This window comes from Phascolarctos cinereus, unplaced genomic scaffold (assembly GCF_003287225.1).
Source record: "Phascolarctos cinereus isolate Bilbo 61053 unplaced genomic scaffold, phaCin_HiC Scaffold_7;HRSCAF=346, whole genome shotgun sequence".
NCBI classification, from domain to species: Eukaryota; Metazoa; Chordata; class Mammalia; order Diprotodontia; family Phascolarctidae; genus Phascolarctos; species Phascolarctos cinereus.
In genome coordinates, this window is record NW_027556180.1 from 6,021,957 (window position 1) to 6,152,500 (window position 130,544).

At 45.1% G+C, this 130,544-nt stretch overlaps 1 protein-coding gene across 2 annotated transcripts; it reads right to left on the minus strand.

Annotated features, from left to right (window-relative positions):
• Nucleotides 1-33,631: 33,631 nt before the first annotated feature.
• Nucleotides 33,632-121,654, minus strand: CCDC50 (coiled-coil domain containing 50). Of its 2 annotated transcripts, XM_020964768.2 has the most exons (12): nucleotides 121,098-121,654; nucleotides 79,383-79,445; nucleotides 78,489-78,618; nucleotides 73,281-73,371; nucleotides 61,735-61,852; nucleotides 56,716-57,249; nucleotides 54,961-55,076; nucleotides 54,498-54,542; nucleotides 54,299-54,403; nucleotides 50,904-50,983; nucleotides 44,531-44,637; nucleotides 33,632-40,426 (listed from the first exon to the last, which is right to left on the minus strand). In XM_020964768.2, exons 1-12 carry the CDS (start codon nucleotides 121,144-121,146, stop codon nucleotides 40,407-40,409), a joined length of 1,458 nt encoding a protein of 485 aa, XP_020820427.1. In that variant the 5' UTR covers nucleotides 121,147-121,654; the 3' UTR covers nucleotides 33,632-40,406. The 2 variants fall into 2 exon arrangements, with proteins under 2 accessions (XP_020820427.1, XP_020820429.1); XM_020964770.2 differs by lacking the exon at nucleotides 56,716-57,249 and having other exon boundaries at nucleotides 121,098-121,642.
• Between the last annotated feature and the right edge of the window lie 8,890 nt (nucleotides 121,655-130,544).

A 130,544-nucleotide genomic window follows, 5' to 3' on the forward strand; every position in this document is an offset into this window, starting at 1 on the left:
AGAAGCTCCATGACTATCATCAGGGTGACAGGAGAGGAGTGTCCTCTGCAATCTCACAGAATGACTGGGATGTTCTTATGATCTCTGCTAAGATGCTGTAAAGGCAAAGCCAGGGAGAGAAAAGGAGCCCCTTCTTCTGGGTCAAACTTTACCATCTGCCACCCCACTTCCTTTCCCTCTCCAGGAGCAGCAGTGACTTTGAAGCAGCTGGGCATTCCTAGGTCACCTTCTGCCAGCTGCTGCTCATGTCTCCTGTTCTCTTTGATCACTTTATTTGGTAGATATGACTTGATTTCTGGTTCCAGATCTTTGCTCTGGGACTGCTAACTGGGGCCAGGCAGCTCTGATTTCACTCGCAGGGGTGGCCTCCCGCACAAGACACTTATTCCTGCCAAATGAAATCTCCCTCAGGATGGAAAACCCATTGTCTTTGCCTGGCACTTCCAGGGACCCAGAGCAGTCACACTTTCCCCCTCATCCTAGTGCCAGGATTCCTCTTGTCCATCCTGACTAGTGTTCACTTAGACCTGAAATACAGATGAAGAGGGGTTAGGTAGATGGCACATCTGGGGCAGAAAAGTTGGAAGGAGCAGAGAGAATATGGGGGCATGCCCCAGAACAAGCTTTTCCTCCCCCAGCCCCCTGCTCATCCCACAGTACCAGGAACTGCCCAGCTCTCTTCACGACAATGATCTCATTAAGCTTTCTTTCCACTTGTCTTTGGAGATGCCATGTCCTCTAATCCACTTGTTCAAGGAAAGCAGGCTGGGGTACAAGCACCCATCTAAGATAGCCTATCACTATCTAGCTATTAGACCAAGAAGTGCCTCATCCTCCCTCTTTACTCCCTCAGTGTCACCCTTTAGGTAAGGCCACAGATGGTTGGACCTGGAAGAAGCCATGAAAACCATCCTGTACCATTCCATCATTTCACAAATGAAGTGACTTAGACCAAGAGAGGTGAAGCAACATCTCCAAAATCATGCGGCTCGCAAATGGCTGATCCAGAACTAGAATTCCCTAATCCCCCTAACTCCGAGCCACTGTGCCCACTGCCAGGCTGCTGTCTGCCCATCCTAATGGCCCTTGCTCACCTCGGGGTCAGAACAGAGTATCCTCAGGCCAGTCCCTGGCACATCCATGGGGACCCAGGCCATTGACCTGCAGAGCACAGGGACAGCAGCAATGGTGACAACAATCATTTATGGGGTGTGAGTATACATAACCATGTACACACTCATATATACACACATTTATATAGCACAGAGAGGTTCACTAAGATCTTTGCATGTATTACGATGTTAACACTTTGATTCTCACACCAACTTTGTGAAGTAGGTGCTGTAATATCTCCTTTTTACAGATGAAGAAACTGAAGCAAACAGAGGTTAAAATGACTTGCCCAAGGTCACACAGCTAGTGATGCCAAGGCCAGATACAGGCTAAGACCTTCCCAACTGTAAGTCCTCTGTTCTATCTACTATGCCACCTAGCTGCTATCAATATTTCAGAAAATACAATTAAGAAAATAATTTTGAAATAATTAAGGAAAATAACAATTAAAAATAAAGAACGATGCAGACCCACAACATCCACCCGTGTGGAAGGAGAGCACACGGAGAAGCCCGATGAGTTCAGAGGACTCCTGAGTAATTTTAGCCCCAAGAAGCCCCATCTGCAAAGTGTTAAATTATCTAGAGTCTCTTGGAAGAGATTGTGGACAAACATCAAGAAGAGATAAACAGAAATTAAAGCAGCTAAAATCAGCGGGCTCCATTCCCAAATATCCATCTCCCTAACCAGCTAATTTTACACTCTGGCTCCTTCTCCAAAGACTGACTGAATTTGTCAGAACAGTCACCCCTCCAAAAACTGAAAACCTGACAGCGGAGGACAAAAAAGCTGACTTTGCAGTCATAGGACTTAGATCTCCCTCCTCCCTGTGTGACCTTGGGTGAGCTGCTTCAGCTCGGTGGGCCTTCATTTCCTCTCCTATAAAATGAGGGAATTAGATGAGAAGGCCCCGAGGTCCCTGCCAGCTCAAAGTATTCTTCAAACTAATGCTATTTCCAGGTAGTTCCTGAAATTAAAATTAGTAACTTGCCAAAAATCCATTTATTTTAATCATAGTAAAAGATTCATCAAAGAGAAAAATTCTAAAGTAAATGAATCTCTAAGTATATAATTTCTGCTAAACATGTGCCGTTTCCATTGGCCCCTCACCAAGGTGACCAAGAAATAAGAAATAGCAGTCCCTACCCCACCCCAGAGGCTGCTGGGGCTCCCTCTGGTTGCCTGGGCTGAAGACACCAAGGGTCAGAGGAGTTCCAGTTTGTCCTTCCCCACTCTCAGCCCAGCATGCTGTTCTTCCCTCAGGGTTTGGGACATGCCCGTGTCTCAGATGGGCTTCACTGGTCCAATCGTGGGGTCAGCATGATGCCTGTAGCTCGGACAGAGCGCCTCCTCCCAAAAATGGAATTCCCAATCCCCACGGCCTGTTGTTTATCATTAGATTTTCTTTCTTTTTGATATTCAATAGTCCCCAATTAAAATAAAGTTTGTGAAAGAAGCTGAGTCTTCTTCTGTGTCAGCAAACACCATGTGTTGGTAGTCAGCTGAGAGAAAGACTCAAGAGAAAAAGATATGAGATGGTGCTCAGGGAGGAGAAAGCAGCTGAGCCACAGGAGATAAGCTCCTGAGAGAAGCCAAAAGCCAGTCTCCAATCTGATCGAACAAGCCACATGCCCCTTCTTTCTGGAGCTCTGCTTGGCCAACTCTGACTCGTGGTCCAGGCCCTTGGTCATTCATGCTCAGCAGAGGAAACACAGCTTCCCACTATCCCTCCAGAATGATCTGTTTTTGTTTTTGTTTCTTTTTTCTATTTCTGTATATATCATTTACATGCTATCTCCCCCAATGGAGGAGAAGCCTCTTGAGGGCAGGGACTGTTTCATTTTTGTATTTGTAGGGGTTTATGAAGTCAATGTTAATTGATTCTCTTTTCTCTCTGCTCTCCTTCCTCATAATCAGGCAGGCCCTTTTCAGTCTTCAAAGGTGGTATGATAAGGAGTGAAGTGTTTACTCATTTCCTGGCCTGTGCTCTGGTCTAGGAGTGACCACAAACACTCTGTTCTGCCTTGGAACTGTGAGGAGGATTTTCTCTTCACCACCACAAGCTTCACCACTCCAGTGCTCCTCCTCGCCCCAGGAACACCACCCAGAACTGTGACCCAGGTCCAAGCATGGGCAAAGCAAGAGAATCCTGCACCAGCTTGGAGATCCCTGCCATCCCCCTCTGATCAGCCACTCAATTCCCCCTCAATCTGTGGGCTGGGAGCTCTAGAAGTAGACCCCGTCTTGGGGCCGTGGTCAGGGACTGGAGCTGGCATCCAGCTTCTCTCTCACTGTGGTCACAGACCTTTCCTACTAACCTTCTAAGTTGTCTTTGGCCTTGATGGATTGAGGAATCTGGAAACCGCCACAGCTGCCCATGATTCAGTCCTCTGAGGGCTGCTCCAGGTTTGCTGAGGCCTGTTTTGCCTGTGCATCCATGCTGAACTGCTTTCCTCTCCCAGCCAGGGGCAGTGTACCATCCAGGTTGTCTTGGGCTGGAAATGTGTTTCACTCTGTCTTTTTGTTGGTTGTGCTGCTCTAGAATTTGTTTAGAGCCATTGTGAATATGTAGTTGGAGGGGTTTTGGGGAGAGCTCAAGCAAGTCCCTACTTTTACTCTGCCATCTTGGCTCCCAGGCATGCCCTTTTCCACTCTTCTCTCTCACATTTTTCCCCTGGTGGGACATGTGGAAATCTTTTTCGGTTTGTGGGTATTTGGTGTTTGTGTGTATGTGTGTGTGTGTGTGTGTGTGTGTGTGTGTGTGTGTGTGTGTGTGTGTTCATGTTACAGTAAGAGGAAAGGGGTCAGGGAATGAAGAAAGTTGGGAAGCACCTGGATTTCCCTTAAAACAAGAGTTGGAAGCTTTTTGGTGTATCCTGGACAGACCCCTTGAACAGCCTAGTGTGGCCTACAGATACCTTCTCAGAATCCTGCTTTTGAAATGCATAAAATAAAAAGTGTAGGTTTACAAAGGAACCAATTATATTGAAATACAGGTATCAATCATCCAGGCCACAGGCTACAGGTGTAGGTCCCCCAAGGACCAAAAGGGAGTGGCTGCCTTCCTCCATGTCCCAGAATGAAGTATGCAGAAAGCTCACAGTTAGCAACGATGACCAATACAAGAGATCAGAGTCAAAACTGAGACAAATTGATGACCTTAAGTCACTTGCCCAGGGTCACACAACTAGCTCTGAGGCTAGATTTGAATTCAGGTCTTCCTGATTCCAAGTCCAACACCACACCCGTGTAAAAGACCCTGGCGTCTTAGTGCGCTGAAAACTCATTATGAAGTTGCCATATTACACACCTTTCCCCAAATCTAAGGCCATTCTCTGCCCTGGTCAAGCCATACTAAGACTCTTGTATTCAGTCTCAAAGGGCAATAGATGCCAGACTTGATACTGATCTTCTCTAGGATGGTTGAAGGTCTAGATGCCGTGCCATAAGAGGATGAGTAAAGGAACTGAAGAGTTTTTCCTGGCAAATAAAAATCCTGAGGAGAGGAATAAGAGGTACAACATGATAGATGCCTTCAACATTTGAAGGATCATATTTTATAAAAAGTTTAGACGTAATCAATGCAGATATGGGACGCAGCACTAAGGTAGAAGTTACAGGGGGATAGATTTTAGGCAAGTAAAATTAATTTTTTTTAACAACAAGAAGTACTCATAAATAAAATGGGCTGCCATGTTAGGTAGTAAGTTACTTGTTATTTGAAGTATTCAAGCAGACAGCTGTTGCTTCTCCCCCCCCCCATCTTATCTTCTCTTTGCAGAAAGAATAGCATCCAAAAAACCAAAAAAATGCTAGTTGTCAGACAGGAGTGTGGAAATTACCCAATTCCATTCCAGGCCACTGACCTGTTTGTTGGTGGCCCAACCAGCTATGATCCATGTTACCACCTCCTTCTAGACCCCAATAGCACATGCAAATGCTTGAGCAATCTTTGAATTCATAAGCCTCACTCAGTACTATGGGAGCAGAATTCCTTGAGGAAGGAAATCTGCCCATCCGGCTTAAATCAGAGGACCTGGGGTTTCCTGGGCCTCAGGAGCTCTTGAGTGCTGAGAGCCATGTTTCCTCTGGGTGGGGCTCCTGAGCTGGTTCCTACCACCCTCAGCTGTATTTTCTGTTATTCCTTCAGGGAGAGGCTGTCTACTTTGGCATCCCTCTGGGCTAACAGCTCCTGGTAGAAAAAGAGAGAGGTCAGGACAGATTTTTGATCTTCCATGAGCTAAAGTGCCAACACTTGTCTTTACTTCCCACCTCCCACACCCAATTAGCTGAAGTGTCCACACCTGTCCACAATTCCCAGTCCTCCAATTGTTTTATGCTGTCCCTTTCTGCTGTGAGTCACAGGTAGATAAACACAATAGAAGAAGAGGGTAGCTTACAGGACCCAAAAGTCCTGTGTGTAAATTGTTTCATTAATAATGATTGGTCACTGTACAGGGCTTCCTGTGACTCTGTTTCCCCAAGGCCCCTCCTGATCTTCATTGCATCCTGAATTGGTTAGAGGGTTGGATCAGACAAAGGGTTTTAAACTTGAGCTCTGTGAACTTGGTATTTTTTTTAATAGTACCTATATTTCAATATAATTCTTCTCCCATATAACCATTAATAAATTTTTATGCATTTAAAAATACTCTTCTGAGAAAGGGTCCTTGAGTTTTAACATATTGCCTGCCCAAGGTGCCTAGGACACTGGAAAAAGGTTCAGAAACCCTGGCCTGGATGTTCTTTTAGAGCTTAGCCAAGACCATGATCCTAGAAGATGAATTAGAAGACTGCTGAGAAGCAGTAGAGTGGAGCAGATGGCCCCTGCTTCACAATGTGTGAGGAGTAAATGGCATGAGATGCGTTAAGAGTCGTGCAAACCTCAAAGCTCCATAGAAATGTCAGCTCAGCTTTTCAAACTTCTGGAGGGGAGGGACTGTGGTCAGTTTTGTTTTTGTGTCCTTGGTGGTAGAGGAGGAGGAGGAGGAGGAGGAGGAACACCTTACATGTACAGAGTGCTTCCTCTGCTTCAGGCTCTGTGCTTTACAATTCCTGTCTAGTTCTGTCCTCACAACAGCCCTGGAGGTAAATGCTATCACTATCTCTATTTCACATTTGAAGAAACTGAGGCAGACAGAAGTTTAGTGACTTGCCCAGCATTACCCAGCTATTAAGCATCTGAGGCTGGATTTGAACTCAGATCTTCCTAACTTAGGCCCTGTGCTCAAGTGCCACCTAGCTACTACATTATAAATTAGCAGATCTTCTCTGGTCTATGGGGAAGATCTATGAAGACTGCAACCACTTGAGATCCTTTCTTCCCTACTCTCTCAGACCCCAAATCCTTTCTCTCTACCCATCCCAGGCCTTTCCCCAGCAACTGGCCAAGAAGTCTAAAGGCCATCACCTTGCTTTGGACTCCTGCCCCCCTTGCCTGCCTGCCTCTAAGTGGGCCCATGGGGTGTTCAGGAGGACTATCACCTGTGGTATGAGGGTTGCTCAGCCACCTTTGGTCTTTTCCTGATTCACCCAGTCTTGCCTGTGGCTCTAAGAAGTTGTAGCTAGCACAGGGGTCACCCTATGGCCACTTGGCATCTCGCTAAACCAGGTTGGGGGTAACCAAAGGGCTCAAACATTAGTGATTTGGCAGAATGTCTAACCCAGGCACTCGTAGACTTCCCCTGGCAGAATGGGCAGATGAGAACACTTTATTGTAACAGCCATAAAGGTGGCCGAAGTAGATACTGCGGAGCTCTCCAAGCGTGATCAGACATCGAAAACACCAGTGTCATCCACTGCATCCCAGGCCATCGCCCATCATCTTGCTTTCTGTCCAGCCACTGGACTTCGATGACTCAGGGAGAGTGAGGCTGATGACTTTGCGCCTCACTTAAATCCAATTCATGCATGGGTCAAGACAAAACGAAGGACAAACAGTACCTCTAAATATAAGTTCTTCCTTTGAACTGATGGGAGGAAAGAGAGGATGCCTGGGCTATGGAGATGAAAGACCAGTAAGTCTCAGCTGAATGGAAATGAGGCAGCACCATACCTGGCAGCCTGCACCCAGGGCGGCAGCCTGCCTGGGAAAGAGCAGCTGTCAATCAGTTCTGTGATTCACTCTGTGGAAATGACCCTGCAATTCATTGACAGAAACAAAATGGAGAGGGGCAGTCACTTCCTACAGTGGCTTACGGGGTAGAATCCCCAAAATTCTCAGAGGTCAGGCAGTACAGCCCAGGAGTTTGGGCTTCCATGCTTCGGTGAGGCTTCTCTGGTCTTGATTGGCCTGGTCTCGACTGGATTTGTTTTGCTTTGGCTGGTCTTATGATCTCATCAGAGTGGAGAATTTCTCAAGGTTCAAATCTCTCGTGGAACACATATGAGCTATTGGACAATAGGCAAGGCAGATCTCCTTGGTGTCCCAGGGCACCCTCTGGAAGAAGAGGTAAGAGAGAAGTTGTCCATCTGTAATTCCAGCATCATCACTCAATCAATATTCATATTTGTTGTTCAGTGTGGTCTGACTCTTTGTGACCCCATTTGGGGTTTTCTTGGCAAAGATTATGGAGTGGTTTGCCATTTCCTTCTTCAGCTCTTTTTACACATGAGGAAACTAAGGCAAATAGGGTTAAGTCACTTGCCTAGGGTCACATAACTAGTACGTGTCTGAGGTCAGATTTTAACTCTGGTCTTCCTGACTCCAGGACCTGTGCTCTGTACACTGTACTACCCAGCACCCACTATGTGTCAGGCATTGTGCCTTGGGGATACAAGAAGAGGCAAAAGATAGTCCCTGCCCTCAAGGAGTGTCTTACAATCTATTGAGGGAGACCACAGACAAATAGCTATATTCAGGATAAAGAGAAACTAACAAAAGAAGGAAAGTGCTAGAGTGACAATGGTAGGGAAAGGCTTTCCGCAGAAGGTGAGGTGTCAGCTGGGACTTGAAGGAAACAAGGATGCCAGAATTAGTAGGAAAAGCATTGCAACCATGGAGGGCGGTGAGAGAAATGCCCAGAGCCAAGAGGTGGAAAGACTTGTTTGTGGAACAGCCTGGAAGCCAGGATCACTGGACCAAAGAGTACATGGGGTAATAATGTGTAAGAAGACTGGAGAGGTGGGAGGGGGCCATGTTTTGAATGGCTTTGAATTCCAAAAAGAGCATTTTGTGTTGCATCCTGGAGGCCACAGAGAGCCACTGGAAGGAGGGGGCAGGTAACAGAGTCGGGCCTGGGTTTTAGGAAGATGCCTTCAGTGGTAAAAAGGAGGATGGACTGGACTAGAGAGAGATTTGAAGCAGGAAGACCCAGCAGCTATTGCTAAAGTCCAGGCAGGAGGTGATGAGAGCCTCCACCAGAATGATGATATTGTCAGATATTGTCAGAGAAGAGGGTTCATTTGAAAGATGTGGCAGAGGTAAAATTGACAGGTCATGGCAACAGCTTAGATATGGGGGATGGGGGAAAATAGGGATGACACCTAGGCTGTGAGCCTGAGAGATTGGGAGGATAGTGATTCCCTCTACAATATCAGGGGATGGAGTACAAAACAGGGGGTTTGGGGAGAAGGAGGAGTCTGTTTCGGACATACTGAGTTTAACTGGACATCCATTTTGAGATGTCTGAAGGGCCATTGGAGATGCAAGACTGGAGGTCAGCGGAGAGGCTGGTACAGAAAAGAAAGATTTGAGAATTATTCACGTAGACTCAGTAAATAAATCCATGGGAGCTAATGAGATCACCCAGTGAAGCTGTCTAGAGGGAGAGGAGAAGAGGGCCTAGGACAGAACCTTGGGCCACTTAAGGTTAGAAAGCATGGTCTGGAGGAGGAGCCGGCACAGGAGATTGAGAAAAAGCGGTCAGATAGGAGGAGGAGGAGAACCAGAAAGGAGAGGTGTCTCCAGACCCTACAGAGAAGACGGTATCAAGGAGGGAAGAGCGACCCGCAGCGTTCGAGGAGGCAGAGAGACCAAGCATAATGAGGACTGAGAAAAGGCCAGGCGTGGACTCTGGCAGCTAAGGGACCATCTGAAACTCCATTTCCGACGTGGAGATAGATGGAGGAACTGAATCGCGAAGAGCTGAGAACTTCCCCTCCTGTAATTCGCCAGCCTGGGATCTGGAATCGTTACTTGCTCCCCGGGCAGGAGGGCGTCCCTGCGGGTGGAGTAGGCTGGGAGAGACCGGCCCTCCTGGAAGGAGGGAGGGGAAGGGAAGCCCAGGCCGGGCACATTGGAGAACTGATTCACCGGAGAGATCAAAGAGGCTGCGAGCTGGAGCCCCGCAAGCCCCGTTAATGGCCAAAGCTCTCCTCCCCTCCTCCTCGGTCAGCATCTGAGATCCTCTCGCATCCCTTCCCCTCTGCCCCCTAAAAGCCTTCGGGCGTTGCTCTCAAGCAAAGCCCCACAGCCCTGTCCTAGGAACTGCTGGCACAAGCCTCATCGGACGCAAAGGCGTTGCTGTGACATGCCATGCGACATGTGAAGAGGAGGCCTCCTTGACACGGTCGCATTGTGCCTCGGGGGCTTCTTCACCCTCGTTTCAGGGGTGTTTGGTCGCTGTTCGAAGTCAGGCAGAAGCCTTTCTTGGGCTGGGAGACTTGCTGATGGAAGCAGCCGAGCGCCCCCGACACGCTTCTCACCAGCCCTGGGCGACCTCTGCTGGTGCATTCGTGACATAGCACCTGAGAAAAAAAAAGGATTCAGCCCTTCGTTAAGTGGAGCTGACTCAGCCCGCTCAGAGCAGTCAGTCGTAGCAAGCCAGCACACTGAACCCGCATTTCAGGAGGGAGCTGACAGTGCGTGCCGTGTCATCCTTGCGGATACCATAGAGAAAGGGGGCAGAGGGGTTCTGGGGAGCCAAGCCACCATGGAGTTGGATAAATAATCACGACTTAAAACCGGGGATTAAGGCAGTCGCCTCCAAAGTGGTGTGTGCTCATCCCAGGGCCAATGAGGGGTGATCCGCTGGAGACCACAAAGAAAACATTAGGACAGAAGTGAGCAGAACAGTGCGCTCGTCTCAAGCATAGCCTATAATGCACTTCTATTTGGATCAAACATTCATCGTTTGGGGATCCTTTTGAGCGATGGTAGTCATCAAATCCAAGCGTGGAAATGAACTGCTCTTAGATTTTGGAGAGTCAGGGGCACAAAATCCTCAAAAATGATGACGCATGTCCAATCACATTGTTCTGATGTATACACAGACATACATGAAGACACTTATATACCTGTATACTTTTAAAAAATAGAGCAAAAATATCATTTTTATTCTTTATAAGCATTAGGAAATTAAAAAATAATTTTTAAAATAGCAAATTATGCCATTTAAAAAAATTCTGTGGTAAGGGTTACAATCCACCGATGCCTTCCCATCCTGTCCACACCTCTCTATAAACCCTTTACATTCATCTATCTGATAGGCCAGGGGCCTCCCTCTAGGCCTCTGATATTGTGTGGATGACAATGAAGCACCGGACCAGGCCTCCATCTTTGTTGGTCTTATAAGGTGTTTTTCACATCTTCTTTGCCCAGTTCTTCACTGGCAATATCCTACAGTGTCTTCATGCCATGTTGTACCCTTGTACTGCCCTGAAGAAGGCTCATGATTTTCACTCTTGAAAGACTATGGTATTTTAAAAGTCACAGGCACAGAACCTCACTGAGAATTATTGGTGTTAAAGGAATGAGCTCCTTAGTTCCAGTGGAAATCAATTAATTAGTCAGTCAATAAATTTTCATTAAGTGCCTATGAGGTACTGGGTACAAAGAATGAAACAATTCCTATTTACAAGGAGCTTATATTCTAATGGAGGAGAAAACAAGTGTGTATGTATATGTATATGTGTACACACATATGTGAGTATATATATATACATGTAGCAAGAATTTTTTTGTTCACTTTCCCCAAACCAGGCAGCTACAAATGCTCTTTGGGGTTCCCAAGTACTCTGAGGAGTTCTAGCCTGGGATGGGGGTGGGGGATCCTTTCCCTACTGCCATCTGCTCAAGCCCCTACCACCTGTGTCCACCCCATTGTTATTTGCCAGTGAGTGACTAGCACCCTAAGTCCATCTAACAACATACCAACATCAATATACTTTTCATTTTTTTAATATAAATTTATTTCTTTTTAGTTTTCAACATTTACTTCCACAAGATTTTGAATTCCAAATTTTCACCCTATCTTGGCCCTCCCCCCACCCCAAGATGGCATGCATTCTGAATAGCCCTTCCCCTAGTCTGCCCTCCTTTCTATCTCTCCTCGCCCTTCTCTTATCCCCTTCCCCTTCTATTTTCCTGCAGGGCAGGATATATTTCTGTACCTCATTTCCTGTACTTCTTATTTCCCAGCTGCATGTGGAAACATTTTTGTTAAACATGTGTTTTTAAAACTTTGGGCTCCTAATTTTCTCCCTTCCTCCCACCCCACCCACTCTCATTGAAAAGCCAAGCCAGTCATACAGGCCATACATGTGCAGTTATGCAAAACACTTCCATAGTAGACATATTGTGAAAAACTAACTCTATTTCCCCTAATCCTGTCCTGCACTCCCATTTATTCTATTCTTTCTTTTGACCCTGTCCAGCCTCAGAAGTACTTCCTTCTGATTACCCCTTTCCCAGTCTGCCCTTCTCTCTATCATCCTCCTGCTCTCCTGTCCCCTTCCTCCCCTATTTTCCTGTAGGGTAATACAGATTTCCATACCCAATTGAGTGTGTATGTTATTCCCTCCTTAAGCCAAATCCTATGAGAATAAGATTCCCTCATTACCTTTCACCTTCCCCTGTTTCCCCTCTATTGTAAGAACCTTTTCTTGTCTGTTTTATGTGAGATAATGTACCCCATTCTACCTCTCCCTTTCTCCTTCTCCTAGTGTAATCCTCTCTCACCCCTTAATTTTATTCTCCAGATATCACCCCTTCATCTTCAACTCACCCTGTGCCATCTATCTATCTATCTATCTATCTATCTATCTATCTATCTATCTATCTATCTATCTATCTATCTGTCTGTCTGTCTGTCTGTCTGTCTGTCTGTCTGTCTGTCTGTCTGTCTATCTATCTATCTATCTATCTATCTATCTATCTATTTATCTATCTTTCTATCCATATATCTAATTATTTCCCCTACCACTACCCTAATACTGACAAAGGTCTCATGAGTTATAAATATCATCTTTCCATGCAGGAATGTAAACAGTTCAGCCTTAATAAATCTCTTACAATTTCTCTTTCCTGTTTACCTCTTCATGTTCCACTTGAGTCTTGTATTGGGAAACCAAATTTTCTATTCAGCTCTGGTTTTTCATCAAGAATGCTTGAAAGTCCTCTATTTCACTGAATGACCATTTTTCCCCTCAAGCATTATACTCAGTTTTGCTGGGTAGGTGATTCTTAGTTGTAATCCTATCTCCTTTGCCCTCTGAAATATTATATTCCATTTCCTGCAGTCCCTTAATGTGGAAGCTGCTAAATATTGTGTTATCCTGATTGTGTTTCCACCATACTTGAATTGTTTCTTTCTGGCTGCTTGCAATATTTTCTCCTTGATCTGGGAACTCTGGAATTTGGCTACAATATTCCTAGGAGTTTTCCTTTGGAAATCTCTTTCAGGGGGAGATCGGTGGATTCTTTCTATTTCCATTTTGCCCTCTGTTACTAAAATATCAGTGCAGTTTTCCTTCATAATTTCTTGAAAGATGATGTCTAGGCTCTTTTTTTGATCATGGCTTTCAGATAGTCCAATAATTCTTAAATTCTGTCTCCTGGATCTATTTTCCAGGTCAGTTGTTTTTCCAATGAGATATTTCACATTGTTTTCTTATTTTTCATTCTTTTGGATTTGTTCTACTGTGTCTTGATTTCTCATAAAGTCACTAGCTTCCAATTGCTCTATACTAATTTTTAAGGGAGTATCTTATTCAGTAAGCTTTTGGACTTCCTTTTCCATTTGGCCAATTTTGCTTTTTAGGGCATTCTTCTCCTCATTGGCTTTTTGGACCACTTTTGCCATTTGGCTTAGGCTATTTTTTAAAGTGTTATTTTCTTCAGTATTTTTTTGGGGTCTCCTTTAGCAAGCTGTTGACTTGTTTTTCACATTTTTCTTGCACCACTTTCATTTCTCTTTCCAGTTTTTCCTCTACTTCTCTTACTTGCTTCTCAAATCCCTTTTGAGCTCTTCCAAGACCTGGGACAGATTCATATTTTTCTTGGAGGCTTTGGATATGGGAGCTTTGACTTTGTTGTCTTCTTCTGGTTGTATGTTTTGATCTTTTTTGTCACCAAAGTAAGATAATATAGTCTGACTCTTTTTGAGAGGTTTGCTTAGCGTCCCGGCCAACTACTTGAGTTTTAAACTATGCTTCCAATGTGGAGAATGTACTGTCTCAAGCTTCGGGGGTTTGTATAGCTGTTTTCAGAGACACTTCTAGGGACCTGTAAATTTTCAGTTCTTCCAAGGTGGTATGATGAGGGTTGAGGTGTTTACTCTTTTCCTGGCCTGAGCTCTGGTCTCTGAGTGACTGAACACAAGCAGTATTTTCTCTCTTGGAACTGTGAGGAGGGTTTCCTCTCCACTGCCAGTACAAGTTCCACTGAGCCAGCCCTCCTCCTCAACCCAGGACCACCACGCAGAACTGTGACCCAGATCCAAGCACAGGCAAAGAGATCCCTGCAATTCCCCCTGATCAGTCACTTGATTCCCCCTCAGTCTGTGGGCCAGAAGCTCAGAACGTAGCCACTGCCCTGGCACCCGTGTTACGTGCTCTGAGCTCCGGAGCTGGCTCTGACTTAGCTCCTGTCTCAGCACCGCAGAAACAGACTTTTCCCACTGACCTTCCAAGATGTCTTTGGCGTTCGAGGATTACGGAGTCTGGAAACTGCCACAGCTGCCAGTGATTCATTCCTCTGAGGCCAGCTACAGGTTTGCTGCAGCCTGCGCACCCATGCCGAACTGTGCTCCTCTAACCGCACAGCGTGATATATCTTTCCAATCAACCATCCAGAATGTCTTGGGCTGGAAATTTGTTTTAGTCTGCCTTTTTGTGGGTTCTGCTGCTTTAGAATTTGTTTAGAGCCATGTTTTTACAGTTATTTGGAGGAGTTTGGGGGAGAACTCAAGCAAATCACTGCTTTCAAGCCGCCATCTTGGCTCCGCCCCTCATCGATATACTTTTCTAAAGGGTTATTGAATTTAAAGATATAGCAAGAAGGAAAGTGTAAACATTTATCCCAAACACTACAGGGGCAGACTTTTCCATGCCCCACCTTTGGTGTCTTGGGAGAATGGTCTCAAAATTTATCTCAGCCTTCATATAACAAGGATCACGACAAATTCAAGTCCAAAGGTGGTGTTACTGCTACCTCAGGGAGGTCAGTCTGGCAGCAATGCCATGCTGGCTGAAAAACCTTAACTCTGAAACACCAGAATGCCAAGGAGACCTTTTGAACCTTTCAAACCTAACAAGATTGGAGGCTCTAATCTCTTCACTTAGGATGGGAATAAAGAAACACTGAGGCAGGAAAAAAAAAATAGCAGGTCTGTTTGCATAGACATTATTGGGAGCCTAGCATTAGAGCCTTAATGAGAGGGCCCTCTTCTTTGTTTCTGACTTCCTTGTCTATCACTGGATTCTATCATTAGAGCCCAGGGATGCACTGAGAGCAAAATGGAAGAGATGAACCAGACACTTGGCTGAGGCCTCCTGGGGCCATCTTGAAAATGCTTCCAGAGGGAGAGAGAGGCAATGAGAGAGAGAAAGGATGGGAAAGAGAGGGAGGGTGGGAATAAGGGAAGGAGAGGGGGATAGAGGGAGTGAGAGGAGGAGAGAGAGGATGAAGGAAGAGAGAGAGAGGAGAGAGACAGAGAGAGAGAGAGAGAGAGAGAGAGAGAGAGAGAGAGAGAGAGAGAGGAGCAGAGGGAGGGAGGGAGAGGGAAAAATCTTCTAAGCACGCAGTTGGAAGACCCAGGACCAAGTACAGAATGACCAGGAAGGTTCCACTGTCTCTCTTGTAAAGTCCCATTCAGATTCTTCAAAGAAGACTCCGTATACTCCCCACATGGGGAGATAACATCCAGTTGCCACACTCAATCAGTATGGGTGCATATATGGATGCATGTATGTATACAAAGATATGAGCATGCCTGTATGTATGCATGCATATTTGTACATATATACATATATTAACACTTAATTCTATTCTTCATGTTGCTGTCATAGTATGCATAGAATCTATATGTATGTGTATCTATGCAGTACATATATGTGTAGATATATACATAACACATATAGAGATATGTATGTGTTTACATTTGTACTAAACCATTACATAAAAGGTGGGGGCCAGGGCACTAGCAGTTTGATGATGCCTGGGCTGCATTTTAACAAAGACAGGGACTCTCCAAGATGCAGAGATGAAGAGGGAGGGGGTATCTAGCAGAAAGGATGGCCACCACTAGTGCATAGAGCTAGGAGGTAGAGGAAAGTACTTGAGGATAAAAAGAGAGATTGGAGCCAGGTCCTGAAAGGTTGTGCAAGGTAAACAGAGGCATTTACATTTTCTTCTAGAGGCCATAGGGAGCCACTGGATTTAGTGGAGCAGAATAGATTGGAGTGTTGAGAACTAGAGAGCAGGAGGCCAACGAGGAGGCTGTTATAATAAAGCAGGAGAGAGAGATGAGGCCTGAACAGAGGTGGTAAATGTGTGCATGGAGACAAGAGGTTGGATGCTGGAGATGCTGTACAGGTACAAAGGACAAGAGTTTACAATGGATTCGATATGTGGGAAGGAAAGAAGCATTTATTAAGTACCTACTTTGTACCTGACATCATGCTAAGTGTTTTGCACCTCTTATTTCATCTGATTCTCACAACAAACTTGTGATCCTCATTTTATGGTTGAGTAAACATTAAATGACTTGCCTATTGTTACAAAGCTAATAAGTGTTTAAGGTGGGATTTGAACTCACATCTTCCTGACTCTAAGCCCAGCACTAAGTAGCATACAGCTGCCTCTGTGTGGGGGGAGAATGAGAAGTCAAGATGAGGCTGAGATGATGAAGATGGAGAGACTGAAAAGGCAGAGGAGCCTCAAACAGATACAGAGAAGTTCGGTAGAGAAGCACCTTGAAAAGGAACAGAACAAGAGATGAGCAATCTTGGATGACTGAATGGAAAGAGGCTTGGATGCCCGAGGGAGCGTTGTCCAGGAAGAATGGTGGTATATGACAGGCAGAGGAGTCAGGTGCAATGGTGGGGGCTCCTGACTTATAGCCGGAGGATACGGGATCAGTGTGTGGCTCAGGTACTCGTACTCGTGTGACCTTTGCCGAGGCCTTTAACCGCTGTGATCCTCAACTGCCTCAGGTATCAAAGGTGAGAGGGGCCTGGGTGGCCTCCACGATCGCTCCTGTCTCTCAGTCTATGATACTGCGGTATATTTTGAATTAATGTAAAGGACTTTCTCACAATTGTAATCTTTTGAAACTGAAATGGGCTTTCTCATGTGACAATAATAATTATATGTATCTATGTAGCACTTTAAGGGTAACGAAGCTTTTCAAATATGTTATCACAATTGATCCCTACGAAAAGCCTGTAAGACAGCAATTCAAGGTATTGTTATTCCCTTTTAATAGGAGAAACTGAGGCTGAGGGGTTAAATGACTTGTCTACCAGAAACCAGATTTCTCCTGAATCCTAAACTAGCACTCTTTCTGCTATACAAAACTGACTGTTGGGATAGAAAAGGAGCTCCCCATCTCTGGAGGTGCTCAAGAAGAGGCTAGGTACTTTGTACCTTCCTATCAGGGCAACCAGGTGATACAGTAGATAGAGTGCTGAAAGAACTGGGTTCCAGTGTGGATTTAAACACTTACTAGTTTTGTGACCCTGGGCAAGTCATTTTTACTCAGTCTGCCTCAGTTCCCCAAACTGTGAAATTGAGTTAATAATAGCACCTACCTCCCAGGGTTGTTATGAGGATCAAATGAGACAGTATTCATAAAGCACTTAGCACAACATCGGGCACATAGTAGGTACCATATAAATGCTAGCTATTATTATTATCCTAAGGCTGCAAGCTCCTTGAGAGAGAGATCTGTTGTTTGTTGACATTTGTGTCCTTTCTCTGTGTCCCCAGTGAATAGCACAATGCCTGGCACATAGTAGGTGTTTAATAAACACTTGTGAAGACACTGATTGACTGTGGCAGAGAGGATTCTGCCATTGAGTCGGACATTGGACTAGATGACCTTTCAAGACGTCATGATGTTATGGGACAATCAAGATGATTCTTCATTGGATCTGGCATCTTCTTGGCCAGGGGTCATAGGTAATACAGTGGTAAAAACAGATACAGTAAGCAGGCACCTGCCTAATGCAGTGGGTAGAGTGCCAGGTCTGGAGTCAGGAAGATCTATCTTCTTCAGTTCAAGACTGGCCTCAGACACTCACTAGCTGTATGGCCCTGGGCAACTCACTTCACTCTGTTTGCCTCAGTTTCCTCAGTTGCAAAATGAGCTGGAGAAAGAAATTGCCAACCATTCCAGTACCTGTGCCAAGAAAACCCCACAGGGGTCTCGAAGAAACAGCATATCACTTATCTTAATGCTCACAATAGCCTGAGATTCCTAGAATCTTATTTGTCTGCTTTGAGAGAAAGGGGGGAGAAGGCGGACCAAGAAATGGTTTGCTCTAAGCAAAACACAACTTAAAAATATATTTGAACTCTGTTATCAGTAACTGTAAAGAATTTGCCCTTGTAAATAACCCCAAGACAAAGATTGGACTAATATGTGAGGTAACAGTAGTTTTGTATTTAATTTCCAGTATCTGGGGAAGCCTCTCTTGTCCTAAAGCAGAAGTTCTTAACTTATTCCCTGCACCATTGACCCCTCTAGTAGTATAATGAACTCTATGGACTCCTCAGAATAATGTTCTTAAATAATTGAAAGAAGAACTAAATTTCAGTTAAAGGTTAGTGAAAAAAAAGATGCATTATTTTCCTTTCTAATTTTATGGGCCCATTGAATCTCCCCACAAAAGTCTTCAGGGTCTGTGGACCCCAAATTAAGAGCTGTTTCCCAAAAGTATCACCTTCACGGACCCAAGACTGAAGCCTACATTTTCACCATTGCAGATTCATTCCTTCCAATTAAGTCATTGCCACATATTTGAAAAAAAAAAGTATTCCTAGAAGAGGTGATGAATTAAACCTACTCATCCATGAGTATATTAGTATGAATTACTTGCTCAGATTCTTTCCATATGAGTGCACATATGAGAGCCTGTAGTGATGGGGTGATCAGGACACCTGAAGAAGGAACTGAGTTTGTCCTGGGGTACTGTTCATTATCATTCCCCACTGATCATTTTTATGATGATTTTCTTGACAATATCCCATTCTTACCTTAACTTGAGAAGCATCTTCTGTAATCATCTGATTTTGTAAACCCACAGGCAAGGAGATGCTCTCTGACTCCACCCAGGACACCTTGTGATAGATGTATTTGATTCCACAAAGGATATAAAGACAGAGTCCTTGTCTTCCTTCCTTTCTTCCTTGCTTTTTTCTTCTCTCCCTCCCTCCCTTCCTTCCCTCTTTCCTTCTTTTTTTTTCACAGCACGTGGATATGTGGCATGAGAGTGAGTAAAAGATTGAGGGTGAGACCACGGTTGTGAGCCTGGGTGCCTGAGTGGGTGTGGTCACGCCCATGACAGTAATAGTGGAGTTTGGAAGAGAGTGTGGAGGGAAAAGTAACATTTGGTTTGGGACATGACTAGTTAGACCTGAGAATCATCTGTACGGAGCTGATCATTGAAACTGTGAGAGCTGTTGAGATCACCAAGTGAAAGGGTAGAGAAGGCAAAGAGATGATGTCTCAGGACAGAGGCTGAGGGGGCTCCCATTAGTGCACATGACCTGTATGAGCATCCGGCAAAGGCGACTGATCGGGCAGGAGAGGAAACAGGAGGAAGCCATGTCACCCAACCTAGAGAGCAGAGAGTGTCCCGGAGCAGAGAATCATTCACAGGGTCAAAGGTCACAGAGGATATACAGAAACATCAGCATGCTGCTAGTCTCCAATACCATAATGAGGAATTCAAAGGTGTCTTCTTGTTTTGAGAAACCCAGTTCAACCCATGTGAAACCATACTTCATACATTTGTGTCTATGTAGTAATAATGGTATGATGCTAATAATAATAATAAAAGATGATGATTCGCATTTACATAGCACTTTAATGTTTGCAAAGCACTTTCATATGGAATCTGATTTGAGCCTCACAACAAACCTGTAAAGTAGATGCAAATAGTATCCCCATTTTATAGCTAAGGAAGCTGAGGCAAAGGTTAAGTGACAAGTCTAAGGAAGTAGTTAAACTCATTTTTGCTGACTCCAAAGTCCAATGATCTACCCAATGTGCCACTACCAGCTCTCTTCTTAATTATTATCCCTGTCAACTTCTGCTTCTCTCTTCTTCACTTCTTATTCCTCTGGTGTCTGTTAAGTTCTTTGTTCTAGGTTTGTCAAATATCTACAGGTAGATTTTTCCTCCTCCTTTCATTTTCAGTTTAAATTCCCATTGATTACCTACATTAGACTCCAGGCAACAACATTTTATGGGTCTTTACTAGATGTTTCCCTTCCCTGTCCAATAACTCATCATTCCATTTAGCAGGGATTCAGAAATCCACATCCTCAGACTATCTTCACAGGCAGCGAGTGGGTTAACTCCCCTAACATACATTTCTCTTTTGTATTCCTTAACTTCATGTAGGAATAGAGATGAAAATGCCACCTCTGCAACAGACTCCTTTTTTTCTTTTTTTTTCTTTTCTTTTCTTTTCTTTTCTTTTCTTTTCTTTTTTCTTTTCTTTCTTCTTTCTTTCTTTCTTTCTTTTTCTTTCTTTTCTTTTCTTTCTGGTGTTTCTTTCCTCACATTTTTCCCAGGACTTTGAAACATTCAGAAATATTTCTACATTCTTTTTCTTGATATTATTTGTCCCCCAACTAATCACCAGAAGTGAGCAGTGGTTGTGAATGATCTTGGAAGACTTTTAGCCATTCCCACATGCATGCCATAGGAATATTGTTGACTTGTCTTTCTTTCCATTGGATTGCTAAGAGGCTCCCTTGGTCCACCCATATCACTTGTCTCCTCTTCTGACCATCCTTCCACATAATGGCAGCTTTGGGCTCACATTTTCAGTTCTTGAAGCCAAGAAGTTGCTGAGCCAGAGTTTATTCAGCTCTCTTTTCTACAGAAAGGGCCTCAGACCCATAGACATGTGTAAGGCATGGCAACATACATGTCCCATCTCTGCATGCCCATGTGTACACCTATCATACATGTCTTTTCCTTCTTGAGGTTCCATTCTTCTACTGCAGTCTCCTGACACTAGTGATAATTCCCCTCCTCCACATTCCTTTTTTTCTTTTCTTCCTCCCTGAAATTTCCCTGCTATTTAGCCAAATAACACCTTTTTTCTCCCCCAAAATCAGGAGAGTGGAAATGTGTTCTTTATACTTGCATATTCTTGGTTATTTTTTGTTACCTGCAGGAACACAGATATAGCACACTCTTTTCAGGTCATTGCTGAAAATACTCCTGGTCTTTCTTAGGCTTCCCCCGTATTGCCCCCACTTCCCAGCAAATGCCACGATCCATTTTTTTTTTCATTTGTAGTAGCTCTCTTGGTTAAACTTTGTGGCTAACTGCTTTGACAAACTATCTTTTTTGAGAAATGTGAAACACAAATGTAATAAGGCCCATCCACTTATTTTTCACTTTAGTACTGTTTTCGATATGCTACCTTTTATTTCCTTGGAAGCTGGACTTTCTCATAAGTAGACAAGACAGAAATATACAAAACACAAGGATTATATGAAATGCAGTTGAGCAAGGAGATCTTCCCTACTCATTTCACCTTATCACTACCCTCTAGCTGTTTCCCTTCACTTCCTTAAATCCTCAACTTCCTCAAGCCAGAAGTGAAAAAACTGAGTAGGCAGGCCTACAGTGACCAATGTCTGAGGAGAGTAAGCAATGTGTAGGAACCAGAGTATATAAGCTCGGAACTGAAAGCAATCTCAGAGGCCAACTAGGCTAACCATTGACTGACCCAAAAACAGAAGCAGGACCAGGTAAGGTGAATAAATGAAGCTTACAACATGAAGGTGAAGTCCACACTGATGGGGGCTCTTCTGGAGGATTCTTGGACCCAGAACTAACAAAAAACCAAAAACTCACAGAATGTTCTGCAACCTGCTGTGGAGATCAAGAATTCATTATTTTACCCTCCCCCCCACCCCACCAATGTCATTTCATAGATTTGGGACAGGATTTATTACTCCAACTTGAAAGATGAGGAAATTAAGGCTCAGAGTAGTTAAATTATTTGCCTTTGTTCAGACATCTATAAATGACAGAGATAGACTGGAAATCTGTAGCTTTTCATTATGGACCTAGTGCTATTCCCAATGTAGCTGACTCCTTCTCTAAAGAAAATGGATCAAATTTCATATCCTATGACAGCTTTTAGCCCTTACAGCTGTAAGACATTAATCACAAATATTTAGTTAACTTTTCTTATGGTTTTCCTTAAAAACCACACATTGTAATGATCTCCCTTTTACTGAATGATGCAATTACCTAAGGATTACATTGACCATTCTCCTTCAATGCCCAAATGTTCTTGCAAAACTCACCTGGGAAGCTGTGATAACTGTACCCCCTCTCCAAAATTTTCTGGAAGGCAGTACCATCTCCTATAAGTTAGTTCACCGTCATGGGCCAGCAGAAATGAAAAGGCCTCCCTGGCTAACCTCCCCAGTAGTAACTGGAGCATGTAGCCCATTAAGATCCCATCCAACCTTAGCGCAGTTTGTCCCCAGGGATTGATGGCACTTCTAGCATATGGAGAGAAAGCCTAATGGTCTTCACGGCAGTTATGAAAAGCATAAACGAAAAGCCCTAGGAAACATCTGCCCTTTGGTAAACTGTTAACTGAACATGTTTTTTCTGTGGTCAAATCTGAAGTCTTGTGCTTCTGTCCATAAGAGGCTTCCCATTACATAAGGTGAACTCCAATTAATGCCCTCTGGTTATGGGGTGTCTGGAGCCCACATACCTAGACTAGTACATAGACCCCTAGTCTTCAAGGGCATTCAGCCCAACCTTCCTCCTCCAATGGAAGAATCTGCATCTTAATAGTCCTAGCAGGTGGCCATCCTGCCTCTAATTGAACATTTCTGATGGTTTGGAACTCACTACCTCATGAAACAATCCATTCTGGGTTTTGATAGCTATAATTGTTTACAAATTTTTTATTGTAATAAGCAAAAGAGACCTCCCTATAAATTCAATCCATTCCTCCAGTGTTGTTCAGGAGAAAGAACACTGACCTTAAAGTCATAGGATCTGAATTCAAATTCCAGGTTTTCTACTCACTGCCTCGTAAGATCTTAGACAAGTCACAATTTCTCTGGGCCTCAGTTTTCCCATCTGTAAAATGGGAGGGTTGGACCAGGTGACCTCTAAGATCTCTTTGAGCTCTAAATTTCTGATCCTCTGACCCAGCTCTGCCCTCCAAGGTGATGCAGGAGAAGTCAAATATTTTCCCATGGTAGCCCTTCAGATAACTGAAGGTGTTCTCAACTCCTTACTCAGGCACTTTTTCTTTGGGTCACGCATGTACTGTTTTCCAGCTGCTCTTCCTGCGACTGGGCTCCTGTGGAGGCTGATCACTTTGTGCGCATGAACCGCTTGTTGTACTCTGATTTGGTCTGCCCAGGGCCGTTCTGTAGCTTCTAGGCCCAGAGCCCACAGAGGTGTCAAATGTGGGTTCCTTGAAGACACAGACTGTGTTTGCTTTTATTTGTAGCCCCAAAGCTTAGCTCAGTGCCTTCGTATAGCAAGGACTAAATGAGCCATTATTGACATTGATATTGATTGTAGGTAAGATTGAAATGATCCTGAGACTTAAGTGATTGTACATTTCTTCTACGGATGCTAGTCCCATAGGAAGATTCCAGGTAAGTATCCCATTTTGGTCCAGGGACAATTTTTGAATAAGAAAAGCTTGTGGGTGGCCAAGAACATTCAGGTCCAATTGCTCTTTTAATATTCACAATACTTTGTGAAGTGGGCAGAAGCCATTGTATCACACCCACTTCACAGATGAGGGAGATTGCATACTACCCAGATTCACAGAGTTATCAGGCATCCAAAACTCAAACCAAACTTGAAGTTGTCTGGATTTCAGGCAGTTCTGGCCCTAGGACACCTCTGAAATTAGCAAAAGACTGACCTGTACTTTAGGAAAATCACTTTGGATGGCTTGGTGGAGAAGAGATTGAGGTGACAAGTCTGGAGTCATTGAGAACAATTAGGAAGCTTTTGTAATAGTCCAGGTGAGAGGAGATAAGGTCGTGTGCCAGGGTGGGGGCTGTGTGAGTGGAGAGGAGGGGACAAGGGAGAGATAAGGAAAAGGGAGACATCGTAGAGAAAGAATAAGCAAAAGTGGAACACTGACTGTGCAGACACAAGGGAGAGAGGCAAGAGCAAAGTAAAGGAGAGGGAAGACCCAGGATGACCCTGGGGGAGGGAGGCTGGTTGACTGGAAGAATTGTGGAGCCCTCCACGACCACTACAAAATACCTGAATGTAAATGTCCATTGTTCTTTCCCAAGCATCGTATCCTAGAAACCCAAGCAGGGCACTCTTCAGGTCCCTTGACTTCTGGAACCTAGCTCCTGCCTACCTGGCTCCTGAAAGCCTCCAGGAAGTGGCCAGCACACTGCAAGTTTGGAGAATCATGAGCTACAAAGAGGGCATTAACCAAGGTGGACCATGGAGGCGTCTGGAGAAATCCAGATGGGCCTTTTTTCCCTCAGACTCTTGGTTTGATTTTCTTTGGACTTGGAGTGTGTTTGTCTTTCAGGATGGGCTTTGGGAACACTGTGAATGCTTCTTTCCAGTGTTTCTCTTTCATTCTCATTTAATCACCAAGGAGTCACTTCTCCTTGGCCTCCTCCAAACCAAGAAAGGGAAACGTTCAAGAAAAGCAAAAGGCTTTCCACCTCTCTGGTCTGGTATTTCACTTCCCTTTCATTCCCTGATGCAACAAAATTCATTCATTCATTCATTCATTCATTCATTTATTCATTCATTCATTCATTCATTCAATACTCAAGCAATTGTCAAACACCCAGAAGGTGCCAGACATAGTTCTAGGTGTCCTCAAAGTGCTTACAATGTAGCTGGGATGAATGCTCATGGAAGCAGCAGGGGTAAGGCTTCTTGTACAAAGGAGTATTTAAGCTGAGCTTTAAAAGAATCTGGGAACAAGGTGGATGTAGCAAGGAAGTGCATTTCAGTCATGGGGGGGAGAGCCAGGGGAAGCCAGGAAGCAGCCTCTGCAAAGACACAGAGAGGGAAATGGAAAGTCTTACTAAGGAATAGCAAAAAGGCCCTTTGCCTGGACCATAAAGTCTGCGAGAGGGATAATAATGTATTATGATTCTGAAGAGGTGGGTGAGATAAAGTGGTGAACAGCTCCAAAGACTTAACAAAGGAATTTGTGGAGGTAACAGGGAGCCTGTGAAACTTCTTGTCCAGGAAAGGGACATGACCAGAATTGTGCTTTAGGAGCATCATTTTGGTGGGGCTAGGGAAGATGGATTAAAGTTTTGCCCATTTTCTCCACAAATGTACTCTATTGCCCTGTTTTAATCTGCAAGCTACTTCAAGTCCTTTTGGAAGCAGGTGGGGTATGAACCATAAATAATTACATAGGATTGTCATAGATTGTGTCTTTAATGCTTTTCTCATCATCATCATCATCATCATCATCATCACACCTACATTTTCTCACTCTATCAACTAAAGATGCATTTCCCAGCAATTCTTGTATGAGCCTACCCAAAAGAAAAAAACCTGAGGCTCAGATGTTCTCATGCTGGACCTGGCTGGAAACTCAGGCAACAGACCTGGGGCTTTGGTGAGGATGGTGAAATGCCATCAATGTTCAATTATCCTCTAATGTATTAGCTGCTTTGTAGATCACCAGGTAATTTGGCATCTAGACAGCCATCCTCCCTGGTATCCAGCATAACCTGGGTCATTTCCCTCATGAAAACGTCCTCCTGGGATTATGGTTCCATTAGTTGACCTACCTCTCCAACTCCCTTAAACTAAATCAAGTCAGTGACATGAGAGACAGAGATAGAGAGAGAGACATAGATAGAGACAGAGATAGTTTGATCATTCTAAATGAGAGTCCAGCATCATTTTAGTATAATTCTTCATTTAGTCGATACCTAACTGAAGCCCATACTGATAAAATGCTTTGCCCAAGGTCAACACCAGTTCTAAGTGGTACTGCTAGGATTCCAATATAGGTCCTTTAACTGCAAATCCTGCTACTATTCCTCTGTAGCAAGATAATTGGATTATTCAGTCATAATATATGCCCAATGCTTGGGGGAAGGGGGGAGGGTAACATCAATTCTTCAGTGTTAATACTTTGTTTGAGGGAGCTAGGTGGCACAATGCATAGAGCACCAGGCCTGAATTCAGAAAGACCTGAGTTCAAATCTGACATGAGACACACTAGCTGTGTGACCCTAGGCAAGCCATTTACCCATGTTTGCCTCAGTTTTCTCATCTGTAAAACGAGCTGGAGATGGAAGTGGCAAACCACTCCAATATCTTTGCCAAGAAAGCTCCAAATGGATAATGAATTGAACAACAACTGTACTTTGTTTCTTCTAGAGTTCTAGATTTCATCTTCTTCTAGGGTTTTGTAGAACCATAGACTGATGGTAAGTTTGCAGAGCACTCAAAGACCTAAAATGTGTCCTTAAGACATTTAACTTGTAATACCTCCCCCATTCTATACTTACCAAGCTGATTTTTCAAAAGAATCCATTCATAGGGTTCTTTTACTGTAATTATTCCCTGAGGGATATTCAAAGAAATCATTGTCTTTTATTTCACATTGGAAGTACAGTATCACCTGATAAGCCCTAGGGAAACTTGTTGTCAGAGGCAAGTACCAGAAATGTCATGAAGTTTCCCTCCCCAAGTGCTTGACCTCCAAATAACTAAGGCAAGATATTAAATACAAGCTCATTTCCATATGCTTGAAGCAAATGAAACCAAACCATAACTCATTTCTTTTCCTCAGCCATGACACCTTTATCTGGAATCAAACCCTGCCTAGAAGTGAAATATGACCAGCTGGTGCCCAACAGAGAGGGGCTGATGATGGATTAGGAAGTATCTGGAGGGGGGGATAATGTCCAGGATGGAGAATTATTGATACCCAAAGCTCACATCCCTGACTGCTATTTTAATTTCTCATTACAATACCCAGTTTTCAATGTAAGCAGGAAATACTATGCTCCACAAAGCAGCATTCAGTGTTAGCTGTTCCTATATCTAGATAGACAGACATAGATATACTTAATACTTAAAGATGCATATGTGTGTATCTATGTATATGTGAACTATATATGTGTGTATACATATATGTGCATATATGCATATATCTATTTACACACACACACACACATATTCTTAGCATAGCTTAAGACCTCATTTCTCTTCCCTGTTACTACTTGCTTCAAAATCCTGTTTGATGTTCAAAAGTTAAATGAACCCATCAGAATGGTGTCTTATCTAGCATTTTGATTTTTGGATCTGACCCGTGATTTCTGTAGTAGAAGAAACTCCCAGGCTGGGACTCTAATAATTTAGCCATTGCTCAGATTCTTAAAATCTAGCCACTGGTCAGATTCTTATAATCTAGCCAATAGCTTACTAATGTTCAGACTCCTTAAGAGTCTGTAAAATATTCTAATGTTCCTTGTCTTTGGCTGAAAACAAAAACAAAAACAAAAAAAACTCCCAGAGAGAGTTTGCCAGAAGGTAAACAGAGAAAACAAACAAATGAAACCCTTTCCCTCTCCCAATGAAGATCAGCACCTTCTCTGCAACTGGAAAACCTTACCAAGTTATCTGAAACCCAGAGAGGTTAACTGGCTTGCCTAAATCCCACAAGTAACAAGGGCCAGACCTGGCACTGGAATTCATGTTTTGTGGTTCCACATTTAGGCCTCTTTCCATTGCACTATAAAATAATATCATTTTAAATTTGAATTCTTCAACTTTCTTACAACCTTTTCTTACTTTCCCCACAAAAGCAAACAATGTCTTAAGACAATATCTAAGCTGCACACATTTAAGGAATGGCTGGTGATTTTTCAGTGAACCAGGTGTATTTAATAAACTAATGTAAATATTATGTGACAGAAGCAGTGTTTGCACTTTCCATTCTGGGTGTCCAGATCCAGATAATTCTGAAGAAAGGGAGTCTCTACCATTTCCAAACATAAGCATCCACCCAATCCCAGTTGAGTTTCTCCTTGCCAATCTTCCATTTGACTGCGCTATACTGACCTTGGTTCAGAAGCCTATTTGCATCTCATTGCTGGCATTGGGGAAAAACTCAAGGAGTTCCAGAAAACCTCCAACATTCATTTAATGAATGACGGCCTAACCAAATCTTCTCAAAATATGCCTCCTCAGTGACCATAAATAATGAGCTGACATGTACAGAATCTTGTACGTTTTCCTTTTTAACTGGTAAACACATCTCAAAGGCTGATGTAACTACAAGCTGTGCATTTCTCTCCAGTTTTCTTTCTCTATATGACCATTTCACAATATGTGGATTTCTTTTTTTTCTTAGCATTCAGGTAAACTTCTCCACAACTCTCATAGTGACCTTGGTAGAAAAGTAAATCAGAAAAAGAAACACTGGTCTCATTGGGAAGTGTACTATTTACGTTCTGGCCACTAGGTCTCTTCTTCTAAGATCCCTGCCTGTAAACATACTTGTAGTTTCCTTCATATATGCAACACTTTTAACAAAGGTCCAAAAGAGGGAAAAGCTGTTTGTGTTTTCACAACATAGTAATGGCAGATACAAGAAGAAGAGGAAGGCAGTGGTTCCTACAAGCCACATGAGAGCACCAGCAGCCCTAATGGGTCGCCTACGGTTTATAAACAATCTTGCGTAAGTTAGGCAGAGGTGTCAAGGACTTTGATGGATGACTGGCCCATTTTTTTCTTCCTTACTTAGGAAACATAGGACAGATTATCTGCATGGCTCGATGCCTTAAGGAAATGAGTTCAATTCTCTGTTGTTCCTAGAGTTTCGCTGGAAAGATGCCTTTTTCATATAAATAACTAATGGTTCCAACACATAACTTAATTGGAGCTATCACTTGTGACCATCAATCAATAGTGCATCCCTCATCCAGGCAGTAATTGATTGCATTGGATAGAAATATGGGATGTATGAGTTAGGAGGGATAGAGAATGTCCACTCCAACCCTCATATTTTATAGATCAGGATTCTCAGGTCCTAAGGGGATGGGAATTTAACAAAGCCATATAGCTGCTTAGTGGAGGAGCCAGGTCTCCTGACTCACAGTCCAGTAGGCTTTCCATCAAACCTTGGAGTTTCTTGCAGCATTAGTTAATGTTTTGAACTGCTTCACATTTTCAACTATTCTCTTCTCTTCTTTATTTTTTTTCAGTCCTTATAACTCTCAACCTTTCAGTTTTATTTGACATTACCAATCACCTCTTCATCCTCTTTGGGATTTTGTGACACTGCTTCCACCTGGTTCTCCTGCTACCTACCTATATGACTACTCCTTTGGTCCATCATACATACTGAACTTCCTCACTGTGAGCAGACTCTAATGCTCTGTCTTGGGTATTCTTTTTTTTGCTCGTGCTATTTGTCTTGATGACCTTCTTGGCAACCGTGGACTCAGACATGAGCTCTATGCAGATAACTGCAAGATCTAAAAGTCTAGGCCAGTCTCTCTTCTGATCTCCAGTACAATATTCCCAACTGTCTATTGGACACTTTAAACTCCTCCTCCTATGGATGTCTCAAACTCAAAATGTTGAAAACAGAACTCATCTTTTTGTCCAAAAATTATCTTTCTTCCTGATTTCCCTAATTCTGTAAAGTGACATTATTCCACTCTTCATTCTCCTTCATTCCCAAAATCCCACTAGCTGCCAAATCTTGTAGATTCCATCTCCACAATCTCTCTCAAATTCTTCTCTTCTATCTGCTCCCACAGCCATTACTCCAGCACAGATCCTTATCATCTCTCAACTGGACTACTGATATAGCCTTCTAATTGTGCTGTCTGTCTGCAGTCTCTGCCCTCTTTGATTTATCCTCTACACAGCTGCCAGAGATGCTCCTAAAGCGCAAGCCTGGCCCTGTAGCTCATCAATTCAAGCTGGACCAGTGGCTGTCTGTTGCTTCTAGGATCAAAAACGATGTCCTGTCTACCTGTTAAAACCCTTCTAAACCCATCCTTACTTTCTAGGTCTAACCTACACTATGGTCTTCACACACTCTATAATCCAATCAAACTGCCTTTCTTGCTATTTTTCAAAACATAGCGCACCTCAGGTCTCATTGCTTTTGCCCATGCTGTTCCCGTGCCTGGAATGCTCTCTCTTCTAACCTTCACTAATTAGAATCCCAACCTTCTCAATGGACCTTCCCCTTCCTAATTCTTTACCTGTCCTCCTCACCATAGCAGCTTTTCCAAATCTTTTCATCCCTCCTCAAAACCCACAGCACTCCCTCTCTCCTCATCCTCTCAGCTGAAACTTTTGCCTCATACTTCAATGGGAAAAACAAATTTGCTGAGAAATTCATCTTGTTTTGTCCTTTGTCAAAGCACGTCTCCAAGATGTTTATTCTACTATCTCCTCCTCCATGCATGTCTCTCATAATGAGGTTGTCCTCCTCTGCAATACACAAGTGATTACATTCTATCCCATATTCTCCCTCAGATGATCCTTTCTATCATTCCTATTTTCTCTTAACTTCAATCCCTGTCTATTGGCTGCTTCCCTACTACCTACAAATATGTCCCTGTCTCTCTTGTCCTCAAGAACCTTTCTCTTGATCCATGCATCACTGCTGGATATCATCCTCTACTTCTCCTGTCTGTTGTGGCTAACTCTTGAGAAGCATGTCTACAATAGTTTCCTCCATTTCCTTTGCTCTCAGTTTCTACTTGTCTCTTTACAGCCTGGATTCTGACCTCATCATTGAACCAGAACTGCTCTCTCTAAAGTCATTGATGATTTAATTATCAAACGTATTGATCTTTTCTAAGTCCTCATCTTTCTTGACATCTCTTCAGCCTTTGGCATTGTTAAGTCAATCTTCCTCAAGTGCTACTATGATTATGTCTCCTACCACACCCTTTTGAATAAAGCTCCCTATCACTTCCATGATCAAATATAAAATTCTTTTACATCCAAAGCCCTAAATAACTTGAACCACTCCTGCCTTTCCAGTTCTTGTCCTCCTTCTCCTCCTCCTCCTCCTTCTCTGTCTGTCTGTCTGTCTGTCTCTCTCTCTCTCACACACACACACACACACACACACACACACACTATGATCCACTGAAATTGACTTATATACTGTTTCTTTGACAAGATGCTCTGTCTCCTAACTCTGGATATTTTCAATGGCTCTTCTGCACTCTGGGAATCCTCTCCCTCCTCATGTCTGCTTCCCTGACCTCCTTTCAGTACTACCTAAAATCCCACCTTATACAGGAAACCTTTCCTGATCTGCATCAATTCTAGGGCCTTCCCTGTTGTCCTTTCTACATCCTGTTTGCACACAGCTATCTGCATGTTGTCTCCTCTGCTAAACTGTGACTTTCTAGAGGGCAAGGACTGTTTTCTTGGTTTTTTTAGGTTTTTTGGCTTGTTTGGTTTTTTGCCCTTCTGTGTGTGTGTTTCCAGTGCTCATCACAATGCTAGGAGTATAGCAGGAGCTTAATAAATTTTTATTGAACAACTGACCTTCTTTCCAAGAAGAGTAGAATTATTCCTTCTGCTTGAGGTCTTTCCATGTCCTTTTAGCTACTTTTTGCCTCTCCAAGTCCATTTTATTGTACTTGTTTGTATATTTGTTGTATTTACTTCTATGTGTACATGTTGTTGGCCCAAATAGAATTTCTTGAAAAAAAGGATTGTTTCACTCTTTTTTTTTTTAATTTTTATTCCCAGCCTCTAACAAAGGCCTTCAGTTTTGTCTTTTTTTTTTTTTCCTCCCCAGGGCCCAGTACTGAGTCTGGCACATAACAGATGCTCGATAAACTCTTCTTGTCAGACTCATTCGTAATTCATGCCATTGATTTAAGCCATTCTTCAAAAATTAACACAAAACCTTTCCCTAAATACCGACACACACACCCATCCCCAAAGAGGAGCCCAACGCTCCAGTATAATATCCAAAACAGCAATATTTGATTGAGTGCACTCTATATTCTTGGTAATATGCTGGAGTTATATGGTTCCTTATTCAAAGGCAGATAGTGAGCATGGCACAATGGATAGAGTGGAGGACTTGAAGTCAAGAAAGCCTGGGTTCAAATCTCTTCTATCACTAACCATGTGATCCTGAGCAAGTCATTTAGCCTGTCAATTTTCTCCTTCATAAAATAGGGACAATAATAAGCACCTGCTTCATATTATCATTATAAACAAGACGTAAAGGGCATTTTAAATTTTTATGTGCTATGCAAAGTGGTATTTATTACAAAAGAGATATTGGGCCCTTGCCAAAACAAAGGTGGTCTGCCAAGCACATTTTCTGCCCTGGATTCAATTGTCTGCATCTGAGTTTTTGGGCATAAGTCTTTCAGGGAACATTTCCAATAAGAAAGATTCCAATCTCTAGTCTTAATACTTTGGATTCAATATGGATAAGACAAAAATAATAAATAAGGAGGATGATTCTAAACTGAATCCAATCAATCTGCATAACGTTGAACATCATTCAATTTCAATAATTTTGCTGAAGGCTCAGCTAAACAAAATCAGAATTTTTTATTCCAATTTTCATGTACAAGATGAAATTCACCTTTTGTAAAGCTATAGTTAGGTCAACAATGGCGAACGTTCCGAACATCACCTTGCTGTTGGGTCTTAGCTTATCGCCAGATAAGCTCATCTTGGTATGTGGTAGGAACACTGTTCCAAGAAAAAAGAAAGAAAAAAAGAAAGAAAAAACCTTCCCAAAGATGTTTGGTCACCATTGTGCCCTTTGATGTTAACAGAACTCATGTCCACATGAAATGAAAAGGAGATGACGTGACAAGTAGCCAGCAAACCTTAAATCCTGGCAGTTTTCAAACAATGGTACCTGCTTTCTGGCCCTGACCATCATAGAACTCTGACGCTGGGACCCTGGCCTCATAGAGGAAAGCTTTCACATCATCTTGGCCAGAACCAAGCATCACACCAGTTCCCCTCACTTTCCAAATGGCGTGTCCCCTCCCTTTCCAACTATAGCTTTTCTGGGTTTCTCTCTCCTTATTCCACTATAAGCTCCTTGAGGATGAGGACTGTCTTGCTTCTAGTATTTGTATCACCAATACTTAGCAAATTGCCTGGCACGTGGCAAGTACTTAAATGCTTTTCTATTAGCTTAGTTATGATTTATGAAAAGCAAATGAATCAGATACATTTTGACATTTTAATGGTCTCAGAACAATTGCTGGCATCATTAGGTGAGCAAGATTGAAATTCTTTCCTCTATGACTCCCTTCTCTTTATCAAACCAAAAATGCCAAACTTCAACATAAACCATTTCGTAAACCTCTCAAAGTAACAAATACAAAGGGGCTAGTCCAGGATGTGGTTTCATATTTACCCACCAAAGACACACAACCATTTTTATATAAGGAAAAGTCAAACAAAACTTGGACAGTCATCTCTGCATCCTTGAACAATTATTGCAGATGAATTATGACATGATCTGAGAATTAGAGGAGGGCAGGCTTCACTGAATTTGAGGAAATCATACAGAATTTCCAGGTGTCCCTGATTGTCCCTAACATGCAACCACACTTAAAAACAAATATACACACACAGAATTTTTTGGTGGTGATATAAAATGACTGGGGATCATGACATACCAATGACAATGAAACTTAAAAATCTCAGGCGACCCAAAGGAAAATAACAAGGTGTGTGATGGGCACAAATGGGCCATCATGTCTTACCAGTAATGCTGTCTGGACAAAATGGGTTTTAAGCGACATCATTTCAGAGACAAGAGGGTGGGCTAAATGTTCCTGTGGCAATGAGGACAGAGAGTTATCTCATGTGACACTAGTACCATACAAGGATGGGACCTAGAAGAAGGCCTCCTGACTGGTCATATGGGGAGGATCTGTAGGAGGACATAGTATGAAAAGACATGGGTAGGTCTCAATCTGAAACAATGCAGGGAGGACTCATGTAGATGACTTGATGGATCATTGGAAGTGTAAAAGGTCAAGCTTTCCACTATGTTTATCCCAAGTCTTCTGCTTCATTAATACTTTCAAAGCCATTATTATGATGAAACAAAGTAAAGATAGAGACCAGTGCAGTGGCTAACCAAAAGGACAACTTTATTAAGAGAGAAGGGCAATATTGTTCACCTCAGGAAACAAAGCAGGCTGGTCTACACACATAGGACCCTTTGGTTCACAACATTATTCATTAAGTTCAATGTCAGACTTGATTTAAAAAAAAAATACAATGTGACCTGTTGTGTGTGTGTGTGTGTGTGTGTGTGTGTGTGTGTGTGTGTGTGTGTGTCTGAGACAGACAGACAGAGAGAGAGAGAGAGAGAGAGAGAGAGAGAGAGAGAGAGAGAGAGAGAGAGAGAGAGAGGGAGAGATGAGAGAGATTGCATAGATGAGTTATTGTAAGTGTGCAATTTACACTGAGTGAAGCCCCCGTTCAAGCAAGGTTAAAATAGGATGCTGAACAAAGCTCTGTCACCTAGCCATCCAGGAGACATCTGGTCAGAGTCACAAACACCGCAGCAAGAATTTTCCTATTAAGATCTCAGCAAGGAAATGTCCAGTATGAGGTGTATGGCAACCAACTTGCTGGCCATGGCCCAGTGCAAGTATGAACTGAAGGAGGTCTATCTCTACCTGCCAGCAGGTAAAAAGACACCATAAATCCAGTCATTCATTGCTGCTGCTTCTAAAGCTACCCACAATGTGTCCATCATAGCCAAATTTTTCTGTAGGTAAAAAGTATCGTTGGGGAGGGGCACCTTTACTGAAAACCCCTAACATAGTTTCTTCATGTTTCCTGCGGCCTGCTAAGCACTATCAAACACATCCTACAAGGATGCTCACTGTGTTGGTGCTTCCAGAGCTACCATTGAGGCCTCCAGGTACTGCTTCATCCTGATTGTAAAAACTTCAACATTCTAAAACATCATGGAGGTCCTTTAAAATCACCAAACTGTCAACATCTTTTTATATTGTGTACAGTGACTTATTTTAAGTCAGGGTGCTTCTGGGCCTGAGAAGACACACATCTGAGTAACAGCTGATCACTTAAATTTCTAAGAATGCCTGCCCTATGCCCCTGCCCTTCCCCATTTCCAATATTTCAGAGTTGAAACTTACAATTAGTCCATTATGGAGCAACTTTTCAATATAGGGCATGAGGCGGACACACGTTCATCTCAAAAACCCCTTCCTAGGAATTCTCAATTTGAAAGACTGCTTCCCCTCTCTTTCTCCCATATGCCTTCAGAAATTAAAACTTATTTAAACTTTTAGCCAGCAGGCAATAAGCTTTAACGTGAGCCTTATGGGATGTGCAGTGGTTACCAGAATAAATAATTTGGCTTATGCTTTATCAGGGCCAAAGTGATAGCTTCAGGAGTCTCTGAGAACCATTTAATCAAGAACAGGAAAAGAAGTCTATAGTTAAAGGGTGCCTTTTGAAACACAATAGTTGGAAACTCTTTGGAGGGTGCTGGGCAACTGTAGGACTGCAATCCCTACAGAGTAAGAACAAAATCACTCCTACGGGCAGGGTCAAAGTGTTTCCTTCCTAACATGCATCCCCTTGCTGCCCCTTCTGTCTTTCTAGAAAGGCAGCAGCTCAGAAACCCTATGTGATCGTCCCCTCTAGTCATTCAATGGATCTACCCTCCACAGAAAAATCGAGATTACTAGGAAACAAAACGTTCAGCATGACATTACTTTAAGCGAGCTCCTTAACAGCTATTATGTGTTAAAAGTAAGCATAGACGCAAAGGCACTCCCTGCCTCACACGTGTGTTAGGGTTAATATTTCATGAAAACAAAGCTCCAGATGGCTTGCCAAACTGCTCTGTGAGTTCCCCTTCCTACAAATGCAATGATGAGTGTGAGACCAGGCAATGCTACTGGATGGCATTCACAGCATATGGAGGTGAGCAACAGTTATTACACACATTTTAGTGAGTGAAAGTGATTATTTACACAGCTGTGTTTTTGTTTTTTGTTGTTGGTGGTTTTTTTTTTTGGTGTGGCACTGATAGAACTTTCAAAACAAACTTGGGTTCACTCCATCTGAGAAAAAAATTTGGCCAATTTTTGCCTATGAGGAATAATGGTGGGGGTCTTCTTTATATTCATAATTCTTCCACTTGAAATAAAATGAGTTCATTCATTCCTACCTCCCTAAGGTGAGTAAGAAGTCACCAAAAAGAGAACAAAGAACTTAAAGAGATGCCTTAATGGGTGCTATCGAAACTCAATCATTCTGAAACTGATTATCTGAAATGCGAGAGACTCAGGTCACTGAACATTTCTACCTCTTGAAGGTATCACTACATTCATTCAGTTTATATTTTCTTACTGTGTACATGTTGCTCCTCAGTAGAACATAAGCTCTTTGAGGGCAGGGACTGTTTCACTTTTATGTTTGTATCCTCAGTGCCAAGAATAACGACTGCTACCTATTAGCCCCTTCATAACTGTGTATACAATGGCATTGAATTTCTTCCTCCAAAAGGTATTTGTTCATTGAATAATTAATTCAAAAGATCAAAGAAATGAAACACATAGGGATGAATTACACAACAGTACACTTTGCAACATGCTTGCAACTCCCAGGAGGAAGATGTCCTATGTAATGGAGGGGCTGCCCCCGCCCTCCCTGAGCAAAAATACTAGAGAGCTGGCTGGGGCTCACAGTTAAGTCAGATGTGTTTGACTGAGAAGTCAAACGAATTTAAGGCAATACTGCTCTTCAGAGACACTGCTCTTTTTTTGTCTTAAAGTCCAACTTTCATCAGAAAAGTGACTCTTTTGAAGAGTGTCCTGGTTTCCTCTTCCCTGGTTGATTTCTCTAGACCCCTGTTGGATCATTTCTGATGAATAGATTTGATTGGCAGCACCAAGGAGCGCCTTAGATTTGAATATTTCTCCATATCTCTAACAGTCTCTCATTACACCAGAAAGAAGAGGAATTTAGCTGACACTCTGCTCATTGCAGCATTAACAGGACAGGGCCCCATCAAGCTCCCCTTTGGCATAGGGCCCAGAGGAAGAAAGATATGCTGGTGTCAATAAAAGGGAAGCAAATATGGCTTCATGACCTGCAGGCACCACTGGAGACGCAGGAAAGGGAAATCACTTTCCATAGTCGCTTTTCTGACTGTAAGTAGACAAAATAAATAAGTAAATGTCATCTGGTCCTAAATGGGTTTGCTCCTTTTGTAGGGATGCCAGTTAGTTGTATGTGTGTGAATAAAAAAGGCATTAAGACGAAAGAGCAGTATCCAGGGAAACTCAACCATCCTACTTTCACTTTGCTCGTATGTTTGCTGCCCACAATTGACCCATTTCCATCTTGGACTTTATCGGGCTTTGTTTCTCAGTTTTCAAAAAAGAAAAAAGAAAACAAAATATTAAAAGGCCCCTGTACGGTGGGGTTTCACTCCAGTACAATGGGGGCTGGACATAGCTGTGACTAGTAGATTTCCCTTTTTATAAATTAGCACTGAAAACATGAATAGCCATCCCAAAGCCAGCAGACCCAGAGGCAACAACAAAAATCAAGCCCCCGAAGAGAAAATAAAACATACACAGAGAAAGTAGAATCCCCCCATGACGACAGCAGGCTCTGAAAGAAAACATTTGGCACAGGATTCAGTGTGCAGGAGGTCTTCTGAGAGTACAAAGAAAACAAAAACAAACAAACGGAAAAACAAAGACCAAGACGGGTGGTGTTGGTTTCGGGTGAGACACCCCAAACTGGCAAATGACGAAAATGTGGGAAGGTAAGCAGGTATCAGAAGCACTGTGGGGTTTTCTCTGCTGCCACAGAGATGTCACACCTGATGCCGGGCCAACATAGCAACCGTGATCCGGGAAAGGGAGCTCCAAGTGGGCTATCTTGGGGGCCCTTCCTTCTCCATGGGAAACCAGTCTTTGCGGAATAGCAAACACGCACCCAAGAGAAAGGAACCTCTAAGTTCAAAGTCTAAAATTTCTAATTTCCTTCCATAGCTTTGGCATCAATTTTTTTCACCCCAGAACAGGGAGCAAATGCTTCTAGAAGGATCTTATGTTTTCGTTGGAAACCTAAATGTCTGGTGAACTCCCCGCCTTTCTGTCCAGGAGACCATCCCCCTAGCTAGTTGAAAGTGGCCTAAGATCATTGACTCTGAATGACTGGAAGAATGTCAGCAGGGCATCCAGTGGCTTTGCTGTAAGCCCCAACCCCACGCTTAAATTTGGGGGGAACCAGCAAGCCAAGCCCCTGAACTGCAAAGAAATGAAATCAAGGGCATGCAATAGTCCAGCCTCCTGCGACTAGGCTACAAAAACTGACGGGCTGTGCAGTTTGAAGCACTTCATTTGAACCATAGAATTAAAGCATAAATTAATTTGCGTCTGAAGGTCACCTTGCACATGGCCCAGGGATGGGCAGAGGAGCAAAAGGAGTACTTGCTATCTCGTTATAAAATACTTTAAAGCAACAGGCCAATTGACTCACTCACTGCCCTGGGTTTGGAGCAGAGCACTGAGGTTTTTGATACTTCTTAACATTGCAAAGAGCTCTAGACTTCAGGGGAAGCAGGGTGGGATCAAACCGGATGCACTGAAGTATTTAATCCATTTTTTGGAAAGAAAAATGGAAAAACCCCTCTTCTAAAAACACATATAACAGGCAAAGAGGCTAACGGGTGTTTAAACTCCTCTTTTTTCAAAGCCCAGACGTTTTACATTGTTCTAAAGAGATGCTAAATTGGCCAGTCATCACAGTGAAACCTTTACTCTGGGCCTAAACCCAATGCCAACAAAAGAGCCAGAATGGGCAGAATCCAGGGAGGTGGCCGAGATGTCGCGGGCTTCATGACAGAAGCATCCCCGGCTGACGCTAAAGACAAAGGGAGGAAACATGAGGATGGCCAGAGAAATAGGAAAATTGTGACTGTTCCATAAGATATAAAAATAAACATTTATAAAATTTTAAAATGCAGATGATATTATTTGCCAAATTATAAATTTAAAAAAAAAAACATGCTGTATGTTTTATTCCTTTAAAATCACCATGATTGGCTGCTGCCAGAACATGGCACACAAACCACTGGGCACGTAAAATAATATCTAGATTACTGGAGCTGAACAGTGTCAAGTATCGGTGGCCTCACTGCATGGAGCTCACAAATTGAGAGGTTCCATTTTCCTGTCTGCCCTCCAATCCTTTTTCTCCTTATGCACTGATGCCATCTCCAGAGACCTCAACTTTCCCCACATTTTGTAAGTAACTACCCCTTATGCCTTCAGTATAAGCTCTACTCCCTGTCTACCCAGCACCAACTCATCCTCAAACTCTGGACTTATTGATACTCATGGCCTTCACAAAGAATGAGAGCTTCCTTTAGTCTGTTTTCAGAAAGCGTGCTCTGACTAGGGGGAGAAAGCAGCAAATTAGCGTGGCTGCCAAATTATCTTTCATCCGAGAACTTCTCTTGTCTGTCTGGAGAGCACTTGACAACATGCAGGGTGCATACCACCAAAGGAAAAGCCTAAACAACTAGGATCGAGAGGCAACTACCGTTGGCTATTATCTATTTCCATTAAACAAGCATGGAAGGAAGGTAAGAGCCTCCACAAGGGCCGTATCAAGGCTGGAAGATTTGCTTTCTCTAGAGCATCAATTAATTCCTGTTTTCTGAGCACTAAGTATCCCAAGAAGACTGTTTCCGAGTATTTATTTCATCCAGAATATTTACTTGGGTATCGCCAAGACTTAGAAACCAGCATGAGTGGGAGGGTCAGGTTGATTTTTATCATCTTTGAGCCCACGTGAAAAGTAGCCACCATGCCAGCACGTCAAAGACACAATGAGGAGGGCTACAAAGATACAGGTACTTCTCACCAGCCAAGGAAGATTGCATTCTGAGGTCAGAGAACGCATGGACACTTTCATCAAATTACTTAAGTGGGTTCCAGAGGAGAAAGAAACAGAAAAAGCATCTCTGGGGTTTATGGACTTTTGACCCTGCTCTCCTCTTTCTGATTTGCCACACGTGGCTTTATTAGAAAACAACAAACATTTTACCAGATGAGATATGTTGACCTTTTCATTTCTTCTGTGCAACATGGGCCAAAATATTGCGGGTGTACTTTTGTGCCAAGGGCTATCGCTCCAAGTGGTTTGAGCTCTGCCCACAGAAAACACACCAAGCCCCATTCCTTAGGAAGTGATGGGGGGCCGAGGCTGGGGCCAGAGCTCTGTGGCACTTTTCCTATTGGGTTGGAACTGGGGTTTATATATGTAACATGAATCTCTCTGCTTTCTGCTATTCAAGAGGAAAGATTCCCATTGGGCTAGGTCATATGCCCCTTTGTCCCTTTGGATGTCATGCTTTTTTGGCTTGTTCTACACTTCATGAAGGAGATGTAGTTTCTTGCAGAGCAGAGTAAACACCATCTCTCACAACATCACCTAGTGCACAAATAACTGAAATGATTTCTTCCAGGAGTTTGTTCTATGTGGTTGCAGCCAAGGCCTCCTTCAATAAAAATCAGGGGGTACCAAAGCAAACTCTTCCCTTGGACCAAAATAGGACTTCAAAGATCTCTGAAATAAACTCCTCACCCCAAGGAGTGGCTACACTGAGGAACAGCCCAGCTCTAGAGATTATTATACTGCCCAAGTAAGCTGGAGGAATTAGAACCTTTGAAAAGAAACAAATACTTTGAATGGCCAGAGGGGGACTGAGAGGACACAGTTCTGGTGACGCAAACTTTGGAGGAAAAACCAAACAGAACCAAATGAGGAAGGCATCAGATCGAATCCAGTAACTTCGACTACTAGGGAGTCCGATCCAAGGCTGGTTCTTCATCTTTACTGCTTGGAACGGTGACCTAGAGAGAGAAACGGGGAGAAAAGAGTCAGTGACAGATCCTCAGATCCAGCCTTCCAGACAGTCCATCATTTAGGTCCTGAGCTAATGAGAACCTTTGTTTGTTCTTTGATTTTGAGTCAATGTGTTCATAAGCCTTTAAGAATTAGCCACAGGACCACTGATTTAGAACAGGACAGGACCTTAGAGGCCATTCAGTTGGCCCTCTCTCCCCTCCCAGTTTTCCATATGAGAAAGCTGAGACTCAGAAAGGCTAAGTAATCTGCTTACGGTCACACAAGTAGAAAGTGGCAAAGCCAGGACTGGAACTGAGAGTCTTGAACGTCAGCTACATCACACTTTGTACTACACCATCCTGTCTCTCAAGTGAAAACAACTCAGATCTATGTCAAGCAATGAGAATCAGACAGAAGTTAGTTGGGTTTTGTTTGTTTGTTTGTTTGTTTTTACTGGCTTCACTTAGATCAAGCAAGCTGAGCATCCGTTCAGGTTGCTGCTGGACCTTTGGTACCCACACTGAGATGACCATCGATTTAGAGTGGGAGGGAAGCCTTAAGATCATCTGAGTCCAAATTCATTTTTATAAGTGAGATAACTGCGGAGTCACATTGCTAACAAGGGCCAATGCTGGGGTGTTAACTCAGAATCTAACAACATTGCAACTATCATACTGCAACTTGTTAAGTGTTTCATATTGGGGGGGGGCAATAAAAACCCAGAAATTCTGAAAGGAGCACGTGCCTCTAGAATTTCTTACAAGGTCCTCCCCCTCCTACAAAGCTTGAAATAATAAAACTTCACAAAATCTTCTACTTCATGATAACACTAGCATCAAGGAGTAATTCAAATTTTTAAGATAAACAGGGTCGTTTTGTTACCATCATGTTCTTTATTAGATGCCTAGAAAAAACTATACATTATAAGGTCAGAGTTCTTTAAACAAGCCTTTTTTTTCCTGATCTTCTTATTGTATAGTGAAATGATCCTATCTGCTGACATTTGTGAGGTTCAGAATTAAAAAAAAGGAAAATTAAAATAATTGCTATCAATACCATCAGAATAGTGTGAAAACCGGAGCACAACAGTGGCCAGCAAATCAGGAAACATTCTAGCTCATGGGAGGATATTCTTATTCCCCTGCTCTCCATGGGGAAGCCACCAGCCCCAGAGGTCCCTGTGCAGAAAGCCAGTAACCAGATCCATGACTCACACTACAAGAAGTTTGGGACAGTGGCCCCATGTACCCCAAGAGCAGAGCTCAACTTAAAAAAAATAACAAAAAATAAAAAAGAGCCCTGACCATAGAAAACTACTATGGGAACAGGCAAAAATGATCCTTAAATTACCAGTCAGATTTATGGAAAACAGAGGAATTTATGACCAAACAAGAGATAGAGAACATTATGAAATGCAAAATGGATAATTTTGATTACATTAAATTGAAAAGTTTTTGCACAAACAAAGCCAATGCGACCAAGATTAGGAGGGAAGTAGAAAACTGGGAAAGAATTTTTACAACCACTGTCTCTGATAAAGGCCTTATATCTAAATATATAGAGACCTAAGTCAAATTTTTAAGAATACGAGTCATTTGGGGCAGCTAGGTGGTGCAGTGGATAAAGCACCAGCCCTGGAGTCAGGAGGACTGGAGTTCAAATCTGGCCTCAGACACTTGACATGTACTAGCTGTGTGTCCCTGGGCAAGTCACTTAACCCCATTGTCTAGCCAAAAAAAAAAAAAAAGAATACAAGTCATTCCTCAATTGATAAATGGTCAAAGGATATGAACAGGCAGTTTTCAGATGAAGAAATTAAAGCTATTTATAGTCATATTAAAAATGCTCTTATTCACTATTTATTAGAGAAATGTAAATTAAAACAATTCTGAGGTACCACCTCAAACCTATCAGACTGGCTACTATGACAGAAAGGGAAAAAGATAAACATTGGAGAAGATGTGGAAAAAATGAGACACTAATGCATTTTTGGTGGAGATGTGAACTGATTTGACCATCCTGTAGAGCAATTTGGAACCACACCCAAAGGACAATCAAACCGTGCATATCCTTTGATCCAGCAATATCACAACTAGGTCTGTGTCACAAAGAGATCATTAAAAAGAGAAAAGGACCCACACGTACAAAAATATTCATAACAGCTCTTTTTGTGATGGCAAAGATTTGGAAATTGAGAGGATGCCCATCCATTGGGGAATGGCTGAGCAAGCTGTGGTTTGTGATTGTGATGGAATAGTACTGTGGCACAAGAAATGACAAGCAGAATACTTTCAGAAAAACCCGGAAAGGCTGACACGAATTGAAGGAACGTCGAGTGAGCCGACCAGTAGAATATTGTACACAGTAACCGCAGTACTGTACACTGATCAACTATGACTGACTGACTTCTTCTCAGCAATACAGTGACCCAAGACAATTCCAAAAGACTCATGCCTGACAATGCTGTCTACATGCAGAGAAAGAATTGTGGAATCTGAATGCAGATTGAAGCAGACTATTTTCTCTTTTTTAAAAATTTTATGGTTTTTTTGGGGGGTAACTTTTCCTTTTTGCTATGTTTCTTCTCTCACAACATGACTAAGGTGGAAATTTGTTTATATGATTGAACATGTATAACCTATATCAGATAGCTTGCGTCTCGGGGAGGGAGGAGGTAAGGAAAAGAGGAAGAAAAATTTTGGAACCCAAAATCTTATTTTAAAAAATGAGTGTTGAAAACTACCTTTACATATAATTGGAAAAAAATAAAATAAAATACTTAAAAAAAATAAGTACAAGATGGGAGGAGGATGTAGTTAAACAGGAATTCATCTGAAAAATAATCTGGAGGGGTTTGGTGGCCCAAGTGAATCATTGGTGGGTTGGACAGCCAAGCCTTAGCCTTTGAAGACTGAGAGGTACTACTTGGGTCGGCCCAGGGAAGTGCTAGTCTTGTCAAGCCCCACCCTGGTCAGCCCACACTGGATTAGCGTGGGTGACGTTTTAGGAGGGCCCTGAGAGCTAGAGAGCGTCCTACAGAGGCTGGCCCGAATGGTGAAGACCCTCATGATCCCACCGCCTGAGCATCAGTAAAAGAAACAGGAGACGTGGAGCCTGGAGAAGAGAAGACCTGGTGCTTATGAGAGCTGGCTTCAAGGACCGGCCGGGCTGCCAGGTGGAAGAATCATGACACTGGCTCTGCGTGGTCCAAGCGGCAGAGCAAGGAGGAAGGAAGCAGCAACTGGGGCTTTGGGCTTTCACGGAAGGAAAAAGTCGACGAAGCATGCCGCAGGGACGGCCAATGGTATGCACGGGAATGCAGTCAGTTAATATGAATTAAATCAGTGCTTACTAAGTGCTAGGTGATCTAGAGATATATACAGGCGGTTGGCAGAGAGATTTAGATACATGTATGTTATATACACACATATGTACATGAAAGGGTGACAATGAATCCTAAAGCATTTATTAAGTGCTCACCATGTTCAGATATGAGATGGACAATTTTGCCCCTAGGGTCCCTTTCTACTCTGTGGTCCCGACTTCTATTGCACAAATTTCCTTTGTTTTAAATACTCAAGTATCCACTGAAGAGGTCTATATCAGCTTATGGTGAACACAGGACACTATTCCCCACCCACAGTTCATGGTCCCTAGCTCCCTCCACTCCTGCAGGCGGCTAGGTGGTGCAATGAGCACTGGGCCTGGAGTCAGGAAGACCTGGGTTTAAATCTGGCCTCAGACCTTTACAAGCTGCATTACTTTAAGCACGTCACTTCATCTCTGTCTGCCTCAGTTTCCTCAACTGTACAATGGGGATAATATTAGCACCTACCTCTCAGAGTTCTTATTAGGATCAAATGAGTTACCATCTGAAAAGTGCTTAGCATGATGCCTTTATAATAGTGGGTATGATAAAAATACTTATTCCCTTACCCCAGTGGTGACCAAAGCTAAAAAATTCCATTGCAAAGTTCAGAACAATGACAGGTAGGTTATGGTCTCAGGTGGGAAATCATCTCTGACAATGAAGCTAGCTCACCCTGACTGCTTCCCAGGGCCTAGAGGTCCTGAGGACACCCTGAAGCTGCCACACTTCCTGCTCATACCTTTATGAGATGACTCAGGTTTGGAAAATGGACGTGTGGAACTATGCTGGTTTGTGAAATGTGTGTAGTCTGGGTCCTCAACATCCATCATGGCGGGAGGTGGCGGCCTGTAAGAGAAACCATAGTTACACACTGCCAGTGGTGATGAGCCTCATCTGATTAGCATAGCTCTGTGTACAGTCAGGTGGAAGCCAAGCCAAGGATCAAGGGTTTATTCTCAGCTCTGTCCCTGAGTAATCGCCGAGGGAGCCCTGAGCTGAACTGGAAATGAACGAGGTGTGAGAAGAGGATAGCATTCCAGGCCATGTGCTCCAGGGGACTTTTGACTTACTCCACCTGCGATTCTAATTCCATTTCCCAACTCACTGCATTTTCACTGGCCTTCCTTCACGCCTGTAGCTTCCTACAAGTCCCAGCTAATATCCCACCTTCCATAAGAAGCCTTCTGTAATTCCTGCTACTTCCAGGGCCTTCTCTCTATTGATTGTTGCCAGTTTATCTTGTCTGTATTTTGTCTGTACGTAGTTGTTCAGATGATGTGTCCCCCATTAGACTGTGTGTTCCTTGAGGGCAGGACTTTTGCCTTTCTTTGCGTCCTCAGTCCTTCTATAGTTCTTGGCAAACACACAGTACATACTCGGTAAATTTTTATTGACTAACTGATTTGACCTGGAATCTTCAATGGATTTTAGAGAAAAGAAATATGTACTTCAATGCTGAATTAATGTTCTACCAATGATCTACTTTATGGTGGATTCTAGTAGAAGGCCTGCCCAATGGCCCATCAGAATGTTCCAAGGTGCCTTCCCCCTCTGCTCCTCTGCATAAAAAAAGGCATGTTCAGGGTACAACGATGGATATTACCATCAACGTCAGCCAAACCTAATGGGGATGTCAAACATTCTAGTTGTTTGAGATTACCCATGTGGATGGTACTGAAGGAACGTAAGCAAGGATGCTCACTGTGGGTAAACTGGGAAATATGTCCCACATGAAGCACTGCCTTACTGTGGCTCAGCCAAGGTCTCCAATTTTGAAAGGATTTTATAACTGAGAAAAGGAATGATATTTTAGCAAGAAGAGTTAAAGATTACAAGTTTAAATCTAGAGAAAGAAGGGAACAAAGAAGGGCAAGAGGAAAAGGAGAAAAAAAGAAAAGAAGAAATGGGAAGAAAATGAAGTGAAGGAAAGAAAGAAAAAAGAAATAAAAGAAGACCTGAAAGCAGAAAGGGAAAATTGGGAGAAATAAGGAAAGAAGAAAAGAAAGCCCATGCATGGTGACAACAGGAGTAAACCCTGCTCTCCACTAGGTGGCAGTGCAGCACTTTAATTCAAGGAAGGTCAGCAAGCCCTTGACATACAAACATTAGACAGGGTCCTCTTCTCTACTTTTCTGGATTGCCTGCTGTGATTTCAGTGAGTTCATGTTGAGAGTCTTGGGTAGTAGACTATAATTTAAGCCAATCCTAGACTCAAAGAACATCCCAGTGTGATCTGCATCCCTTGGGCCTCAATGGCCCTCCAGGACAAGACACTGAGGCAGCCATAAAAGAGACCCAAGGTGGGTTCTTGTCCTGGAACCCCCAGAAAAGAGGGTGTGGGGGGCAAATGTTTTCCCTGACGGTTTCTCAGATATCTGCTTTCCTTAATGCACCATTTCTGTGCCATTCTGGCCTTTATTATAAAGAAAAATAAAGTATAAAAATCCTGCAGCACCAATAACAAAAGGACTTGAGAAAGAGGCCAGGTGTCAGGAAATGGGAAAGGTGCGATGGATGCCTGGGGGTGGGGGGAACTCTTCACTCTATCCCAGGGCCTGCAAAAGGGATTATTTAACTTCAAGAAAGCTTCTGCACTGACCAGGCATACTTTACTGCAGCAAAGTAGCCCTTTAACCTCTTGGAGCGGGGGACGCAAAGAAGACTGGTTTTAACATATTAGGCTCCTAGTTTGAAGGCTGACTGACACTCAGTGCTTGTGTGACCTTCGCCAAGTCACTTTACTTTCTCTTGGCATCCTCAGTTTCTTCATCTGTAAAATAAGAGGCTTGGACTTGGTGACCTTGAAGGTGCTTTTCAGTTCCCTTAAATATAGCCTCTGGCTCCAGGCCAGGAGGATTCTTTAAAAGGTCAAACCTTCCTAGAAGCAAAGGGCCACCACAATAAGTTGCTAAGGGACATTACAAGATAAAAAAATGCTTATTCAAGTAGGGCCGGGCCTAGGAGCTGAGTAAAAGCTAGCTGTTGCTATTGTGTTCCCAAAGACCAAACCTCTGAGTTTATTCAACTTTCCAAGGGCTTGTTTTGTTTGGCTAACTTCCTGAGAAAGAGTAGGAGCTGCTGAACCAGATGGAAAACCTGGATTTGTGACCCAAGAAGTCACAGGCACGATTCTCCCCCCATGAAAGAAGAAAAGCCAGGGCAGGCAAGGCCAGATCCCCCAACCACTGCTTGGTCTTTAGGTCTCTTCTGCTGATGGAATGGTGCAAGAGGGCCCTTTGGCCACTGTCCAGAACCCTGTGCTGATGCCTCAAAAGCCTTACTGGAAGCAAAGGCAGACAGCCCACTGGGAGTTCAGAGTCCTTGCTAACCCTAGTCTGAGATGTTCTCTCCACTGGGATCTCCAGACACTTCCCGGGCTATTGCAATCATTTCCAATGAGTCTCAAGTCTCTCCTCTGGCCAGTCTGTTGTCCCCGTTATCCCACAGCAGGGGTCTCGCCAGACCCTTTGCCCCCCCAAGGATGTCCAGTGGTCCCCTCTTTCTTCTAGGATAGCTGCTTCTTTGGCATTTAGAGACCTTTAAGGTCTGCTTCCCATCTACATTTCCACATCTGTTTTGCATAGTCTGAATTCTGACTAAACTGGCCTTCATGTGTGATATTTTATCTCTCATCTCTGCACCTTTGCCCAGGCTGCCCTAGTGCCTAGAATGCAGTCCCTCCTCCCCTCCTCCCTTAGCTCCCCTTAAGTCTTGGCTCAGTGAAGCCTTTGGGTTGCTCCCAGGTGTTCTTCTTAACCTTCCAGGTCTCCCAGGAAACACTTGAATGGACTTGTCCCTGTAGAGGTTCCCAGGTTTAAACTCCACGAGGACGGGCTCCTTTCCTCTTCTGCAACCCCACCCTGGCATCATGATTTCATTGTTTGAGGGCATTCCTGGGAGAGGACACGCCCGTCTTCCAGTGCTCACAGGCTGCAGATCAGCAACTTCTCAGTCTCAGAGTGGCCGGGGCCCTGATAGAAGTTCCCAAAGCCAGGGTAGCAGCGGAAGGCCTTACCCCTTGCCAGTTCTCTACTTCCGAGGCCCTCTGCCACGCACAGAACGGCACTCCTAAATGGTTGCCGGATCATTACTGCTCGCCAAAGAGACTTTGCTTTCTTCACCTGCGGAAGGTTTTGTTTTGTCCCTGGATTTGAAATAATGACATCTTGCCATGATGATGCCAGAGTCACCCTTAATGTCTACATACATGTTGACATGTGTAGGGGATGGATGGGGCAGAGTAGACTGAGCCAGCCTCACAGGCAGGAAGCCCTGAGTTCAAGGCCGGTTACCTGACCAGAGGTAAGCCATCTAATTTCTTAGCAATCTGGATGGCTCCCAAAATATGGATATGGAGAGGTTGCCCTGTATGAGAGAAGAGAGCTTTCATATCACATGGATGAAATCAGGAGTTGCAATCAAAACAATTCAGGTGATCAGTGGCTTATCCACACGCCTCAGTGGATGCACATTCCAACAAATACTACCAGTTTCCAGATCTCTCCTATCAAACAGCATGAGGATTTTGTCAAGGCCCTGAGGAGCAATAAAAGGGCCTCTCCCTTCTCACTCCCCTCTTCCTCCTCCTCTTCTCTCCCTGCAGCCTCCATCTTTCCACTGCCCCCAGAGAAGCTGTGTTCAAATGACTGAAACATCAAGATGTCTTTGGCCCTGAGAGAAGAGGAGCAAGCTACTTTCGTGGCTGCTGAATCTAGGCTGGCGGAACAAAGGCATTCTAGAATGCTCTGAATTTGCCTTCAAAAACTAAAACCCAAATGGCAGACCCTAGGTCTGAAAGTCAACTGTTGCTAGATTCAGAGTCAGTGCACTGGCTCCCTGGGAGTGATGAGAATCTGTCAGCATTTCCTGAAGGCATCTTTTTACCTTGTACCCTTAAAAACAGAAGATGTCTTCAGAAACACACTATAAATGCCCTTGGTGGAGATCACAGCCACTGGCTGAGCCTGGGACAGGACGTTAGGATATGGAAGGGCCTTCCCAGCCCAAAGAGCCAACATTCCTTCTCATGGTACTGCTCATGTTTTAGAGATTTAAAGATGTTTTATTAATATTCTATTAAACCTAGTCCAGGAATTTAATAATTCAGAATATTTTCAAAGTATGATTTCTGTGATAATAGTTTTATTTCTCTTTAATAACCTTTCCCTTACTGATCCCAATCTTTTTTTTTCTTTTCCTGTCAGAAGGCAACAGAATAGAGAGTGAATACAGATCATTTCATTGACTCCTAAAAAGCACTGTCCCTCAGCCCTCCCTCCCCCACCCATTCTGGCCCTCACAGAAAGAAAGGCAGCTCAGAACAGCTGGAGTTACACTCCACAACCATTTAGGACAGGGGAGCAGGAAGTGAGGAAGAAGACTCTGGCCATTTGAGCCAGGAAGACTGAGATACTCACTTGTCTGGGGCACTGAGCCTCGGGCAGATAGATGCATTCAGACACATGAGCCCAAATGCCAGGGAAACTCCAGAATGCATAAGAGATTTGATGCTCTGGGTGATATCCCAGAGGAAAACAGTTTGGCTTCTTTTCCCCCTCAGCTTGACCATCACTTCAGTTCACCTTACTGGAAGGTCAAAGGCACATCCTTTCCCACCTCAGATTTTTAAAGATCTGAAACTTCACTGCTTTGGCCCAACCCAGAATGCTGCCCACAAAAGCAATAATGCTTCAACTGAAACTGAGACACCCGATGCATCCTCAGCAGCCCCTAGACTGACAGATTTGACTGCCAAGACCTCATTTGGAATCTGTGAATGATCCCAGAGAACAAGAGATGTACAGAATGCTGGCAATGTTAGACTGACATTCAAAAAGGGATTGACTTCGATGCCTGGCAAAATTCTCCAATGTGTTATTAAAGGGAGGGTCAGAAAGGATTTAGAAAAGGAAGCAGCTATCACAAGGAGACTGGGGGTTCCCTCTAGAATGAGTCAGGACAGACTATGCCAACTTCCCTTTTAGACCAGGATTTCTAAACAGGTAGCTTAGGGATTGACAGGTTGTATCAAGAATTTCAGCAATAGGTGTGATGAAGGCTTGGCTGGTGTTCTTATGGAAAAAGGGGTAGCTGTGTGGACCTGTCGTGAAAAGTGCCATCAACTTAGAAGGAGCTGGATAATCAGTGTCCTATACATCTAGATTTGCTCCTAAGCTGTTTCAAAGGCTGGCAAGTGTCTGGATGGGAGCCTATCACAGGGCACATGTTTCAGGCAGCAAAGCCTCTTGCACTGCTGGCCTAGACCCAGAAAACAACCATCCAAACCACTGTATATGAATATGACAGAATAATGTAATAAGGAAACACACTTTGTGCTGACCCACAAGGTGGCAAAACAGAAAAAGAAGGCAATAGAGTTAAAGGTAAACCACAGACTTGTTAGTCCAAAAGACCTCTGGATGGTCTCTAAAACAGAATGTCTTCAGGACGAGAAGGAGGACTTGTATTAATATTATGTCAACTAGAGAACGATGTTTGGTAAAGAGAAGGAGCCAAAGTTGTCTGATCAAGGGGATAAAAGTTGGGGTAATTTAGGGGGAATTGAGGATGTCAAGGTGGTGCAGTGGATAAAGTACCAGGAAGACTCATCTTTGGGAGTTCAAATCTGGCCTGAGACACTTAATAGTGATGTGACGCTAGGCAAGTCATTTAACTCTGTTTGCCTCAGTTTCTAGTAAATGAGCTGGAGAAGGAAATGGAAAACAACTCCAGTATCTTCGCCAAGAAAACCCCTCAACGGTCACGAAGAGTTGGACATGACTGAAAAACAACTGAATAATAATAAAAGGTGAAATTTTTCAGTCTCTTGCCCAGCCTGCCTTCATGTATGCATTCTGGCTGTAGCACGTGGCAATCAATAAGCTTCTTCTTAAGAGAAATTCTGCCCCCTGACTTCTACACCCTGATACCACCCACCTCCCTCATGAAAAGAATGAGAGCCTTTCCAAACTTGTTCTCAACAATGGCCTTTTCCTCTCCTTCCTTGGGCCACCTCACCGAACTCCAGGCAAGCTCTTCCCACTATGAACACTTCCCCCAAGCCAAGGTCAAAGGCCCCACACTCCCCCTAGGCATTGGCCCAGCGACCTCACCGAGCTGGCTTTTCACTCTTCGACCAGGTTGCTTCATGGGCCTCTCTTGACTTGGGCCTTGCTGGTTCTGATGCTTTGGACTAGGGAACAAAATGCAGGAGTTAATTTTGCTTAAGGAAAAATGGATGATGATATAATTTCTTTTTGTTTTGTAATATATTTTCAATTACAGGTAAAAACATTTTTAACATGTTTTGCAAAAATTTGAGTTCCAAATTCTCTTCCTCCTTCTCTCCACTCCCCCTCATTGAGAAGGCAAACAATTTGATATGCTACACATGTGCAGTCATGCAAAATATATTTCCACATTAGCCATGTTGCAAAAGAAAAGAGACCAAAAAGTAACAAAAAACCAAAACAAAAAGTTAAAAAATCACGTTTAAATGTGCATTCATCCTCCATCAACTCCTTCTCTGGGGAGGCGGAGCATTTTTCACCCTAAATTCTTCAGGATTGTCTTGGATCACTGTATTACTGAGAAGAGCTGAGTCATTCCCAACTGGTCACTGTATACTACTGAAGTTACTGTATCCACCATTCTCCTGGTTCTGCTCACCTCACTTTGCTTCAGCTCATGTAAGTCTTTCCAGGTTTTTCTGAAAGCATCTTGCTAGTCATTTCTTGAGCCACAACAGAATTCCATCGCAATCCTATTCCACAACTTGTTCAGCCATTCACCAAATGATGGGCATCCCCTCAATTTCCAATTCTTTGCTACCACAAAAAGAGCTGCCATAAGCATTTTTGTACAAATAGGTCTTCTTCCTATTTTTAAAAATCTCTTTGGGATACAGACCTACTAGTGCTCTTGCTGGGCCAAAGGGTATGCTGAGTTTCATAGCTCTTTGGGCATAGTTCCAAATTGCTCTCCAGAATGGTTGGGTCAGTTCACAAATTCACATGCATGAGTGCATGAGTGTTCCAATTTTTCCACATTCCCTCCAACATCTGACATCTTCCTTTTCTATTATATTAGCCAATCTGATAGTCTGAGGTGGCACCTCAAAGTCACCTTAATTTGCACTTATCAATAGTGAATAAGAGCATTTGTTCAAATGATTATAGATAGCTTTGATTTCTTCATCAGAAAACTGCCCATCCATAGTCTTCATCCATTTACCATTTACAGAATGACTTGCATTCTTATAAATTTTACTTAGTTCTCTATATATTTGAGAAATGAGGCCTTTATTAGAAAAACTTAAGATGTATAAAAAAAATCCCCAGTTTTCTGATGATAGAATTCCACAGTTGAAAGAGATCTTAGGCATTTAGATGGTCCATGGGCAGCTGTGTGACCCTGGGCAAGTCACTTAACCCTGTTTGCTAAGGCAGTAAGGTGGTACAGTGGATAGAGTGCCAGACCTGGAATCCAGAAGATTCATCTTCAGAGTTCAGATCTGGCCTCAGACAATGACTAACCCTGTTTGCCTCAATTTCCTCATATGTAAAATGAGCTGGAGAAGGATCATTGGTGGACCAAGGCCTTGGAAAAGGAAGCCCTGGACTGAAGTGTTTTGTGTGATGGTGGCAACTCCTGGATGCCTGAGCAAAGTACCTCACTCTTCTGAGCTTCAGTTTCCTTATCTCCAAAATGGGGTTCACAATACCTTACATGGATCTCTAAAAGGTTGTGAGAATCAAATAAGATAAGTCACGTGAAGAAGTAGAAATGGGGGCTCTTATTATCTCCCAGGCCACCTTCAACAGAAAACATCCCCTGGGGAATAACATACACACTCAGTTGGGTATAGAAATCTGTTTTACTCTGCAGGAAAGGAGGGGAAGGGGTAAGAGAGGGGGGGTGATAGAAAGGAGGGCAGATTGGGGGAGGGGGTAGTCAGAAGCAAAACGCTTTTGAAGAGGGCCAGGGTGAAAGGAGAGAGAGAATAGAATAAATGGCGGGAGGAGAATAGGATGGAGGGAAATACAGTTACCAACAACAACTGTGAAAAAAATTTTGAAGCAAGTTTCTCTGATAAAGGCCTCATTTCTCAAACAAAAGAGAACGGAGTCAAATTTATAAAAATAAGAGCCATTCCCCAATTGATAAACAACTGAAAGATATGATCAGTTTTCTAATGAAGTAATCAAAGCTATCTACATCGATATGAAAAAATGCTCTAACTCAATATTGATTGGAGAAATAGAAATCAAAACAATTCTGAGGTACCACCTCATAGCTATTAGATTGGTTAATAGGACAGAAAAATGAGACTTTAATGTACTGTTGGTGGAGCTGTGAACTGATTCAGCCATTCTGTAGAGTAATTTGGAACTATGCTGAAAGGGCATACCGTTGACCTGGCAATACTTGTATTAGGTCTGTATCCCAAAAGAGATTTAAAAAAAAATAAGAAAGAAAAGGATCTATATTTACAAAAATATTATAGCAGCTCTCTTCTAGTGGCAAAAAATTGGAAATTGAGGGGACATCTGTCATTTGGGGAATACTTGAACAAATGAGGGTATGCAATTATGATGGAATACTATTATACTATAAGAAATGTTGAGCAGGATGTTCTCAGAAAAACCTGGAAAGACTTACACGAGCTAATGCAAAGTGAAATGTACTGGGTACAAGGTAACAACATTTTAAGATGATCACCTTAGAATGACTTAGCTATTCTCAGCAACTCTGAAGGACTTAGGATGAAAAGTGCTATCTATCCTTAGAGAAAGAACTGATAGTGTCTGAATACAGATTGAAGCAGACCTTTTTTTTTTACTTTCTTTATTTTTCTTGTTTTTTCTTGTTTGTTTTTCTGCATGACTACTCATTATAACCTATATTGAAATGCTTGTCTCAGTGGAGGAGAGGAAAGAATTTAGAACTCAAAGTTTTAAAAAGAATGTTAAAAACTGTTTTTACATGTAACTGGGGAAAACAAAATATTAAATTACAAAGAAAAAAATACAAAAAATACAAAACATCCCCTGATCCCTCCGTTCCTAGCACCCCTCCGCCAATACTGGCAGTTCTTCTGTATACAATTGGCTATCTACATATTGTTTCCTCCCTTGGGACAATGGAAGCTCCTCTGAGGACAGGAGCCACTACATTTTGACTTTGTATCCCCATGCCTGACATATAGTAGTGGCTTAGCACACGCGGATGAACTGACTGCCTGATGATTACATTATCTCCCATGAGAGAACATAACATCCTAGAGGGTAAGGATTGTCTCCCTTTTAATCCTAGTGCTTATCACAGTGCCTGGCACACAGTAGGTGCCTAAGAAACACTTGTTGATGAAGTAGCCAACGATCCTTTGATGACTTTGCTCCCCAGGATGTGCACAGCTTGTGTCTGAAAAGGGGCCAGATCTGTGGACTGAAAGTATCCAATTCACTTAAGGGTGGTGCCTCTAGTGAAAGATGCTGGGCAAAATTACCTTCCAGTCTGGATCCTGCTTCCTCTTTTCCAAGGAGGACTTCTCCCTTTCCTTTGCCTTCTTGTAGGCTTTCTTCTCTTCAGCCATGAGCATCCGGGCAATCTCCTGGAAGAACAAGTCAGCCATGGCTGGAGAGCCAGCCCAGACGGAGCCAGGGACAGACATCTCCTAGTTCTCACAGGAGCCTTGGGTAACTCACCTCATCCTGTGCCACTTGGGCTGCCCTCTTGTCCACCTGATTAGCCTGAAAGGAAGGAAATGTGAAAATAGCTGAGAAGCTCAGGGAAGATTCCAGAGAATGAAAGGCCCCCACTGGATTTAGGGAAGTTGAGGTTTGAGAGGATTGAGGTCAGTATCTCAGATGTCTACAAGGGACATTCAGAGGGGGAACTGTAATAACAACTTTCCTCGTCCCGAATCTATCATCAAACCTGACACATGGATGCTGTTATCATCAGGAATTCGGGGGGAGGGGCATGCACAACATTTCAACATCCATTTTCATTGACTTACCTGGATGTATGAAGAAAACAAGTATCCTACACACACACACACACACCTCCAGCCCATTAGGGCTGGTAAGCACCACTGAACATCCAGTTTCACTGGAGTTATACAAAGATTAATCTGGCCAGGACTTCTCTGTTGCCATCTTTGCTCACCATGAGTTCTTCTTCCTGAAGCTTCCTGGCAATTTCTGCATCGTACAATTCCTGCTCCCTGTGGGCCATTCTTGGCTGTGTATAGATGGCTTCTTTTGTCCCCCTTGGCTTCATTCCTAGAAAAAGTCAATGTAGTCAGTCAGTCTGCTCATTTCCCAACCAGTGTGGAACATGAAGATGAGGAGATCTCCCCAGAGCACCTGGCATTTGCTGGCACTGTATACAATGCCCGTCTTTTCTCAGCACTAACCCTGGGCCAGTCCTGTTTACTCCAAACAAGCATGTAGAAGGGCAGACCCTCATCACATTCACACCCATGGAATGCCCACAGACCTGCCTGGAGCCATTTGCAGGGGGCCTGCTTGGAAGGTTCCTCTGTCACCTCCTTTCTTACTGAACATGAAAGCTGCCGCTGAATCAGCAGCAACTGGGACATTCTTTCTAGATCTTCTGGCCCATCTAGAAATGGGAAGTGAGAAAAGAAGTGGGAAAAACTGAAGCTTTCACAAGAAGAGGGAGTTAGGGAAGAGAAACTCGGTAGAACATTTCCAAATTTCCAAAAGCCTGGGGGAGTTTATTTAATCTACCATGCCTCAGGGGAAAAGATCAAATCCCTGTTAGGCTAGAAGTCTCAAATATAGGTGACACAAAGTACTTCAGACAGAAGTGAAAAACCAAATTGTTGATTGTCCAGTGAAATCTGGACCTTCTTAAGTGTGACAGTGAGTCCTTAGGTAAGGACACCTAGCTCTCTGTTAGGCTCAGTTCAAGTACACCCCTTTCCTAATTCCACTGCCAGCCCTGGTTTGCTTTCATTCTTCCCCAAAATGACTTTGTATTTGCTTTCTACATGTAGTATGCAAGGTAATTGTGAACAGCCATGTTTTCCTTCTTTTCTTGGACTAGAAGAAGAATGGAGAGCTCTGGAGAGAGGGAGTATGGAATGGTCAGTGGGAGAAGGGCTGGCTTTGAAACAAGAAACCCTGGGTTCTTTTCTGTGTACGTGTGAAATGTAACCACTTTGTGGGCATGGGCTATTTCTTTTGTTGCTGTTGTTGTTGTTGTTGTTGTTTGTTTCCATATGCCCAGAACCTTTTACAAGCAGCTTGGGATGCTGAATAGAGAGCCAGCCTCAGAGTCAGGAAGACCTGAGTTCAAATATTTCCTCTGACACTGTGGACCATGTGATCAAGGGTAAGTCACTTAATCCTTCGATGTCTCCAACCAATTCTGAGACGCTCAGTTGCAGAGCTGTGACTCATCTGCACTGGTGGAGGAGATCCCCTCCTCCTCCTCCTCCACCTCCCATCAATGAAATAACAGATCTGGACAAAAATTTCAAAATACAAATTCCCAGTCCCCAGAACTATGCCAGACACCTAGGAGGCACTTCAAAAATGCCTGCATGGTAGGGTGTGGTGGTAAATTTTCTTATTTTGTAATGACAAAAGTGATCGAGAACCAAAGCATTCTTATCGGCATGGTGCCCTAGGAAGGTGTCGGGGCTTCTTCTGTGGAAGGAGACAGTAAGAGACAGAAATACTTTCTAGTTCCTATTTTCCCCAACTAAGTTCACTTCCAGTACAAGAAAGGACAGTGTGTTGATGTAAGTGACCTTGCAACATATTGGATCCCAGAAATGCCTCTAAACCCAGGAGCTTACAAGAACAAAGGCCCCTGCCAAATTCACCTACTGCCTATATCAGCCAGTCTCAGGGTAAACTGAGGCTTCTAGTTTCTCCTGTCCTCCATTACCTGTTTCATTGAAATAGTGCCTTTCCTCACTCTGGGAGGAGAGAGGTGTCCTCGTCCTGTGACCTTCCCTCTTATCTCTTGAATCCCCCATCCCGTGGTCTCTCTTATGCCTTTCTTCTTTCCTATGAGACCCTGGCTTCTGGGAGCACTTGGGTGAGAGTCGGTCTTGGTGGTAGGATCGAGGGCTGTCGGAATGCCTCACAGAACCATGGCCAAGGTTGCAGTCCCAATCATTCTCAGTGCTCAGTAAAACCTCCCCACTGATCTTGGGAACGGGAGATCTTGGGAGTCTCTCATGACCAGGGGACTTCCTTTCCTGGGGTTCCCAGCTAGTCTGGGGATCATCCCTTGTCTTGCTAAGCCTGAGTGGTGACCCAGAATTCTCCATGCTGTAGTGGTCCTGGCATTCTTCCACATCTTCTGAAGGCCTGTTAGGTCTCTCCCTCCTCCTCCTCACAGGCCTATCTTCTTGGTGCCTTCGAGACCTTGGGGACTCAGAACCCAGCTTTCTGTTCCTCCTTGACCTTGGAGGATCTGAGTGTGGAGGGGGGAGGCATGACAAAGAGAGAAGCAAGTTAGCTCAATGTTAGCACACAGGAACAGCCTACAACTCACACAATAGGGTAGGAAGGGCCCTCACTTATCATGCAACAGAACAGAGAAGATGGCTTCGTTGGGGTCGTGAATCAACACGAGCTCACACAGGCTGGTGCAGCAGAATGCAGGCCATGAGCATTTGCAACAGTGGTGAAAGAATCAGTGACAGAGGTGGACGCTCAGGTGGGACCTATGAAGCTTCCCTGTGTTTGAGTAAGCTGGCATCTTTTTGGGGGGCCCTGACCTGTGATTTCATTGGTTTAGAAAACTGCCAATGAGAAAACGCCCCCTATTAATGCCGGTAAGGAAGAGTGCTTAGTATCATGCAATGCCCTGCAGCGTAGAGTATTAAAGAGATGCCAGGGGCACTGAGTCACACAGCCAGTACGGATGAACTTCAGTCATCCCGGCTCCAAGATGGACTCCCTATCCACTATACCACGCTGTTTCTCTTACGTTATACTATAATACTTAGATATCTTTCCAGAAAGTCCTTTCACCAATAACCTTCCAACTTCAGCTCCCCTCCTCCCTTACATACACAGAAACCTGCACACACCTAACACCTGTTTGGAAAAAGCCTCCCTCCCCCCATACTGCAACATCCACAATGACCCAACTGGTCATTTCAATGAGCAATTCATCCTAGGCAAAGTGAGACTCTATCTCCTCAGAGAACCCCACCAACAGGGAGCAGGCCGTGTTTGGTGTTCTGAATAGGGTAGATTTCCTTTGCTTCCAACACATGACAGAACTGAAAAACCAAGCCTTCCACATTCTCCCCAGTACTGAAGAGAAGTGAACTGCGAAAGAGAACGGAGGGCTGGACATAGGGCTGATGGGCCACGAAATCTGAACAGGACTTATTGGGAATGCAAGTATTAGAGTGAGCATCACTGTATCTGACTAAAAGCTAATAAGATGCAGATTAAATCTGCATCTTAAGCAGGTAGGTATTTAGAGGTTTTATCAATCTTTTTTTTCCCTCTTCAAGCTCAGAGCAGGGATATAATTTGAATGCTGTTCCATAGCATGCTAATTCGACCAATCGAATTCCCTATTCTCACACAGGCTGAGGAGCAGTGTGGGCTGGTGGGTGGAGAGCGCCTCAAAGTCAGGCCCATAGGGGTTCAAGTCCTTACCCAGAGGTACTTACGCTGTGTGCCCTGGGGCAAAATGCTTCCCTGATCAGTTCCCTGGCAGCTCTTTGAGACACGATGGGCAGGGTGGGCTCAGATCTCTGTTAGTAGAGAAAAGACCTGACTGGGAGACCCCCACACCAAGAAGGACACTGCTCTAGCACTGGACCACTCTTACAGGCACCAAAATAAGAGCTCACATGTATGCAATGAGATGTTTCTGATTTAGAATGAAACTGAGCATGTGGGTAGATATAGACAATTTTATGTGTCGATATGTTTAAATGTGTGACATTTTAAAAGTGCGAGAGACATAATTTCTGGGTCATTAATCATTTTAGTAATGAAAGGAATAGTCATTTGTCCTCTGTCTTTGACCAAAGACGAATCATGGCAGTGGGCTCATAGTTTACACGCCCTTGGAAGAATGGGTCTTCCTGAGGGTGGCAGTCAACTCCGATGGGGTAACAATTAATGAGAGAGATTGAATATTAGAGTGAGAGGTGGACCTATTCTAAGGAGGGGCTAGGGGCCTAACTTTGATTACTTCATTTGCATCTCAATTGCCTAGCCTCAGGCAGACTAATTAAAGAATTTATCCCCACCCAAACCCGTGCTCATAGAGCCACCTTAGAATAAATTCCTTGTAAAGCTGAGTGGGGTCTGAATGAGACTGAGGAGAAAGTTAATTCAATCTCATTATCAACAATGTCCTTCAGGGACTGGGCTTTGAAATAAGGACTTTAGGAAAAGGAGGAACCCTTGAGCTCCCCAAATCACCAGTTATTAATAATCATTTCTCTCAAATGCATACACAGACCTGTATAATTCAGAGAGCTCTCTTGTTTACAAAGACACAATCGACCTACTTCTAGATCTGGCTTTGGCCATAGGCATAGATGATGTAGATTTTATAATGCTTATATACATGTGTGTGCGTGTGTGTGTGTGTGTGTGTGTGTGTGTATGTCTTACTATATATTTTTGACAAACAGCATTCCCCATTCTTACCTAGGTTGAGAAGCAGTGTGGGACAATGGATGCAGAGAACCTCAAAGTCAGGACCATTTGGGCCGCCTTTCCAAGTCCCACCACATACAAACACACACACACACGCACGCACGCACGCACGCACGCACGCACGCACACGCACACATACATACATACACATGTGTATGTATGTATGAGTTTGGACACTGGAGATATACGTCAGTTGGGGCATCAATATGTATGCATGTTTACATACACAGTGCAAAGATGTACCACTGTGAACCTATCTGCACACATGACAATTCCTTGCAAGCCAGCCTCCCCAAGGAATGGCCCTCTAAGCAGATCCCAAGCTAAACATTCTATAACTGGTGTCAATGTGGCAGATGGTGTCTGGACAATTCCCAATTCGAATACAGTCTGCAAATGCTCATTGTGGAAGGAGGCTGATGCATTCCTTGTAATCTGCTGATCAAGGAGAAACGCAGACGAGTGGGAGAAGCAGGCCTCTTGGGAGATGGTTAGTCAATTAATCAGGCAAGGCACAAATCACACAAAGCCAAGTCATCCACACGGATGGAAGAGCCCAGAGCAGTGAGGGGAATGGGAGAGGTGTTGGAAAGGGCTGATCCCCAGAAGGAAGGAGATCTCAGTGGGCCCCTTAGCTAGAGGGAGATACTGTTTCCAGGATGGTGGGCCCATGAGCAGAGATGGGCTCTCATTTCCTGAACAGGGACATGGCTGAGGACAGAATGTCCAGGAGCACAGCAGAGTCAAAGACGTCCCAGATTTGCAGAGACAGGCCCTGGGTTCAAATCCCGGCTCTGCTGGTCCCTAGCTACATGACCCTGGATGAGTCACTTAGCATCCCTAGGCCTGGGTCTCCTCAAACACAGACATACATATACGAGAGGGTCGGAGCCAACGGCATCTAAAGTTCCTTTCAGATCTTGGTTTCTGAGACATGAATCTCATTTCCTCTCTCAGCTTTTCTGTCCTGCTCAGTTTCTCCAGGTTTTGCCCTTTTCCTCAGAAGGGCAAAGCACAGCCCACCTCCTCACAGAAGCCCTGAGAGGCAGCATTGCCCAGGGGATGTCTGGTTTGTAGCCAGGAAGAGCCGGATCTGAACCCTGAGTCAAGGCCTGACTGCCTGGGTGCTCCTGAGTAAGGGGCTGAATGTCCTCTGTAAAATGAGGAGGACATCGGGTGAGAGGCCCTAAGGTCCCTTCTGGCTCCAGAGCCAGAATCCTAGGACACTCCCTGTCGACACGACGCTGGAGAAGTCACTTCACTTTTCTGGATCTCGGTCCCACATCTAGAAAATGGGAATGCTAATGGGCCCAACCTCCCAAGGTTGTGAGTCTCTGAAGAGATGATGCATCTATGCAAACTTTAAGGCCCTGTACAAATTCAAAGCTATTACCATCATTAATTAAATAAAAATGTTTGATGTGCATTCACAAAATCCTTTCAGATCCTTAGACATGAGCCTTATTAACTGCCATCTGTCTCTGCAGACTCTGGACACCAAGTGCTTACTACTCCACCGTCTGGGATGGGACTTTCCCAGCAGGGACTCAGGGAAGCCTGCCCCTGGGGACTGACGAAGCCCTGAAGGTTCCCCTGGAAATGGAGGACCATTCCAACCTCTCCTGTCAGTGAAAGAGAGACCCACCACCAGCACACAGCAAGGAAGAAAGCAAGTGCCCGAGGGAGTCTCACCTCTCTCTACCGGCAAAGTATTTTTGATTGAACATCAGAGATCATTAAGGCCAAGAAATGAAGAAAAATTTACAAATTGGAGCTCACATGAAACCAGCAAACCAGATAAATCAAAGGGGTCGCTGTTGTTCCCCACACACTGGGGCACAACTCATTAATTCCATCTTGGCCTTTGATCAGCACGGCGCACACTGAAGAAGGTCACCCCCCCGACACACACACCGCTCACCATTCCTGGTCCAGGCCCTATGTGACATGCTCACAAGATGAGTCATATTCCAAGGAGGAGGGAGAGATGGGAGAGCAGGAAGGACACACAACGGCCGGCATGCAGCCCACCAGAGGCTGCCGCGGGCAAAGTGTTCTCTATGGCTCCGTCAGCCATGAGAGGATGGGTCCATTCATGAGATTCAGACCAGATGCAGGGCCACAGCTTTGGGGAGCCCAGGACAAGGGAGGGACAGGCCTTCCCCAGGCCCGGAGGCCCCTGGAAAGGCCACTCAAACCAAAAGGAAGAGCCACCAGCCATGCCCCTGGGAGGAGGAGTCAGCAGGCCCCTGGGGACCATTACCTCCATTGGTCAGGTAGTAACTGTCATCATAAGTGTTGGGCCCCGGGTGCTCTGAGGAGCGCTTCTTTCGCCTTTTCTCCTCTTGTAACTCCCTCTCTTGCAACAGGCGAGCAATGTCCTGGAGAAGAGGAGGAAAGAAAAGAGAAAGCTGCTGAGACCCCAACTCTGCTTGGGTTTTCTCCCAGGCCAGCCCTGTGTAGACCGTGCGGGTGTTGTTTTCATTGTTTAGATGAGGAAATTGAAAGACGAAGGCATTAGAAAGCCACAAAAGGTTTTTATCTACAGTCTAATTTTGAAAATATACACACCCTCATATATAAAACCTACATATACATGTATACATGTGTATGTATACGTATATGCAAATATGTGCGTATACGGAAACAGCTCTGCACATGTACATGGGCTCATTTAAGCCTTCCAGTATCAATGGCAGGGAGGTATAGTCCATTTTATGGCTGATAATACTAAGAATCGACAACATCAACTTTATATTTTCAAAGCATTTTCTACATATTATCTCCCCTGGCCCACATCACAGCCCAATGACAAGCCCCTTTTACAGATTTGGATTCTGAGGCTCAGCGAGGCACTGGTCCCACAGCTTGTCAGGAAGAATCGGAAGCTGGGTCTTCCTGTCTGCACGTAGAGCATTCTAGCGGCCGTCCCAAGCTGCTTCCTTTCCCGAGTCAGGCAGGCACAACGTCCGGCACAGCAGGGGCACTGTGCCAGGTGCTGGGGATGGGAGTACAAAGAAGAAAACCACCTCTTTCATCAGGGAGCTGACGCTGCAGGGAGTTACTGTTGGCCCAACGTTTCAGTCTTGTCTGACTCTCCAGGACCCCACTGGGGATTTTCTTGGCGAAGATACTAGAGTGGTTCGACATTTCCTTCTCCAGCTCATTTGAAAGATAAGGAAACTGAGGCAAGCAGGGTTAAATGACTTGCCCAGGGCCATGCAGCTAGTAAGTGCTTAAGGCCAAGTGTGAACTCAGGTCTTCCTGACTCCAGGCCCGGTGGTCTATTCACAGCTGCTCTTAATAGGAGAGACAAGTATGTCTATTTCTACATATAAGGCAAAGACAAAGTCAATAAACACAAACAGATGTAAAGTTGTTAAGTACGAAGCAATTTTGGAGAGAGGGCACAGGCACTGGGGAAGTCCAGGAAAGGTTTCCTTCAGGAGATGGACCATAGCTCCATCTGAAAGTAAGGGAGGAGTCTCTACGGAAGAAGCGAGGAGAGAAGGTCCTCCCGGAGGTGGGATATGCAGCACAAGGGTGTGGTGATGGGAGATGGGGAGTCCTATATGAAACAGAGAGAGAAGGCCAACTGGGCTGGGTCAGAGAGCGTGAGAGGAGGAACAGTGTCCACCGAGTGTTGAACAATGCTTGGAATCAGGCTGTGGAAAGCGCAAAAGTTAAAGAGGAGTTTCTATTTTAACCTTAGAAGCAACTGAAAGCCACCGCACGTGGCTGAGCAGGGGAGTGATGTGATCAGACCTTGGCGCAGTGAGTATGGTGGCCTGGGATGGAGGAGCCACGAGGCAGTGAGAACAGGTGGGAGGCTGATGGAGTCACCCGGATGGGAGATGATGAGGGGTGGAGCCCAAGTGGGTGGCTGATGGTGTGGAAGGAGAAATGATGAGATGCGATGACCAGCTGGATACAAGATGAGAACAATGAGAAGCCAGGGCAGAGAACACTGAGCTTGGTGTATGTTTGGAAGAGGACGGGATGGGGGTGGGGGCGGACTCTCAGGAGTCCTGCTTTCACCGTGCTGAGTTTGCAATGTCTATGGAGCAGCCACTTTGAAGAGTTCCATCAGTAGTTGGTAATAGGGAAAGAAAGCTGAGGGGAGAGACCGAAGGTGGATATTTATCCTGGTCCCATTACCAAGCTCATCATCTACACAAACATCTGCTCAGTCATTCATTCCTTCACCCAGCTTGCTTCATTCACTCTCTGGAGATTTTTGGCCACCATCACATTCCATAGTCATTTTTTTTTATTTTCCTGTAGGTCTTGCACCCTAAAATATGGTTACCACATTATAAACAAAAGCTACATCCCTTTCCATCTATGTTCCCATCACAGACACTTTATCAATCTTGTTGAACTGAATTCTTCTAGTATTTTCATAGGAGGGAAAACTGGGGAAAAAATGATGACAATGGTATGACTATCATCGTGCCCAAAGCTGCCTGCCATGGCCACTTCTCAGGGCTCCTGGTCCTACCCTTCGGGGCCAAGAAAAGCCAAAGGAATCTCTTTTCCATGTGGCAATCCTTGAAGTATCTAAAGACAGCACATTCTTCTCATCACTTCCCCAAAACACACACAATTCCTTCAGCCAACCCTCCCGTGGGATAGTCCAGGCCCATGAAGGAAAATGCTCCAGTGTGGCCTCAAGGGTCATGGTGTCACAGATGTAGAGCTCACCTGGTCCAACTACTTCCTTTTACAAATGAAGAAACGGACACAAAGGAGATGAGTGACCTGCTCAAGGTCTCACGACTAGTAAGCAGCAAAGGGGAGGTCCCATGAAAAGCACGATGGAATCCAGGTGGAATCCTCTGAAACACTTTGCTAGCCACACGATTGTGAACAAGTCTTTTAGGCTTCCTAAGCCTTACTTTCCCCTCTGTTAAATGGGACAATAACAGAAGTGGTCAGCCAGCATATACCCCCAGTCAGAGAAAGCTCTGCCTTCTGGGTGTCACTGCTGTCACAGACTTTGACTAACCTTGAGTTCTCTGCCCAGCCTCACTGAAATGGTCCTGAGGATCCAGGAGCTGAAGGAATGTTTTCTAAATGATTTTTGTTTTTCTAGCAGAAACCAAGAGTTAATTCCACAAAGAAACATAAATGTGTGTGAGAGGGAGATAGTAAAGACAAGCGAGAAAATTCCAACACTTTGCCAAAATAAGCAAATCTAAAACATGGGAAAAGGTCCCTGGGAAACTGAAGGATTTGGGGCCTCCAGCTGTGATCCGCAGACATCTATCCTCTGCCCTCGCTGTTCTCCTGGGGCCCCTGCCAGCACAGCCAGCTTTCCTCCTGGCTACCGAGTAAATTAGGAGAAGACTCGGAGCCGCCGCGAAGCCTTGCCATCTTTGTAGTGGTGTGGGGGACGGAGGGCCCAAGAGAATCATTTCAACAAGAGGTATGAGTGATGCTCCATGATGGGGGCGGATGCCTGCATGTCCCAGCTGCAGCATCCCCAGCCCTCCATGAGCCTTTTCTTCACGCCTCAGCTGACAGCTCCCCCCAAAAACCAAAATTCCCTCATTGAGATGTTTTCTATACTGATATTTCTCCAGGGTTTCTCCTCTCATAGAATGTGAATCCTTGGTGGTGGGGATCACTTCTTTTTCCTCTTCACTTCCCCGGTGCCTAGCACAGCGTGCCTGGCATGGAATGGGTATTTAACAAATGTTTTTTGATTGATTGAAATGACAGACTGGAGGGAAAGGTAGAGAATCTCTGAAAGAAGAGAAGAGTCCCAAGGCCGTGGGCTTTCTGTCGATGCCTGTTCTTTCAGAAGAAAGGAGCTGAACAGGTGCTGGAAGGAATCCCCAGGCCTCAACACAGGTCCTGGCACACAGGAAGGACCTTAGCAGAAGCCTTCTGCCAGCTGAGACATCCAAGGTTGCCTTCTGCCATGACTAAGGGAGATCTCTGACAGGAATCCGTTGGCACAACTAACTGCCTGACAAACTGGACTTCCTTACCCGGGCCAGGGAATCTCCGAGTTGGAAGGAAGGACCTTTGTGGCCTCAATACCTGAACAAAGAACCCCAGAGAAGGGATCCTTCAGTCTCTGCTGGAAGCCCTCCAGGGATGGAGACTTCATTACCTGCCGAGGCAGTCGCAGACTTCCTGAGATGGCTCCATCATTAGAAGTTTTTCCTTCACCACAATGCAATATCTCAGCCCTTTGATCAGTGCAGTCAGTGAGCAATGATAACTTTCAGAGACTCATGCTGGGCACACTGCCTGCCTCTCAGGAGACAAAGTGAAGCAGCCACTTTCAGACACAGCCAGTGTTCTGGGTGGGAATCACTCATGACAAAGCAGACGGGTTGTGGGGTGGGAGGCAGCGAGAACTAACAATTCTGTTCAAAGACGCAACAGCATCGGCATCTTTTAAAATGTTTTCATAAAAGATCATTGGAGACAGAACTGAGGAGCCAATAAAACAGATCAAGCTTCAACACCAGGAAGACCTCACTTCTCTCTCGAATGCAGAGGGTGAGACCCTGGGCAAATCACCTCCTGTCGAGTTGTACAGGAGCTGCTAATCTGCACTGGTAAGTGGACTTTCCTTGCTTGGGAGTTTCCAAGGCCAATGTAATCACAGGTCTGGTCCTCACATTCCTTACATCAAAATGAAATTTTCCTTCATGTGTATTTCACCCACAGATCCTTGGTATGATATTTTGGGACAGGTTGGGTAAAAAGAATCCCTTTTTCCACATGAAAGCCCTGCACATGCCCAATGACAACTATTAGGTCCCATTCCCCCCACTCCCAAACACACACACACACACACACACACACACACACACACACACACAGAGCCAAGTTTTCTCTTCTCCATGTCGAATAGATCCATCCCTTCCACTTCTCTTTATAAAACACAGAAGCTGATAAGACAGAGTAGAAAGAAAGCCATGCCTACCCTCAGGAGGAGCTGAGCTTGAATGTAACTTCTAACACACACTACATGTATGAACCAGGAAAATCCCTTAACCACTCAGAACCTGTTTTCCTCATCTTTAAAATGAGGACATAATGCCAACTATAACTTAGAGGTTCAAATGAGCTAATGATGTGCTGTGAAGTGCTTTGTAAACACTAAATCACTAAAGAAAAGGCACAATTACTACTGCCCCTGGCCTCTCTCCTCTGGCCACTCTCCAGTCTGCCAATGTGCCTCCTACAATGTGGCATCCAGAACTGAACTCCAGATGCGTTCTGACCAGGCCATTGCGCCTCCAGGCCGGGATTGGGTGCTGCTGATGAAAGAGCAAGGACCAGAACTGAACCAGCTTGGTGCCTGTCGGCTCGATGACCACAAGCATGGAGTGCCCGTCTATGCCAGCAGGAGCCAAAGGACGAGTATCCTGATGGGAGCTTGGACAGAGGTGGGGAGAGTGGAGCAATGGGAAAAGCTTTCTTAGATTCTCTGTGTTTTATTTAAAGAAAGAAAAGTTACTTCGAAGCCGCTGGGGTGGGGCAACCCTCCATCAAACAAACAAAAGCAAAACGAAATCCAGAAGCTTCTCTATGACCTGGTTCACAAGCTAGCTCTCCTCTGCCCAGCTCAGGGCAGTCTGCTCCCAGCCAGAGACTTTCATTCCACTTCACAAAGAAGTGAGGAGGGAAGCATACATGCGTGCACATGCGTGAGCACATTCACACACAGACACACACACGGCTTTTGCGACACCCTTGTATGATGTATGTATAGTGTGTGCATGTGTATACATATGTGTATATATAAACACAGATATGCACATATAGTTAGTTGCAGCAGACTTCTGCCTTAGATAGAACCGCACCCTACCCCCTTGTAAAAAATACCTCCAGCTAAGCCAAAACTAAGCAGCATACTGGCTATTTCTACATGTCCCATTCACACACTGCAGACATACACACAATGGATATCCCAAAGGTCTTGCTGAAGTTTTAAGCTTTAATAATTTCAAAAGTGTAAATGCTACAAACACATCTGAAAGACTAATTATTTAAAAATTTTAAATATGGTTCTTATTCAAATTCAACACAAGCACTATCTTGTGATACGATTCTCTCTAGTCAATTTTCAAGATTTGTAGAAACTTTCACCATCTTGGCTGCTCAGAGATCGAAATGATTGCCTTCAGATCCTGCCAACACAGGGTTCTCGAAGCACATGGGAACATCCAGATATGACTCCGCAAATGACCGAGCAGGTGACTCAGGGGGCCAAGCAAGAAGCCCCCCTCTTCTGCCAATCCACTGGGCTGAGAAGGTATCAGCCAGAAACTGGTGCAAACACATTGCATAATGGCAGAGTGTCAGGTCTTATTCAAATTCAAAGTAAACATTCATTTTTTCAATTCACAAAATTGCATAAGTTAAAAGGAAATGAAAACAAACATTCAAATGATGGGGCTTTTTTGCGTAAGTTTTAGCACTTGGAAGTGATTAAAGCTTAAAATCTGCACTGAGACTTTTGTGACATGCTACAAGTATATGGGGTGTGTGTGTGTGTGTGTGTGTGTGTGTGTGTGTGTGTGTGTGTGTGTGTGTGTGTAGCCCAGTGTGGTTGCTTATTGACAGTGCTTTCTACAAACTAGACAGCTTCGTAGAATTTGTTCCTTCATTGGTTGAGTTCAAAGTTTAGTTCCTACATTCATTAATTTCCCTCCTGGCTCCAAGGAGCTCTACTTAAGTGTGTGCTCAGATCAGCAGACTCTGGCTGCCGGGGCCCAGGAAAGCACACTGTTCTGTAGACACTGGCCTTCCCAACTTTGGCCTTGTTTTGCAACAGCTGTTTCCCTTTCTTCTGTTTCTTAGAAAATTACCTACTCTAGGGGTGATAAGGAGTAAGAATAAATTCTCTCGAATACTGGGCCTGGGGAGCTGTGCTGAGAGATCTGCGAGGCTCGCCAGCCTGGCCAGAAAGAGACCAAATGCACCAGGGACCCATGCACCATGGCCTGATGCTGTGAAGGACGTGGTCAACCTCCCAAACTGAAAAACTCCACAAGCATTTTTTAAAGCTCCTACTGGGTGCTAAGTTCTAGGGGGTCAAAGAGCAAGAATGTATCAACCCTTACACACTCGAGGAGCTTCCATTGCAACACATGAGCCAAGAGGGCAGTGGTTCAGAGGCAGACTTTGGTGAGTTATGGACACTTTTGGTGATCTGGCATGATCTGAAAAGTGTTGTTAAATGCAGAAAATCAGGGGCAGCTAGGTGGTGCAGTGGATAGAGCACCGGCCCTGAAGTCAGGAGGACTTGAGTTCAAATATGGCCTCAGACCAAACACCTGACACTTACTAGCTGTGTGACCCTGGGCAAGTCACTTAACCCCAATTGCTTAAAAGCAAAAAAAAATGCAGAAAATCAAATGCAGAGGATTACAAAGGAAACCAGTTATACTGAAATGTGTGTATGTGCACATACGTGTATATATATATGTGTGTGTTTATGCACAATACACATATCTATACACATATATGTACATGTGTGCACATGCATGTATAGACACACACCTGTTAACACCTCCTGCTAGAGTCACCCACAGTAGGGTACCCTCTGTAGGTCTCCCACAGATGTTCATTAGGTGAGCTAATGTTTCCAGTTCTCAGGGTCTCCTCACTCCCTGGTGCTCAGGCAGTGTGGCCGTGGGACTCAGCCAAGGACATTAGAAAGCCCTGGCCTCCCGTCACACTCCTCCAGATGCATGGCAGGAAGGACCCCCTGTCAGGCCCGACTTCCAGCTGTGGAGATTTCCAAACCACTTGCTGTGATGATCCTCAATTCTCTGGGCTCAGGGAATAGTTGGACCCCAAGTGTCAAGGGATGGATCAACTTGAGCCCCCCTGTTTTTGGACATACGTTATTGAAGGATGAAGCTGACCTTCAGGAAAGAGGCTGGCTGTGGAGAGAGGTGTCCTCAATCTCCACCACCCTTGTGAGTCTTCACGCAGTGCTCTCCTCCATGCATTCCGTAATGCAACTACACCGGCTTCCTTGCTTTTCTTGGCACATGACATCTCCCAACTCCATGCCTTTGCATCGGCGGACCCTTACCTCCATCTACTGGCTCCCTTCAAACTTCTGCTATGATTTGCCTCGGATGGTGTCCTTTCCCGTCCCCTCGCCCCTTGGCGATGGCCCTCCACGTGAACGTTCAGGATGTAGGGATCGTCCACATACAAAATGTTTTGCACAGTCTCTCCCCCAGGAGCGTGGGTGCTCCTCGGGTGCAGTGATCATTTTTGGGTCTTTTTGTTTTAAATATCTCCAAAGCTTGGTGACGTACCTGGTATACAGTAAGCACCTAATAAATGCTTGTTGACTGACTTGGCTGCTGACCTTAAAAGGTGGCAAGAGCAGCTCCCCAGCACTCAGACAGTCCAAGGCAGGAGGGAGGAGTGAGGCACATGGGACAGTGGGAAGCCTGCTGGAGTGGGGGGCCTTGTCCCTGACACTTCTGTTGGTGTGGCAGGCCCATCACCGGCCCGGGGTGGGGGCAAAGATCAGTGGATCTGGGGTCAGATTCTGAATCTGCCACTTGCTACTCCCCTGGACTCAGTTTCCTCCTCTGTAAAATTAGGGGGTAAGGATGAGTGGCTGCTTAGAGTCCTTCCAGTAACAAAGTCAGACTCCTAGGACATCTGTGAACCTCAGTTTCCCCACCTGTAAAACGGGAGTAAAAACGATCCTTGTGCAGACCATCTAATGGGGAGGGGGAGTGGGGAAAGAAGGGAAGTGCAAGGCGGGACTTCGATGGATTCCTCTCTCTAGGTTACTGTATGGGGTTAAATTGCAACAGGAAGGTCACCACCATTCCCAGTCCCTCAGGATGATCTGGCCCCCCCGTCCCCTTACTCTCCCATATGCCAATCAGTCGCCAAGTTTTAGAGACATGTGGTGACACAGTGGGGTAGAACGATGAACTTGGAGCCAATTAGATCTGGGTTCAAATCCTGCCTCAGTTACTTACCTAGCTGGATGAGGTACTTAACCTCTGTCTGCCTTAGTTTCTTCAGCTATAAAATGAGGATACTAATAGAACCAACCTCACTGAATGACTGCGATGCCAAATGAGATAACAGATGTCAAACGTTCTGCAAACTTGAAGGCAGGACGTAAGTGTTTGCTTTTTTCCCCTTTTTTTAATTCCATCTCTTAAATCCTCTCATACTCATTTCTCTTCTTCTCTCCTGCCATAAGCCCCGATGCTCATCTACATTACTGTATCAGCCTAGAAAGAGCTCTGGCTCTCGAGTCAGAGGACCTGAGTTCAAATCCTGCCCCTGAGACCAAAGAGTTTGCAGGGCCACAGATACAGACTGATCCAAACAAACTCCCTCAGAGCCAAGTTCCTCATGTAAACCAGAAAAAGGAGGGGGATTAGGGAAGTGGGGATTGAGGAGGGAGCAGGACTGGTAGGGGAGAGGAACTGACAGGGGAGAGAGGGACTGCTGGGGGAGGGGCACTGATGTGGGAATGGAGGGGAAATGGGGTTGATGGAGGGAAATAGATAGGTGAGTTTGGGGTTTGAGCCGGTACTTCATTACATCTTGGAGTGGATGACATGAGCATGGGGAAATGTTTGGCAGGAAGTAGAGCCTGTGGTGGGCATGAAGTCCCAGCTTATTTTGAGACAGCTGCCAAGTGGGCTTCCTGCTCCCCCATTCAGCGTCAGCTCACATCTCCCACCACAGATTGAACCAGCCCAGTTGAGATGCTGCCAGCAGATGCAGCTCCCCCAGGAAGGCACCCCCAAAATGGAAAGTACGTGTTATTTTTTCCCGTTCTCTTCCTGCTGAAATAATACCCCAACCCCCGACCGCTCGCCCTCCTGTCACTGGGACATTGGGCACATTGATGGAGACCTGGCTCCTCCCGCTGATGCTTTTAATGACTGGCCTTCCTTTCTCCCAAATACAACCACGTCTTTCACTGCCAGGCTGAGAGCCAGGCTGAAATCCCCGCAGTAGGAAGGCCGCGCTTCCTTCCGCAGAAAGATGCCCCGTACTGATACCGGGAAGGAGCGGCAATAATTTATGGCATCTGAAGGAGCGCCTTCCAGTAACCTGGTGCATAAATGACCTGGCTGATTTCTCTGGGGAAAAAACAAAGGTTCCTAAAACCCAAAGCCAGGGTTGTCCCGCCAGCTGCTGGACAGTGGGCTGGATGCAGCACAAGGAGCTAAATGGATCTTTGGAGGGGAGAGCTGATGGGAAGCCACAGGTGCCCCACCTGCACTGGGGGTGGAGGGAGGGGCAGTGAAGAAGAGGAAGGGAGGCAGGCTTCCACTTGCTCAGATATCCTCAGGAAAGTGGGTGGCAATGCCCAGTGAGGGAGTCACAACACCACCATCAATAATAATAATATTTATTATTATAGAATTATTATAGGGCTTTAAGATTTTGCAAGGCACTTTACAAATGTCTCGTTGTGTCCTCACAAGAGCCCTAGGAGGTGGGTATTATTATCACCCCCATCTTGCAGGTAAAGAAACTGAAGCAGACAGAGGTGAACAGACTTACCCAGGGTCACAGAGCTAATAAGCATCGGAGGTAGGATTTGAACTCAGGTCTTTTTAAACTCCAGGCCCAGTGCACTATCCACTGAGCCACCCAGCTGCCCTAGTAACAGAAGTACTCATACAATGACTGGAGGACCCCTTTTCCAGAATGTTGCTGTGTTTGAAATGGGAGGCCCCAGATTTCTCTTCTCTTCTGCAATATGATTCATCTGATTAGCTTTCTCAGGTGGCATAGCGGAAAAGCCCTGAGCCCAAATGCTCCCTCAGTCACTTACTACCTGTATGCCCTTGGCCGAGTCCCTTCATTTCTTTGGGACTCAGTTTCCTCCCCTGTAAAATAAGGGGCGTGCACTTGAGGGCCTCCAAGATCCCTTGTAGCTCCAGATCAGGATTCCCAACCTCTCTCTCCCTGGGGGGAGAAGGGGGTGGGGAGGAAGGAAGTGCTCCTGGCTGGCTCTGTAGGCAAGGCCAGGCTGCAGACAGGCACAGGGCCCTTGCTTGGACAGAGCTGCCTGAGCACGACAGAAAAGGACGCTGCTGCCTGCCAGGTCGAGCCCTCTCCACAGCCCAGGGTCAGATCTCATCTCTCTAAGGTCATTTAATATTTCCAACACCCCAGCAACCCCTGAACAACCAGGGATCCGAACCTGACTGCCCGCCTCTGCTTCTTAAGGATGGGAGCAGTGAGAGGGAGAGGAGATATCGGGGTCACACCCCCCCAGGCCTCGCCTTGGTCAGCAACTTCCCTCCATGCCCCCAAGAGCGAGTCACAGGCACCCAGTGTGCCACAAAGAGCAGAACCTAAAACGACCTCAGCCCTGGGAGCCCGCCATCACATCCCTCAGTTTCATTTCTCTAACCCATGCAGGGCCAGCTTCTTGATGGCTCCTCCCAAATTACAAGAGGATGATGACCCTTTGATCACCTTTCCATTTGACAGTGTAACAGCAGAAGCCATTAGCCCTCCCAGAGGTCATCAGCGCTCCCAGAAGTCACTGGCACTCCCAGAAGCCAGCAGCCCTCCCAGAGGTCACTGGCGCTCCAAGAAGCCAGCAGCCCTCCTAGAGGTCATTGACCCTCAAAGAGTTCAGCAGCCCTCCCAGAGTTCATCAGCCCTTCCAGAGGTCATAGGTGCTCCCAGAAGCCAGCAGCCCTCCCAGAGATCATTGGCACTCCCAGAGGTCATTGGCCTTCCCAGAGGTCATCAGCCCTCCCAGAGGTCATGGGCCCTCCCAGAAGCCACCCTCCAGCCCCCAAGCACCCCCAGTACCTCATCCTTCTCCTCCTGACGGCGCCTGCGTTCCGCCTCAATGACCAGCTTCACTTGGATTTCCTGAGCGATTTCACAGTCCTGCTGCTCTCTGAGATGCCCAAGAGACAAAGCCATGTTACCCAGGAAGCTCAGAAGGTGCCTGCCCTCTGGGCCCTTCGCCCTCTCTCTGCTCAGGTGGGCAGCAGCAAGCCTTGTCTTCCAGGGGCCCCCAGGTCTTTACCAACCAGGCATTAGTGATCGAGCCCCAGCGCTGGGGTTCTCAGGATGGGCAAGGGAAGGAGGGGATAAGCAGTGACACGGTCCCACTATGCACCAGGCATGGTGCTAAGGGCTTTACAAAGAGGATCTTGTCGGCCCTCACAACAACCCTGAGGGGTCGGTGCTGGTATCATCCCCATTTTGCAGATGAGGAAACTGAGGCAGACAGGTTCCACGACTTGCACAGGGTCACACAGCCTCCTTCACAAGATCGTAAGGACTCTGGGACTCCGTGCAAACCAAGGAATGCAGAATCCACACGGGAGGAGCGAAGCCCCAGTTCTTTTCTACCGTTTCTGGTCATGACTGCCAGAGCTCCTGTCACTGACCTCCCACTTAAGGGAAAGGATTTCTCAAGAAATGCTGCTGCTTTCCAAACAGCTCCAAATGGCTATGTGCACAGAGGGGTCTCAGTGGTTAGGGCCGCCTCACGTTCAGAAAGCATGCAAGGTTTTATAAACACTTTACAAATATCGTCTCCTCAGGACCCGCGGCGATCCTATGATGTTACCCCCATTTTACAGATAAGGAAACCAAGGCTGAGTGGCGTTAGGTGACTTGCCCAGGGTAACACAGCTTACAAGTAGGTGAAGTGGGAATGGAACCTAGACCTCCGTGACTCCAAGGCTGCCCCTCTATCCTGGGGTGCCAGCTGGCTGGCTCGGGGGTCACCCAAGGGGGTGGGGGGAAGAACCAAGCCATGGGATGAGGCAGGGAGATGCCCAACCTCCCTGGTGCTGTGGCATCTCAGCCACAGGAAAAGTGCCAGAGTGGACACAGGAGAGAGAAGAGTCAGGCCGGGGCCAATGAGCTTCCTTCCTCTGTTTCCCTCCCTGCCCCACCCACGGCTATTTCTAAGAACTCACATTTGTCACAGTGGCAGGAGGGAGCTAAGCCTGAGCATCCTGAGGAAGGAAAGCCAAGGGCACTGCTGAGCGGTCGGCAGATCCGCTGGCAGCTGGCATAGCCCGAGCTCCCAGGTGGGCTGACAGCAGACGCTTCCCGCCACTAGAAGCAGTGGCCTCTATCCAGGGGCTCCTGCTCAGTGACCAGATGAAATCACAGCTACCTGCATGTCTGTATGTTGGGTTCTCATTGAATCGGATCTGAAGATTTGAGAAATGCCTCCTTATGGGGAAGGTGTGTAGGACAGGGTGCATGGTGGGCCAGGGGTCTGCCTTCCACCCCTGCCCCTGGCCCACACTGGCACCCTCTCAGATAAAGCTCCAGAGCAGGTGCCTGTCTGCATTCCTGGAGGGAGTGTGCACTCTATGAGAATGACATCATGAGTCTGGACCAAAACCTGAAACAAAGTGTGCTGGGGACAGCAACACAAAGGGACCCAGGCCTGCCCTCAGGGAGCTGCCATTCTTGTACCCCCACAGGGGAGGAGGAGGAGAAGGCAAGTAAAGACACAAGAGAAATACTAGGCAGGTGGTGAAGGAGCCAAAGGGAAAACTGAGCCAAACCAAGGCAGGAAGACACAAGGGGAGAGCGAGGGAGCAAGGTGGAGGGAGACCAGGCCTGAGAGCAGCCTGCAGAGAAGCGGAGCAGAGGCAGGTGGCAGCAAAAGGCCACAAGCAGACTCCTCACCCCGGCACAAAGGTGAGCGACAGGAAATAGGGCTGGAAAGAGTATGAAGCCAAATTGTGGTGGGTACTGAGAGCCACAAAAGGACGTCTGTGCTTTATTCTATGGGCAATAGGGAGCTTTGGAAGGTCATTGATCTAAGGGGGGAGGGCAGGAGGGGAAGTGGAGAAGGCTTCAGAGAGGAGACCTAGAGTGACACCTGGAGCCTTGTAACTCATGATGTCATTCTTATAGAGTGCAGACTCCCTCCAGGGATCCGGACAGGTACCTGCTCTGGAGCTTTCTCTGAGAGCATCACCAAAGGCAGCCAGGAGGAGATGGGGAAATGGTCAGTGGTCAGCACAGCAAGACCACACACACACACACACACACACACACACACATGCGAAGCTGAAGTGGCAGTAGCTTGGTGTCAGATTTGGGCAGGAGGGATCGAATGCCAAGACAAGGCGATTCTATCACAGCGTTCAAGAAGCCAGGGGCTGATGACTCGAGGACTGAGTCGATACATGCATCCACTGCCTAAATCAACCAGGGGGTGTCCCCGTTTTACTTGACAGAATTACTGCACCCCAGTGTTAGAACCAAAGGGACCCAAGAAGCCAGGAGAGGATACGGCTTCAAACCAGCCTCTCACAGTTACCACTTGGTGACCTTGGGGAAGTCACTTAAACAAGCTAAGCCTCAGTTTCCTCATCTGTAAAATCAGAAAGTTGGCTCAGATGTCCTTTAAAGGCCCTTCAGGTTCTCAAGCTAGGACCCTAAGAAATGAAATACCTGAAAATGTCTCCCTGACAAGCGGCCATCCAGCCATGAATGGAGACTCCAGGGAGGGGAAGCCAGCCCTCCTGAGGCAGCCCATTGCTCTCTGGGATGGCTTGAATTGTTAGAATTTTTCTTTCCTCCTTCCCTCTTCCCTACTGCTCCTACCCCTGGCCTTTGGAGCCAAGCAGAAAACACCTCATTTCTGTTCTAAAGGAGATTATAGCCAACTCATTTTTTTAACCTGACGCAGAAAAACTGACAACTTTCTGTCATTCTGCATGCAGCCCCTGCCGCTGTTTGGTGAATTTGCTTACAAGCAATGGACTGCTCTCACCCCTCCGGCAAGGAGAGATATGGCGCCGGGCGAGGCCTGGACAGCTGGCCTCCGGAATTTGGCTGTTGAAAACAAACCCTCTGGATTTGGACCTTGTTCATGTCCCAGCTGCTCTGAATTGGCTTCTATGTACCCTCGCATAGGCTTGCACGAACATGGGCTGGGTGCTGGCTGGGTGTGGCGGCCTTCCCGGAGGGAAAAGGGAAGGGCTGATGTCCATTGCAGGCCCCAGCTGTACCAGCATACTGACCCACATGTTCTGAATGACTACAGTTCCTACCCATGTCCCAGAAGAGACAAAATACTCCAGGGACTGAGTGACAACTATCATATTTAGAAAGACCAGAAGTTAGTTGGGTTTCATGCAAACTTGAGAGCAGATGAGTAGAACAGACCTTGGGAGAAGGAGGAAGCCTCCACTGAGCCACCCTCCAGTGCTCTGAAGGTGAGTTAGCTAGATAATTTCTCCAACTAATTCAACCTCCAATTTGATTTTCTTCATTGAATTGTTTTTAGAAGTCCCAACAAATTCCACTTAAATAAGGACATGTTCTTTCACAAATCTGTCTCCTATTCAATCTAAGGAGATGAGTGACAATGAGCACCCTCGCTGGAGACTGAGGGTTGATGCTCTTTTTTCCTCTTCTTTTAATTTTTATTGTATTTTATTTTATTTTAGGCAATTGGGGTTAAGTGACTTGCCTAGGGTCACACAGCTAGCAAGTGTCAAGTGTTTGGTCTGAGGCTGGATTTGAACCCAGGTCTTCCTGACTTCAGGGCCGGTGCTCTTTTCTCCTCTTCTAAAAAAGAAAAATCACACTGCCACATGATTCGAGCGCCTGACTAGCCCAGCAAGGCTATTTCCAAGTTGTTCATGGTCAACAGTGTTGTCTTCCCATGATTCCCCGAGTCAGAAGGCATGTCAGTGGCTACTGCTCCCAACTTCTTGGGAAAGAGAATCCCCGCAACAACATGAGGTTACGGAGCCTCTTCTGGAAGCCTTCAGATGGGAAGGAGCCCAGTCCCTGCCAAGGCAGAGCAGGAGCCACTGGGGCACCATTCTGCGTTGGGTTTGGTCGTGATTTCTGCCCCTGCTGAATCAAGTTCACTTTGCTGCTCTGCTGGTTCTGCCTAAAGCTCCTGGTCCTTTCTTGTGGAGCCAAATAAACCAATCCGATCCCTCTCCCACATATTAACCCTTCAAAATCTAGAAGACAGTTAAAATGTCCTCTACGCCTTCTAGTCAACGCATATTTAGAGGACTGTTGTGCACAAGGCAAAGCATCCCCAGTGCCGGATCTCTGAACCTGAACCCATGTGCAGAATAGGGGAAATCCCCTTGGCTCATACACTCACTCACTATGGGACCTTGAATAAGTAACTTACAAATGCTTGAAATTTTGCTTTCTTTATCTCTAAAATGGGTTGGCTTACAGGAGTCCTCAATTTCCTCCCAACACCAACCATCTGAGTCAACAGGTGCAAGTTACAAAGAGACAAATACAGATGTGATGTAGGAGAAAGCTTCCTAACAATGAGAGATGTCCCAAAGAGAGGTAGTGAGCTCGCCATCTTTGGAGATCTTCAAGCTGGGGCTGGACAACTTCTCTGGCATTGTGTCCAAAGCATTCTTACATAGGTAAACTCTGGACTCAATGGCTACTGAATGCTCATCCAATTCTGTGGTTCTGATTCTAAGATACCCCTGAGGTATGGGTCTGGACAAGGTCAAGGTGGCAGCAAAGAACTCCAGTCCACACTCATCCTGTTGGTCCTTTCTAGGCTCAGAGTTCTGTAAAATGGGGGGAGGGGTGAATTGGAAGGGGTCTCTGAAGTTCCCTCTCAGTTCTGACATTCCAGGATCCTATATATCCAGGAAAGCCTAGGCTCCAGTGCAGCCCCCGACATATAGGAGCTGGTCTCTGTAAAATGGGATAATACCTTGAGCTACTCACCTCATGGGGTTGTTGTGATGCTTAACTGAGAGAATGTATGTGTGCGTGCATGTGTGTGTGTGTGTGTGTGTGTGTGTGTGTGTGTGTGTGTGTGAGCGAGTGTGTGTGTGCACGTGTGTGTGTCTTTGTGTGTCTGTGTGTATACGTATACAGCACTTCACAAATATCTAAGTGCTATGGAGTCAGTCATTTCTGTTATTTTTACTCTTAGGAATGGGACCCTAAGACAGCAGCCAGATGGATGGGAGGGGCCTGGGGATAGGGCAAAGGTCAGCGTCTGCAGGTCCCGGGGACCTGACTCACATGTCTTTGTAGCGTTTCTGGATGTGAGCACGGGCCTTCAGGTCCTCCTCTTCCTGCAGCTGCTTGGCCACCTGAAGATCGTACTGAACCAGGCGGTTTCGCTGCACGTTGGATGCCAAGTGGTGTTCAACTGAAAGAAGACAGAGAGATGTCAAGGTTCGGCGAGGTCCCACCCACCCTCAGCTGCCGAGGCAGCTCTGCTCTCCTGTGGCGTTTGTATTTTTAATTTGGACTGGACCTCGGATTTCACTGCTGTGGGACGCCCCCGGGGAGGAAGCGGCCTCTGCCCATTCAGCACAATGCCCGCTCTCTCCTCTATTCACATACAAGATGTCATGTTTCAAACAAAGCGAGGAACAACGGCAGATTAGAGTAAGCTGTTTAGGCTATGAGACACCGCTGCATTTGAGTCGGATTCTTCCTCGAATCACACACATACATATACATACATACAAACAAACATACAAAATACACACACATACACACATGTGTACACAAAAGCCCAGTAGACAGAAAAAGGAGAATGAGGATAAAGCTCATCTCCTCAGTAAGAAGCCCATCAGCCCTGCTCTGGGCAGGGGGCAGAGGCCTCCCCCAAAACTTTGTGCGCCCCTGCCCCAGCCCATCTTTACAGCCCCTGTGCTCACAGCCCAAGGCCCAGAAGGAGGTGTTCCAGCTGCCTTTCTTCTTGCCCACCGATTCCTCCCACAACACCCCCCTAGGTCCAAGAAGCTGTCTTTGCTCCCAATCATTAGCATCGTATTTCTCCTCGCCAAGGACTAGCTGGCCAGACGAGTCTTCCGGGGACCCATCTGCTGCCTCTCGGGGGCAGCTTCTGGAAGTGTGACTGGTCGAAGGCTACAAAGACAGAAGGTGGCCTGGGCCCCAACTCACTTTCTTGCTCCTGGAGATTGTGTGCCAGCGTATGGTCCTCTAACACGGCAAAGTCCCGGCACACTATTGGAGAGAGAAACAGATGGCATATGTTATGAGGGCTTGCTGTGGTCCAAGGTCATGCCTAGGAAGCAACCCCCACAATCCTTGATTAGTGATGGCAGGTGATCAGCATCTTCATCTAGCACAGGAGCTTCCTTCCCCAGAGACCACCAGTCTAACCTCCTCACTTTACGCATGAAGGAACTGAGACCCATGAAGGGGCAATGACTTGCCCGCAGTCACTCAGGCACTAAGAGGATAAGCTGGGATTCAACTACCACCTTGGACTTGAGTTAGGACTCTTCCCACTTCGTCAGTGAATGTCACAGACTGTCATCAATGGCCTTCTCTTAAGGAAGGGATTTACCAGAGATATAGACACATTGGCCCCTGCCCTCAGCAGCGTCATAGACCCCCAAGTCACCAGCTCCAGCCTTCCTTCTCCAATTCCCCCTCCCCAACCATGGGGGCACCCAAACATCAATGGGAAAGCAACATCCCACACATGGCTTTGGTTCCGGGAAGCCCCTGCCCTTCCAGTATGGACCTCTCCCTAATCCCAAAGTCATCACCAGGGCAGAGGAAGTGACAAAGAAGGAAATGTGTTAGAAAGAGCATCTTGTGAGAGCTAGCAGTGTGACCTGCACCAAGAAAACACCTCGGGGGGCCTGGGGCACCACCTCGGGGTGGGCCGAGACCCTTTGCTCTCCATTGTCCCTGTTAGCCAGCCGGTGAGCGCTTATTAGACTCTAAGAATTAACAAAACAAAAATGAAACATTGTAGAGGGAAAGAAAATTCTGGGCTCAAGGACCTGGCCTTTGCCATTTGCCCTTGGTAACATCACTCCTCTCCTCTTTTCCACTGCTTGGAACCCTCTTCTCAGCTGTTTCACTACATGGTATAACAGTAAGCCCAATAATGACAATGGCTGATATTGACCTGTAGTGTTGGGGGCCGCAAAGCACCTGGCAGCCACCATTTCCCATGAACCTCACCATGACTCTGTGAGGTACAAGCTACAGGCATGATCATCCCCATTTTGCAGATACAGAAACTGAGACTCAGAGAGATAAAGGATGCTGCCTTGGTCACACAACCAGAAAGTGTCACAGACAGCATTTAAAGCCAGGCCTCTCTTGATATCATGAGCATATCTCTCAGAGAATTAAGACGAGTCAGCTCTAATGAACCGGGTCAGATTCCAGCTAGCTCAGAGGATATGCAGGGATCATTTTCCTTGCCTCAAATAAATATAACTTGGCAACTTTCTAAGCCTACAGGAGGCAGAGAAGGTGCCAACCCACACTGGCCAAGGGAGCTTCATCATCTACAGAGTTTGCTATAGGAAATCACAGGTCTAGTTCCATATAGATAAATAAAAAGATACAGATAGATAGGTATAGATATATGTGCACATATATATACATATGTATATTTGTATGTGTGTATACAAATACATATATGTATATATACATACACATATACTTAAACACACACATATACAAGTAGTGTTTGCATGTATCGTGTGTGCATGTACATATGAGCATGCATGTGTGCATGTGTATATGTGTATATATCGGTATGTGGATATATGTATGTGGCTGATGTGTGCAGGTATATGTGTGTGGTGTGTGCATATGAATGTGTTTGTGTGTATAAGTGTATGCTTGTGTGTACGCATGCATATATGTGTGAGTGTAAATACACGTGTATGAATTATGTGTGTATACAGATGTGTATTTGTACATGTGTGTGAGAATGCATGTGTATTTGTACATATATGTATATGTGTAAAGTTTATAAAGACAAAGTTGAAAGGCCAGACATTATATAAGAAATGGCTGTTTTCATATTCTAAGCAGATTCTACACCAAGTGAAAATTTCCTCTAAATGTCACAGATGCAGGAAGTCAAGTCAATCTCAGATTTGAAAATGTCCAAGATGCCCAAATAGTAACATTTAGAAATCCTTAAGAGACAACTTTATGTTTTAAAGAAATGTCCTTTGTTTTCAAAGCACATACCCCAGATCCCCCAACCTCCCACATACACACACAGGCTTCCCCCTCTTCCCTGCTCTCTCCTTCCTTTCTTTCCTGTTGTCAATTATACATATCTGTCAACCTCAAGCATCCTACACAGCTTGGGGCACTCTGAGATGCTGTCAGAGGTATCAGACATTGATGGTAGAACTCACCTGCCAATTACTACAAACCCTCCCTGGGGTAATAGTGGGTCTGAACCCCATCAGTGATGGACAGAGAGATCGAACTATGGCAGCAGGTTACTGACTCAGAGACTGAGGGGCGGAAGGGAGGTCACCATGACCAACTCTTTCACTTTGAAAAAAAATCATCTCATATGCAAAGCTCTGGCAGTTAATCCACTAGATACATGGCAAAATATGTTCTGACTTTGCCAGATAAACATAGGTGAAAGTTTTTAAATTTTTGATAAGCAGAGAAAAAGAAGGGAATGACAGATTTCAATGGAATCAGAACACACTGGCAATCTCCTTGCAGACCCCACTTTATTTCATGGTGTGAATAAAAGTTTTTCTAAAAGTTAACGTGGATATAAAGGATGTTTCATTGTGTTTGGGACAATGAGAGGATACATTTTAAAATAAATGTGATGCAGAAGTAAAAAGATATCAGAGTTTTTAAGTCCACAGAGAAATTTTTTTATTATTTTTTTTTCTCCAGCTTGAATACATATTGCCAGGCACCTGAAAATCCATCTGGTACAAAAGTCAAGATTGAGTCAGAGAATTATGGCAATAAGCCAGAGAAGCATCTGGGCCTTCCCAAGATGTGTGCATGTGTGTGTGTGTGTGTGTGTGTGTGTGTGTGTGTGTGTGTGTGCACACGTGCGCATGTGTATGTGTGCTAATTCTGGAGGCTCTAGACCCTGTGCTCCACATCCCTCTCTACATCTCCTAATGAATCTGTGGCACTGTAGGGCCACAATTGGGTCTAGACACTTTGAATGATGCTCTGATACGTTCTGTGGGATGGTGGCCCCCAGGAGTCCAGAACAGCAGCACATGGCACCTAAAGGTCCCTCTGGGAACGGGTGACATGTGGGAAGATCCAGGGAAAAAGAAGTCCATCTCTTCGTGTTACAGAGGAGGAAAGGAAGGCCAAGAGAGGTTCTAGGTGTGCTCCTGTTCTGTTCTGTCTTCCCCAGTAGATTGTAAGCTCCTTGAGAGCAGCGACTGTCTTTCATATACGTACTCCAGAACTGAGAACAGTGGCTGACACATAGCAGGTGCTTAGTGTTGACTGACTACATGACTTCCCTCGATCACAGAAATAAGTGGGAGAGTGAAGAGTCAAGCGCACATCATTTAACTCCAACGCAATCGTAAATCCAATAAGATGGGAGGAAATACAATGGGTAGCTGACCCAAAGTCATTCGGAAAGGCCTGAAAGAACTGTTCTTCCAAGTCAGTCATCTGGATGAAGCTCAGGTTAAGTTAGAAGAGAGTTGTTGGACAAGAGTGAGGAAGAGCGACAGCATTGGAAAGGAGGGAAAGAACGGTGCCTGGACAGCCCAGCTTGAGTCAAGTCCACCGAGCAGACACTTTGGAAGCACCGAGTCTGGAGAAGACAATGTAATCAGTGGGATGCCTAGCCCTTGTCTCTGCATTCTAGTGGCTCACAAGTCCATAGCAAGCCCTGAGTTAGAAGGAGATTGGAGGGCCAGATGGAAGCAGCAAAACCCTAAGGATCAGGCAGCAAAGGATGAGGCAGAATGGAAAGGTAACCTCCCCAAGGGCCAGCCCATCCCCCACATACACATCATCATTGTCTCCCTCCCCACCAGTCATAGGCTTCTTTCACCAATTCCCCTGATTTGTGCAACAAACAAGCAGAACGGTCTACATATGGTCTGGTGCTGCTTCTGTAGCTTTTGAACACCCTGAGCATCCATCCTACTTCTAATGGGAATGAACCGGCAAGGGTTAAAGGTGCAGCAGAAGCTTGAGGCCCACATGCACATCACTCAATCGATAAACATTCATTAAGTTCCTACTATGTGTCATGTGCTGGGCTAGAAATCTAAAACGGTCCCTGCCTTCCAGGAGAGAGTGGAAGGGAGGGAGGGAAACAGGAAAGGAGAGAGAGATGAAAGTATACATATATTTATATATGTATATATATATATATATACATATATAAATATATGTATATGTATATGATAGGATGGATGGATGGATGGATGGATGGATGGATGGATGGATGGATGGATGGATGCTATGTAGAAAAAGACTAAGTTTGGGGAGTGAGGCCACTAGGAACTGAGGTAGTGGAATGGAAAGTCTCCATATGGAAGGGGGTGCATAAGCTGAGTCCGGAAACTTCTCATTAGAAAAGGAGCAAGTGGGGAGAAAGGACCAGGGACAGCCAATACAATGGTAGGGAGGTGGGAGATGACGTATCATATCTGAGAAGCAACAAGCCGGACAATATGACTGGATCAACCAAAGAGCAGGTGAAGGGGAAACTTGAGAAGACAGAAGAGGTGGGCTGGAGACAGACTGTGGAGAAATCTCAATGACAAGGAGAGCTTCTATTTGGTCCTCCAGGTAATAGAGGCTGGTTGGATTTTCCCTAGAAGGTGTCAGAGGCAGCAGGGCAAGGAATCAGATCTGAACTTTAGAAAACCCTTTTGGCCTCTGAGTAGAGGGGGTGGATTGGGGTGGGGTTAGGGTGGAGGCAGTGAGAGCAAGTAGGAGGCTATTGCAATGGATCAGCCAAGGCACAGTGGAGAGCCTGAGACAGGAGAGGGGGGCGAGACACGTGAGAGATGCTGTGGAGGCAAAAACGAGCTCCGGTGATTGACTGGCTTGTGGGAAGAGGGAAAGAAAGAAGTTCGCAGTGGCAAAGCGGTCGACCACTGGCCTGAAAAGATGGCAGCACCCTCAGCCACAATGGGGGAGTTCAGAAGAGGGATATGTTGTGTGGAAAGAGGAATTTTCTTTTGGACATGCTGACTACAGGATGTCCCAATGAGAAGCGTCCAGCAGGCAATGGATGATGTGAAATGGGAGCTCGGGAAGCACATTAAAGATGGAAGCAGAAATCTGGAAGTCATCTACATGAAGAGGAAGCCTTGGGAACAGACAACACCAGAGAGAAGATTCCTGCCTCTGTGGGTGGTTGGACAGGATGACCTTCATGGTATTTTCCATTTTAGTGTTAACACAAAACTTATGATGAAGCTGTTCTCAAAAACTAGGTCAGTCTCATTGGCCCACCCCCCAGCCTCATTTGGGCTCAATCTCAGGTCTACGTCTGTGTTTGCCTGCATGACTGGTCTAATACAAGTGTGAAAAGACTCTCATAACCAGGCCTACCCATTGGCCTGGAATCTGTGACCGAAACCCCAGATAACACCACAAAGCCTGGCCAGGTTGGACCTCTGCTCCCCTTATCATCCCTTCCCCACCCCAGACAGAGACTGAAGTTTCAGAAACATCCCTTTGAGACAAAAAGCAACTCGCTATCACTTTTCCTTCTGATTATTTCATATCTGCCACCCCACAGGCAGGATGGCTGACCCCATTCCATGCTCTCCTCTCTCTTCAGGCCATTCACACCCTCCCAAGCTGGCTTGTGACTCAGCCAAATCACTGACTTCCACCCTGTTATTTACAGGCTTCTGAAACTTGCTTCCCCTAACCAGAAAGCCCTCGAACCCTTTCGCTCCCCTTAAAATAAAAAAAGGCGTCTCTTTCCCCCTACTCCACAGCCAAAGGGACCAATCCATAAAGAAGTGTGTATTAAGAGCTTGCTGTGTGACAGGAATTGGATGCTAATTAGTGAGTCACAATGGAAATGGACCACTCTGCCCTCAAGGAGCTTCCATTCTGTCAGAGGAAAGAGCATCCATCCTCCAAAGTCAATGTCTGGTGATTTGTTAGTAGGGGAGGAGGAGGCATTACAGACAGCCTCGAGAGAAGTACCAAGATGGGAGAAGAAATGGCACATATGAGGGAGGACCAGTAAGTCGGTCAGTCTGGCTGGGCCACAGAAATGAGGGGGGATGAGCCTGGAGAGCTGGAAGCTCACCTAATGAAGGATGGTGAAAGAGGAATTTGTCATTTAATTCAGAGACAATAGGGAGCTATTAGTGCTGTATGAGAAGGGGAAGGATGAGGTCTGACCTGTGCTTTGGGAAAATGTCCTTGATGGTTGTGGAGAGGGTGAACTGGAAAAGGGAGACAATTGAAACAGAGACGTCCAACTAGGAGACTACTGCAATCATCTGGGCGAGAAGGGATGAGGACCTGAATTTGCACCCCACCCCCACCCTGTGTGAGAGGAGAAGGGAGGGGTGCTAGAGATGTGGTAGAGAGAGACCTAGCAATGTGTTAGCTCTGGTAGCAATGGAGAGGGAAGGGAAGACAGAAGAGAGACTGAGGCTGAGAACCTGGGGGACAACAGAGGGGTGATCTCCTCTGTGCATACCTCTGTGCTAGGCACTGAGGGCACACAGAGAATAATTACACAGGAAATACCATTTTGCTAGGGCAGGAGGGGGGGGAGAGGCACAGCATTTCCACAGGGAAATCACAGGCACAAAGCAGGAGAGGCTAGTGTGTGTCAGAGAGGGAGGCCATGCTGTGCTTTGGAAGAAGTTGGGGAGCCACAGAGTACAAGCAAGGATCCAGACCTGTGAAATACTGAGGCTGGGCCACTCCTGCTTCATCCACATCAAACCATTTCTGAAGGTCTGACTGATACTTTTAAAAAACCACATCAAACATTGGCGCCTGTAAACCCTGACTCAGTACGCCTTCAGCTTTCATGCTCAGGGCTGGATAAAAGGGCTTTGCATCCACTCACTCAATCTTGAGGCTGGCACATGGTGCCCTGCAGAACGGAGAAGTTTAGGTTTTTTTGTATGAGTTTGATATAGGAAAGCAGGGATGCTGGGGGTGGGGAGAGAGAGCTACAGAGCTCGAGGCAAAGGATGCATTTTGGATGCCAGCTCGGCTCCTCACCATTGGCTTGACCTTCGGTTACAATTCTACCCCTCTCTGAGCCTCCAGACCTGAATGAGGATTGCTAAGGTGACTTGCCCATGCAGAGGCTCTGACATGAAGGGAGAAGAGGACGGTATGATAAGCAAGTTCTCTGGGCTCTCGGATTCCTCTGAAAACTGGAATCGAAGTCAGTGCTCCAGGGATGCAAGGAAGAAGGGCCAGAGGCCGAGCTGGTGTATCTTGAGTTCCATATATTTACAAATTTCTGATGTCAGCACTTTTACTTGGGGCTAGGTGGGGAAAAGGCCACTTGGGGGCTGCTGAGAAGGGACAGAGAAGCCAGTGGAAACCAAGGAGCCTTCTTATAACAGGATCCTCAGCAGATTCAGACGAAAGCAGAATTTGAGGTCTGGGGGAAGATCCCCAGATGGACACTGGGCCTCTCTTCTAGGCCAGATTCCCCTCTTTGCAGATCCCCTCTTGCTCCAGCAGAGAAGGGAAACCAAACCAAACCCCAAAGGACACGGCCCCCCTCCCCTTCTAGTCTGGGGATCAGCTGGGATGGCCAGCTGGGAAGTCGAGGCACCAGGGGCTCAGTGGAGGCCCGGGATGGCCTTAGCAAGGACTCCCAAAGGACTAAAGGAAAGAGGTCAGCACTCTCTTGCATCATCTGAACCAGCCGGCAGCTTAGATAATCCCAGGGCCTCTGTATCCTGTGCAGTCAGCTCACAGCCATGGACTCAGGCAAACAGGGAAGGGGACAACTCAGAGGTTGCAGGTTCTTGGGTCAGATTGAGAGGAAAGGAGAAGCAGACCAAATGCATGAACAAAGCTTTTTTTTAAGAACTTTAAAAACACATGAAATGGATGAAAGCCCCTGGTACCTTGGGCGAAATCTCTGTGGCCAGGAGAGGAATCACCCAGAAGAGAATGAGTGAGCAGGCAGGCAAAGATGGGCCCCAAGCTCCAGTGCTAAACAAGGTCTCCAGATGGAAGAAATCAAACAGCATCATTTGACTTCAGTTGGAGTATATTTTTTTTTAAATGAGGGATTTGAAAACTATAATCATTCTGTGAAGAAGCAGGAAGAAGACAGCCTTGCTTCTCCTGACCTTTCTCCCCACTCCCCACAGGCAGGCCCTGGGGCTCAGCTTTTGGTGACTCAAAGTTTGGACTTGGGCAATGGGAAATCCATCCAAGTTCCAACTGGCTCATATGCCACAGAATAACACCCCCACACAGCCAGATGGCCAAAGAGGCCCACAAGAGGATGCTGCCTCACCTCTGGTCAGCCATTGCTTTCACAATGAAAGAAAAAAGTGATGGGGGAGATGCTATCGATGGAACCTTTCAGGAAATGGTTACAGAGCACAGATCTCCAGCAAATAACAGTAGTGCCAGGAGGCCTCCAAGTGGAATAGAACAAATTAAATAAATGGAATAGAATAGAAAAAAAATTTAACAATAGAAATAAGGGAAGAGGAGCAAGTTAGGTTACTATGGGTTCCTGTATAACAACTGGATTATGTCTGCCGGGTCATCACAATTCTAAGGCCTGATTGGTCGAGAGACTCAGTCCAGAGTCAGAGAGCATGGGCGTGACATCAGAGAAGGTAATTTCAGCTCCACGGCACTGAACTGTCTGTGTGACCTTGGTCAAGTCCCTTCTTTTCACTTGAACTGTTCCCTTATCTATAAGAGGTTTGGAGACTATTGAGATCAAATACACGCTAAACATCCTTTACTTTGGAATCAGAGAAGTCTGAGTGGGAAGGGCTGACGGCCACTCGGGATCCCCCATCTCAATACCCCTGAGATGCGGTCACCAGCCTCTGCTTAAAGGCTCCCAATGAAAGGGAAGCCATTTCCTCCCCAAGAAGCCCATTTCCCCGTGGCCTTGTCACCCAGGGACATCTCTCCTTTATCCCACTGGGGAGTTCTTCCTGACGCCTCCATTTTGGAAAGCTGCCAAAAGCAAGCCAACCTTTACTCCCCTGCTGGTTCTTCTGACTTTCTGGACTTCAGTACCACCCTCCCTAGGGTCGCCCAGCTTGGAAGTGCCTGAGACCATGTTTGAACTCAGCTCAGCCCCCCTCCCACCCCCAGTGTCAAACGTTTCGAAGTCACGGAGGCAGCACCAGTGAGTGAGGCCAGTCTGGCCAGAACAGGCAATGGCTGAGTTGGAGTGGAACATTCCATCTCACCTCCTATTAGCTATGTCCCTTCACATCCAGTGCCCTTCAAACACCCCTCGAGCTGGTTTAGAAGTCAGAAAAGGTTGTTCTGCTTTGGTAGGAGTACCCACACCAGGAGTCCTCAGCAGCCACAGAGCCCGGACAGATTTGCTTTTGAACACACCATGCTGATCAGAGGGATTTGAAAGTGCTGAAGGGTTCAGTGCTCAGGTCAGACAGATGACTAGTTTAATGAACCACAAGCTCATTTCTTGGAAGAGAGAAGGCCGAGTCAAAAATCTACCTCTGCCAGGGAAAATTACCGTGGAAGTCTTGGATCAAGCTAAAGCTTAGAAAGGAAACCCATAGTCCAGTTTATCTGTATGTGAACAAGAGGGCGTCCAGCACTAAAGGGAGAGGAAGGGGAAGAAGTCCTAGGCTGGAGGCTTCCTTGAGACCTCCCCACCTAGAAGAGAAGAAGCCCATCCCCTTCACTTGTTTGCTTTCCCAGGGTGGTCTGGCGGAGTCAGAACTTGGGTTCGAATCCTCCCTGGGCAGTGGTCCCAGGCAAGACACTTCAGCTGAGCCAACAAGGCCTCAGTTTGCTCATCTGTAAAATGGGAAATTGGGTTTGGCACTTCAAATCTGGCCCAGCTGTAAACTGGTGATTCACATAAACTTAATTGGGGACTTGAGGTTTTTTGGAGGCTGGGGTGGGGGGTTGTTTGTCTTTCTTTCCACAAGAATAGTTTTGTTGAAAGCTGACAGCTGAGGGCAGGAAGCCTCAGAGACCTTTCTCATGCCTCTTCCTGGGCTCTGCCAGGGGCCTGCTGACTACCCCGAGTCAGGTGAGAAGTTGGACAGAATGTGCTAGATAAACATGTAAAGCCCCAGGGTGTGTATGTGTGTGTGTGTGTGTGTGTGTGTGTGTGTGTGTGTGTGTCTGTGTGTGTAGGGAGTGAATGCTCAGCTCATCCCAGGTTAATAATGACCTGGAGGGGCCAAAGGCCTCCTTACCAAAGACATCAAACCAAGCATTAGCTAGAAGGAAAAGAATTCAGTTCCAGGAGAGGTCCAGCCTCTAGGGTGCTCCCCACCCCCTGTATAGGACCGCTCAGTCTCTGAGGGGTTTAGTCAGTGCAGGACCGTGGCTCCGAGGAGCCCTACCAGGTGGCAGAGGTTCCCACCGAGCAGCCAGCCTGACAGAGCCTGGCCATCATGAAGCCAAGGAGGGCTGCCACAGCCAACTCAGCAATGTGATTTACTGGGCTGATATGAAGACATTGTGTTTGGAGTTCAGCTAGGGGAACTCTGGGAGGACAGCACTGTTTCATTTCTGCCCAGATAAGATGACAAGTTGTCATCTAAGATGGTTGGGGGAGGGGGTGCTACCGCAGGCACTTAACAAGTAGAGATTTGGTAACTGACTCACTGATTAGGAAGCAGGTCATTAGAGACCCAGAGGCTGCCTCGGGGCATAGAGTGCAGTGGCTAGAGGACCAGGCCTGGAGTCAGGAAGACCCGAGTGGGGTGAGGGTTAGAGTGGAGTGAGGGTTAGACCGCCTCAGACACTTAGCAGCTGGGTGACTTTGGGCCTGTTACTTCACTTCTGTTTGCCCCAGTTTCCTCATCTGTAAAAGGGGGACAATCACAGCACCTCCCTCCCAGAGCTGTAGTGAAGATCAAAGAGATAATAACTGTACAGTGCTTAGCACAGGGCCTGGCAAAAAATGCGGTCAGTCGTTTCTGAGCCATGGCCCCATTTGGGGTTTTCTTGGCAGAGATACTGGAGTGGTTTGCCACTTCCTTGTCCAATTCATTTTACAGATGAGGAAACTGAGGCCAGCAGTTAAGTGACTTGCTCAGAGTCATACAGTCAGTAAGGGTCTGAGACTGGAAGTAAACTCACAAAGAGGGGTCTTCCTGATTCTAAGTCCAGTGCTCTATCCACTGAGACCCCCAGAAATATTGAATGGACATGACCAGGTAGCAGGGGCATTTTTCATTTTGTTTGTTTGTCTTTCAGAGGAATTGGAGGAGGTTGGGCTACACGCTCCATTCCAGCTCTCAAATTCCAGGTTCTAGGTTCTAAGTAGACATAGTTGAAGACACAGCTTAACAGGAAGACAGAAGGAGCTACATTGTCTTCACGGACAGGGATGACTAGATGACTTCCTTTGTGATGGTAGGTGGCAGGCTCAGAGGATCACCTCTCACCTAGATCACATTGCTCTCCAGCCTTGGGTCTCTCCCACTCTAGCTCACCCCACATACTGATACCAAAGTCATGGGACTCCTCCACCAATCCCACTTGTTTCCTATTGCCTCTAAGATCCACGACAACCTCCGCCATTTTGTTTTTCCAAGACCTCCACAACATTGACCCCAGACCAGCTGGTCCTCGCAACATTCCATTGCTCACCTCCAAGGCTTTGAACTAGCCACCCTAGGCCTGGAATGCACCCCCTCCAGGCCTTTGCCTCAGAGGTCCTACCCCACTTCCTTGAAGATCATCTCTTGCTGCCCTCATCCCTCAATCTACCTTTCTTGGTTTGAATTGTTCTTTGTGTTTATGTGCTACTCATTAGAACATAAGCTCCTGGCCAGTAAGGATTGCTTCATTCTTTGTATTTCTATCTCCCTAACCCATCTCCAGGGCCTCATAGCACCTGACACATAACAGGCCCTTAATAAAGGCTTATTTGTTGATTAATTGGAAGGTTGCTTCATACACTGGCCTTTCCTCTTGCATTTAAATTATTAGTCTTAGATATGATGCAGAATTTAAAACTGGAAACAGACTTATATAGTCCAAAGCCCATGGACCCTCATCAGAAGAATGTTTTTAATGCCTAAAATAAGACCACAAAAGAAACCAAAGTTTAATGAAAATAAAGTTGTTTTTTGTGTTTGTTTTTTTCACAAAATTATGGACTCCTGAAATCTACCCATAAACTCCCTTCCTGGAATCCAAGCTAAGAACCCCTACCCTAGCCCAACCCCCTTGTTTCAAAGATGAAGAAACTGATTCTAAAGGTAATAAGTTATTCACCCTAGCCCCTCGCACCATGGGCTACTAGACAAGTATGCCTTAAACCCAGGCAGTCTGACTCCAGCCCCATTCACTGTTCACAAAAGCCTACTGATCCTTCATCTGGTCAGGTTTCCCTTCTTCTAAAAAGTCTTCAGTGGCTCCCTCTGGCCTTTCAGAGAGAAAAGGGCATAAGGGGAAAACACTGCTGACACAAAACTTGGGTTTTGAATAGTTAATTTATGAAATTATGAAATCGAGACGACATGCCCAGTTCCTTGGGTACTCACTGGAAAGACCATGACGACAGTGGGGAGTGAGGCTCCAATCACATTTTAACTAGACACAGAAGGCATAGGGAGAAACAGGCACAGAAAATACAGAAATGAGTGGCAAAAAGAGACACAGAGGCCAATGGTATGAGGACAGGGGTAGGACAGTGAGTAAAGGCAGGCAGTGGAGAGAAGATGGGGAGGGATGAGTCTCCTCACTGTGGGATTAGAGTAGGGAGCCCTCAAGCAGCATGAGCCCTTGGGACATAGAAGAGGGCTGGGGCTGCAGGGAAGGCAGGAGTTTGGGGTCTCATTTTATAGGGTTTTCAGGGAGAACAGACTAAATCTTATCTGTGCCACATTGGGGTTACTTCATTAACATAACCAAATCATGTCGAAGCTGTCAGTAGAACTTTAAAGTTCACATGTCATCCCAAAGTTCTTAGTAACATTTGGGGTTTTGCTGGACTTCCTGGGGCTGTCCTGGGCTTAGCTGCGATTTGCATATCAGAGGACCAAAAGGCCCAGACAGCAAAGGTTTCCCCTGATTCAGCACAGAGTCTCAGAATGGGATTTGGGCTTCATCTATAATACAGTACGCAAATTATACTCCTTTGATGTCAGGGATGGTCTGTGGGTGACTTCAAGGTTTCCCATTCGCAATCTTATTTCCTGATGGCCTTATATTGGCTACTTATAAATGTTCTTACTAAACTAGTCAGGAGAGCGATGCTCAGAGGGACCAGAATAAGACACAATTTTAAGACAGGTTTGAATTTTTGGTTCTGCTCCTTTCTTCTGGAGGGCAGTGGGCAAATCACTTAAGCTTTCTGCTCCCTGACTGGTCAAGTGGAAATGAAGGGGCTGCACTGGATGCCCCCTCCTCAGCTCCCAACTCTACAGTCTAAGGAAAAGACTGTAGGAAAAGCTTAATGCCTTTCATTCTCTGTCCATCACTTCCTTTCCTGCTCTGGTTCCCTACATCTCCCCTTCCCAATCAAACTGGCCTGCAAGCTGCTTCCCGGGCACAACATTCTGGCACCTGGCCCTGGCCTCGGTACAAGCTGCCCTCCATTTCTGAGCCAGGCACCCACTTAGAATCCCTAGCTTCCTTCACAGTATAGTTCAGGAGCCAACCTTGCACGACATTGCCAGCCCTGAAGCACTCAGGGCTCTCGCCCTCCTAAATTCCCTTGCATTTACCTAGTATTGCACCGTGCTATCCGTAGAAGGGGTGCTCCTGAAGGCTAGAAGCTGCTGGTTGGTTGATTGGTTTCTGTATCCCCAGCCCTTAACAGTGGCCAATACGTAGTAAGGACTTAATAAGTTTTTGTTTAATTGAATTCACACAAATTTTCAAAATTTATACAAAGTGAAGCCTGCTCACCCACCTGCTTGCCCACCTACCTACCTGCTTGCCCACCTGCCTACCTGCCTGTTCCCCTGCTTGCCCACGTGCCTGCCTGGCCATCTGCTTGCATGCCTTCCCACCTGCCTGCCCCCCTTGCCCAATGCTTGTACAGCATCTTGGAAGTCCATGACTTTGTCAGTACGGATGTTCCCTCTGCTAACAAAGTCCCAAACAGTTCTGGGTCTTTGGAGATGATCTTGAAAGGCTGCTGTAGCCAAATGGGGTGAGCTCCCAAGTAGCTGCCTCTTTCACCCTCCCCCCACTTGTGTCACCTGATCAAGAAGACACAGAAGATGCTTTTTTCACCAAGATCATGCTGAATGGATAGAGCTGAGCTACCACTTGCACCAGCCTTTTGGTTTTTCCAAAAAGTTGTATGGGTTTTGACTACTAGATTCTTCTCCAATGCAGAAAAAGGTCCACTAACAAAATAGATCTTTTTGGAGAACAATTAAGCAAGACTGCCTGAAAACAAGATTACTATCCAAGCCATTTTCTCCATGTTTCACTTCATAGATGATTAATAGAAAGGATGCACATTTTAAACCGATGCTTTGAAGGATCTGAATGCATATCATTATTTAAGCTCTTGTCTCCGCTTTCTTCACTTACATCATTCCATAGCAAGCATCTCAAAACAAAAGCTAAGTCAACCCATATTTCTCTGAATTCTTCATATCTGCCATTCCATGCTACACAATAAGCTTCCATCACACTCCTTTGTTCACCCAGTCCCCAGCTGTTGTCTGCATCTCAGCTATTGCAAGTAATATCCTGGAGAATGTCTGTATAATGCAGACACATGGATCTATTCTCATCAAGAACTTTCCAGGCATAGAGTTTCAGTGGTGGCATCTCTGAGTCAAAGCACATAAGGCGCTTGGGTTTTCTTGCATGATTTAAAATTGTTTTCAAGAACAGAGCCAATAGTGCACTTGCCGCTTGTCTTACCACTGCCCTTCAAATACTGACTTTTCAATTAGCGATAATGGATAGACATCTGGCCCAGAGTCAGAAAGATCCAAGTTCAAAGCCTACCTAAGACACACAGTATCCTGGCTTCTAACTCATAATTTCCCTCTGGGAACTCTGTAATTCAGTCATATCAGCCAACACCCCATTTACCACCTCCATGATTTTGTACTGTCTGTCCACCAGGCCTAGAATGCTCTTTCCTGCTCATTTCCACTTGGCTCCTTTGAAGATTTAGCTCAAGTCTCCTCCACTCCTTTCATTAGGCTATCTTGCATCTACTTATTAATTATAGTATGCCTGGGATTGTTTTCCCCAGTAATTATTATGCAAATTTCTTAAGAGCAGGACCTTTTCAAAAAGCAAAAAACAAAAACAATAAACAAGTATTTGTCTGGTATTCCTGGAATTCAGCACAGATCCTGACATAGAAGAAGTGCTTAATAAAGGCTTTTTGATTCATTAATGCTTGCTGGGTGACTGGGACAAGTCTCAATGATACAGGCAACTTTCTAAATCTCAGACTAAGAGAGCTCAGTGAAGGTGCTGGTAAGCATTCCTAATTATCTGTGGGAAATCAGTAATAGAGGGATAGATAGATACATACATACATAGATACGTAGATACATGGATAAATACATAGATGGATGGATGGGTGGATGGGAAGGGAGAGGGGGGGAATAAATTAGTAAATAAATGGATGATTGAATAAATGAATGAATTGAAGGCAGAGAAAGTGGGTCTAAATCTGAGGTGAACAGGAGGCAGCCCAAGGTCTTTGTGGTTGTTAAATTTTCACTGTGAGCATTTACACCTCAGAAATCAGCCAATAACACATACACATCCGGGCACAAGTATTGTTCTGTCTGTTGTCTAGACTTTAGAAAGCCATAAGAATTCTGATTAAATTTAAAAGCACAAAAGCATACCTTTTTTTTGAGAGAGAGAGAGCCTATTGTTGAACATTTACTGGCACGTGCCTTGTCTATTTTTAATATTGCCTTCTGCTCTTCCTAGTTAGTGGACAAAAAGTCTCTTCCCAAGAGATGTGAGGAGGCATTGCCTGTCCTCTTCTTGACAGAAGTGGGGGACTGTGGGTTGGTATCACTATACAGAATCTGAGGCCACTGTCTGATGTTGGGTAGTTGAGCTGAATCTTTTGTCCGCACTCATTTTATTTCTAATCTTTGTTAGAATGCATCCCTCCCTGGGAGGCTGACAGATACAACTGGAAATACAGGTGAGAGAAAGAAAAAAAAAAACAACAACACTCAATTGCTTTGTAGCCAAGTGTGGTCTTGGGTTGGGTGAAAACTAGTCTGCACAGGTCTGGATTGTTTCTTGCCTGTTTGCTTTCTTCCATGAAGCAATATTTCCATTTTGTTTTTAAAAACAGTCCCACATAGCATTAAAATATCATTTAAAATGTAATCATGTCATGCCTCAGATTGTTTCAAAGCTTCTACTGTCTCACTTACTGGGCTGGATTGAAATCCATTTTTTAAATACACTCACAGAAGGCAATGTGTATGCCAGGCATAAGAAAGGATACAAAGATATAGAAGAAATGTCTTTTATGTTCAAGGAGAATCAAAGGGAGAAAAGGAAGGAAGGCCAGGAATACAATACATATTTTAAAATCATCACAAGAGTTCATTAACAATTTTTTAAAAATAATAGAAGAGCTTATCACAACAGAGAACAGAACATGGATTTTTCCAAAGGAACAGCCAGTCCAAACTGTGATTGCCGATTTCAGGGAGATGACACAGTTGGAGACATTAGCCACAGCCTCCTTCCTGATTGTTGCCAGGGTTCCTAGAGATCTCCACTGGTTACTATCATGTCCCAGCAGATCAGAGCCAAAGTCCAGATGCTCAAGGATCTTCGTGTTTGAGTGCCCTAAGCAAGAGCTACCATGCAGCAGGAAAAAGGGACAAAGACCTAAGTATTCAGTGGCCACACTTGAGTTGAATATCTCTCCTAGAACACTATGAGAATAGGGAGGCAGGTAGGCAGGTGGGTGGGCAGGCTTCGCTTTGTATAAATTTTGAAAATTTGTATGAATTCAATTAAACAAAAAACTTATTAAGTCCTTATTATGTGTTGCCCACTGTCAAGGGCTGGGGATACAGAAACCTATCAACCAACCAACCGACAGCTTTTGCCCTTCAGGAGCACCCCTTCTAAGGATAGAATAGTGCAATACTAGGTCAATGCAAGGGAATTTAGGAGGGAAAGAGGCCTGACTGCTTCAGGGCTGGCAATTTTTTTTTTCTCCCAACACTCCAACATGCCCTCTGATGGTTTGGCAACTAGCAATTTGTTTGCCTTACCAAAAAGAGAAAAACCACCTCTCTCCTGTAATCCCAGAAGCATCAACACCAGTGGTGATCATGAAAACCCCAAAGGCCACGGGCAGCCCAGTTCCGGCCCAAGTTTACAACAAGAGTGGAAAACCATTTGGATTTATTGCATTCACATGAGAAGGCAGCCTCCTCAAGCACTAGCTGCCACGGGTGCTTTAGGCCCATTTTCCATTTCATGTTTTCTCTGCAAATAAAGATCTGCTCATCCTTTCCTTTCTGAATAAATTCAGTTCTCTTTCGGAAGGCCTGCAGCCATTGCTGGAGCTTCACAATATGGATGAGATCACAGATTTAGGCCTGAGGGCGACCTTAAGGTCATCTAGTCCAATCTTCTATTTTAGGTGAGAAAAGAGACCTGGAGATGTTATCTGGCCAAGGTCAAGGTCATTTAAGGATACAATGGTAAGCACAGAGCCAAGACTAGACCTTGGACTTTTGACTTCTCATTCAGTGCTGTCTTTGCTGCCTACCAGGAGGATAAGAAAAGCAAAAACCTCTTTTCTTGGCTTGTTACCACTGCTCAAATCTCAATTCAGGTCCCATTTGCTATCACTGTGATTCTGATTAGGTTTTTCCAGTGATCTCAGACTAGATAATCCACACCCAAGGCCAGGTTTCGGAGGTTCTAGGATCTACTACAAAAGGGCTTTTGTCATGTCTACCCCTTCCCTTATGGGTACTCACTCTCTCTCCTGAAATTACATTGTATTTACTTTGCATTTACTTAGAGAAAGACTCATTTTCCTGAGTGTAAATATGACCTCAGATGCTTACTAGCTGTGTGACCCAAATCACTTCACCCTGTCTGCCTCAGTTTCCTCATATGTAAAATGAACTAGAGAAGGAAATGGCAAACCACTCCAGTATCTCTGCCAAGAAAACCCCAAATGGGGTCATGAAGAATCAGATACAACTTAAATGACTGAACAATAAACACACATATGTGTGTGTGTGTGTGCGTAGTTATATGTTTATATATATGCTGTATCTCCTTTCCACCACCACTCCCTTCCTCACTGTGTCAGAGAGTTGTGAGGAGGGATTCTTTCCTTGTTAGTATTTATATCATTATAATCTAGCATGGTGCCTTACCCATAGCAGGAGTCTAACAAATGTTGGCTGAACTTAACTGTATAATATAATATTAAATCTCTTTAGTATAATGATTACCCATTTCTGAGAGCCTGCTAATTTGATAATGCCATTCCTAAAACGTGGCACCTGAACTGAACACAATAGAGAGCACAAGGTAAAGTGAAACTTCCCCTTTGGGGGCTATTATATTTCTTGTAATGTACCCCAAGATACCATGAGTTTCTTGGCAGACACATCACAAGGATGAGTCATTCTAAGTTGAAAATCAAATCAAATGCCTCATTGGTTTCCATATGTCTAGCCACCTGAAGAGATAGGATCTTAATGAATATATTTCAACACCCAACTCAAATATCTGTACCAACAGAGCAGATAACCCAAAAATTTTCTCTGTTTAATCTTAGAAATGTGTTACTTTTTAAAAGTATAATTTGCATGTTTGCATAGGAGATTTGTCTTTCTAATTATGCTTTACTCACATTGAAATTAAAATCAGCTCCCATTCTGAGAGACCTGGAAGGTAACAATGTAGCATGGAAGCAGTGGAGGGGACCCAACATATAATTAAAAGTTAATCACACATAATTCCCAGACAGACAACTGAGGGTTGTCTAGTTTTAGAGGAGTGAACATAATAAATGCGCAACTTCAATCACAACCAGAGAAATGTAAATAATATTACCTCACGCCCAGCAAATTAGAATCATCATCATCACCATCGTCATCACCATCCTCATCACCATCATCACCATCATCACCATCCTCATCACCATCATCATCATCATCATCATCACCACCATCACCATCATTATCATCATCATCGACAACAGTAACAACCGACGAAGCACAGTGGCAGAAGTATACAGAAAACAACGCGCCTGCACATTACTGGTTGAGTCATAAGGTTTTTAAGAATTCTCTTTGGCAATCCAGGCCAGGAAGTGTGCCAGCAAACCAGCAGGAGATCCTGGGCCCCAGTGTAGCGGAGCAGGCAAATGCCAACACCAGGACCCCCCACATGCCTCAGCATAGCTAGGGGAACAGGCAGGCTCCATCTCCAAGACCCACCAGGTGCCTCCACCTAGCCCAAAGAGGCAACCTCCAGCAGCAAGACCTCCACGCTCTAGCACAGCCCCAGGCAGACAGGTAGACCCCGACCCTACTGCTGCCTGAGCAAAGAGGCAGCCACCAGAGCTGGGTCCCCTCCAAGCGCTTCAGCATAGCCCTGGGGAAATGAAGAAACACCCCACCGGCCTCAGCACAAGCCAGACACCAGCACTAGGACCCTGGCTCAGCAACAGGTAACCTGTCAGAGCCCTACAGCCTCCAGCAGAGCCAGCCACTGCCTATCTGGGTCCCCTGTGGGCTTCAGGGCAACCTCAGGGCAACATCAGCGTGGTACCGGGTGAACAGCCAGGGCCTGCAGCCCCTGGCACAAGAAACCTAAGACAGTGCCCCTTCCACCCCAGGAGCAGAGCTCAGATTGAAAAGAAGGAACAAGGTCAAACAAGATAAGCAAAACAACAACAACAACAAGAATGTGAACATAGAAAGTGATTATGGAGACAGGTAAGGACAACAATCAAGCTCAGAAGAGGACAACAATGTCAAAACACCTATGGGCAAAGCCCCAAAGTAAAACGGGAAGTGGTCTCAAGCCCAGAAAGAATTCATAGGAGAGCTCAAAATAAGAACATAAAAATCATGTAAGGGAAAAGAAATGAGAATGATGCAAGAGAATTATGGGGGGGGGGATTAACAGCTTGGAAAAAGAAAGCAATGCTTAAAAAGAAGAATTGGCCAAATGGAAAAAAGCTGGCTGAGGAAAATAGCCCCTTAAGAGGCAGATTTGGGCAGGCGGAACATCAAGAGTCAACCAAACAAATGGAAAAGAATGAAATCATAGAAGAAAATGTAAAATCCGCTGGCCTGGAAAGTAGGTTCAGGAGAGACCGCGTCAGAATCGCCGGACTACCTGAAAGACAGAATCAAGCGGAGGACCCGGACAGCTCCAAGGAAAACTGCCCTGGTGGCAAGATAGGCACTAAACGAATCCACTGATCACCTCGGGAAAGAGGTCCCCAAATAAAAACACTAAGGAACAGCAGAGCCAAACTTCAGAACTATTAGGTCAAGGGGGAAAAATACTGCAAGTGGCCAGAAAGAAACAATTCAAATATCAGGGTCATACAAGAGGGCCCAGCAGGGAGAGAGCACAATACAGCAAAGTTAGCATAGGTGTTTTTGAGAATGCAGATTTCTTTCAGAATTCTTTACATAAACTCAAATTTGAATAATTTGACTGAAAAGGTGTGTGTGTGTGTGTGTGTGTGTGTGTGTGTGTGTGTGTGTGTGTGTGTGTGTGTGTGTGTAAAAGAGGAGAGGGACAGACAAAGAGAGGCTTGAGGGAGGGAGGGAGACCCAAAACAAAGATAGCAAGGGTGTCTGATGGGGAAGGAAGGGAGAGTACCTAAGTCTTGAGCAACTGAGGTAGAGGTAGAACTCAATTAGTGTTCAATTAGCCTAAATAAGGAATCTCTTAGAACAACTGCATGATTTAAATTCTCACTTCCACATTTCCATTGGGCTGCAAACAATTACCACGTTTTGCTATTTTATGTAAGTATAACTTCGGATAGCATGAATTTGACCACATGTGACCACTTCATATGGGCCCATGGGATTCATTTTTCATGTTAATCAATCAGCCGGCCCTTACTGTCTGTGTTTCTAAGAAACTGGGAGTACAGATGCCATTAACACTGAGAAATACTTCAATGGATCTGCAATCTTCATTCCCTTGGTGCCAATATCAGCCGTTCATGTCTTCTTATCCCATGCAATTCCTGTCTGTTCTTCCAGAGATGCTCTGCAGAGGGTCTACCCAGAATGCCTCGGGTCTTTCTCTAGGATTTCTTATATTTAATGAGTACTTATCACCAGTGAAATCTACATTCTATCCCTCTGTTTGCCTCTGTTCTTGCCACACAATCAGGCTTATTTTTTTTTTTTTCATTTACTGAATGAACGATACTTTATGCTACTTCTTAGGCATAGGTCATCACAAGAAATATGCTACAACAGACATGAACAGCCTGTGTGACTCTCCATTGTCCTATGAGTCACCCATACATTTGAGTCTTCAAAGACAACAGTGTTCCACATATATAACCATTCAGCTTCATGGTGAGAATATTGATATAGAAAAGGTAAATTTCAGGGGCAGGGAGTGCTTCAGGAGAAGAGCTTAAAAGGAGGGCACAGACTCCCAATTTCATCAGCTCTCCTCTCTTCTTCCTCTCCAATTTCTGCACCGAGCTCACTGTCCATCATTTCTGCCTGTCATAGACAGATGTGATGATGGACTAGCTCAATGGATTTACCATCTGACGACTTGAAAATACAAGAGGAAATTTTTATCTGCTTTTTCCTAAGTAGGAGCAACATGAGAGAGAGAGAGAGGGAGAGAGAGAGAGAGAGAGAGAGAGAGAGAGAGAGAGAGAGAGAGAGAGAGAGAGCGAGAGAGAGAGAGCGAGAGAGAGAGAGAGAGAGAGAGAGAGAGAGAGAGAGAGAGAGAGAGCGAGAGAGAGAGAGAGAGAGCGAGAACGAGAGAGGGAGAGGGAGAGAGAGGAGAGAGAGAGAGAGAGAGAGAGAGAGAGAAGAGAGAGAGAGAGAGAGAGAGAGAGGAAAGAGAGGGAGAGAGAGGGAGAGGGAGAGAGAGGGAGAGAGAGAAAGAGAGAGAGAGAGAGAGAGAGAGAGAGAGAGAGAGAGAGAGAGAGAGAGCTATTGACAAAGGAATGAAAAAGGTAATAAATGCAAGTCTATGAATATCTGAAAGCTCTGTGATTTTGTCACCATGTGGAATTCCCTATATATGGGAAATTTCTTCCCAGATGTGACATGCAGATCAATAACCCCTTAGTTGATTAGCTCAACACAATTAATAAGCCAAAGTTAGGTGACCTTCCCAGGGATACACTGTACAATTACAACCCAGGTTTTCTTGGCCCCAAGCCCAGTATCCTGTCCACAATGCCAGGCTGCTCCTACTAAGTACAGTTCTACAAAAGGGAATAATTGAAAAAAAAATTACTTGAGATAAATCAACAGGGACTCAGAGGAGGTGATTAAAATGTGTCTGGAGCATTGCATTTATTGAAATTTATTTATTCAGATGTAAAGAGCTCTAAGGTAGGATTGATTGGTTTTCCTGAGGTTTTTAGTTAAATTTATGCTAAATGATTTATTGAAAAAGAGAAGGGGAAAAAACAGTCAGAGCTGCATCTGGACTCCACATTTTGTTTATACGGAATTTTTTTTTCTTTTAAAAGACAGAAGTTTTATTGAAAACACTGGGAGTTTGGTTAACTGTGAACTTTGTCCTCCCCCCTGCAATGCTGGAAACCCCAGTAGGCCTGCTGGTGGAAGTCACAACCTCCTGAACTCAGCCAGAGTTGGGGCCCAGGACCAAGCTAAAAGATGAGGGCCTCTCAAAACCAAACTGAGAGCAGAGTAAGGACTTAGCTACCACTTTCACTTTCTCTGAACTGTTTATGTTAATAACAAGAGTTAATGAATTATGGCAAGTGTTTCTGGCCAAAATTCCATTCCAAGCTCAACTTGAGAAAGTAGTTGTATACTGTCATTTGCCTTAGAAACAGACACACGAATAAGGGGCCCAACGAAGGGGTCCAGTATACATTCTCCTTTATTCATAACACAGGGAAGTTCCCTTTAATGAACCCTCTTTTCAAGGCTTCCGCCTACTTGAACACTGAATTGAGAAACAGGAGATCTAGGGGCCAGACTTGGCTTTGCCAGCATTCTGCTATGACCTCAAGTGAATTATATGGATCTCTCCCACTGTCCCAGCTGGCCTCAGTTTCTTCATTTGTGAAACAGTAGTTGGGCAAGAAGGGTATTAGACTGTGTTCAGTGCCTGACTCATAGAGGAGGAAGTAGACAGTCAGCAAGCATTTTATGGAAAACTAAGTTCTGGGAATACAAATACAAGGCAGATAGTCCCTGGCCTTGTCCTAAGGAACCTATGGTCTGACAGAGGAAGCTGCAAAGGGGGAGGAGGGGGGAGAGATACAAGAACTCAGCTAAGGACAAGAGAGAAAGCATAACATAGAGGAATGGAGCTTTAGGCAGGAGAACTGGGGCCTGGGACCTGACAGAAGTGGAGAGGCAGCCTGGAGAAAAATGAGGGGCTTCTCCCCAACAACTGCCCTCATCTACGGAAGAGCAACATGCCTACAACCTTCCAGTTGCTCACCTTCCTTATTTCCTATGACATTCTCCTCCAGTCCACCTCAGCTACCCAGGACAGCCATACCCAGGAGCTTGTCTTCACCCATGAATGCATAATGCCCATGTTCAGGAGCAGGGAAATTCCCAGATCTGATCCCAATCTATTGCCATTCCAACTCTTCCTCGGCCTTGCATGCCCAAACTCAGTTCTTCAACAACACCATGACCTCCAGTCTCCTCCATTCTTCCCTTCTTTCTGAGGACATCACCCTCACTCACACTGGCTACAATCTCCCTTCCCATCCTGACCACCTGTGAACTACTTCTACTCTACACTGGTTTCTGTTTCCCCAAAGTCCATCACCCTCCTATCTTTCCATGTCAAGTTGGGATAATTACACCTATCCACTGCTTTTGCTCCTGCTTACATGCCACTAAATACAGCTGGAGAAAATCATAAAATCATGCCAAGTGGATTCACCCCAAATTCATGTCACACAATCTCAACTGGGCCCTCACTGCAGTAAGGCACTATCCTCTCACTGATGAAGCCTTTCCAAAACTTTGCATTCTGCCTTAAAACTCCCATAGCTCCCCTTTACTACTATCCTCTCAGTTGAAAACTTTACCTCAACTTAAGTAAAAACAGAAACAAAAAATGTCATTAGCTTCCATCAGTAGATCGGATGATCATGGCCAAAGGTCCAGAGGACTTGGAGGCAGCACAAAACCTTGTGAGCCTCCATCTCATCAGAAAGAATAGAAGTGGTGGCTACTATCTCACCAAAGTTTTGTGAGCAGTAAGAGGCAGTCTGGAAGGAAGGAAAGAAGCAAGCATTTATTAGACAGCTGCTATGTGCCAGGCACTGTGCTAAGAGCTTCACAAATATGATCTCATTGAGTTCTCACAATGGCAGGTGCTATTATCATCTCCATTTTACAGCTGAAGAAACTGAGTGAAACAGTTAAGTGACTTGGCCAGGGTCTTAGAGCTAATAAGTATCTGATATTGAATTTGAACTCAGATCTTTTTGGTTCAAGATATAGCAATTTACTGCAACAGCAAGCTGCATAGAAGAGTGTGAGCAGACCTCAGACGCAGGAAGACAGGGAGAAGGAGAAGAAGAAAGAGGAGGAGGAGAAGGAAGAGAGGGAGGAGGAGGAAGAGGAGAAGAGGAAGAGGAGAAGGAGAAGACAATGATATTAACAATGATGAGGATGACTAGGTATTTGGAGAAGGAGACAACTAGGAAAAAGCTTGGTCTCCCTCTTCAAGCATTTGGAGAAGGAACTGTACTAGGCTTGTTTGGCCCCTGGGGGCAGAACTAGCAACTTTCAGCTACAAAGCTGGTGAAGCCCAGAGGGTAGAGAGCTGGAGCTGGGTTCAGGATATCTGGCCTAGAAGCCAATAGCAGGTGGTTTTTACTGTACTATCATGAAAAGATCAGGGAGCCCCTCAGACTCTCAGTCTCTTCATCCAGAGATAACAATACTTCCACTAAGAAGGGGCTGTCGAGAAGGCCCTCTGCAAAGCTTAAAGCCCCAGGAAACAATTAGGTCTTCTTGTTAGTGTTAATAAGAAAACTATTATTATGATATTCTATTTTATAGTATTATTCTACCCAGGGGTAGGGAATTTGAGGCCTCGAGGTCACATGTGGTCGTCTAGGTCCTTGGGTGCGGCCTTTTGACTGAGTCAAAGTTTTGCAGAACAAGTCCTTTTATTAAGGGGATTTGTTCTGTGCAATTTGGATTCAGTTGAAGGGCCTCAAGGCCACAGGTTCCCGACCCCTGCTGTATACAAATCGTACAAATAATATTGAGAGGTAGCACTGTATAATGGATAGGGAGTTGGCATCTAAGTAAGGGAGACCTAAGTTCAAATCCTCCCTCTGATACACTCAGGTTGTATGACCCTGGGCAAGTCACTGAACTGCTCAACAGCTCAGTCAACTCCCAAAGTTGAAGGGTCCTTTTTTTCGGGAAGGGGGGGCATGGATCTCTTTGGCAGCAGTCTGCAGATGTCTCAAGACCCTTCTCAGAATCATGTTTTTCAATGTAGAAAACAAAAACCACAGGATCATCACAGATTACAGCCCCCAATAGTCATGCCCACCTGCCCAGCAGCTCAGATGTAGCCTCTCTTACAATCTACTCAACACCCCATGCCTCTTCTACTAGGACCTGTCCTTAAAAAAATAAATCAATAACTGAACACCACCAATGAATATGACTTTCTACACATGCTAGGTGTCAGGCATCTGCTTCTCCCTATCTGGAGAAAAGCTTCCATCAGGGGCGAGTCTTCCAATTGTCTTTCATTCAATCCTGTGTCTTAGAAAAAGCACAAACTCCCCAGGATCAGTAAACACAGTCAGGCTCATCAAATTAATGTTCTGGAGCCTAGCCAGTCAGGCCTGGTCCTCTAGCAGCTCACTGAGAGAGGCTCCTGGGAATGACCCCCCAGGCCCACCCCCACAGCACAGCCTGGGGAAGCCCAGGGCCCAAATGTCCCAGAAGCATCCTGGGCCTCTCCCGAGCCAAACTGGGGACTTCTCCTAATGATTCCTGCAGCTCACCCAGCCCATGTTCTATGGCACCTGACTTCACTTCTCTCTGGTGTGGATTTAGCCTTGAAATCAGGCACGGAAGTTCACCTCCGCTCTCCTGTAGTTTCCCCAGAGAGGAAGTGAAAATACACTAGGACCAGCTTGTCTCTGAACTGAGGAACAAGGTGACAAACGGTTTTCTACTTTAAAGGATTTTCTTTTACTTTGTAATGTGCTATTTGCAGGATCAGACTAATATCCACACAGGTGTTTCACATCTGGGCTCAAAATATATACACAGAGAGAGAGAGAGATTTTCCCAGTACACCCTCTTGCTCATATTGCATCAGTGATGATCTCAGTTCCATGATGTGCTCTGGAGAGAGAAATATAGATTCTTTATGCTTCAATTTCAAGTGATATAAGTGAGCTCTACCCATTCCTACACACACACACACACACACACACACACACGTACACACACAGAGATGATATGACATGACATTATACATATAATACATATGAAGGAGGACAGGGAATGGGGAAAGCAGTGACTGCACAAAAGATCATGCCTTAAACCCCTAAAGGTTTGAACACTAGCCTTAATCTCACAAAGGAAAGGGGAGCAGAGCCAGCAGAAGATGCCTGCTCCATAGTGTCCCTTACCAGGGCTATACTCTGCAATCTGATCACATATTCCTCTATCAACACTTTTGGTGGCTTCCTACTGCCATCCAAACACCTCAGCTTGGCATTCAGGACCCTCCATAATTGGATGCCAGTCCAAATTTCTCTTCTCCAGGCCTTCCCTATGCTGTTTACTATAGCTAAAATGCCCTCCCACACCTCTACCTATAAATAATTCTATCCATCCATCAAAATCTAGTTCGGAGGCCACTTTCTCTAGACAGCCTTCCAGTTCCAGTGAGAAAATATGTTTTCCTTTTATAGAACTCGTGCATCTTTCGGCATTTTATATATTGCCACTTTTATTATTATTATTATTTTGTACAGCACATATCAAACCAGTTCTCTAGGAGGGTCAGAAAGCAGAGGCAAGGGCTCCTTTGCTTTGAATCCATGGTATCCAACATCATGCTTTGCTCTTAATCCATGATTTTTATTTGTTGTATTCCCCAAATGAACTACTTTAAAAGCAAATATGTTTTAGAAGAAAAGAAGAGAAACCTAAAGCTTCATTTGGTCCCATGTCCTGGGCTCTGTCTGTGGTTCCTCTTCTGTTCCACTGACCTATTTTCCTTCTCCTCCCCCCCACTAAGTAGCAGGCAGTTGTAATTAAGAACAGCTTTATCATTAAGTCAAGTTAACAGGCTCCCAGAATTGTAAAGAGCCTTAGTGGCAACTTAACCCCACCCGTCCCTGAACTAAAATCCACATGCCACGTGGCCATTTCTCCCAACTGTGAGGGGGAAACCACCATCCCACCACTCCAAGGTAGCCCATTCCACTTTGAGAAAGCTCTATTAGGAGAAATCTTGCCTAACATCATCTAATTCTGTCCTTTTCTACACCTTCAAGCTCGTGCTCCGAGATCTGCCCCTGGAGCCCAGGATTAATCCCTCTTCCACGTGTCAGCCACTCAAACATTTGAAGACAGCTAGTGAGCTCCCCTCCTTCCTTCCTAAGCTAAACATCTCCAACTCCTTCAATGGCTAGCATAAGGCAAAGGTGTCAAACTCAGGGCAGGCCAGCAAAACTCCTCGAGGGTAACCAAACCAGATTGAAATATAATTAGAAACATTTGCCAAAATAAATAAAAATATAATACAACATAATACTGTGAGTCTGTGGCTTTCTCAGTCAACATGCAGCCGCAGGGATCCACTTCTGTTTACCACCACAACTTACCACATGGCCTCCACAACAGCTGAGAAACTGTAACTCTCTTTTATGGGATGAGTCACAAAGTAGCATCTTACCGGGCAGTAGAAGCTTCCCCCCAAAAAAAAACCCCCCAACAATCCCAGGTAAATACACATGTATCCTTTTGTGTATACTAAGAATCCAAATTAAAATAAGATACTGTTAATAGACCCTGAATCAGTGTCGGCAAGCTTAGTAAATGTGGGTCATACCCTGCAAAGTCAGCTTCACAGATGAATGCACATGCTAGGAATTCAATCCAATATGCATTTATTAAGCACGTACTAGATTCGAACCACTATGCTAGGTGATGGGAATGTAAAGACAAAAAGGAGATATTCCCTGTTCTTCAGGACTTTACAGTCTGGTGAGTTCAGGAAGGAGGGAGGGAGAGCTTGGTCCTAAATTCTCCAATCCAGGCACAGCTAGGTGGTGCAGTGGACAAAGTGCTGGTCCTAAAGTCAGGAAGCCTCCTCTTCCTGAGTTCAAATCTGGCCTCAAACACTTACTAATTCTGTGACCCTGTTTGCCTCAGTTTCCTCATCTGTAAAATGATCTGGAGAAGGAAACAGCAAACTTTGTCAAGAAAACATCAAATGAGGTCACAAAGCGTCAGACATGACTGAAAACAAGTGAACAGCAAGAGCCACAAAATCTCTAATCAATAGCAGCTGTCACTGGGAGATTCTCCCAAGATGATTAAGAACAGCAAAGTTTCTCATGGGGCTGTTATGAAGAAAGCCCTGGTAAATTGTAACTCAGTATACCCATGCAAGTTATTTTTAGTAGCCCTGTCATTATGCAGAAATGATCAGACTAGTACCCACACTAACACACGACACTCCTTGGCCCCCGCAGCTCTCTTTCCTTCTGAAAGAGACAAATGAGTCTTCTTTTCAACAACAAACAACACCCATTAATGCTCAGATGGTACTCGAAGGTTTGCAGAGTTCTACATTAATGTTGTCTCAATTTATCATCACTACAACCCTAGGAGGTAGGAATTTTTCTTATCCCCATTTTACAAATAAGGAAACTGAGGCAGGGAAACTTGCCCAGGAAGTATAGCTAGGAAGTATGTGAGGCTGTATTGGAACTCAGGTCTTCTTGACTACAAGTTCACTTTTCTAGATCTTGGGCCACCTAGCTGCCAGTACAACAACTGCATAACATGAGGGCACCACTAGATCGCCATAGAGGATGGAGAAAGAAAAGAAGCAACCAATCTGTCCTGCCTGCCCACTTGGGAAAGGCCTTGTATTCATTAAAACCTGATTTCCAATACTGTTGATTGTGCCTGTTTGGCCCTCAGTGGGTTATTGAACTTCTTCCATCCCTAGTTGCCCCATTTGTAAAATGGAGATGATGATGATGACGATGATGATGATGATGATTATGATGCATGATGACTGACATTTGCACAGCACTTAAAGACTTGCAAACAACTTAACCCAAATAATAACCTCTCAGATTATCCATCAAATGGGATAACGTGTACATGTCTGTGTGTGTGTATAGCCATGCCTCACAAACACCAGATCAGTATATAAATGGAGGTTGTCATTATTATCATTAATGAAAATATGCCCTTTGGACATGGGCTCTTCTAGAGAAAGTAAAAGCTTAGCTGCGTCTCTCATACTGATATTCCAACCTTCCAGGCTTGGCCTTTGTCCAGTTCCTCCATCCTCCTCCTCTCGAAAGGGGAATACTTCCAATTCCTCAATAGGGAAGTCCCTGAACAGTTCCTAAGCCAGAACAAGACACTGGGTGCTAAGCAGGAAATAAACAGGCATCCCCTGGTGCTGCCCTTTGAAATGAAAAGGATGAAACTGACAATGTGTCTGTCAGCTCCATTTGCTCGGCTTGGGACAGGAGAAGGCCTGGCCCTGGGTGCCTTTCTCACTCTGCTCACACCCATCTGCTCAGCAGCTGTTCCCCACGTTTCCTGGGAGCCCATGTGCTCAGAGTAAGAAAAAGAAAGCCCCGTTGACTTTATTTGTTATGGGGAGGAGGGGGAAGGAGGAAAAGGGGGAGGAGCAGTAGTGGGAAAGGGAGTAATGATTTCAAAAATGAAAAATAAAAAAGAAAAGGTCAATGAAACATCTAAAAACACATAGAAGTGCCAGAGGGGACTCAAATAGGACCATGAGGGCATGATTACCATGCAAAATGGAATCTATACTTAAAAAAAAATACAATCCTCGTTTTGTGTTGTTTACATATGAAAATTTTTATGATAGATTTTTTTTTGGCTGAATTTGTGACTGAAAAAAGAAAGAAGGAGAGAGGGAGAGAGAGGGAGAGAGAGAGAGAGAGAGAGAGAGAGAGAGAGAGAGAGAGAGAGAGAGAAAGAGAGAGAGAGAGAGAGAAAAGAAAAGAAAAGAAAAGAAAAGAAAAGAAAAGAAAAGAAAAGAAAAGAAAAGAAAGAAAGAAAAAAAGAAAAGAAAAGAAAAGAAAAGAAAAGAAATACTGAAAGCCCTGGCAGAGAGACCTCCAACTCTGGTGCCCTTAGGAAGCTCCTAATATTCCATCCTAAAGCTCCTGGGCAGTGGAATGAGACCAAGTGGATGACTGACCCTGGAGGAGAAAACCAGCCTGGGAACTGCAGTGTGCCCTCAGGGAGGCAATGAGGTACCATGAAACGGTGGCTTTGAGAGGAGACAGCGGTGGCTTTGAGAGGAGACAGCGTCCTCAAGCCCAGGACAGAATGAAGGTGTCCAGAGCACCAGATGTGTCTGAGCCTGCAAAGGGCCACGATATGTGGATCTGGAGTCTAAACATCATGTCCAGCTTCCTGGCGCCCCTGTTGGGTCACCCTTGAATTCGAGGGAACAGTAAAAAATGAGCTGAGAGCAGGGCCAGGGGCCAATAATTGTACACACAGCTGCAGCAGGATGACCACACACAGGAGAGACAGACAAAATGTGTTAGGGACACACAATGAAGCCTCAGTTGAGTAAGAAGGCTCAGTTGTGGGATAATGGGATCAGATAAAGCAGCCCCACTGAGCTAGGAGTGGGAGTGGAGGTCTGTGGGACTGGAAAACAGGTGAGACAAACTAAACCCAGGTGCATAAAGGAAGAATGTATGTAGGCAGTCAGTCAATAAACTTTATTAAGTGCCTAGGACACACCAAGCACTACATTAAGAGTTGTAGGGCCTTGGGGGAAGATTCAAGCAGGCCGTGTAATTAAACCCCAAATTCCTCATTCAATTTAACACATATCTGCTAGGCACAAATAATGTTGGAGGGAGGGCCAGTGCTGTGTGCTGGGGATCTAAGACAAAACTACCCTTCCTTGTCATCAGGTAGCTTATGTTCTATTGGGCCTTTCTGGAGAGACCAGCATCATCAGCAATGTTCTCTGACTTGCAGCTCTATCCAGAACGTCCTCCATGGAGTATGCAGGGAGCACAATGTGATGTTTAACTTAGTTCTTTGGGGGCATTGTTTAAAACGTTCAGAAAAACACACAAATAGACCAGTTCTGTCTTGACAAAGGGAAATTTAATATGTGTTAAAAATAAAAAACCAGAACATTCCTAAGTAAAAGTTCATAGCTTCATATTCAATCCCCTTTTTTTGCTCTTCTTTGGATAGTAAAATACTCACTTATTGATAATTGTTATTTTCACAATAAAAATGAAAACAAGCCAAAAAATAAAAATAAAAACCTTTAGAATTATTGGTTACTATGAAAAGAATACAGACATTCAGCCTCACTTGCCCAGAGCCGTACGGATTGGCAGTCAAGAGACAAGTTTCCCTCCTGGTTGTGCTCTGCTGTACCTGCCACCTGGGAAGAACCTTCTCTGGGCTTCCAGCTCTTCAATAATATAAATAATGAAAGGGTCCTGGACTCAACTATCCCCTGCCAGGACTAAATCTTATGCCCTATACAATGAGAATGAAAACACCAGAGAAAATGGCACATTTTTCCCTTGTGGGCTTTTCTTCACATTTTTGTGAATCACGACAGAAGGCCAGAACAAAAGTCAGGAGAGACCAGTGGTGCTTCCCACCACATTGGGCTGGCAAAGAGTTCTCTGATGTGGAACAGCTGGGATCTGACTGGTGCCAGTGATTGGGAGAAGGGGTGCCAGGGGAATGCAGTGACCTCTCACCTACAGTCACTTGACTATGGAAAATAACAGAAATTCAAGGACAAAACAAAACAGGCTCGTGAGTGGCTAACAGATGGTCCAAAGTGCATGCATTAATTCATGTCCTGCCCACATCAGAATAGTTCCTGCCCATGTCTTTTCTTCTTACTTTGACTCACAATTATATAGTCTTCCTCTTGGGGATCCCATTCAGTCAGTAATTTTCTCTACAGAGATGACTTTCAGATTTACATATCCGGCCCTAACCTCTCTCTTTGGCTCTGATGCTGCAGCTTCAACTGTTTGTTCACCATTTATGCTTGGATACCCTACTAACATCTCAAATGCATCACATCCAAAATCCTCTCCCTTAAACTTATTGTTCCTAGCATATTCTCTATGTAAGTCAAGGGCCCCACTGACCTTCCAGTGACTCAGGTTCACCAAATCCAAAGAAGGCTTGACTTTTCCCTCCGCTACCCCAGGCCGCTCATCCAGTCTTGTTGACAAGCTATATCGATTCTTAGGCCACCACATCTCTCCAATCTGGCCCTTCTCTCCACTCACCTGTGTAGCACTTCTTTCCAGACCTTTACTAGCTCTCCCCTGATCTCCCACAAGATCCATCTACTGGCTCTTTCTATTTCTAGTCCCTTTAATCCTTTCTTTATTCAGTGGCCAAAATGTGCTTCTGAACTAACTGAATGACCCACCTCACTCCCTTGTTTCCACAAACTCCTCAACCTGGAATTGAAGACCTCCATGATCTTTCCCCACCCTCATTTCCCAGTCTTATTGCAAAATACTGTACTGAAAAAGACAGAAAGAAAGAAAGAAAGAAAGAAAGAAAGAAAGAAGAGAGAGAGAGAGAGAGAGAGAGAGAGAGAGAGAGAGAAAGAAAGAAAGAAAGAAAGAAAGAAAGAAAGAAAGAAAGAAAGAAAGAAAGAAAGAAAGAAAGAAAGAAAGGAAAGAAAGAGAGAGAGAGAGAGAGAGAGAGAAAGAAAGAAAGAAAGAAAAAAGAAGAAAGAAAGAAAGAAAGAAAGAAAGAAAGAATACTGTACTGAAAAAAAAAAGAAGAAAGAAAGGAAGAAAAAATAGTATACTGAAAAGTCCAGGGAGTAGAATCACTGGGCCTTGGCTTGAGTCTTGGTTCTGAACATGCAGAGGACCTTAGACAAGTTGTTAACTGCGTTGGACCTCAGTTTCTCTACCTTTTAAATAAGAAGGTACCCCCAAGGCCCCCTAAGCTCTCTTTCCTTCTCTGAATATGCCATTTGACTCTACTTTTATACATGCCATGTTTCAGTCAAACAGCACTATTACAACTTCTCCAAACTTGACTCTCTCCCCCTCCTGCCTCCGAAATTTTATCCAGGCCATCCTGCAGATGTAGAATCGCTTTCCTCCTCACCTCTACCTTTCAAAATCTAAACACCATGTCCAGCTTCCTGGCGCCCTTGTTGGGTCACCCTTGAATTCGAGGGAACAGTAAAAAATGAGCTGAGAGCAGGGCCAGGATATGGGTTCCAGTCTCAGATCTAGGCCCTACCTGTGTGGCTTTGATGAAGTCCCCTCACCCATCTCAGCCTTTTTCCTTATCTGTAAAATGAGGAGGTTGGGGGAGAGGTGGCCTTTCAAGTTTGAAATGTTTGTTCTGTGAATCTGTGAATTTCAAGGAAATCTCCCTCAGTGCCTTCAGCTGGTAGGATTCTTGTCCTTCTCAAACTGAATGCTTTGATTTGTGATCATGTCAGACTCCCATTCCAATGAAATGCAAGCTCCAAGAGGCCAGGCACTGGTTGTAACCATACCTCTGACACCCCAGCTCCTAATAGCAGAGTGCCTGGCACATAGTAGGTGTTGTGTATAAGCTTCCTTCCTAGCTCCTAGCAGAGTGCCTGGCACATAGTAGGTGTTGTGTATAAGCTTCCTCCCTAGCTCCTAGCAGAGTGCCTGGCACATAGTAGGTGCTATATAAATGTTTAACCCCTCCCTAGTTCTTTGCACAGTGCCTAGAATGTCAGCTGATATTTGGATTCTTGTATGATTGAGTTAAAGAATCTTCTGGGTCTCTGATCCCCAGCTCATTGAAAGTAGCTCATCTTAAGGGGGAAAGGGATTATTAGAAATACTAGAAGGCATACAGAGTGACAGATGACAGCTTGGCAAGAAGACCTATAAACCAATACACTGAGCCCATGATCCTCCAAGAGATGGTCCCACCATAGGACAGCATGCAGCCTTCTCTGAGCTCCTGGTGATTACCCACGGCACTCACCAGGCAAAGATGGAACCACGTCTCACTGCTCCAGTTTAAGAAGGCAGAGAAGGAAGTAGGCTAGACCTAGAAGGACGTCTTCCCTCCATGTGGTCACAATGGAACCAAGGTAAAAGCTTGAGGAATCAGGAGGAGGGCCTTGTGGAGAAAACCTTTTTACCTGAAAATGCTGGAGATAGTCAGGGTTGGAACAGTCCAAAGCCCAGGCCAGGGAGGCCTCCTGTACTGGGAGAGCTCTGCCCCTGCTCCATCCTTCATTCAGCCAATCAAGATTGACTTATTAAGGCTCTGTGGAGGGCAGAGGCTTCATGTCCCTTCCCATTCTAATGTTCTAAGGGAATCTCAGGTCCCTAGGTCCATCTACTCCAGGGTGTCCATGACTAAGAGCCCCAGGATCTTTTCTTATCAATCATCATCAAAAAGAAGGAGGGATAAGCTGCTATTGTGATGAAGCAAGGTGGGGAGACGTACACACACCTGAAGTTCATCCTCCCACTACCTTCTGTAATCAATGAAGAGGACTCTGACCAAATGTGGTAAAACCTTGGGAGAGGCTGCCAGGGGAATGAAATCCTTCTCTTCTAGCTCCTTTTATTTCTCTCAAATATTCTTCCTTCCAAATGTCTTTTACTAAGAAACTAAAAGACCTTCAATACCATGCCCTTCATTCTCCCTTTTTTCTTATGGGGAATTTTTTTTCCATCATCATTTTTACAAATGGAGAAATTGAGGCAGGAGTATGACTTACAGTATGGTTCACAGGCTCTCAGCTGCTGAAACAAAAATAAAACCTAAGTACACCAAGTACTCCCAAAAAACCATGGACACCTTCTATATTTAATTACCTGGGCATTAGCGTTAAGTGCTATTTTAATGGTACTTTAAAATGCAACAGAATGAATCACACTTATTTGTTCTACAATGAAAGGGTAAGTCAAAAGAAAAAAACAATAAAGAGGGATGGTCAGTTCTACATCTTACCAGCGTAGCTGGGGCCCAAACCCTAGTACCTAGTACAGAGAGGAAAGCATGGCAGAGTGGAAAGAGAAACCAGGTCAAGATACAGGAAGACCTGAGTTCATGACCTGACATCCCTGGCTCTGGGACCCTGGGCAAGTCCTTGAAATCCCAGTGCCCTTAAGGAGCTATTCAAGATTCATCTGCTGCATCAGCAGGAGAAATGTCCTCTCCCAGAATTTCCTACACTGACAAGGTAGTCCCACATGTAGCCACACCACCCCATCCCCAAAAAAGATCCTCAATCCTTCTGCCTCATGCCCTTATGTGACAGCTCCACATGTGCTCATATCCCCTCCAAGGGGAAAGAACACCTTCAGGGCATGTACCCATCATCTCTTCCCTCACCCCCATCATCTCTCCTCCTAGGAGAGAGGGAAAATCCTGTCTTGAGGTTATCCTTTAAATAACAATATTCTTTTGTGCTATTTTGTGGTGTGAATATTGAAACGCAGTGGGAAATAAGCTCTGCAGAAGTAAAGCTGACCCAAAAGGCAATGGGCCACCCAAGGGCAAGTGGACAAAGGGGGCTGAGCAAGCCCCAAATGGATACCAGCCAAGACTTGTGGGAGAGAATCAGCATCAGAGACGCCAACAGAGGCAGATGCCTAGAAGAGAAGGTGAGGCAATCATGGGCTACAACTGCCCCATGGGTGTCCAGACATGATGAGAATTCAAGGAAAGCACACTGGGCAGATGCACAGCCTCCTGAGGGGAGGTCTGAACACAAGCCATAAAGGATGAAAGGCTGAGGCTGGATTGTAATCTGTATCACTGGAGGGAGTGGCTGCATGAGGTAGACGGAGCATCCCAAGCATCCCTCCCTTCTGGGTGGCCTGTGACCTCACCGGTGGTATGTAGCACAGTGCCTTCCATGCAGGAGAAACTCAGCAAATGACAACGACAACTCCCACTTATATTTCACACACAACAGCCTTGTGAAGGAAGTGCCATTATTACCCCCATTTTACAGATGACAAAATGGAGGCTGAGAGATGGCCAGTAAGTTGCTGTGATCACATACCTAATAAATGTCTGAGGCAGGATGTGAACTCTGGCCTTACTCCATCCAAGGCCAACATCAGCCTCTGCTCCATCAGATGCCTCTGTCCCCAGTCCCACACTGATCCACAATCATTAAATGAACAACACTCACTTGTCAATCTAGACTTCCCAAAGGCACCTTCGATCCAGGCTCTTTGTCTTCTGGTAAGAAGCTAAATGGACATGAGGCTAATGCTGACCAAACAGGGACCCTCTGCACAAGCCTGGGATGCACTCACTCCTCACCTGCTCTAAAAAGACTCTCGGGCTGCTGCAAAGTCCAGCTCAGAGCTCCTTCCCTCCTCCTTGGGGGGCCTTCCAAACCCTGCCCAGTTATTAGCACTCCCCTAGTTACCAGTCACTTGAAATTCACAGATTCACAGAACAAACATTTCAAACTTGAAAGGCCACCTCTCCCCCAACCTCCTCATTTTACAGCTAAGGAAAAAGGCTGAGATGAGTGAAGGGACTTCATCAAAGCCACACAGCTAGGGCCTAGATCTGAGACTGGAACCCATATCCTCTGCTTCCTCATCTAGAGCCCTTCCCAGGGCACCACACAATCTCCCGTTACTTTATATATATTCTGTGATGATTGACTTCCACATAGAATGTAAGCTCTCTGAGGACAGGAAGGGCTTGTTTTCTTTGTCCTTTCATCCCCAGGCCCTAGCACAGGACCTTGCAAATAGGAAATGTTTAATAAATACATGGTGATTCATGACCTCACACATCTAGAGCTAAAGTGACCATAAGCCGGGATTTAGTCCAACCTCTCATTTAAAGAAATACATTTATTTTGTTAAATACTTCCCAATTACACGTAAAAAAAAAGACTATTTTTTAAATTTTGAGTTCTAAATTCTCTCCTTCCCTTCCACCCCTCCCTCCCTCCCACTTTGGGAAGGCAAGCACTCTGATTTGGATTATACATATGATGTCATGCCAAATATATTTCCATGTTGCAAAAAACCACACACAAGCAAACAAAAGAAACCAATAAAAATAAAGTTTAAAAAGTAAGCTTCGGCCTGCATTCGAAGTTCCTCACTTCCCTCTCTGGAGGTGGTTAGCACTTTTGCATCGCAGGCCCTCTCAGACTGCCTTGGACCACTGTCTTGACTGGGGGTAGCCAAGTATTTCACAGGTGATCATCATTACAACACTGCTGTTGCTCTGCACAGTGTTCTGATTCTGTTCACTTCACTTTGCTCGTGTTGAGAAGAGTCTTGCCAGATTACCCTGAAAGCATCCTGCTCATCATTTCTTATAACACAATAGTATTCCATCACCACAATATACTCCAACTTGTTCAGCCACTCCTCAGCTGACAGGCATCCCCTCAATGTCCAGTTCTTTAAGTATTAAGTAATAGGCCTTTTCCCTTTTCTTTGCTCTTTCTGGGATACAGACCAGTAGTGGTGTTGCAGGGTCAAAGGGCATGCCCAGTTTATAGGCCTTCAGGCATGCTTCCAAATCACTCTTCAGAATGCCACCCCTACTCCATTTTATAGAGAAGGAAACTAAAGGCATAGAAGTTAAGTAACTTGTCCAAGGTCTCTTGGGGTAGGAATAGTAAAGCCAAAGTGTGAAGCAGGCCTCTGAGTCCCACATGCAGGATTTCTCTCTCCTACTGGGCCTCCTCCAATGATTAACCCCTGTCCTCCCCCCCCCCACACACACACACACACTCTCTCAGAGCAATGGAGGACGTACTGTAATCACATGGTCAGGGAACACTTGGTGACCAACAGATATGTTATGTGAAAAGAAGAATGGCTGAACCCCTGTCCCTGAGGAGGGAAACATCTCCAAGGAGTTTCAGTCAGGACTGTAGCCCTGGCTAGCCTAGGTGAGGGAAGGCCTAGGGTCCCCGAGTCTGGAGCTAGCTGGCAGGGAAAATCTAAAGCTGTCCACTACTTATAAATAAGCACACCACAGGATGTCAGTTAAGGCTGTCATGAGCAACCCTGTTAATAAATGTCCAGACAATGAATGCTTTTCACTCTCCCTAAAAGGTCCACTGAGAAAGAGACTAGACTTCAGCTGAGGAGAGAAAATTGAGCATCTCTTTCCTCTGTCCTCCGGTTCTGACTGTTGCCATAACTGTTGTACATCATTGAGGACTGGGAACTGTGGCCCCTCTACAAAGGAGCCAGATGGGCACAGTCCTTTCTGGGAGACTCTGCCTCCCAACCCCCATCCTGGCCTGAATTGCCGGCACAACCTTACAGATAAACCTATACCACAGTGGCCACTTTGTGCTGAAAAGATTCATAAGGGCTGGAGGGTGGGGGAAGGGAGGCCTTTCTTTTGAAGAGCTTCAGAAAGCCTTTTCAACAGCCTGCCTATTAAAAGAATTGCTAAACATCCTTCCCAAACTAAGTTAGAACTGCCCTAGTCAGGACAGCCCCAGCGTGGCCTTCCCAGGGCGTGGTGCTCCCCAGATGTTGGCCACCTACTTTTATTCTTTTAATTAGGGTCACAAGAGATTATTAGGGAAGGACAGGCCACAGTGAAAGCTTATCCTGTCCCCTCTTCAGAAGGAATGAGTGTGAATCCTACACAAATCACAACCATCCCTACTAGTCTGCTCCTCCCAAAGTGCACATACTTTGATCTTGGCAATCAATTAAAGTGAATACTTAGAATAAATACTAATTTTTAAAGATCAATTAAACACTAGCAGCATTCCATTCAATATCTGTATGGACATGCCCCACCAGTTTTCTAGTGAAATGAAATGGCCAGCATCATATTCCAAATCTCATTTAATCAGCAATTATTTGTTAAACACCTACTATGTACTAGATCCTGTCTGTGTCCCTTTTCTCTCTGTCTCTCTCTCCTCTGTCTCTGTTTTTCTATGTCTCTGTATCTTGGCTCTCAGTTTGGGCAAACTACTTGCTTTTATGGACTTTGATTTCTTCTTCTATAAAATCATAAGAGCAGGTGGGGTGAAGTGGATAGATCAGTGCATGTGGAGTCAGAAAGAAGTGGCCTCAAATCGAGACTCAGGCACATATAACCTGCATGACTCTGTCCAAGTCACATATTCCCTCTGAGTCTCAGTTTCCCTATCTTTTAAAATGAGGGGGTTGAACTCTGTGACCTCTAAGGTTCCTTCTCATTCTACACTAATGATTTGATGATCCCTGCCCTCAAGCAGATTACTTTCTACAGGGGAAACATGTATACAGAGAAGTACAAAATAAATATGCAGTAAATCCTGTTCCTGACACATGTGGAATGTGTGACCCTGATTAAGTTGCTGCCCCTCTTAATGTACTAGGTAACTCTCTAAAGACTCAGACACAGAGATGCCGACCCACAGTTCCTTTACCTGGGAGTGACCAGGACCAGGAATATCACAGGTCCAGTCAGTCAGCAGGAAACACAAAGCAATTTAAGTGGCACAGTGGATAGGGGGCTGAGCCTGCAGCCAGGAAGACTCCTCTTCCTGAGTTTAAATGTAGCCTCAGACACTTATTAGCTGTGTGACCCTGCTTAAGTCACTTCACACTGTTTGCCTCAGTTTCCTAATCTATAAAAGGAGCTGGAGAAAGAAACTGCAAACCACTCCAGTATCTCCGCCAAGAAAACCCCAAATGGAGTCACAAAGTACGGGACAGGACCGAACAGCAAAGCAGGCACCTCCAACGCTACCAGCTGGGGAGAATCAGAGAAAGCCTCAGGCAGGAAGGAGGCGTTAGAGCTGACCTCTCCAAGGAGCCAGAGAGCGACAAGGAGCCAACATAACGTCACAGAGAGCTGGGGCAGAGAAAGGGGCATCTTGCATTGGACATGCTGGGCACCCATTGGCCCATACAGTGCCCTGGGGCTGTGCCCCCACTTTGGCATTAAGTCACTGATTTTGGGGGAGAGTAAATGAGACAAACTAAAATTCAAAGGCTGGAAAAGCACCTCAGAGCCCAAGGACCAGCATCGCCTTCTCCGGGGGCTGAGCACTGAGGAGAAACCTCCCAGGTTAGGCAGATGAGAGCCCAGGACGCTCTGCCCACCTGGGCCCCGCAAAGAGGGAGTTTACAAGCTCCTACCACTCTGTGGTCCAAGTCCAGCCCAGGCAGAAAACAGGATATTTGCAAGTCAAAAGTCAGAGTCCTCCCCAGGCCCCAAGCACAGGCAGGGGTCCCAGGGCTGCCTAGGAAGCCAAAGGTCCCAGACTGCTGGGCCAGATGCTCCCTAACCTTTCCCAAACAATGACCCGCCCCAGGCCCCATAGAAGGAACTTCCCTGAGAGCGTCCCTCTTCAGCCTGTCTCCCAAAGCTCCGGCCTTGGAAGGCGCAGCTGTTTTGTTGTCTCTGACCCCGCGGGGGAAGGCTCAGACCCCCAAAAGCCCGCGTTGCCAAGGCTTTGAGCAGAAAAGACAGAGTGAACAAAAGGGCCTTAGCTTCCACCCCCCCTTCCCAAGACACTTCAGTCCACCCTAAACATCTGGCGCCAGTTCGGGAGGAGTTCTCCAGAGGAATGGCCCGGCCGGCCTCCCCAGATGGGTGGGGGTGGGGGTACTCTCAGGGTCTTAGAATCTGCTTGGGGGAGGCGGCATTTCTCTGCAGCCTCACAGCCCCCCGGGGCTCAGCCTCCTGGCCCAACCCGGCGCAGGATCCCTGGCCCAGAGCAGTGGGTGAACTCGCAGGCTAGAGTCCAAGGTAGGTTTACCTCCGGCCAAAGCTAAGCAAACCCCGCCTAGGGGGGTTCAAGTAATTGCTCCGCTCTGCCCTTTTATGGGCCTGGGGAGCCTTACAAAATCAAGTTCACCTCCACGGCTTTCCCGCAGCCTCCAGGAGGGGCTCCCGGGGTGGGGAGGGGGGGAGAGTGACAGCCTCTTTGCTTTTCGAGCCAGGACGTCCCAAGTGTCAACTTTTAGAAAAGCTTGGAGCCCTGGGGAGGGGTCTTCAGCAGGCCCCACCTCTGCTACCAGCTACGGGATACGGGGCAGCAAGGGGCGGGGGAGACACACAGTACCGAGGCCGCCCCCAACCCCACTACCCGGGGCTTCGGGGCAGGAAAGCAGGACCCAGATTTCAAGTGAGAGTGAGGAGTCCTAGGGACTCTGATCCTTCCCTCAGCCCCGTCCCTGGTGAAAAGCCGAGGCGAAAAGGCGTCGCCCCCGGGAGCCTCCCTGGGTCAGTGCCCTGGGGCTCAGAAGTGAGGGGGGAGAAGATGGGGGGGGGATCCCTCAGCCCCCAGGGACCTTACCTTCTTTTACTCCTGGAAGCTTGGACTGGTCGATGCTGATTTCAGCCATGTTGGAAGTGCTGCCTCCTCTCCCCGGCGGCTCCTGCTTCTGCCTCGGCCGGGGCCGTGCTCACGGTGGGAATGCCGGAGAGCGGCCCAGTCCGGCTCGCGGAGGGTGTAGGAGCGGGCAGCTGGGGCTGGAGAGCAGCCCCGGGCAGGGGTTCGGAAACAAAGGCGAGCAGGCTGAGCGCCCCCCACCTTTTTCCTCCACCTCTTCCTGCTGGTCCGCCTCTCCCTCCCTTCGCTCGCCTCGCCGCACTAGGGAAGCTGCAGCCACCTGGACCACCTGCTCATCCTCTTCTCCGGCTCAGCTCCCCATTGACACAAAGTAACAGAAGCCAGGAAATTGACACAAAGCGGCCGGTACGGCGAGAGAGAGGGGACAGAAAGCCGGCCGGGAAAGAGAGAGCCTAGGGAGGCGGGGAGAGCTGCAGGTTTTAACCGCAATTGCCGGTCTGGCCAGGAGGACGGCGAGAACTGCCCGCAGCCTCCCTTCCGAGCCTCCCCTGCAGGCTCCTTGGTGCTACTGCACCCCCAGTCTGGAACCGCAAAGAGCTGCCCTGGGAGTGGGGGGAGGAAGGGGGGAATAAGGGAACCGGGTCGGGGTGGGGGCAGGGATAGGGAGGTGGGGCTGGGGGCTGGGTGGACACCTCTCTTTGCTAAGCAGTCATTTCTCCCCTTCCTGAGGGACCAGTCCCTTCTCCCCTCCCAGAGATTCCTTCTCTTCCTCTTCCCGAGCGGGACAACCTGACACCCTGGTACTCAGGGCGGCCGTGTTGCCGCCACCCTCCTCAAGGGAGGCCAGCCTAGGGCCCACAGAAAAGGAGCAAAGGGGATTCCTATAACCCAAAAAACAGCAGGAGATCAGGACGATGACTGAGGGGCATTTGGCAGGACACCTTTATTGGACTCCAAGCTCGAAGCCCCCACATCTGCTAAGGAGGAGCACTGGCTGGGGAAGGGGGTCAGAGGACAAGTCTTCAAACCTCGCTGGTGAGGCTTCCTTGCATGTGTGACTTTGTCACAAAACATCTATGGAACTCAGTTTCCTCATGTACAGAATGGAGGAGTGGTAGAGGAAGAATGGGAGTAGGTGACCCCTAAGGGCCTAGAGAAAGTTCTGAAACTCTTTTTGGGTCATGGAGCCCTTGGGTGATCAACTGGAGTGCTTCTCAGACATATTTTGAAACGCATAAAATAAAAATATATAAGATTACAATGGAAAACAAGTATATTGAAATACAGTGTTATATTTAGCTATGTATGTATATGCACATATGTGTAGGTATATATACTAATACATATGTACATGTATGTGTGCTTATGTACATAAAGTTCATTTACCTCAGGTTAAGAAGCTAGTTCTAGAATATATATCTTTAGATAGCCTAAAAACTGAACCAAGAAGTAGGAAGACCATTCTACAAAGTCTTGGAGAAGAATCCTGGATTTCCCACAGGATGGGTCTCAGATTTTCATATACTGGATCCCTTCCATTTTGTAGGTGAGAAAGGTTTAGTGACTTAGCTCAGGCCATTGAGATAGAACCAGGAGCTGGGTCAAGTCAGAGAATCATATAGCAGATCTAGAAGGAACCTTGGAGACCAGCTGGTCTAATCCCTTCCTTTTATAGATGGAGAAACTGAGGTATGGATAGATTAGAAAGAAAAAAGAGAAAGAAGGAAGGAAGGCAGGCCCTTCAAGCCATTCCTATGTACCAGGCACTGGGCAGAGTTAGAGAGATGAAGTCACTTGCCCCCGGTTATGTGGCCAGGGCCTGGCCTCTCATGCCAGCTCTGCCTCTAACTCTGTTCAATGAGGGGAGGGGGGGAGTTTAAATCAATCATTTCTAAAGTATCTTCCTCTGTGAGTTTCCCAAGGGAAGCCCTCAGTCTCTAATGAGCTTAACAGATGCCTGCCAGGTCATGTTTGGTTTGTGCCACTTACACTCTATAAAGCCCATGAACGAGGTCAAATGAGCTCAGAGGTGGTAGGACATCACTCACACACACACACTCACACATACTCATTCACACATATACACACATGCATACACAGACACAGATACACACATACACACATGTACACACATACGCACAGATACACATACATACACACATATACACACATGCACACACAGATACACATGCACACACATCAGCACACACACATATATTATATATATATATGCATATATATATACATATATATATACATATATATATATATATACATATATATATATATATACACATACACACAGACAATCATACATACACACACTGGGGAACAGCCCACAGTAGGGGTGCTACTTCTGCTGTCTGCTCTCATCTCTATTACTCTGCATGTGGGCAAACCAACTCCAGTTATCCCTTTCCACATCTTAGGATTTAAGGGCATGGCACCCCCCCATCTGGAAAATCTGAATAAATTTTTTTGGCTCTCCATACCAGAGAAGAAGTCTCATTTTTTTTTACTTTTTCTTTTTTTGAGATTTACAATACCTTATTGTAAATTCAAGTTGATATTACACAATACTATACATCTATTTTATGCATTTCTCAGTTTCTAAACCTTTTCTGTGCCATCTGATGGCCTTAACATGTCATCTGCGGCTTCCTCAAAATTCCCAAAAAATTCCCATTTAATTTCTTATGCCAACTGGCAATATATCAAATCTGCAATGGAGAAAGTCTCAATGTGGAAGGGATAACTGTACAAACAGCTGAAAAGGAAAATGAGGATGAAGTGGGCTGGCAAAGTCCCTACCTTATAAAGCCCAGGAAGTGGGAGAAGCTAGAATAGACTGAAGAAAATCATGAGGACCTGAGGCCTAGTCATGGCCCTGTCCTAGACTGTCAGCAAGTGAAGCCCTCGGTCTGAGACTCAGTTTCCTGATATGCAAAATCAGTTAGTTGGACTGAGTTCTAACATCATGCCCAGCACTAAGATCATAGATCTTGGGCCAAACAGGCCTCCAAGGCCACCTAGTCCAACCTTTCCATGTGACCAATGAGGAAACTGAGACCTGAGTCACAAGGATAAGTGTCAGAGGCAAAATTTGGCCCCACGTGTCTTCTAACTCTTTCCACTGCACTGTGTTGCTTCTCTGTCCTTTGCTGTGAATAGGATAGAATATATTCTATCCAACCTTATTTCACATCATTTTTATTCTCTCTGTTCAGCCAAACTTTAAGATTAGCTTGTCTCTGAATATGGCAGACCATTTCATACCTCCACACCTTTGCCAGGCTTTCCCCCTGTTCCAGGCATACACTTCTTGATGTGCTTAGTGTTCTCCCTCACTAGCAGCTGAGATCCCTGAGGCTGGGACTTTGGTCATTAGTTGTTACTTTGTGCCTTACCAGTGCCTTGCATATGTCTATATTTGTGTGCATACATCTGTGTATATACAGTAATATAGTTGTGATACATTATAGTATTTGTAACATAGGATTATATAATATAAACATATATTATTACATGTATAATATGGTATAAACTATTAATAGCTTACAACTGCATTGACTTTTGACTCACTCTGTACATCCATAAAATCTATAAAATCTTGTTTCATATCCCCTCTCTTATTACTCTTGTGACCTTGAGGCAAATCCATTTACCTCTGAGACTCCATTTTCTAGTGTGTGTGTGTATGGTTGGGAGGGGAGTACCAATCCAAGAATCTGTGTGATTTCATCATTGTGGGGATACTCCTGGTTAGCAAACCCCCTCCAATGCAGATCTGCTGCTTATCCATAAATCAGGATCTTAGAAAGGAGCTTCAGGTGTTATGAGGTTGTAACTTACCTAGTCAGACCACTTACTTGCACCCTTTGAACTCAGTGATTCATGAAGTGAAGACAAGCATTCTGTCTAATCTGTCAAGCTGCCTTTCTCATTAGAACCTTCCATATACTGTAATAGGCCCCTAATTAATATTTGTTAAATGAGAGGCAATGTGGTTGAGTGGAAAGCACATTGGATTCAGAGCCAGGAGACCCGATTTCATACTTATTGTCTGTGACCTTGAGTAAGTCACTCAGACTCTACTTTGCAATCTCTTCACATGTAAATGAGATGGGTCTGTGTGTCCACTGAGATCCCTCCCACTTATAAATCTGTGTGCAACCTTGGCTCAGACAATGATACGGACTGTGCTCCTCTTTGAGGGTGATTAATTACAGAATGCTTCATGCCTGAAGGAGGGGTGGCCAGAGTTGGTAAGAGAGTAGAGATAGCTTGAGGCTCTTCTGGCTTCCATCTTCGAGAAAAAAGCAAAAGAATATTGCAGCCTTTCTTCAGGTCTCTGAAAAGAGAAGAAGGCTTCAGGAAGAAGTCATCACAAGAGAAGCTGACAGTCTCTGTCATGTCCCTCTCCCCATCACTCCCTGAGTTGTCTCACTCCCAAAGACAAAACTCATTCAACCTGGTTGCCTGGCTTAAATTCTCATGTGTATATTTTCTATGATTTCTGGTTTGCTATTGACTTGGATAAGTGGGTTTTTATGTTATTTGCTATGTGCATTCATTGTTGAATAGGCATCTATCTGCTGGGAAGGAAGTTAAGCTTTGAATATGTAGGTTGGTATGTTCCTTTCCTGCTAAGAAATAGAGATCAGAGGTTTATCTTAAACCTAAAAATCAAATGCTCTAGACTAATATTTAAAGAAGCAAATATATATGCCTCGTTTGGTACCGCCTTTCTCTGAGGAAAGCAGAGTGGCCAGCCTCTGGCCCAAATCTCTCGTTTCCTTTCCTAGCAGAAATCAAAGTCTCCCTCGGACAAGGGTGGAGGAGTTGCTAGAGATGCCTCTTCTTGCCTCTCTGAGGCACCTCTGGACAGATCCATGTGCACACACATAACCTTCATGGGTAAAACAAAATATCATACATATAAGCCTGTCAATTACACGTGTTACTGAGAATGTTTTCAGGAAATTTAGAGGTGGAAGGGACCTTAGTCATTAACCAATCCACTTTCACGATTCTTTTATACAACAAAACTTAGGGCCAGGAAGACTTCCCCAAGGTCATAAGTTAACAAATGACAGTACGGGATCTGTAAGACTGGAACCCAATCTCCTCATTCCCAAGCATGTCAAGCTCTGTCTACCAAAATAGTAATAGAACAAAATAAACCAAATTGGGTCAAAGTTAAGAAATGAGGCTGGATGTGTTCAGAAGCCAGAAAAGAGACAATATTGAGGTGTTTAAATGAGGTTGGGTGGGAGGGAGAAAGAATAGAAAGGAGGTCAGGGAGCGTCAGACAACATTTGTGCGTGTGCAATCCCAGATTCAGATGACCTGTATCTTGAGGAATTTGGGCCTGGACTGCCCCAAGAGAGAAATACATTTGGGCATGAGCATTCTTGAAGCCTGACATCCTGTTCCAAGCAGGGAATGGCAAATGCTCATTATGAAAACATGAGCCCTTTAGCAGGATGGGAACTGAAAAAAGCAGGTTCTGTTGGTGGTTTGTTTTAAAGTGATCAGCCCCAGAGAATGGGCTGATGGCACCACTGAGATAATTGCGTACCTCCATGGTAGGTACACCCCACCACCAAGTTTGGCTTTGTCCTCCAAAATATTTTCTCTGGTGGCACTGTTAGAAGCTCCTCTTATTACTGCCCTTCCTTTCCAAGAAGCCACAGTAAAAGGGCCCATACTTTACCTAGCAGGGTAGATGAGCCTACTAACACCTGAGGGCAGTTAAATCACCTGACTGAGTTAATCACGTGGCCAAATGGGATCAGGAGCCAGTGCAATGAAAACAACTTGAGATCAATGACTCTTTTTCATTTTGTCTCTTCAGTACCCCATGCTGTGACCAGTCCGTAGTGCAACCAGTAGATGCTTAATAAATCCTTGTTGAATTGGAATGGACCAAAGAGAGAGCAGTCTCAAAAGAACAGGGCAGCAAGATACCTGATTTGTAATGGGAGAAGGCTTCAAAAGCATTGATCTCAAGATGGTGGTTGCAATAAGGAGATGTCTTGAATAGGGGCATCCTACTGGTGAATCTTGGACAGTTGAGGATATCATGAGTTTGGGAAGATGGGAATAGCATGATTCACTGAATCTCAGAAATGGAGTCCCATTCAGTCTGATCTGCTCTCCACAAAACTCTGATGACTCTTGCCAAGTTATCTTCCAACTTGCCTGAGCAGCTCCCAGTGTGGGTAGGTACAGAGCTCCTGCAGCAGCCCGTTCTACGTCACAATACTTCCATATAAGGAAGTTGTTGCCATTGTAATTGTTGTCATGGTTTCTGTAATATTTTTAATTGCAACAAGATAAAATTTGAGGCTTTTCCATTTCTACATACCTTTTCCTAGCTTGGTAGCCAAACCTTTTGAGTTTAATCAATTAACTAGTCTTCAAGCATTTATTGAGCACTTACCATATACTAGTCAGTGTACTAAGTAGTGGAGATAAAAAACAAAAATGGTACCATTTGTTCTTAAGGAGTGGCACTATACAAATGTATGTATAAATTATGTGTGATTAGGACAATGTAATATAAAGGTAAATCTGGCCAATGCAGAGCATGCATAGATATATAATCTGGGATCTGCTGCACCCCATCTCCATAGGAACCTGCACTTTCCACCTTTGCACAGAGTAGGAGGAGAGCTCTTTTGACACCACCAGGGGAAGGACAGGCAGGATCCAGGACAGCTATAGCTGGGTAATCTCTCCTTCAGCCTCCTGTCTCCAAGAGAGATATGGGGCTGGAATGGTATCTATCAATGACATGTGAAATACCTGTATTCTTGGCAGGACATCTGATATGCTCAAAATAAAAGATATTTTTTCTTCCCACAAGCAGAGTACAACACTTAGCTTAGTATCACCAGTATAGTTCCCTGCTACCAAACGGATTACATGAAGGACCATCAGAAATAACTAATGAACATCTTTTTCAAAGTAAGCAATAAACAGAAACCAGGGAAGTTAAAGAGATTAGAATAAACCAGAGAAAACTTAAGAGTAAATGAGCTTCTTAGAAGCAGGGTCTTACCTGGAGAGTCTATCTCTTGAAGTCTCTAGGACTGGATGTGCCCAAATCAAGGGATGTGGTTGAGACCAGCTTTTCCACATGTCTGCACATTAGGGGAGATTTCCTGCCTGCCACTCAAGGGCGATACTGATCCCTCTCAACTATCTCTCCTGGAGTCCTACAACAAGTCAAAGTCACGTGTTCCTCGGATATACCATACTCAGCACTGATGCTGCAGAGATCTCTCAACCAGATCAGCAGTCGCATTCTCTCCTATTTATGCAGCCTAAAAGGGTGCCTCACAGTGCTGACCTTCACAAACTGACCCAGACTTGAGGAGATGTAGAAATACACAAATATATACAAACAGAGATGAGGTTGGGGAGGAGGATGAACTGGGGTCTATGAAAAACTAGGAAAAGTTTTATATAAAAGGTAACACTTGAAAATTTTTCAAACAAACTAGAAATTCTACAAAGTAGAGATAAGGAAGAAGTGCATTTTGTTACAGGGACAACCTAGACAAAAGCAAAGAGACAGGATATAAAATATATGTCAGGAAGAGCAATACCAGATTAGCTGCATGGTATATTGGACAAAGAGGAGAAACACATAGGAAGCCTAGGAAGGAAAGCTAGAGTCAAATGGCAAGGGTTTGAAATGTGTAACAAAGGTTTTATTTGATTCAAGAAACAATAAGGAGACAATGGGGCTTATTGAGTAAAAGAGTGATGTGGTTTATAGAAAAAAAACAATTGGCACTATTTAGATCTTTATTAAAGAAGGCAGAGATATTAAACAGGAAGATCAATTAGGAGGCTACCACAATAGTAGGGGAGAGAGGTGATGAGGAATTAAACTAAAGGGGTGGTATTGGAAATGGAGAAGAAAGGACCACCGGGAAATGTTTGTTGAAAGTAGAATCAATAAGACTTGATGAGAAATTTGACACATAAGGTGGAAAATAGTGAAGAATAGAAGATACCTCCTTGATTTTGAGCCTGGGAGACTGGAATGCTTATAGTGTCCTCAATAGAAATAGAGAAGTGAGGAAGAAGGGTGAATGTAATGGAAAGATAATGAGTTAGTTTTGGACAAGTTGAAGTTGAGATGTCTCCAGGACCTGCAGTTTGGGCTCTCGGTGATGATGTATGCCTGCATGGCAATATATACGTGTATATAGAGACTATCTGTGATTAGGCTATGTAATAGCCTAGGACTTTATGTATGGCTGTGAGTCACTTCTATTGAGATGATAAGAAAAACAAAAGCTGATGATATCACCAAATGAGAAAGTCTAGCCAGAAAAGAGGAACCGGCATAGAGCTTTGTGGGACAGTGTGGAAAATGGATCCCAAGAATACCATTGCAAGAGCAATTGAATTGGAAGGAAACTCAGGAGGAAGCAGTGTCACAAAAGCTGGGAAAGAAGAGAGCAACCAGGAGGAGATGGTTCAGAAATAGTATTTCCTGCAGAAAGGTCAAGAAGGATGATGATTGAGGACAGGACAATGGATCATTAAGAAATCACTAGTGACTTTGGAGAGAGTAGTTTGAGTTGAATAGTGGAGGAATGAAGACCATTCCACGGACAGGAAGTGGCAAAGATGAGTATAGACAGATTTTCCTTTGAATTTCAAAGAGAAAGAGTGGAGCTTTCACTGTTCCTCAGCCTCCTTTACTGACTCTTCTTCTTCTTCACACCCATCCTTATGGAGGTCAACTGAGCTTCTGAGCTGAAAAACTGCTCTATTCTCTATCTGCACTTGAGCCTTTGGTGACTTCATCATTACCTATCAGTGGCAGGCAAAGAAAGCTTAAGTGACTTGCCCAGCTAATGTTGCAGGGCAGATTTGAACTCAGATCTCCCTGATTCTAGGTTCAGTGCTCTAGCCTTTGCATAGCTGTGTAACTTCTCATGGAGAAAAGCACCCTAGGTGCCTCCCAATATGATATGCTATGATATGGTATGATATAATACATTATAATATATTATTGTATAATATAATGTGATACATAATATGATATGGTATATGTTATGACATAACATAATACAACATAATGTAACATGATGTAATATGATTTATATAGTGTAACAGCACAGAATACCAACAATACAATGCAGTGATGCTTTTGCTACTTCTTGTATCCAGTGTTTTGCTGAAAGGTTATTCTTTCTTGTTCTTCCCGTCTTCTTTTTTAAGATGTCAAAGAAAAGAAAAGAGCCTAAATTTCTGATATCAACTTTGCTAGTGTGGAATTCTTAACGTGATCGAGATAGTCTGCAAAATTTGGAATGGCCCAAAGTCTGTAGTTCATCTAGATGGACACATTTTAAGTAGAAACTTAGGACCTGTGCTAGATAACTTGAATATTTACTTTACTTCTATCAAATACTCAAATAA

Bases quoted from the DNA above. Each gene is read 5' to 3' on its own strand.
- CCDC50 (XM_020964768.2), bottom strand. From the start codon at position 121,146: ATGGCTGAAATCAGCATCGACCAGTCCAAGCTTCCAGGAGTAAAAGAA. The intron at 61,853-73,280 runs GTACTGGGGGTG...CCTCTTCTCCAG, and splicing joins GTCAGGAGGAGAAGGATGAG to GACATTGCTCGCCTGTTGCA. The intron at 55,077-56,715 runs GTAATGGAGGAC...GACTTTTTCTAG, and splicing joins GCACTATTTCAATGAAACAG to GAATGAAGCCAAGGGGGACA.